We start from the raw sequence: 121,896 nt of genomic DNA on the forward strand, positions 1-121,896 counted from the left end.
CCATCATCCCAGAGAGGAAGTAGGAACACCACTACTTTTACTAAACAATTGACCCTCCAACAGTCCTTAGTGAGGAGGATGAAGTACGACAGCAGTCATCCTGAAGCAAAACGTATAACTGAGGCCTTGACTGCTATGTTGGTGTTAGACGTGCGTCCGGTATCTGCCATTAGTGCAGTGGGATTTAGACAATTGATGGAGGTAATGTGTCCCCAGTTCCAAATCCCGTCTAGATTCCACTTCACTAGGCAGGCGATACCGAGACTGTACAGAAACGTCAGAAAAAGTGTCCTCAGTGTCCTGAAAAATGCGGTTGTACCCAATGTCCACTTAACCACGGACATGTGGACAAGTGGAACAGGGCAAACTAAGGACTATATGACTGTGACAGCCCACTGGGTAGATGTATAACCTTATGCAGCAACAACAGCAGCGTCACCAGTAGCAGCATCTCAGAAATGCCAGCTCGTTCCAAGGCAGGCTACGCTGTGTATCACCGGTTTCAGTAAGAGGCACACTGCCAACAACCTCTTAGAGAAACTGAGGGAAATCATCGTCCAGTAGCTTACCCCACTTAGACTCTCCTGGGGATTTGTGATATCTTACAATGCCACCAATATTGTGCGGGCATTACATCTGGGCAAAATTCAGCACGTCCCATGTTTTGCTCACACAATAAACTTGGTGGTGCAGAATTTTCTGAAAAGTGACAGGGGCGTGCAGGAGACGCTTTGGGTGGCCCGAAAAATTTCTGGCCACTTTCGCCATTCAGCGACTGCGTGCCAAAGACTGGAGCGCCAGCAAACACTCTTGAACCTGCCCCGCCAACACCTGAAGCAAGAGGTTGTGACACGGTGGAACTCAACCCTCTATATGCTTCAGAGGATGGAGTAGCAGCAAAAGGCCATTCAAGCCTATACATCCACCTATGACATAGGCAAAGGAGGGGGTATGCACCTGACTCAAGCGCAGTGGAGAATGATTTCCGTGTTGTGCAAGGTTCTCCAGCCCTTCGAACTTGCCACACGTGAAGTCAGTTCAGACACTGCCAGCTTGAGTCAGGTCATTCCCCTCATCAGGCTTTTGCAGAAGCAGCTGGAGAAAGTGAAGGAGGAGCTAAGATGGAGCGATTCCGCTCGGCATGTGGGACTTGTGGATGAAGCCCTTCATTCGCTTTGCCAGGATTCCAGGGTGGTCAATCTGTTGAAATCAGAGCACTACATTTTGGCCACCGTGCTCGATCCTAGGTTTAAAGCTTATGTGGTGTCTCTTTTTCCGGCCGACACAAGCCTGCAGAGGTGCAAAGACCTGCTGGTGAAAGCACTGTCAGCTGAAGTGGAAAGTGACACGTCAACAGCTCCATCTTCATTTTCTCCCACAACTGTGGCTGCCAGAAAAAAACTTAGGGCAGGCAGGACCAAGTTTGGACACCTGGTCCGGACTGAAGGACCTGGCAACAATTTCTGACATGTCTACTGTCACTGCATATGATACTGTCACCATTGACAGAATGGTGGAGGATTACATCGGTGACAGCATCCAAGTAGGCATGTCAGACAGTCGGTACCTGTACTGGCAGGAAAAAGAGGCAATTTGGAGGCCCCTGTACAAACTGGCTTTATTTTACCTGAGTTGCCCCCCCTCCAGTGTGTACTCTGAGTGTTTAGTGCAGCCGAGAACCTTGTCAGTGAAAGGCGTAGGAGGTTGCTTCCACAAAATGTGGAGAAGATGATGTTCCTAAAAATGAATTATCAACTCTTCCAGGGAGACCAGCCTCCAGAACGTACAGAGGGACCAGTGGTGGTGGATTCCAGTGGGGATGAATTAATACTCTGTGAGGATGAGGATGTACACAACATTGAAGAGGGTGAGGAATCGGTGGATGAGGAGGATGAGGACGACATCTTGCCTCCGTAGAGCCAGTTTGTGCAGGGACAGATTAATTGCCAGCTTGTTTTGTGGGGGCCCAAACGAACAAATCATTTCAGCCACAGTTGTGTGGCAGACTCTGGTTCTGAAATGATTGGTTTGTTAAAGTGTGCATGTCCTGTTTATACAACATAAGGGTGGGTGGGAGGTCCCAAGGACAATTCCATCTTGTACCTCTTTTTTTTCTTTGCATTATGTACTGTTTGGGGCCTAGTTTTTCAAACTGCCATCCTGTCTGCCACTGTAGTGTCACTCCTAGATGGGCCACGTGTTTGTGCTGCCCACTCGTGTCGCTTAGCATAGTCATCCAGCTACCTCGGTGCAACCTTTTGGCCATAAAAACAATATTGTGAGGTGTGAGGTGTTCAGAATAGACTGGAAATGAGTGGAAATTAAGGTTATTGAGGTTAATAATAGCATAGGAGCAGAAAAACACACAAATTCTGTGATTTTAGCTGTTTTTATGCTTTTTTAAAAAAAAATACAGATCCAAAACACAAAACCCAAAACACGGAAGGGTGGTTTTGGCAAAACCAATCCAGATCCAAAACACGAAGAAAGATCCAGATCCAAAACCAAAACACAAAAATTGGCCGGTGCACACCCCTAAAATAGACCACCTCCTGAGCTGCGAGTTTGGCGGAAACACACCACAGATCAGTGTGATATGTGTATGTTTCTTTTTGAATACCTAATATAAAGTGTTTTTTTATTTAAAAAAATGACGTAGGGTCCCCCCTCAAAAGCCTAACCAGCCCAGGACTTGCCAGTCAGTCCTGGTTCCTAAAATTACGGGGAACAAATTGAGTAGGGTTCCTCTGTAATTTAGGTACAGCACTAGACTGCAGGGCCAGTCCTGGTTTTAATTATAAGGGGGAAAAAAATGCGTAGGGGTCCTCCTGTAATTAAAAACAGCACCAGTCCCAAAACGACAGGGGTGTAATGCCACAGCCAGGAGACCCTATTACTGGGTCTCCAGGACCAAAGCATTCTCACCCCAAGTCGCTCAGGCCAAGCTGGGGATCTCAGGGGAGGTGGGGACCCCCCAAAAAAGGGGTCCCCCCTCTCCTGAAACCCCAGACTTGATCTGAAGCCCGGGGCTCTTCCCCGCACCCCTGGGCTGTGGGTACAAAAAGGGTAATAAAGTTAAGAATATAAATAAAACTATTGTATTTTACAGTGGAACTAATGGTGCCAGCATGCCTGCCCTTTGGCACATGTGCAACTACAAGTGCAAGCAGGCGGCCGGCACCCGTACTCTCACTGTAAAATAACTAGTTAAATAAAAACACCACAGACACTGTGCCTAATAAAACTTTATTCCATACACCTACCCATTCACACAATCAGCCCACGTGGGAACTGTCAGGAGCTGGAGCCAATCAGCGGCCGCGCTACAGTTACCGGCCACTGATTGGCTGGCGGTTACTGACTGTTCAGTCGGGAGCCGGTTAGCGCTGTATGTGGTCACACACATACACCTCTAATGCTAAGTATATGGATCGGGTACACGGTTTGTTTTTTTGCAAAGACCCCCCTGGACGCAACGGAGACCAGCACAAAGATGGAGGTGACTATACGATCTTTTTTGCAGGTCATTCTACACGGATATCTACTTGGAGAAGTTGGCAGACCGGCTAGTACAGGTAAGTATGTGTGATTGATGTATGTGTGTAATAAAGCTGTACTGTCTAAGGTGTGTGTGTTATGTCTTTTTTTAACTTTTTATTTTACAATATAGGTACGGGTGCCAGCCGCCTGCCTATTTCCACAAGTGCCAAAGGGCAGGCATGCTGGCACCTGTAGTTCCACTGTAAAATACAATATTTTTCTTTCAATGTAACACTTTATTACCCCCGTACCCACAGCCCAGGGGTGCGGGGAAGAGCCCCGGGCTTCAGACCAGGCCTGGGGTTTCGGGAGAGAGGGAACCCCTTTTTTGGGGAGTCCCCACCTTCCCTGAGCGACTTGGGGTGAGAAATCTTTGGCCCTGGAGACCCGGTAATAGGGTCTCCTGGCTGTGGCATTACACCCCAGTCGTTTTCGGTCCAGTGCTGGTTTAAATTATAGGGGGACCCCTACGCATTTTTTTACCCCCTATAAATAAAACCAGGACTGGCCCTGCAGCCTGGTACCTAAATTATGGAGGAACCCTACTCGTTTTGTTCCCCGTAATTTTAGGTACCAGGACAGGCTGACAGGCTGGTTAGGCCTTTGGGGGGGGGGACCTCACGTCATTGTTTTAAAACAATGAATCCGTTTTTTACTGGTACAAAACGCAAGCAGCTTACACATATCTCACTGATATGTGCAGGCTGCTTGTTCGGGTGAGTTTGCCAGAGAGAAAACACTGCAATCTCGGGGTGAGTAATCTCATCTAAACTCGCAAATAGGGGGAGAAATCTCGATCTGCTTCACCATCAGCCATCTCACTTTCAGCTAAACTCACTTCTTAGTAAATCTGCCAGTTGTTAAGGGGTAAACTCATCCTAGTTTTGGTGAAGCAAAGTGAGTTTAAAAAAACAAAACTCGATTCTTAGTAAATTTACCCCTAGGAGTCTGAATAAGATTATGATAAAAATAAGTAATCCGCCTTAAGTTAGATGGATCTCTGAATACGCACAATACTGAATAGTCCACAATTCTGTCTTCATGCCCATGACATGCCCATGGAACTTGTCCTACATGCAAATGCCCAGTTGCTGCCTGGTTATATCCAATCAGCAAGTGGGTATGTAGCTCAGATGCGAACTATGAAAGCACAAATTTGCATATAGAAGTAAAAAATAAAAATGGTGTGTTGCGCTTGTATTTCCGCAGCTCAATAAATAGTGGTCAGATTAAAAATATGGGTAAATGAGCGCTGGTATGGATTAGAATTGGTGGACCGCACAAATAAAAATATATGAATGTAATGAATAATCAGTAATCAATAATAAAACAAAACAAACAAAAAAACAAAAAAAAATAAAAATAATAATTAATAAAAAACAAAGATGAAAATAGAAAAAAAAAACAGCAAAGGAGAGAAAAGGCATAAACAGTATTATGGAATTAATGTTTATAGTCTTTATAGACTAGTTGGGGGTGTGCCAGTTCTGCATGTACCCCACGAGGGGTCCGCTGTGCTATTGCCACCTAACTCACCCTAACTAGCTCGGCGTTGACTGCTGACTTCAGCTGCAGATTCCCATCTGAGCCGCGATCACATGTCCCGCCGGGCTGGCGCCGCTTGATGACAGAGGGCGTCGGGGGATGTTCAGTGGGCTTGTAGCGGCAGCGGCAGTTGTTCTTTTCCTGGGCACTCCTTCCAATCTCCAACGCGTTTCGGACCTTCCACGGGTCCATTGTCAAGGATGAAGGGGGTGGGCCTTAGTATGGCTTTATTTATAGTGTGACTAATTAGTAAAAAGAGTTAAAACCCGGATATCCGGTCCCGGAATTTGCAGGAGGGTTGGAGGCAAGCACATGTTCTTTTTTCTGTGCCTGACTCCATTTTGGTTTATGCCAGAATGGTGTAGATTGAGAAAAGTTAAAGAAAGATAAGCAATGATATGAAACTAACAAAATAAGAATAAATATAGATAAATAAAGATAATAACATTTAAAATAATAAATAATAAATAAAAATAAAATTAAAATAAAGTGAAATTAAATTAAAAATAATAATAATAATTGCTAGTGAATAATGAATCTAAAAATTATTATTTTGATTTTAAAATACTTATAAAAATGCTTTTAATTCTATATCAATGTTCAGTCCATACGGTTCCAATGTGTGGAGGTTATAGATCCATTCTGTTTCTTTTTTCTTTAATGTTTTTATCAGATCCTCACCTCGCCAGTTTTGTGTTACTCTTTCGATACCCATAAACTTCAATCCTCTTGGGTCCTTATTGTGGTTATTTAAAAAATGGGCTGATACACTGTGAGTAGTGAGGCCTTTCTTGATGTTGTATATATGTTCTGATATTCGTACTTTTATTTTTCTTTTTGTTTGGCCGATATATTGAATGCCACATGGGCACTCTAATAGGTATATCGCTCCTTCGGTCTCACATGAGATGGAATCCTTAACTGGATACTTTCATCCTGTTTGGTTTGAATTGAATTCTGTTTTCTTGTTGGTGTCCTTAATCTGGTTCTTACAGCCAGTGCAACTTTTGCAAAAATGGAAGCCCTTTGAAGCTTTATTTATTTTCTCTTTGTTGTTCTGGGTCCCGTAGAAGCTTTTCGTTAGTTGTTGTTTGAGGTTTGACGCCTTCCTGTATATAATACGTGGTTGTGCTGGCAGTATCTTCTTCACTTCCTCATCTAGCCTCAATATATTCCAGTGTTTCATAAGGATGTTTTCGATCTGTTTGTAATTGCTATTGAACTGTGTTATGAATGAGACTGGTCTTTCTTCTTCTTGTTTTGTGTTCTTGTATTGAATGAGTGTGCCTCTGTCTAATTTGCCAATTTTTTCAATTTCTTCTGATAGTCTTTTTTCTTTATAACCCTTCTTGATGAAATTTGACTTCATTTCTGTTGCCTGTACCCTAAAGGTGTCATCTTTGGTACAGTTCCTTCTTAGGCGGCGAAATTGGCCCCCTGGTATGTTGTTTTTCCATTTTGAATGATGGTTACTTTGAATAGGCAGAATGCTATTGCCACTGACATCTTTAACATGATTTCTGGTCATTATTCCACCGTCTTCTATAAATATTTCCAAATCTAGAAAAATAATCATTTGTTTGCTATAATTAGATGAGAATTCTATATATATATAGTAGCAAAAAAATCACAAGATCCGTCTGAAGAGAGGGCTTCCGTGCTACTCTAAATGAGGCCCTTGGAGTATATGGTTATGCTGATTGGGCCAGGGGGCCCTAAGTAGGGGTGTGCAAGCAGTGCCATCGCCCAAGGCTCAGTGCGCTGGGGGTGGCACCGTCACTACCACACGGCCCTTCATTTGATTTGCAGGGTGCCTGAAACTGAATCCTGCAGCTAGTATTGCTGTTAGAGACCTGCCTAGAGTGTGCTTTGGATGCTCTGGGTAGTGCTGTACTTCCCAGTGCTGTGGCCCCGCCCCTTTGGTGCAACATTATGATCTCACATGTTCAGGGGATGGGATCAGCACAGGGTACAGTGCCATCCTGTTCCAGGCTTAAGGCCCCCATACATGGTGCGATATGCACCTTGTGATGCGATGGACGATCCGATGGCCGACATATTGGGCAGTCCCCACACATGGAAGGATCGGGTGGCCGACCGCCCGATATGCCGGCACCCCACTCCCCCACCCGCATAGTGCTGCATGGCATTGTACATCATTCCCCAAGATCAATTGAACATGCAGAAAGATCCGGAGGAGCGATGTTGGATTCCACAGTAGCGCGCACTGGCCGATATCATACCCACACACGGAAACGATATAGCAGAGATATCGTTCCAATCCGTTGGATCGGCTGCTATATCGCATCGTGTATGGGGGCCTTTAGTTTGGGTTATGCATTGCTCCTGCCATGTTTCCAGACTTCATAAATGAAATATTCATAAATATCTTGGGTAAATTCATAGTTGTCTATTTAGATGACATTTTGATATTTTCTTCCTCTCCTTAGAGGAGAATTGTATCCTGGTAAGACTGGTTTTATATGCTGAATACGAAAAGTGTGAAATTTATAAATTGTCATTTTTAGGCAAAATAATTTGAACTCAGCGGCTCTACGTGGACCCAGTCAAGGTTCAGGCTATCCTAGATTGGTTATTATGCAACAATATGAAAGCCATATACAAGTTATTGGGCTTTACTAATCATGGTTTAATCATCAGAAATTTTTTAGCATGTGGCATCGGTCACTGAAATTATGAAAAACTGAGGCTAACCCTTCCAGGTTACCCGAGGTGCTGATGCTGTTTAAGCTTGAAAGACAACCCCTTTACTTCAGAGTGGCAGTTGTAGAGGAGACATCTCAAAGTTGGAAGCAGGGATTGCCTTAACAAAAAAATGTAACTAAATAATTGTGCTACAATTGGCAGATAAGTAGTCAGAAAGCATAGTTATGAACTAACTAGCAAGTTCTGCATACTTTTCCTGATTATATACTTGTTATAATGTGATATTCCTATTTTGCTTAGTTTCAGTTCATGTAAAACTCTTCCGTATACTAAATGAAACAACGCAGAAAGTAGGAGTGGTGCTTTATACTCCTTAACCTGTGGACAGGAGAGAGTTTACCTTTACCAGCTTTGAAAAAGTCTTGCTGAGAACGAGACAAAACACGTCAGAAGTTCACTATAGGTTAGACCCCTGGACACTGTGAGCACACCTGGTTTTACTTATTTTTGGACTTAACTACTGTATAAGGCTTTGTGCATTTCATGTGTGGATCAAGCACACAGGGCCGGATTATGATCTGTGGGGGTCTCTGGGCAACAAACATGTGAGGACCCCTATTAAATGTGACTAACTGGGGGTATGCGCAATGGGTGTAACATCCCCAATTTGGTGGGATGTCACTGAGTGGATCGTACCTGCTTTTCTTCTGGAACCTGCTTGGGCGTGGATCAGTGCAGTTCCTCTTTCATGCTCCTCCTATCATAGCAGAGAGACAGGAGACCCCCCAGAACCCAGCGCAGAAACCAGACCAATATAAAGAAATGGGGGTTTATTACTCTGAATCACTATTTTACTAGGACAATTCTAAATGAACATTAGAACATGCAATATTGTTGCAATGCAAAAGGTACACATACAGGATATCACATTAATAAGCTTAGGTTCACTCTATACATACTGTATACTTCTAATTAAACCTCACGCTAAACATATGAATGCCAACATGCTCCCTCTATGTGTTAGAGGTAGTTAAACTAAATTTATCAAGTTGCAGTTGTAGTTGGCAGAATCTCTAATGGTTCAACTATAAATTCAATAGAGAGTACAATGTACCTGGGAGTATTCAGAATTCACTGTACAGCCATTTGTTGGTGCACAAACTTTATAGATGTATTACTGGTATCCAAAATGGCGTCACTGTCTCTGCCTGTGGGGCCACTGCACAGTTCTGTGCTATACACTACTGCTGCATATCCTGCTGCAGACTTCTCTCACTGTACAGCAGTATGCTAGCTGCCCTGAGATTACAGACTTCTATGTGCTGACTGATCTCAGGGCCTAATTCAGACCCGCTCGCGAGCGCTGGGCGCTCGCAAGCGGGTCGATGTTGGCCCAGTGCGCATGTGCATGAGGGAGCCGGCTCCGTCGTGCGCATGCGCGAGACCCGGATAGTGACGGCCAAGCCGTCGCTCTGGGTCTCGCTACAAAGGGGGCGTGCTGTCGATAGTGAGTGACAGCACGCCCCCCTTTGGTGGGCGTGCCGGGGGCATGGCTGGCCAGACGGAGGCGTTCCCATGGGGCCGGCCCCACTGACATCACAAGTGATGTCAGTGGAAGTGCTTTTGGCTCTGATAGAGCCGAAAGCACTCCAGGGCTTGCGGCCATGAAACCCTACCACAAGGGTCTCGTCGCAAGCCCGATGGTCGCGATGGTCTTGACCATCGCGACCATCTTTTTGGCCGTTCGCTATAGCTGTGGGTGGTCACCCACAGCTATACGAGCGGTAAGGAGGTCGTTCTAAAAACTAAGAGGGGTGGCCCTGATTCAGAGCGAGCGCTCTGTCAGAGCGTCCGGCTCTGAATCAGGCCCTCAGTCTATACTGTGGTGCTTCTCACGTGATGTGCTGTAATGCTTGGGGTACCTGTCCAGATGCCACCACTTGTCTTTGCAGCATGCACACTCTCTCTTCTCCTTTGGGCTGCAACAGCTTTAATAGATCTGTGTCCTGTCAGATTCTCTTGTCCTGCTGCCTTACATGGAAGTGGTCTCCTCACAGTCACCCTGATCAGCTGTTGATCCCTGCTCTCTGTGCCCTCAGACACAGCACTCTCCAGCACACACAATGGCTCCTGTCATGCTCCTCTCTCTGGGCCTGTTCCAGAGCCGGACGCTATTTGCGGACGGTCGTTCTGAAAAAGGGGCCGGATATTTAAATTAAGCGCTCGCTCTTTGCGGTCTGTTGATGCCTCTATTTCTGAACGAGCGAACAAAACATGCGCTCGCTATTTTGAAAAAAACGCCCCCTGGCCGCTCGCATCATACGTCATCTCCGCTATTTATTAGATTAGTTGAGTACATCGAAAGGCGTATGAACTGCTCGCTATTCTTGTGGTAGCATTTTCCTACCGCAATCATGCAAGCAGTTCAGACTAAAAGACAACCAAGTGACGTGGTCAATGACGCTTCTTTGTTAATTATGCACACCCTTAAAATGCCCGTTTTGACCGTTTGGCACGCCTGCGTTCGGATTTCTACTTCCCGTTTTCAAGCACCTTCCCCTGTTACCACCCACAAACGCCTCATCCTGTCACTCAAATTAGCAGGCATTCGCTATTTTGCGAGCACACGATTTCCGACCGCACTGACTGGTTCGCACATGCGTATTACAATTACAACCCATACGCATGCGCAGATGTGCGAACATCGCTCGGAGCGAACGAGCGGCCGCTTACGAGTGGCTCTGAATCAGGCCCTCTCTTCCTTAGTTTTACTTTCAATCCTGTGCTGTGTAGTGCTGCTCACAGTTGGCTGCTCCTGGGTCCTAGAATCCCTTCTCACTGCAGACCCAGAACATTCCCCGCACAGGGCAGCACATAAAAGTCCACATAAATGAGATCCTTATGGGGTATCACATGGGGACCTTATGCAGAGCCCCCAGTAGTGTCAGTGCCCACAGTGGTAGTGCCCCGTATGCAGTGCACCCAATAGTAGTGCCCCTTATACAGTGCCCCCTATGCAATACTCCCATTAGTAGTGCCCCCTGTAATAATACCCTCTGTATTAATGCCCCCAGTAGTAATAACCCTGTAGTTGTGCCCCAAATAGTAATGCCCCCCAGTAGTAATTGGGCGTGTGCCCAATAGTAATGCCCTAGTAGTAATGCCCCCTGTATAAATCCCCCAGTAGTAATACCCATGTAGTTGTGCCCCCCAATAGTAATGCCCCCAGTAGTCATTCCCCCTTTAGTAGAGCCCTCTGTAGAAATGCCCCCAGTAGTAATGCTCCTCTATTAGTGCCCCCAATACTAATGCTCCCTCTCTAGTAGAGCCCCCAATAGTAATGCCCCCTGATTAATGCCCCCAGTAGTAATGCCTCCCCCTCCGAGTAATGCCCCCCACGAGTAATGCCCCCAGTAGTAATTCCCCCCAGTAATACCCCCAGTAGTAATGCCTCCCCCCTCCCCGAGTAATGACCCAGTAGTAATGCTCCCCCCTGAGTAATGCCCCCAGTAGTAATGCCCCCCCACCAGTAATGCCCCCAGTAGTAATGCCTCCCCCCTCCCCGAGTAATGCCCCAGTAGTAATGCTCCCCCCTGAGTAATGCCGCCAGTAGTACTGCCCCCCGCCAGTAATGCCCCAGTAGTAATGCCTCCCCCCTCCCCGAGTAATGCCTCAGGTGTAATGCTCCCCCCCCCGAGTAATGTCCCCTGTAGTAATGCCTCCAGTAGGTCGCTTGCACTATAAAAAAAAAAAAAAGTGCATACTTACCTTATAAGCTAAGTCCCGCGTCCACTGCAGTCCGTTCGGCTGCTCCTCTGCACTATGGCAGAGACGTCATGACGTCTCTGCCATAGTGCACTGCGTGAGCCGGAAGCTGGAGCTTACGTGAACTCAAGCCTCCGACTCTGGCTGCCGCTGCAGGGAGGGAGCTGGGTGCCCGCTGTTTACAGCGGGCGCCTGGTAAATGGAGCACCTCCCTGTGGCGCCGGGGTTAGGTTGGCAGGAGGAGGCGGAACTGATTCCGTCTCCTCCGGTCCACTTTAACCCCGATGGGTGTGGGGGCCCTTAACGTGTGGGGGCCCAGGGACGATCGCCCCTGTCGCCCCCCCGTTAATCCGGCCCTGCAAGCACAGCAGAGTGTGGAGCATGCTATGATGGTAGTCACTGAATGAGTAAGAATTATTCCCACTCCTGTTTTTACATCTTATGCACTGGTAATATGAATCTACCTGCATATTTATTTTATTGCTGTCTTAGCAATTTGCCATGTAGTGAGTATAAAAGAAATCTATATGTATAGCTTGCAGGGCTGTACTGGGATTAAAAATAGGCCCTGGCATTTAAACAGCACACAGGCCCACCTTGCGTCAGCATCTGGCTCCTGGCATAGACTCCTCCCCTTACTATTCCTGACCCCTCCCACTTCTTAGTCTATGCTCTTACATATATAATTAATATTCGAACAACAGACAAGTACACATCATTCTCTATTAAAATGCATACAACAGAGCACATCCTACAGGGGAGTCAAACATTTGGTATTGTGTTGGTTCTGTTAAGCTGTGTACACACCTATAGATATATCTGTCCAATTTGTGTGGTGGGATAGAAAATCTGGGAATGTGTGGGAGCAAATAACAATACAAATTTGCTCCCAGATGTTGGAAAATGGACCAGATTTTCTTTCCCACCAGACAGATTGGACAGATATCTATAGGTAAAGCTGGCACTTCACTGGTGTAGGTCATACACAAAGAAAGGGGAAGGCATTTTCCCAAGCCCTAGTTTAGCAGTTGTAGAAGATTAGACAGTGTCACTGTAGGACTTTAGGGCAGGGGTGCTGAAAGCAGAGGACATATCTGTGCACACCAAAGCAGAGCCGCAACTACACTTTTTGACAAAAGAGTGTTTGTGCAGTCATCAATAGGTGAAGCCGGGAGAGCGCGTGCCTTAGGTACGCGCAAAAAAATTCAGGTGTGCTCTTGCTGGGAAGGGACGTAGCCACCTATTTATTCACATTGCGTCACACAGTAGTGTCTCTTTTTCACATTATGTCACACAGTATTGTCTCTTCCACATTACATCACACGATAGTGCCCCATAGTCACATTATGTCACACAGCAGTGTCCCTTAGGCACACTACACCACACGGTAGTGTCCCTTCATCATACTACACTGCACAATAGTGTCCCTTATTCATGTTACATCACACAGTAGTGCCCTTTTTCACCTTTCGTCAGACAGTAGTGTCCCTTTATCACGTTACAACAAAGTAGTGTCTCTTTCACATTACGTCACACAGTAGTGCCCCATAGTCATGTTACGTCACACAGTAGCATCCCTTTTTCACGTTATGTCGAACAATAGTGTCCCTTATTCACATACACAAACATGAATATTTGCACATTATTATAAAATAGAAATATTATAAACAATATATTGTATACCATTAATATTAATACTGCATGGATCTGCAGATTTGAAATAGCAACATACTAAAAGGAATAGGGGGAGACAGGAAATGAGGAGGAAAAGGGGGAGCCAGGAGAAAAAGAGAGGAGTAATTTGGGCAGCTGGGGAGAGAGAAGGTTAGAGGGGATCCAACATAGGAGAATTAGAGAGAGCGAGGAGAGAGGAGGAATAGGAGGAACTGGGGTAGAGAGAGAGAATATGGGGAGCCAGGAGAGACATAGGAGAAATATGGGGAGTGGTGAGAGAGAGAAGAAATAGGGAGAGCCAGGAGAGAAAGAGAAGGTATAGGTTAGCCCGAGAGAGAGCAGAAATAGGGAGAGCCGCAAGAGACAGTGAAGGAACAGGTTGAGCTGAGAGAAAGAGAGGATGAATTGGGGAAGCTAGATAGACATAGGATGAGCTGGGAGAGAAAGAAGGAATAAGAGAAGTCGGGAGAGAGAGAAGGAATTGGGGAGGCAGGGAGAGAGAGAAGGAATTGGGGAAGTCGGGCGAGAAGGAATTGGGGAGGCTGGGAAAGACATAGGAGAAATAGGGAGAGGAGGAGGGAGAAAGAAGGAATAGGGAAAGCCGGGAGAGACATAGAGCTATTTCACACATGCCGGTTTTGGCTGGGCGGCAAAAATCCGCCCGGTTTTTAACCGGCAGTGAAATATAGAAATGCAGGGCAACAGCTGGCTCCTTTCACATGGTACGGCCACGGCACGGTCGCCCTGTTACAGCCGGAAAAAAACTACTGTGCAGGACGGTGCCGTGCCGTGGCCGTGCCGTCCCTGCACGTCAGTAGTGTGAAGGAAACAATGTTTCCTTTCACACACACACTGGCTTCTGCCGGCTGGGCTTGTGCAGCTGCAGATGCTGCTGCACATGCCCTATAGGAAAAAAAAAAACACGTAAAAAGTGGCTCAAAGCCGCTGCTTATGAAAGGCACTGAGTGCCTGAAAAAAGCCGGCCGGCTACCACCCGGTTCTTGCCTGACTGGCCAAAACCAGCATGTGTGAAATAGCTCATAGGAGATAAAAGGGAACCTGGGAGAGAGAAGAGGAATAAGGGAAGCCGGGAGAGACATAGGAGAAAGAGGGGAATCTGGGAGAGAAGGAGGAATACGGGAAGCCGGGAGAGACATAGGAGAAAGAGGGGAATCTGGGAGAGAAGGAGGAATAGGGGGAGACAGGAGAGACATAGGAGAAAGAGGGGAATCTGGGAGAGAAGGAGGAATAGGGGGAGATGGGAGAGACATAGGAGAAAGAGGGGAATCTGGGAGAGAAGGAGGAATAGGGGGAGACAGGAGAGACATAGGAGAAAGAGGGGAATCTGGGAGAGAAGGAGGAATAGGGGGAGATGGGAGAGACATAGGAGAAAGAGGGGAATCTGGGAGAGAAGGAGGAATCGGGGGAGACGGGAGAGACATAGGAGAAAGAGGGGAAGCTGGGAGAGAGAGGAGGAATAGGAGAAGCCAGGAGAGACATAGGAGAAATAGGGGGAGCTGGGAGAGAGAGAGAGAGAGAGAGAGAAGCAATAGGGGAAGCTGGGAGAGACATAGGAGATAAAGTGGACCCTGGGAGAGAGAAGAGGAATATAGGGAGACGGAAGAGACATAGGAGAAAGAGGGGAAGCTGGGAGATAGAGGGTAGGAATAGGGACAGACGGGAGAGACATAGGAGAAAGAAGGGAAACTGGGAGAGAGAGGGTAGGAATAGGGGCAGACGGGAGAGACATAGGAGAAAGAGGGGAAGCTGGGAGAGAGAGAAGGAATAAATCAAGCCAGGAGAGACATTGAGCTCGATTCAGTTGAACGCGAATTGAATAGCGCTGGGAATGAGTACCTGGAGCTATTCAATTCAGCGCGCTGCTAAGCCTGACTAAGGATTTCTTCTCGCATCCCTCCTGGGATGCAAGCAAAAATCCAACAAAAGTTCAGGCACAATGCTGTTTTCTGCCCTTAGTGCGGTGGACACAGCATCGCACCAGGAAGTATAGTTGGAGAATGCCCGTTATCGCGACTAAGCACCCTGTTTAAAGCGCGAGGGGTGGGAGAAGGGCATTCTCCAACCTAACAATGCACAGAATTGTATAGCTCCGGCGCTATTCAATTGACATTGAACTGAATCGAGCCCATAGGAGAAAGAGGGGGAGCTGGGAGAGAGAGGAGGAATAGGGGGAGATGGGAGATAGAGGGCAGGAATAGGGGGAGAATGGAGACAGGAGAAATAAGGGCAGGCAACAGAGTTTAGAAATAGGGGGAGATGAGAGGGGAATAGGGGGAAATAGAAAAGAGAGGGAGAAGAAATCAGGGGAGATGGAAGAGAGAGTAAGAGTAGGAGGAATAAGGTGAGATGAGAGAGACAGAAGGAAATTAATGGCAGAGAGATATACCTGATGTCGTTTTGGAGTGTGAAGCAGCTTCCTGCTGCAATACCCGGGTTTCATTAGCAGCATTAGAACCAGAAAGTTCAGCTCCGCAGAATGGCATGTATTCTGCCTCAGCTCCTCGTGCGGCGCCGCGCTTTTTTAACCCTGAGCTGGACCGGCCACTTCATGACATCACCGCAGCGGTGGCCACACGTGACACCCCAGTGGCTGTCACGCTGCTTGTGCACCAGTCGGCCCCCCTACAAGTCAGCTCACAGAAGGCGGGAGCTAATGGTGTCATTTGCCCTGGGCCCCGCCCCTGCCGCGCATCAAACCCAGCCACGTCATGACGCCGCCCATATCTCTGCAAGTTGCCAGCTCTCAGGAGCTGGATAAAACAGCCCACATTTACACGGCCGCCACCCGCGCAATGACGTCATTACGCAATGATGCAGCCGCGGCGCATGGAAATAATAGGGGAAACGCTGAACACTGCAGTGCCGGCTGGGTAAGCCTGCGCTCAGTGCCTCAGCCAAATCGGCCCATCGGCCCTTCTGGCATTTGCCAGTAGTGCCCGATGGCCAGTCCGGCCCTGATAGCTTGTAGTGTGATTAATATGTGCAGTTCAAGTAGCCTTTAATCATCTATTCGGGACAATTATTTATTGTCAACTGGCTAAGGAAGTTGTTTCCAGTAGTGTCACAGTGTGGATGAAGCATGCATTGCTGCACCCCACTAGTGTCCAGAGAAGCTGAGGGCTGCCCTGCAGCTCCCAAAGCACTGGACAAGCCCTCAGCATGATGAAAACGGACACATGACACGCGGTCACACCCCCAAAATGTTACACTTTAGAGGCGTGGCCACATGGGGCACGGTGCAACGCCCTCTATCGCTCATATGCAGTTTCTCTGGTTGTTTCCTAATACCGGGTTTATATCTGACTTGGGTGCAATGCCGGTCGATCATTTTGCTATTTGTGGTTATTACCAGTTTATTTATATAGATGGACTGTGATGCTGGGAGCTGACCAATCTATTTTTTTTAATTTGCCGTATGAATGATATTGTATTGATGAAGGCAATTCAGAGGAATTATTGAGTTCGCTGTCAACTTTTCTGTGCGCTGAAGATCTATTGTTCCAGCTTAAATGCATATGGGCAGCACAGTTGATCTAGTGGTTAGGTTAGCATTACTGCCTCACAGCACTGAGGTCATGAGTTCACTTCCCAGTCATGGTTGATGTGTGTGGAGTTTGTATGTTCTCTGTGTTAGCATGGGTTTCTTCACACACTCCAGAAATACACTGGTAGGTCAATTGGCAGCTGACAAAATATGAACTCTTGGCCCTCATTCAGACCCGGACGCAAGTGGCCGTTCGTACGTTGGGCAAACGTAAAAAAATATTTAACTTCAGGCACATGCTCGTATTTTCGTTCGCATCAAAACATCCTCCCCAAACTCAGGCGACCCCTCCTCTAACAAACGAGCGTGCCAAATAGCGAGCGTACATCCCCGAAGTGGTTTGAAGGGAACGCACGCACTAGTACTACCCGGAAGTTGGACTGTCACATTTCGATTAACTGCTCGTTTATTCTGCCTACCTCCCTCAATCGTATCATGTCAATCAATATATCAATTAGCTTAATTGTTTTTTTGTTTTTTTTTACACAATGCAATAAACTTTATTTATGTCCGTGTTTGTGTTTACCCGCAGAATACGTACAGCTTAAACATTCGCTTTTAATTGCCAAAATACATGTTAGCCCCTATTAAATAATTGTTCTATTTGTTTTTATACCCGCATATTTCCTGGAGTTCATTTCTTTATGTAAATTTGCTTACGCATGTCACTGCATCAAGCCTATCATAAGTCTCCACAGATTTCTGGCCCTGTCGAACACATGACTCATACACTAACCAATAGAATTGCTCCTGTTAATTTCCTAAATACATTAGCCAATCATAAAATTTGGGAGCACTTTATCAAAAATGATTTTTAGGAAAAACTCCATTGCCATCATGAGAGCCTCCGCATTCACCAGGCGCGAGCTGCTGGTGCTTACGGAGGTGATGGATAGGCGGATCACCAGCCAGCCTTCACCAACCGCGAGAAGCGATCCGCATATGCGGAGGTTCGGGCCCGCCTGCACTCCTTCGGCTCACGCCATATCGGGCAGCTGGAGCGCAGGTGGTCGGACCTGCAACGGCGGACGCCCCGCTTGCTGGCATGCTTTCGCATGCAGATCGCTGAAAGTAAGTTTAATGGATTGTTGTTTTCATGTTTGTCTTTGTGGCCCTAACTGCATGGCCCTGTTTTCCCTGTATTTCATATTTATTCATTCTCCTCATATCTGCATGGCCTTGTTTTCCCTGTATTTCATATTTATTCATTCTCCTCATATCTGCATGGCCATGTTTTCCCTGTATTTCATATTTATTCATTCTCCTCATATCTGCATGGCCATGTTTTCCCTGTATTTCATATTTATTCATTCTCCTCATATCTGCATGGCCATGTTTTCCCTGTATTTCATATTTATTCATTCTCCTCATATCTGCATGGCCTTGTTTTCCCTGTATTTCATATTTATTCATTATCCTCATATCATTTTTTTTTTTATTTTGGGGGTGCATTTGAAATTGTTTTTGGGCGCGGATTTGTGTGGGAACTAACCCCAATTTGTTTCCCATCTTTTAGGGGCCCAGTGAAGACTACGCCGTCAGCGTCCGGCCAGACGACGATCACGGCCACTCTCCCCAACCCCCAGCCAACACTCCAACTCCACTCCTTCCCCTATTCCCCACTCCTCCCCAGCCTTCCTACACCCTCAGCCAGATTTTTCTGGCCTCCTTCCCCTCCATCCCAATTCCCCCTCTCCTCCAACCACCCCTCATAGAATGACCCCCTCCCCGGAGTCGGTCATTACCCTGCCCCGATCTTTGGGGAATGGACCCACCTCCGAGGAGGACGATGGAGGGCCTTCTGTAGCTGGCGTTGGGTCTTCCGGTATGTTTTGCGGTTTTTTATCGTCACAAACTGTTTGTATGTAATCATGGTTTTGTTTTTGTTTTTTGTGTTTATTTTCACAAATTTTGTGGTTTTGGGCGATTGCCGTCACCTATTACTGCTGTTTTCAACATACACATAGCACACCTGTCGGAATTTGGACATAGGCCTTGTATTTTTGCCCTACACCATTTTAGTTTGATGAGTTTTAATGCAGTTTTTTTTAAATGTTTTTTGTGGAGTTTGTTTTTTTATTTTTTTTTAATGTGGTTTCACTATTGTTGTATTAATCCCCACACTTTTCTCACCCACAGAGGAACAGAGGCTTCGGGCCAATTTATCCGCCTGTGTGGCCCAGATGCACACCAATATCATCGGGGTGCTGGTGGTCCTCCTTAGGGAGTAGTTTTTTATTTTTGGCCCATTCTGTAAATAAATTGTTTTGTTTGAAGTTACGTTCTGGCTCATTCGTTTTTTCAAAACCACATATTGTTTACCCTGACATAAGTAGAGGATTTCAAATTTTTGTCAATAAGAGTGTGTGTTGTATTTTTATGTCAAACAGCCACAAGAAACACCTAACAGTAACAATCTGATTTCCCTTTTTTGGTGTAGTCACAATTAGATATTTCTACATTTTACAGGTTCCTAGTTGGTGTGCAAGCAGCTTAGGGCAATATTACGAAGTAAAAGGATTGTACAGGCTTCCTTTTGGTGTTGGTTTGGACCCTGAATAAAGAAAACATTTTTGCTCAAATGGCGTCAGTACTGGATTACCCCTTAGTCAAATGTAACGTGTGTGAACCTGGTTACACTTGGTGGTAACGTTCCAAAAAAGGGACAACATTTCACTCTCAAAACATTTATTATCAACATAACTGAAAAATCAAAGTGGTCACTCACAAACAAAACACACAGTGATAATCTCAAATACAACACATACCAAAAAAACCACATCACAAAAAAAAAATCAAGAACTGGTTGACGAAGGACCATGCCAACATGATTCCACATATATGGCGTTGCAATAAGGGTTCCACAATATATCCCCAAAATGTCCACATACAGGTTTTGTAAGGGTAGCAGGAAGTAGTCATCGTTGGAGTGCCAAAGATTATGTAAAAAAACAGAAGATGGAGAAAAAAATTTGCCAAAAATTAGATGTTCTCAAACAAACCCAACCACATTAAGTATCAACACTGTTTTTTTTCAAATAATTACCTAAAAAATCTGGCCACCACATCATCGCGTATGGCCCCCCCACATACTGACCTCCGAACAACCTCGGGGGGGCCATCCTCAGGTAAGGCATCCTCTGGCTGCATTGGGACCCCACTCCTTATGGCGATGTTGTGAAATATCCCACACAGGACCACAATTTTCAAAACCATATCCGGCAAATACATGAGTTCGCCACCAGAGCAGTGGAGGCATCTGAATCGGCCTTTTAAAAGGCTGATACAGCGCTCCACCACTTGCCTGGTGGCTGTAAGTGTAGAATTATACTCACTTTGTGGCCCTGGTGTGGGAGCCAAATAAGGAGTGAGCAGCCAGGGCGAGCAAGGGTAGCCACTGTCTCCTGTGAAAACGAATAGTCAACATCAGGCTCACTCTGTATGAAGCTTAACATTGTTATGTACTAAAGGTCTCCACTTACCCAGAAGCCACGCATCACCAGCTTGTAGGTTGGTTAATTTGTGCCATATCCCTGATTGCCGGATGACGAAGGAGTCATGTGCACTTCCTGGTAATTTTGCATTCAGGGACAGGATCTGGAGGGAGGCATCACATACCACCATTACATTGAGGGAGTGATAGTGTTTCCGGTTTCTAAATATTGCCTCCAGCCGTGCTGGAGGCTGAAGTGGTATGTGAGTACCATCCACAACCCCTATGATGTGTGGGAAGCCAGCTATTTGGTAAAAATTGGCCTTGGCCACACTAAGGGCACCCATATCCAAAGGCATTTGAATAAAATGATGGTGGTGCTTGAAAAGGGCCTCCATCACTGCCCTCAGGATCCGGGAAAAGGAGGATTGTGAGATGCCCGCCACTATTCCCACCGTTGTTTGGAACGATCCTGAGGCACAGAAATGTAACACCGCCATAAATTGCGTAAGTGGTGGAATTGCTGTAGGACTGTCAATTTGCCGCTCAAGATCACTCTCTATTAATGAGAGAGTGTCTATGATGATTTTTGGAGGAAGACGGTATCGTCTTAAAACCTCATCATCTGGCATTCTGAAAAGGGTGACACGTGTTCGAAATATCTGGGGCCTTGCACGCCTACGATGCCTACGCCTGGGACGAGATTGAGGTTGGTCGGCTTCTGGGAGCAGGGCCAGAACAATCCGACCCATATCAACCTGAAATGACATTAAAAGTACATGTAACTTTGCTTGAAAATACCATCCATTGATGCTTACATGCCGGGGTATTGTCATGATATGTTGTAACTGCAAATAATAACATAAAAAATATACATAATTTTATGCTGGCCATGTCATTATCACAAATTTAAGCAAGACAAAACATAAAAGGGGACACACACACATTTGGGCAAAGAGCAAAATGACGTTGCGCACACTACGTCAAATTGAGGCCAAATGAAAGCAACCAATGCTCCAGAAAAAAAAAAAAAATTTTAAGGGATGAATACACATTTCACAAAGCGCTAATTATTTCGCAAATACAAGGCCCAATAGGAAGTAGTAAAAATGCGCTAATTATTTCGCAAATACAAGGCACAATAGGAAGTAGTAAAAATGCGCTAATTATTTTGCAAATACAAGGCACAATAGGAAGTAGTAAAAATGCGCTAATTAGTTCGCAAATACATGGCACAATAGGAAGTAGTAAAAATGCGCTAATTAGTTCGCAAATACAAGGCACAATAGGAAGTAGTAAAAATGCGCTAATTAGTTCGCAAATACATGGCACAATAGGAAGTAGTAAAAATGCGCTAATTATTTCGCAAATACAAGGCCCAATAGGAAGTAGTAAAAATGCACTAATTATTTCGCAAATACAAGGCACAATAGGAAGTAGTAAAAATGCGCTAATTATTTTGCAAATACAAGGCACAATAGGAAGTAGTAAAAATGCGCTAATTAGTTCGCAAATACATGGCACAATAGGAAGTAGTAAAAATGCGCTAATTATTTCGCAAATACATGGCACAATAGGAAGTAGTAAAAATGCGCTAATTAGTTCGCAAATACATGGTACAATAGGAAGTAGTAAAAATGCGCTAATTATTTCGCAAATACAAGGCACGATAGGAAGTAGTAAAAATGCGCTAATTAGTTCGCAAATACATGGCACAATAGGAAGTAGTAAAAATGCGCTAATTATTTCGCAAATACAAGGCCCAATAGGAAGTAGTAAAAATGCACTAATTATTTCGCAAATACAAGGCACAATAGGAAGTAGTAAAAATGCGCTAATTAGTTCACAAATACATGGCACAATAGGAAGTAGTAAAAATGCGCTAATTATTTCGTAATACACGGCACAATAGGAAGTAGTATAAATGCGCTAATTAGTTTGCAAATACATGGCACAATAGGAAGTAGTAAAAATGCGCTAATTATTTCGCAAATACATGGCACAATAGGAAGATGTAAAAATGCGCTAATTATTTCGCAAATACAAGGCACAATAGGAAGTAGTAAAAATGCGCTAATTAGTTCGCAAATACATGGCACAATAACGACGCATAAATAATGTAAAAAAAACAGAGTTCGAATTTGCTAAAAACAACGTTACATGTGGAAGGCCAACCAAAGTTGCGTACAGACAAACAAGAACATTTCCTAAACAGTTTAACAAATGAACTTACCAAGAGATAATATATAAGAAACCGGACCAAAATGTCTTTGGGGCAGAGCCAAAATAAAACCTAAGAGAGATGAAATGACGGGAAAAACTTATTTGAAAAATCGACACCAGAATGAGAGACAAATTGACCCAAAGTTAGACTTCCCCAAACTTACCAAAACTGGAAACGACCAAAAAATTCAAAATGGAAAAAAAACGAACGGAAAACAAATAAAAACAAAAAACAAAAATAAAACCACAAAAAACGCAATCTCCGACACCAGCCAACAATCAACTCCAACCAACGTAACCTCCAACATTCAATAAACGCCACCTCGAGTCGAGACGCCCCAAGCCATAAATAGTGTTTAGTTTCCCGCACAAATTAAGGAAGGATCAGAGGAACGCACAATCAATGATGCGGCCGCAAAATAAGGACGCATGTACAAATACGTCACGAGACAAAAACTCAATTCTGGTGTATTTCTAGTTTGAACATCACACATGGCTACAGACCAGGGAAACAATGGACAACAGTCAGGCGGTAAGTATTTCATGCATTTTGACTCAATGATTAATTAGAAACATAATATTGTGCAAGTTGTGAAGTTGAGAATTCTGCAAATTTACACAAATAGGTGAGGAGGATGACATGGAAGAGGCTGCTGGGCCCAGTATTCCGGGCAAAGCTGCCAAAAAGAAAAGGCAGCCACAATTCACAAGAAAGCATACTTGCCTACTTTTGAAAAAGCATTTCTGGGAGATTGTGAAAGCAACACCTATGAGCGCGCGTTAAACTGGGCGTGTACTGCTACATCTGAGAGGCGTGTCATAAAATTAATTTGCATCCACATGTAAATGAGCCCCAAAGCAATTAGTAAGATCTACTTGTTGATGAAAATATACTGATACTTCTCAGAACATACATGTAACCATAGGGATCATTGTGCCTTATAACCAATGCAGGGAAATTATACCAATGATCCCATTTGAATGTATATATCTCTGTTTTTTCTTTTATATAACAGTGTCATAATGAGGGTAAGGTGAAATGAGGGAGATTGGTAGACTCTTCAGGGAGACAGGGAGATTGCGGCTATTTCAGGGAGTCTCCCTGACAATGAGGGAGGGTTGGCAAGTATGCAAGAAAGGAGATGGAGGTTTTGATTCAGAAGTGTGTGGACATCCTGCCACAGGCAGACAGGAATATGAGTGCAAGCCAGAAGTGGAGAATGTGGGAAGAGGTAGCCGTGGATGTCAATAGGGTGGGTGATTATGTCCGTCTAGCCCGGGATGTCAAACGGCGGTAAGTAACCACTTGACCACCCTAAAACCAAAAACAAAATAAAATAAAAAATAATGGTTCCAATTTCATCCCACAGATGGGCCGACTTCAAATATCGCCTGAAGCAAAAACTGGCGGACAGGGCTAGGCATGCAAGGGGGACAGGTGGGGGTCCCACCCCTGTGTCATTGGAGTTGACTGATTTAGAAGAGCTGGCACAGGGGTGTGTGCAGCCTGTGGAGGTGTTTGGCGTGTCCAAAATGGATACGGACATGCCAGACTTTGCGGCTCCACATGTTGTCCCAGGTAAATGTTGTGATGTCACCAACTCTGAAATGTTATTGTGCCAATATGTAGATTCTAATGTGAGTCTTTTCTCATTTTTCCAACAGAGACACAGGCGGATGAGTCTGCTCCAGAGGGGAGCCTTGGCCGCAGAATTTCTTCTGGCTCTGCAGGGGAGGAACCAGTACATCCGGCTGAGGACCCTGCAGAAGCCAGTCCAGGGCAATCCCCCTCGCAGGCAGTGTCCCTCCTCACAGAACTCAATTTTAAATCGGATTTCCATACGGAGATTCTGCAGAGGATGGACGCCAGTCTGGTACGGGTGGCTGAGGCCCTGGAGCGAAATGCTGCGGCCAACGTGACCATTGGTCAGGCCCTGGCGGAAAATACCAGGGCCAACATCCGCATCGCCACTGCCCTGGAGCAGCTCGTTCGCCAGCACATGGTGGAGCCGACCTCCCTTCCTGCCGGAACATCAGGATCCTCCACCTCTGGCACAACATCAGCCAATCCTCCAAATGTGCCTAGCCCTGTGCCTAGTCCAGAGGCCACAACATCTGCCTCTGGACAGGCCAGCCCGATGACATCCCGGACCCGGTCTGGCGCCCTCCCTCCCCCAGCGAAACGGGCGAAAAAACGGTGACACCATTGGCTACTTTTCCCACACTCCTTCTGTGCTTGCCTCATATTCCTTTCTGGCCAAAACTTCCCTCTCCTTTCTTGTGAATTGTTTTTATTTTTTGCATTTACGTTTACCCAAAAATTATTGTTTGCACAATTAATAAATATTGTGGAACACTGCCAAAAATGTTGGAGTTCAATATGTGTATTTTTTTTTGGGTGGATACCAATAAATTTACCACAAATGTACGACTTTGTATTCTGACATTATTGAAAAAATGGGTTACATTTAATCCGGGCCCACAAGCCAACAACGGTCAAAATAAAAAATTACACATTGAAAAAAAAGTGCTCGTTAAGGAACGTTTAAAACATTACCTAAGGAGGAAAAAACACCTTGCAAACACAAAATGAGGGACCAAACCTAAACATGATGACATTATTGTTACAATAGTCCAAAAACGAACACATTGCGGCCAAAATACACCCCCACAAATGTACGCTAATTGATTGTGTAATCCAGACATTAGCAGCTATGATTTCCACCTGCGTTCGGTTTTGTGCTATCCAAAAAAACTGCTTTCAAAACACATACCAAGCCGGTTTTCAATCCAACACTAATTGAGTTTCTGACAAGCCGTGATTAATCGATGCAACATCGTGGAGTGCCGGGACGGAGGAGAAGGCCATCGCCACTGTGGTCGAGTTATCCAGCCCCTAAGCTGTGCGAGCATTTTGAAGGGAAAGAGGATCATCCAGTGACGTATGAGTTGGTACGAACACATTTGATGCTCGCATTTGTTAATGTATGTACGCCCAAAAAACGCCTCGCCACGCCTGCGTTTTTCCATCTCCACCCCCGTCAACGCCCAAAAATGGCCTGTTCTGTCAATTACATTTAACATGTCACTTCCTGTACGCTATTTGACGAACGAGACAAGAAAAACTCGCAATCTGCCGTACGCACATGCGCAGTGTAACACCGACGCATGCGCGGTTACTCAACATCGGAACGCAACGAGCATACTGCCTCTAACGAACGGCTCTGAATCAGGGCCCTAGTTTGTATGTGGTATTCCCATGTGATAGGGAATATGGATTGTAAGCTCCACTGGGCAAGGACTGATGTGAATGACTGAAATGTTTTCTGTAAGGGACTCCGTATTATGGCCCTCATTCAGAGCCACTCGCTAGCGGCAGTACGCTCGTTCCGAGCGATGTTCGCACATCTGTGCATGCGTACGGATCGTTATACGCATGCGCGAACCAGTCAGTGCGGCCGAAATTCATGTGCTCGCAATATAGCGAATGCCTGCTATTTTGAGTGACAGAATGAGGCGTATGTGGGTGGTAACAGGGGAAGGTGCTTGAAAATGGGGAGTGGAGATCCGAACGCAGGCGTGCTTAAAGGTCAAAACGGGCGTTTTATGGATGTGCATAATTAATACAGCAGCGTCATTGACCATGTCACTGGGTTATTTTATAGCCAGAACTGCTCGCAAGATTGTGGTAGCAAAAACCAACCACAAGAATAGCGAGCAGTTCATACGCTGGTCGATGTACTCGATTAATCTAATAAATAGCGGACATGACGTATGGTGCGAGCGGCCAGGGGGCGTTTTTAACAAATAAACGAGCGTATGTTTTGCTCGCTCGTTTAGACTTAGAGGTGTGAACAGACTGCAATTTGCGAACGGATCATTTGAATAGCCACCCCTTGTTTTTGAACGAACGACCGCAAATTGCGAACGGCTCTGAATCAGGCCCTATGTATGCACTTTAACTATACGTATTAATAAATAAAAATAAATATGGAACGTTGTATTTAGAGATATTCTAGCCAGGTTTCCTAAATTGTGAATGCACATAACCAAAGAGTGGTCTGATTTTAGTTTTTTTATGCTGTTTTTTGTGTATTTATGTCTGTGTAATAAATTTAGTAAGTGTTGTGTACAATCGATTTATCTTGTAATTTTTAATTAAATTGGCTGGCGCAGCTGTCTTTTATTTTTCCAATTGTTGTATTTGTGGAGAAATAGACAATAGCCTCTTTTCGAGTTGCTGCAAAACATCTACACCAAACAATTGATTTGCATATATTATAAAAAATTTTCTTGTTTTCTTGTCTCATTCAGCTCCGGCATTTACTTGAATCTTCTGGCTTTGTTAACATTTTTATAAAAAGCACAGAAATATTATTTCTCATTTATAACTTGCAAACTAACAGACTCAGCAAACCAATGAAACACTAGCTGGGTACACACTAGGTCGACATTTACAAATTTCGGACTTTGCTATCATTCAACCTAAGTGTGGTGAGTTAAAAAAGCCACACTCGCCACATTCCGGCGTGTTTGCTGGAAACACGCTATTTTAAAAAAATCCATAGGATACCCTGCTCTAAGCATAACCAGCAGTAGCACTTGGGTCCAACCAGTGGCGGTTCTAGGGGTGAGCCAACAGGGCCGTTGCCCGGGGCTCCGGCCTCTAGAGGGCGCCACTGAGTACCCAGAAGGTAAAAAAAAATTTCCCATAATAATAAAAAAAAAACAGCGCCGGTCTTCCCCGCGTTGCCGGGTGCCCACTGATATTTGTTATCAGCGGACACCCGTCTCCCTCCCTACAAAGGCAGCCGAAGCTCACTCCAGAGCTCTGGCTCCCCCATAGAGCACTATGGGAGGGACGTCATGACGGCATGACGTCTCTCCCATAGATCCGTGATGGAGCCGTGTTCGGACCGGACAGCAGCGGACACAAGAGCGGAGCCTAAGGTAAGTATTGTGTTTGTATTTTTTATTTTTCAGAAGGGAGGCATGGGGGCATTACTACTGGAGGCATGTCTATAAGGGGGCATTACTACTGGGGGCATGTCTATAAGGGGGCATTACTACTGGGGGCATGTCTATAAGGGGCATTACTACTGGGGACATGTCTATAGGGGGGCATTACTACTGGGAGCATGTCTATAAGGAGTATTACTACTGGGGGCATGTCTATAAGGGGGCATTACTACTGGGGGCATGTCTATAAGGGGGCATTACTACTGGGGGCATGTCTATAAGGGGCATTACTACTGGGGACATGTCTATAGGGGGGCATTACTACTGGGAGCATGTCTATAAGGGGTATTACTACTGGGGGCATGTCTATAAGGGGCATTACTACAAGGGGCATTACTACTGGGGGCATGTCTATAAGGGGCATTGCTACTGGGGGCATGTCTATAGGGGGCATTACTACTGGGAGCATGTCTATAAGGGGGCATGTCTATAAGGGGGCATTACTACTGGGGGCATGTCTATAGGGGGCATTACTACTGGGAGCATGTCTATAAGGGGGCATTACTACTGGGGACATGTCTATAAGGGGGCATTCATACTGGGGGCACTACTATAGGAGGCACTAAGGGGGCATTCCAACTTTGGGCACTACTATAGGGGCATTCCTACTGTGGGCACTACTATAGGGGGCATTATTACTGGGGCACTACTAATGTGGGTACTACTATAGGGGGCACTACTACTGTGGGCATTGTATTAGGGGCACTACTACTCAGTACTACTGTGGGCCTTGTGTATAAGGGGCACTAATTTGGGCATTGTGTACAAGGGGCACCACTGTGTGTCATAACATGAATAAGGGACTAATGTGTGGCGTAATTTGAATTGGGGATACTGTATTGTAAAGGGAATTACTGCATGTGGCATAATGTGTTATACAGGGCATTACTGCATGTGGCATAATGTGTTATAAAAGCCATTACTGCATGTGGCATAATGTATTATACAGGGCATTACTGCGTGTGGCATAATGTGTTATACAGGGCATTACTGCGTGTGGCATAATGTGTTATAAAGGCCATTACTGGGTGTGGCATAATGTGTTATACAGGGCATTACTGCATGTGGCATAATGTGTTATACAGGGCATTACTGTATGTGGCATAATGTGTTTATAAAGGGCATTACTGCATGTGGCATAATGTGTTATACAGGGCATTACTGCATGTGGCATAATGTTTTATAAAGGACATTACTGCGTGTGGCATAATGGCATAATGTGTTATACAGGGCATTACTGCATGTGGCATAATGTATTTATAAAGGGCATTACTGTGTAAGGCGCATTACTGCACATGGCAATTATTCGCCACGAGGGGAGAGCTTGGGGGAAGTGCTGGGCACGCCCCGCAGTGTGATGAATTGGGGGTGTTCCGCAAGGACACGCCCCCTTTCCGGAAGCGCGTGTGCTTTCAGCGCATGCAGAGGAACGTCATCTACAAAAAGTTGTTAGGGGGTTTTTTTGGGGGGAGGGGGGGCGCAACTGTGAACTTTCGCCCTGAGCTCCACAATGTCTAGAACCGGCCCTGGGTCCAACCAGTCCTAATCAGTGGCGGAACTAGAGAGTGGTGGGCCCAGGTGCAAGAATATGCTTTGGGCCCCCCCATCCCACCCCCACCCCACCCCTTCCTGGCACCCCAATATTTTTTCACCACCCCTCACCCCTCCCCAGTAATTAAATACAGTGTCTGTCCTGCTGCCCAGCCTTGTTTTCTCACCACCCCTCACTGCCCCCCCAGTCAGTAAATTCAGTCTGTCCAGCCCGAGTGTGTCAGCCTCGTTCTCCCCCCAAGCCCCAGCGTGTCAGCCTCATTCTCCCTCCATCCCCAGCAAGTCTCTGCCTTGTTCTTCCCGCCAGTGTGTTCCTTCCAACCCCAGCGTGTGAGCCTCTTTCCCCCCCAGCCCCAGTGTGTGTCAGCCTCTTTCCCCCCAGCCCCAGCATGTGTCAGCCTCTTTCCCCCCCAGCCCCAGCATGTGTCAGTCTCTTTCACCCCCAGCCCCAGCATGTGTCAGCCTCTTTCCCCCCAGTGTGTCAGCCTCTTTCACCCCCAGCCCCAGCGTGTGTCAGCCCCTTTCACCCCCAGCATGTGTCAGCCTCTTTCCTCCCCAGCCCCAGCGTGTGTCAGCCTCTTTCCCCCCCAGCCCCAGCGTCTGTCAGCCTCTTTCCCCCCTAGCCCCAGCGTGTGTCAGCTCTCTTTCCCCCAGCATGTGTCAGCCTCTTTCCCCCCCAGCCCCAGCATGTCAGCCTCTTTCCCCTCAGCATGTGTCAGCCTCTTTCCCCCCAGCATGTGTCAGCCTCTTTCCCCCCCAGCCCCAGCATGTGTCAGCCTCTTTCCCCCCCAGCATGTGTCAGCCTCTTTCCCCCCCAGCCCCAGCATGTGTCAGCCTCTTTCCCCCCCAGCCCCAGCGTGTGTCAGCCTCTTTCCCCCAGCATGTGTCAGCCTCTTTCCCCCCCAGCCCCAGCATGTGTCAGCCTCATTCCCCCCCAGCATGTGTCAGTCTATTTCCCCCCAGCATGTCAGCATCTTTCCCCCAGCCCCAGCATGTGTCTCAGCCTTTTCCCCCCCAGCCCCAGTGTGTGTCAGCCTCTTCCCCCCCAGCCCCATTGTGTCAGCCTTTTTCCCCCCAGCATGTGTCAGCATCTTTCCCCCCCAGCCCCAGCATGTGTCAGCCTCTTTCCCCCCCAGCATGTGTCAGTCTATTTCCCCCCAGCATGTCAGCATCTTTCCCCCAGCCCCAGCATGTGTCTCAGCCTTTTCCCCCCCAGCCCCAGTGTGAGTCAGCCTCTCCCCCCCCAGCCCCAGTGTGTCAGCCTCGTTCTCCCCCCAAGCCCCAGCGTGTCAGCCTCATTCTCCCTCCATCCCCAGCATGTCTCTGCCTTGTTCTTCCCGCCAGCGTGTTCCTTCCAACCCCAGCATGTCAGCCTCTTTCCCCCCCAGCCCGTGTGCGTGTCAGCCTCTTTCCCCCCAGCCCCAGCGTGTGTCAGCTCTCTTTCCCCCAGCATGTGTCAGCCTCTTTCCCCCCCAGCCCCAGCATGTCAGCCTCTTTCCCCTCAGCATGTGTCAGCCTCTTTCCCCCCAGCATGTGTCAGCCTCTTTCCCCCCCAGCCCCAGCATGTGTCAGCCTCTTTCCCCCCCAGCATGTGTCAGCCTCTTTCCCCCCCAGCCCCAGCATGTGTCAGCCTCTTTCCCCCCCAGCCCCAGCGTGTGTCAGCCTCTTTCCCCCAGCATGTGTCAGCCTCTTTCCCCCCCAGCCCCAGCATGTGTCAGCCTCATTCCCCCCCAGCATGTGTCAGTCTATTTCCCCCCAGCGTGTCAGCATCTTTCCCCCAGCCCCAGCATGTGTCTCAGCCTTTTCCCCCCCAGCCCCAATGTGTGTCAGCCTCTTCCCCCCCAGCCCCAGTGTGTCAGCCTTTTTCCCCCCAGCATGTGTCAGCCTCTTTCCCCCCCAGCCCCAGCATGTGTCAGCCTCTTTCCCCCCCAGCATGTGTCAGTCTATTTCCCCCCAGCATGTCAGCATCTTTCCCCCAGCCCCAGCATGTGTCTCAACCTTTTCCCCCCCAGCCCCAGTGTGAGTCAGCCTCTCCCCCCCCAGCCCCAGTGTGTCAGCCTCGTTCTCCCCCCAAGCCCCAGTGTGTCAGCCTCATTCTCCCTCCATCCCCAGCATGTCTCTGCCTTGTTCTTCCCGCCAGCGTGTTCCTTCCAACCCCAGCATGTCAGCCTCTTTCCCCCCCAGCCCCAGTGTGCGTGTCAGCCTCTTTCCCCCCAGCCCCAGTGTGTGTCAGCCTCTTTCCCCCTTCAGCCCCAGCATGTGTCAGTCTCTTTCACCCCAGCCCCAGCGGGTCTCAGCCTCTTTCCCCCCAGCGTGTCAGCCTCTTTCACCCCCAGCCCCAGCGTGTGTCAGCCTCTTTCACCCCCAGCATGTGTCAGCCTCTTTCCTCCCCAGCCCCAGCGTGTGTCAGCCTCTTTCCCCCCCAGCCCCAGCATGTGTCAGCCTCTTTCCCCCCCAGCCCCAGCGTGTGTCAGCCTCTTTCCCCCAGCATGCGTCAGCCTCTTTCCCCCCTAGCCCCAGAATGTCAGCCTCTTTCCCCCCCAGCATGTGTCAGCCTCTTTCCCCCCAGCATGTGTCAGCCTCTTTCCCCCCCAGCCCCAGCATGTCAGCCTCTTTCCCCCCCAGCATGTGTCAGCCTCTTTCCCCCCCAGTCCCAGCATGTGTCAGCCTCTTTCCCCCCCAGCCCCAGCGTGTGTCAGCCTCTTTCCCCCCAGCATGTGTCAGCCTCTTTCCCCCCCAGCCCCAGCATGTGTCAGCCTCTTTCCCCCCCAGCATGTGTCAGTCTATTTCCCCCCAGCGTGTCAGCATCTTTCCCCCAGCCCCAGCATGTGTCTCAGCCTTTTCCCCCCCAGCCCCAGTGTGTCAGCCTCTCCCCCCCCCCAGCCCCAGTGTGTCAGCCTTTTTCCCCCCCAGCCCCAGTGTGTGTCAGCCCCTTCCCCCCCCCAGCCCCAGCGTGTCAGCATCTTTCCCCCAGCCCCAGCATGTGTCTCAGCCTTTTCCCCCACAGCCTCAGCGTGTGTCAGCCCCTTCCCCCCCAGCCCCAGCGTGTGTCAGCCTTTGCCCCCCCAGCCCCAGCGTGTCAGCCTCTCCCCCCCAGCCCCAGCATATGTGTCAGCCTTCCCCCCCAGCCCCATTGTGTCAGCCTTTTAACCCCCCAGCCCCAGTGTGTGTGTCAGCCTGTCCCCCCCAGCGCCAGCATGTGTCAGCCTCTTCATCCCCCCCCAGCCCCAGTGTGTGTGTCAGCCTGTCCCCCCCAGCACCAGTGTGTGTGTCAGCCTCTTCTTCCCCCCCCAGCGCCAGCGTGTGTGTCAGCCTGTCTCCCCCCAGCGTCCGTCAGCCTCTTCATCCCCCCCAGAGCCAGCGTGTCAGCCTCTTCATCTCCCCCCCCAGTGCCAGCGTGTGTGTCAGCCTATCCCCCCCCCAGCGCCAGCGTGTGTCAACCTCTTTCGCCCTCCCCCCCTCCATACCACCGCCACTTACCTTATTTCTTCCTCTTCTGCTCCTCTTGATCCGCGGCTCCTCTCGATCTTCTTACTCCAGCAGCCCGGCCCCTTATTATGACACAGCGCACGTGACGTCATGACGTCACGCGCCACGTGTCATAACAAGGTGCTGGGCTGCTGGATCAAGGGGCGGGGCCGCGGTGGGTATCTCTCATATTGGAGCCGGAGCGGCCGAAGCGGGCCCGCTCCAGCTCCAAACATTTACGTAATGGGGACCAGGTCGGCGGGCAGCGGCGCTGTCAGATGCAGGCGGCCATGGGCCCCTGCACCACAGCGGGCCCCAGTGCAAGGCACCGGCTGCACCGCCGCTAGTTCCGCCCCTGGTCCTAATGCCTGATTCGTGCACTACCAGTGGCGGATGGGGAATTTAAAGTGGCCCTGGAAAAAAATGTGGAAGAGGCCGTATGTGCACGCACCATAGGCATGAGCCTGGGAAAGTGGGTGGGGCCTAACTGCAAGGGGTGTGTCCTATTGTGAAATTGCAAGCCACTCTCCCCATTTTTTCATGCTGGGGGCATGCTCATCTCTCCAGGATATGATAGCCAATCCCTCTCTCCAGTGAATAAGCACAGCAAGCATGTGAATTAATATTTTCTTACCTATATGATTTCTCTGCAGTGAGGTACCTCTGAAGAAATTGATCCTTCCTAGACAGGCAGTTTCTTCAGTCGGCATTCACTATTCATGCTGAGATCACATGGTCCGGAAGCCGCCTGTTTGTGCAGCAACATAGCCAATGTTATCAACATGCAACAGAGGTTCAACCAGATAATACATAGGGCTCTATTTACTACAATCCGCATTAAAATGCACATTGTAGTGTGATATTACCGACTGAATTCGCATTGCGAATTCAGGCAATATCACAGGGATTTATTAAAAATTATTTGCAGGGACAGAGCTTGCGATAAAGCTCTGTCCCTGCGAATCCCCTCCGCAGCCTTATCACTGCACTTTTCGGAAAAAATACAGTGACAAGCTGCCGCGCATGCGCCGACACAGCTGATCACTGGGGCTAGCTCCGGGCTCTGCTCTGTTCGTTAGAGTGGAGCAGGAGTCCGATAACCGGGGGAGACCCTGGATAACGCCACCTCCAGGTGGCGTTGTCACAAGGTTCCTCCTGGTATTTTTTCACAATATATTTTTAGTAACTACCAGGCAGATCGCATTTCCCATTACAATTATCGGAAATGCGATCTGATTACTAAAAATATGTGATAATTAGGGCTTGGAGTAGAATTTTACGAATTCTACTCCAATTGCCCTTTAGCAAATATAGGTGATACTAAAATAATGTGAAAAGGATTTTTCACTTTATTTAAGTATAAAAAATGTTAATAAATAGAGCCCATAGTAACAGAAGTTTTGGGGCAGGGCAAAATAGGAGTTTTCTATATCAAACAATTTTATATGAATAAAATATATTTGCTCATTTGGTACCATTTGCATCAGAATATGGTTGTTATGTTACTGAAGATTACTGTGCCCTGTGTTTTCTTCTAATAGTACCAGCGGTTACCATCCTATCTGTGTGTCTCCAGCACCATCACCTTGGTGTGTCTCCAGCTTATCCCCTCATGTGTTTCTTCAGCGGTATCTCCCTGCGCCTCTCCAGTGCCACCCCCAATTCTCTCCGGCACTGTGTCTCCTCACAGTGCCATCCTCCTGCACTTCCCCAGCGCCATCATCCTGCATCTCCTCAGTGGCGTTCTCCTGGCCTAGCACAGAATAGCCCTTCTTTCTCACTCACAGATCATATCCCCTCAGCACAGAAAACCCCCCTCCCCACAGACAGATCATCATCTCCCCCACCCCTAGTATAGCTAACCCCCGTCCTCACAGACAGATCATCTCCCCCACCCCTAGTATAACTATCCCCCATCCTCACAGACAGATCATCATCTCCCCCACCCCTAGTATAGCTAACCCCCATCCTCACAGACAGATCATCATCTCCCCCGCCCTTAGTATAGCAGACCCCCCGCCCCCAGATAGATCATCATCTCCCCAGCCCCTAATATAGCAGACCCCGTCCCCACAGTCAGCTCATCATCTCCCCCGCCCCTAGTATAGCAGCCCCCCCTCCCCACAGACAGCTTATCTCCCCCGCCCCTAATATAGCAAACTTCCCCTCCCTCACAGACAGATCATCTCCCCAGTATAGCAGACCCCCCTCCCCCACAGACAGATCATCATCTCCCCCACCCCTAGTATAGCAAACCCCCCTCCCCCACAGATAGACCATATTCACTTAACACAAAATAACCCTGCCCCACAGACAGATCATCTCCCCCCTACTATAGCAGACCCCCACCTCACAGAAAGACCATCTCCATACAAAATGACCCGACCCCACAGACAGCTCATCTTCCCCTAGTATAGCAGACCCCTCTCCCCCACAGGAAGACCATCTCCTCTTAGAACAAAATGAGCACACCCCACAGATCATCTCAGTATAGCAGATACCCCTCCCCCACAGAAATACCATCTCCCCTTGGCATAAAATAACCCGCCCCACAGACAGATCATCTATCTCACTGACCGCTGGTCCATCTATTTAATTGCAAGTTATTCTGGTGAGTTTATAACTGTCAATTGCATTTGGCGATTTGTATGTTTCGCATTAGAAACATCTAAGGGCGTATTGTGTTGCACCAAAATCACTGGGATCAATGGCCCTCATTCAGAGCCGTTCGCTATTTGCGGTCGTTCGTTTAAAAACAAGGGGTGGCTATTCAAATGATCCGTACGCACATTGCAGTCTGTTCACACCTCTAAGCCTGAACGAACGAGCAAAACATACGCTCGTTTATTTGTTAAAAACGCCCCCTGGCCGCTCGCACCATACGTCATGTCCGCTATTTATTAGATTAATCGAGTACATCGACCAGCGTATGAACTGCTCGCTATTCTTGTGGTTGGTGTTTGCTACCACAAATTTGCGAGCAGTTCTGGCTATAAAATAACCCAGTGACGTGGTCATTGACGCTGCTGTTTTAAATATACACACCCATAAAACGCCCGTTTTGACCTTTAAGAACGCCTGCGTTCGGATCTCCACTCCCCATTTTCAAGCACCTTCCCCTGTTACCACCCACATACGCCTCATTCTGTCACTCAAAATAGCAGGCACTCGCTATATAGCGTACAAACGATTTTCGGCCGCACTGACTGGTTCGCGCATGCGTACTAAAAAGCGTACGCATGCGCAGATGTGCAAACATCGCTCGGAACGAGCGTACTGCCGCTAACGTGCGGCTCTGAATGAGGGCCAATATTCTGACGAATAAGCCTATATTGCATTCTTTCTATTGCATATTATACAGTGACTGCAACCTCATCAGAAACTTGCATGAAATCACCACTTTCACAAAAATGGAGCCTAATATATTACGCCCCATCCCCCACCCACCATTTAATTGTATTTATTACCTTACGGAGTGCATTTGTTACTGTGACAATGATTAAATCAGAGCTAGCTTTCCAGATCTCCTATCAGCCAGTCAGCATAGTTAACGCTTGACACATGAATGAATGCAGCAGTTTTGCATTTACCACATACTTACTGAAAAGTACGAGGCTGAAGTTAGCTTCTTATTCGGCCAGCTTCTTATTCACTTCTTATTAGAGATGTGCGCCAGACCATTTTTGCTGGAATTGGATTTGGCTCTGATTTGTCATCTGGCTTTGTATTTGCCAAACCGCTGTGACTGGTTTTGGATTTGGATTTTGTACAAAAATTCTACAAAAAAACCTCACATTTTGGGCTTTTTGTTCCTAGAGTATTATTAACCTCAATAACATCAATTCCCAGTCATTTAAAGTCAATTTACACCACCTCACAGTTCACAATATTGGCCAAAGGCTGCAGTGAGCTGGCTGGTTACTAAGCGACAGAGCAGCGGCACAGACACCACAGTTTGAAGCACATCTATGAAACATTGCCACACAGCAGTGGCAGAAATGAAAGGTAGTTCAAGATGGGGTACAGTCAGCAGAGTCACAGTACTTGTATACACAGTGGGCTACGGCCCAAGAAGTCACAGTGCTTGTATACACAGAGGGGTACAGCCCAAGGAGTCACAGTGCTTGTATACACAGTGGGCTACGGCCCAAGAAGTCACAGTGCTTGTATACACAGAGGGGTACAGCCCAAGGAGTCACAGTGCTTGTATACACAGAGGGCCGGTGCAAGGTTTCAGGGCGCCCTAGGCAAAAGTTCACAATGCCGCCCGTTTTCCCCAGAACCCTCCGCCCAGCTCACAGACACATACACATAGCGCCCTAATAATATTTACATGACCCGAATTAAAGGGATGATTCCCCCTGCAGTGCCCCCAGTAGTAAGGGCCCCTGTAGTGCCCCCAGTTGTAATGCCCTTGTATGCCCCCAGTAGTAATGCTCCCTGCAGTGCCCCCAGCAGTGATGCCCTTGTAGTACCCCCAGTAGTAATGCTCCCTGCAGTGCCCCCAGTAGTAATGGCCCCTGTAGTGCCCCCAGTTGTAGTGCTCCCAATAGTGCCACCATATGATGCCTCCAGTAGTAAGGCCCCTGTAGTGCCTCTTGTAGTAAGCCCCCCCGCACGCACACATATACACACACGCACAAAAAAAAAATACTTACCGTAAAGCCCGCTCCAGTGCCTTCTGCCATCCGTCCCCGGTGCCCGCTCCTCGGAACTATGGAACCATAGTACACTGCGAGACCCAGAAGCCGGACCTCAGGAGTGAGCTCCATCCTCCGGCTGCCGCTGACGTCGGAGGGGGGGTGAGAAGGAGCCGGGCGCCCGCTGTTAACAGAATCTCTGCGGGCGCCCGGCAAATGGAGGGTGCAGGGGGTGCGATCGTTGGGCCGGCGGGCCCCCCATAGCAACCGCATCCCCCTGCACCCTCCGTAGTTAGGCGGACTCAGAAGCGCCCTCTAATGGCCGGCGCCCCTAGTTAATTGGGAGAATCCAGTGGATACTCTTTTGTCCCAACCCACTATAATTAAGCCATCTCAATCTATTACAAACATTTAAAGGTAAATTTGGACCATATGTCTTCCTCTAGGGGATTATCTCAATGGTTGTTAAAATTTCCCAATTACACGTTTGTAGACCTTCTTGCTTTTGCTATGTCATGTACAACCTTTACGTCATCTATGCATGTAGAAATGTTTTTAAACATTTTTCATAGGCATATCTGTCCCCGCACAGAAGCTTTCTTATGGGGCGTTCTACATCTCATGCATGTTATAGATGGGGAGGGGGCCACGCTGATCTGTACCACTGTTTTTGGTCATGCCCACTAATCCGGAGATTTTGGCTTCAAGTTAAAAATTATGCATTGATGGAATGAGGTAACACTAGACAAGGAATCCAATGTAGAAAGATTTTTCATAATGTGGGAGAGTTATATATCAACTCTGTCTTCAGACATGAGACATCAAATACATGGTTGTCTTAGAAATACATCTTGTTATTTGATGCGAGTGCTAGAAAACGATTCTCCAATAGAGATTACTTATGCCAATACTTGACATGCTTTATGGGTTGAGTGGTGTGTGGGGGCTTTGGTGTCTCTGAGGGGGGAGTCGAAGAGAGTATCTATCATTTTTCTTTCCCTCTTCTTTCTTTTTCTCTTTTCTTTTCCTGCTATTATTTATTTTATTTTCTTCAAGTTATATGTACTATTATTAGTGCGATCACACAACATCTAGATATTTGTTGTTTTTAGTTTTTATATGGATCAATGATTTACAGTTTGCATCATCCGTGAAAAATTGTCCAAGGCACTGTTTATCATAATTGCATTGTCTAAATAATTTATTTTCAATTCTTTGTAAAGAATATTTCCATTTGTAACAATAATTATTATGTATATTGTATGCAATTGTTTGTAAAAAATATTGTCAAAAAAAATACTCTTGGTCAACAAATTTCACACATGGAACCCACAGAGGGAAGTCACTTATATATGAACCACTTGCTATTTGCCTTGACCAACAAGGATTTAGGCATTAGTAAGGTGGTAAAGCAGGCACAGGCATCAGATTTTGTCATTTTGAATAAGTAGCTGCAGTTGTGCAAGGGTTAAATAGCCTTGGTCAACAAATTTTACACTTGGAACCCACAGAGGGTGGTCACTTACATATGACCGACCTGCAATTTGCCTTGACCAACAAGATTTTGGGCATAAATAGGGCAGTAAAGTGGGCACAGGTACCAGATTTTGTCATTTTGAATAAGTAGCTATAGTTGTGCAAGGGTTAAATAGCCTTGGTCAACAACTTTCACGCTTGAAACCCACAGAGGGTGGTCACTTACATATTGCCCACTTTCCATTTGCCTTGACAAACAAGGATTTGGGCATTAGTAGGGCGGTAAAGCGGGCACATGCACCACATTTTGTCATTTTGAATAAGTAGCTGTAGTTGTGCAAGAGTTAAATAACCTTGGTCAACAAATTTTACACTTGGAACCCACAGAGGGTGGTCACTTACATATGACCGACTTGCAATTTGCCTTGACCAACAAGATTTTGGGCATAAATAGGGCAGTAAAGTGGGCACAGGTACAAGATTTTGTCATTTTGAATAAGTAGCTATAGTTGTGCAAGGGTTAAATAGCCTTGGTCAACAACTTTCACGCTTGGAACCCACAGAGGGTGGTCACTTACATATTGCCCACTTTCCATTTGCCTTGACCAACAAGGATTTGGGCATTAGTAGGGCGGTAAAGCGGGCACAGGCACCAGATTTTGTCATTTTGAATAAGTAGCTGTAGTTGTGCAAGGGTTAAATAGCCTTGGTAAAAATTCTTACACTTAGAACCCACAGAGGATGGTGACTTACGTATGACCCACTTGCAATTTGCCTTGACCAACAAGATTTTGGGCATACATGGGTGGTAAAGTGGGCACAGGCACCAGATTTTGATATTTTTAAGAAGTAGCTGTAGTTGTGCAAGGGTTAAATAGCCAACAGATTTCACACTTGGAACTCACAGAGGATTGTCACTTACATATGACCCACTTGCCATTTGCTTTGACCAACAAGGATTTGGGCATGAAATAGGGTGAAAAATTACACTTACTACTATTGTTACTACTACTACTTATTGTTTTTACTGTGCCCGCTTTACTGCCCTATTTATGCTTGTTGGTCAAGGCAAATGGCAAGTGGGTCATATGTACCTGACCACCCTCTGTGGCTTCCAAGTGTAAAATTTGTTGACGGAGGCTATTTAACCCTTGCACAGCTACAGCTTCTTATCTAAAATGACAACATTTGCTGCTTGTGCCCGCTTTACTACCCTTTTTCATGCCAAAAACCTTTTTTGTACCAGGTAAAATACAATTGAAATTTGTGTAAGGGACACAATTTTTTGTTTACATAGCCTCGTCTGAAGAGTTACTATTATGTCTCCTAAAATAAAATGCACTATCCCTGGGTGCAGATGACCAGCTTGTGTTTTAGTTGCAGGATACAGCTACGTGTTCCTTGGCAGCTTAGAGGAAAGCTGAGCACTGGGTGATAAGGTGAGAGGGCTGGCTCTCAGGTGAGCTCCACGCCTACCAGCACAGTGAATGTGAGAGAGAAACAAGCACCAGTCAGTCATCCTGGGACTGGGTGAGCGACCACATTACCATGGCTGAGTCCCAGCAAACGTGCCTAAGAGACGACCATGTCAATGAGAAGATCACAGAGAACAATGTCCACTTCTACTACAGTGAAGACCAAAGGAGATGCCTGGAGGTTCTGGTCAACAGTGGGGTGCAGTCCTACAGGCAGCACATTAAGACTAACCAGCTAAGAGACTTCCTCTCCACCAAGGAGCTGTCGGACCTCAGCGGGGACTTTAAGAAATATGTAACAGACAACAGTCCAAAGAAATGCAAACAACCTGCAAAGAAGCAGGAGAACGCTAAAGAAGTGTCCCTGCAATACTGGCCTGCACAGTCTGACACTGAGGTCCCACCTCTGGATCTGGGCTGGCCAGAGAAAGGCTTTTACAGAGGTGTCAGCAAGATGCTGGTGTACACCCACCCCCCTAAAGAAAATGCCCCCACTATAAAGGCTCTTGTAAGAGATATTATCCAGAATGCAAAGAGGGTAAGTCTGATTTACCTTATTGCTCTACAACGATGAGGTCTTGTCTTTAGGTGTCAGTGAATGGATTTCTATGCATTGCAGTCACGTAATAAGTAACATGGCAATATGCACTGTAGACCTTATTTCACCATTATTGTGACCTGCACAAACAGCATAACCACAAAGTCAGTATCACAAAATGTGCCTTGATCAAGCCCTATATTACATAACACTATAAGTTATCTGGTTCAGCCAGGAATATGTTCATAAAAATGAGTTATTTCATGTAAAGTCTTGCACAGCAGGGTATTGTCTGGACTAGTGAGGTAGTGTCGTTTGGTGTAGTGAGGAAGAGTTAAACCTGCATACAGAAGGCTGGGTAGTGTTTACTCTGTGACTTGTTTGTTCAGACATGTCTGGTGGTGAAAGGGTTTTTTATTGTCTGCCATATCATATATGTATAGCAGTTACTGAATTAAATGAGTTAAAGGAGTTTGTAATATTCCTAAAAAGATCACCCAGATATATAGGTGTGTCTGTGTATGTTTTTACAATCTATAATGAATAGAAAAACACTATTATTTGTGCACAATGTCTATGTATCACTTTATTTTTGGTAAAAGGTAGCTAGTATATGTAACTTTCCCAATGATCACAACATGCTCTACATTTCTCTTCAGCTCTAAATTCTTGAAGGGGTTAATCAGGTGCAGTCAGTGATACCTGGAAACCACCACTGTATTTAAGCTTTACTTCCTGATTTGCATTTTTTCCAAACTAATAAAACTATTCTGAGCAGTGTTTTGGGACACAACTTTATTTATTACAGGGTTATATACTGTATTCTATCTTCTGGAATAATCATGGATTACTGTATAAACTTTGATATTGAAATATTGTTGCCATTGTCTCATTTTATACTTCCTCTATTTGGATGACATCTATGACTGCTAGGATTTTCATTTATCATTTCTCTTTAACTCTATGTAAATGAAACCTGAACATAATGTTCAGAAGACGCATCACAAATGTTTCTCTTTACAATCACTTACGAGTTTCTCACCGCAATGTAAAAAAGCATAAACCAGAGATTGGCATGTTTCCCAGACTGTACATACAGGCTACTACTGTAGTTTTGCATTAAATTCCCATATATATGTCTCTTATACCTACTGAGATATGTTAAATGCCTTCTGATTTAAGTGCTCTGTGATATAGGGCCATATTCAATTAGGCTGCGAAAACCCTTTATCGGCGATACTTTATTGCCGATGACGTCATTTTCGCTGTTTTCACTGTCCCCTATATTCAATTTTGCCAAAATCCAGGGATAAGCTTTCACCATAGAATAGGTGGCGAAAAAATTTGCAGAATTGGGGTTTTGGGGTACAAACTAAAAAAAAAGTACCCTGCACCCCTTGGACTGTCCCCCAAAGGTATTCTGTGTTAAAAAAAAAAATACAAAAAAGTTCCACAAGACACCACAAAATAAGTGCTTTCGTTTTTGGGGGTGAAAAAAAAAAAAGTTGGGAAACAAACTTATAAGCTAGCGAAATAGACTGTGGGGGGGGGGGTTCCCAAGTATGCCCCAGGTTTTTTTCTTATTGCGGTTGGTTGCGACAGGTGGATTTTTAAAGAATTTTAAAAGTTCACTTTATGAACTTAAAAATATGGTTGCACCCATTTTCATGCACCCCAAATTTGATGGGACTAGTTATTTTTCCCCCAAAAAATGTTGCTAAATGTTATTCTTCCCCACTTTGTCAAAGACGCATAAAAGCACCTGTAGAGACCGTTGAAATACTCCAAATACCTTTAGCAGGGCTTTTTGGGGGTACCCATAGTGATCCCTCATGTTAGTGCATCTTTTGGGTGGTGACAGGCTGATTTTCCCAAAAGTGACAGGACTTTTCGCTACTTACCTTTTCGCCGTGTCCCATTTTCGCCTCTTGGAAACTGGATACGGGGATACGCAGGCACGCGCCCGATAATTCTTCACACTGAAAAGCTCCGATGACGGCGAAAAGTCTTTCGGAGACCCTGTCCCTGCGGGTGCCCTTTAGTACATACGGGCACTATGATAGCGTCCTGCTAATACCGCGCTAAATGGGCCTCATAAAAACCCTTGAAACACTAGTCAACTGCCAGCAATTATACTGTATTCCCCACGTTTACCTGGGACTTCTCTGCCCTATATAAAAGTATTTAGCTTTTAGTATTGTCAAGGTACTCTCCAGTGATATCATATATTTCAATTCCATTGCATACATACAGCATATTACATAGGCATACTATAAATAAACTTGCATTGTTGTGTCAAATTGTATTAATCCAAGCTATGGACTTTCCAGATGCTGTGTCACGTGACCTTTTATATCACATGACAAATGTTATTGTGACTGTAAGAAAATTGGTAACCTAATATATCTATTGTTCAGTTGAGACTCATAGGTAAAAAATAGTCTTACGTCAAAAAGGTAAATTCTATACATATACTGTACCAATATGGTTTTCAAAGACAATAGTCCTGAACACATTTTATGTTTTATGTGTTTGTTACAAAAAAAAAAAGAATTATTAATGAGTTGGGTGTGGGGGAGGGGAGGGGTTGGAGACTATATTTAAACACACACCTTACTCTGCACACTTTTTCTGAGCTGAAAGCGGTGGGACACTAATAATGGTTGTGAAAAAACTAATTTACATTGAGGCGTGAGCAATGCCACATCCACAAAAGGGAAAATGATATTTTTGATACCAAAAAAATGTAAATCCTGATACCCCTTTGATTCAATTATATTGTAATAATAGGGTAAAATTAGCCATATTTTAAGAGTAAAATGTAAAACTTATACCCCTTTTAAGGGGCCTATCCATTAGCAGATATTTCTGAAAGACAAAAGATTTATCTTTTGAAAATTCCTGGGGCTACTGTGACAGATATCTGTAATGTACATGACAGATTTTTGCAAACGACAAACGACGAACGATATTGCATGACATCATTCTGAGAATGGATTTTTTTTATGTTTCTATTCTTTTTCATAAAAAAATCGTTCGTCGTTTACCGCAACAGATATTTCTAATATCTGTCAGCGATAAACGATAACTGACCAACATGTTGGAGAGACAACATGTCGGCCGCGGGAGTCCGCAGGAGTGCGCACTTTTATCGTTCAGAGCCTATCCATTATAAATCGTTCAAATTTATCTGCTAATGGATAGGCCCCTTTACACTGGCCAAAATACCCGGATTTTTGCCGTGTCAACCCGAGTAGCGGCTTAGTGGAAAAAGGTCCTAGGAAAAAATCCCGGGTCGATTGACTCTGTATTTTCTCCCGGGTCTCGAGCACGGTTTTACGCAGGTAAATCCTGGTCAGGCTCAGTGGAAACTGGTAATCCGGGTCTTCCAACCAGGTACCCGTTTGACCAGTGATTGTGTGTCATTTGGAAGCTATCTGTGACAGCTGTTTACAGCCACCCCGTATGGACCATTCCGTTTTTTCCCCCATCCCCGCTTCATATGGGGAGGCTGTAATCTCTCACTCCCCGGTGACAGCTGTCACTCACAGACAGCCTCCCTCCCGAATGACACTCCCCCCTTCCCCATTGGGAAGGACCCGCTCCCTGAATGGACCCACTCCCCTGGAACGCCGGTCCGCTCCAGCCTGGTGTTCAGGGGAGAGAGAGTTTCCGGTGCTTGGTGATGATGTCATCGCCAAGTGCCGGTACTGCACCCGGGTGCAGTGTGAATGGAGTCGACCTGGTATATTCCCTGGTACCGCCGAAGTGGAAATGGGTTAAATCCTGGGCCTGACCTGGGCTTTTTGGTGAAAAAGGGGTATTAGAGGTAAGGATTGGGGAGAGCTGTGACGGACAGGCAGAACTGTACTGATGAATACCCTGAGATATTACATGAATTTTCTGGAGATCACTAGCTGTCACTACACTGTTATATTACTTTCAGAGTTTTCCATGGCTCTATTCTAGATTACTCCTGCTACATTTTTACAATGCAGAAATTAGTGATTTAGATAGAGATTTATGCAAATTTATTTGGGTGATTTGACAAAGTGAAGGTTTACATGGCTATTTGCTTTTGGTAAATTAGGTGAATTGTAGATCACGATTTAAATCACTAACACATGGGAAATTTACCTTCGATATTTATCTTTGATAGTTCTCCCCTTAGTAATTAATATAAAACATTGGTATATAACGCTATTATATCCATTTTGGAACATAACATATATATTATACACTGTAGTATACTGTAGTTTATTTTTACTTTACTTGAATTGCTCTTTGAAACAAATCGACATTTTGCTTTTCTATCTCATGCTCAGCCACACTTCACTTTGCTCAATCCACACCCATGGGGGCATATTCAATGCGAGTTTAAAAATCTCCCACCTGCAAGGTTCCTGCAGGCGCGAGATTTTTTTGTATTCAGTTGGGGGCAGGTTTTATTTTTGGAGCGTAATATTAGTATTATTTTGAGTACATCCCGAGCAGGTCTAATTTATCCTTTGGACAACCCCTCCCCCCTAATGTCTAATTAAGCAATTCTACGTTTCTAATTGCTTTATTAGTCCTTAATTACTCACCTTCTGCTGCGCTGTTCTCCTCCTCTGTCTCATCTCCAGCGACCAGGCACAGGACAGGTAATACCCTGCATCACACCACCCCAAACCCTGCACCCCACTACCCTTCCCTGCACCTGTTCCCTGCGTACACTACACTACACCTAACCCTGCACACACTACATTGCACAGCACTACACTGCCGCTGCCAACCCTGCACCCGCTCCCCGCAAACACTACACTACTCCTAAACCTGCACACACTACACTGCACAGCACTACACTGCCGCTGCCAACCCTGCACCTGCTCCCCACACACACTACCTACACTACCGCTCAGCCTGCACCCACTCCCTGCACACACTACACTACCCCTAACCCTGCACACACTACACTGCACAGCACTACACTACCGCTGCCAACCGTGCACCCGCTCCCCGCACACACTACCTACACTACCGCTCAGCCTGCACCACCTCCCTGCACACACTACACTGCCCCTAACATTGCACACACTACACTGCACAGCACTACACTGCCGCTGCCAACCCTGCACCCGCTCCCCGCACACACTACCTACACTACTGCTCAGCCTGCACCCACTCCCTGCACACACTACACTACCCCTAACCCTGCACACACTACACTGCCGCTGCCAACCCTGCACCCGCTCCCCGCACACACTACCTACACTACTGCTCAGCCTGCACCCACTCCGCTGCATACACTACACTACCCCTAACCCTGCACACACTACACTGCACAGCACTACACTACCGCTGCCAACCCTGCACCCACTCCCCGCGCACACTACCTACACTACTGCTCAGCCTGCACCCACTGCCTGCACACACTACACTACCCCTAACCCTGCACACACTACACTGCACAGCACTACACTACCGCTGCCAACCCTGCACCCGCTCCCCGCACACACTACCTACACTACTGCTCAGCCTGCACCCACTGCCTGCACACACTACACTACCCCTAACCCTGCACACACTACACTGCACAGCACTACACTACCGCTGCCAACCCTGCACCCGCTCCCCGCACATACTACCTACACTACCGCTCAGCCTGCACCCACTGCCTGCACACACTACACTACCCCTAACCCTGCACACACTACACTGCACAGCACTACACTGCCGCTGCCAACCCTAGTCTCGCTCCCTGCATACACTACACTACCCCTAACCCTGCACACACTACACTGCACAGCACTACACTGCCACTGCCAACCCTGCACCCGCTCCCCGCACACACTACCTACACTACTGCTCAGCCTGCACCACCTTCCTGCACACACTACACTACCCCTACCCCTGCACACACTACACTGCACAGCACTACACTACCGCTGCCAACCCTGCACCCGCTCCCCGCACACACTACCTACACTACCGCTCAGCCTGCACCCACTCCCTGCACACACTACACTACCCCTAACCCTGCACACACTACACTGCACAGCACTACACTACCGCTGCCAACCCTGCACCCGCTCCCCGCACATACTACCTACACTACCGCTCAGCCTGCACCCACTGCCTGCACACACTACACTACCCCTAACCCTGCACACACTACACTGCACAGCACTACACTGCCGCTGCCAACCCTAGTCTCGCTCCCTGCATACACTACACTACCCCTAACCCTGCACACACTACACTGCACAGCACTACACTATAACTGCCAACCCTGCACCCGCTCCCCGCACACACTACCTACACTACTGCTCAGCCTGCACCACCTTCCTGCACACACTACACTACCCCTAACCCTGCACACACTACACTGCACAGCACTACACTACCGCTGCCAACCCTGCACCCGCTCCCCGCACACACTACCTACACTACCGCTCAGCCTGCACCCACTCCCTGCACACACTACACTACCCCTAACCCTGCACACACTACACTGCACAGCACTACACTACTGCTGCCAACCCTGCACCCGCTCCCCGCACACACTACCTACACTACTGCTCAGCCTGCACCCACTCCGTGCACACACTACACTACCCCCCTAACCCTGCACAGCACTACACTACCACTGCCAACCCTGCACCCGCTCACCGCACACACTACCTACACTACCGCTCAGCCTGCACTACCTCCCTGCACACACTACACTAAACTACCACCGCTAATCTTGCACACACACTACAGTAAATCTTGCACCTGCTCCCCCCACACACTACGTTACACTACACTGGACTACACTACTGCCGCTAACCCTGCACGCAATACACTTCACCTAACTCTGCTCCCCCTCCCTGCACACAGCCTCGGCAGCCAAGTGAAAAATATTTTCCCCTCCCACAGGATTTTGCCAGCAAAAAACCCAGCGACCATCTTGTCCTAATTGGATACCATGGGTATCGGGAGCGTGCATACCTGTGGTAATCCAAAATTGGTTGTGAGGTCCGCAAATCCTCATGGCTAATGGGATATGCCCCATAGTCTGACCAGCCCCATCTCCAGTCCACCAGCAATGTTATACCTCTATCACATTGCAATGCCGGGTCACACCCGGGATTTTGTACACTGATCCATCCCAGGCGACCCGGCTGAGACCCCTTTCAGACTGGCGGCACCCGTGTTCAACTCTGCTTGTTACCTGGGTCACTCGACCCGGGTTATTTCAACCTGGCCCTTTCACGGTGCACAGTAACCCGGTTTGCTGCCCGTTCACGTGCAATACGCCGGGTTATTGCTGGCAGTGTGAAAGGGGTATTACTGACCACAAAGTAAATTTATTACACAGGCACTTCAAGGCCATTGTGCTGAACTGAATTCTCCCAAAAGCTTGCAGGAAAACTTGAAAATAATTCTGCATTGTTGAAAATAGGTTGATTGGAACCATCCACCAGGACTACGGGAGACATGATGGTGTTTCTCTGTGATTATATATTAGCTCAGTGAATACCAACCAAACCCGAGTTTGGAACTAACTATTCTCTAAATGGGGTTGGGTATGGGAGCCCGGCATTCAGGATGCCGCCGGTCAGAATACCAAAAGCGGCATCCCGACAGTCAGAATCCCGAAACCATCAGGTAAGTACCCTAACGCTAAACCTTACCCCTATCCCCATGCCTGAACCTAACCTCCTCCTCCAGTGCACCCTAAACCTAACCCTCCCCCCTTCGTGCCTAACCCTTACCCTCTCCCTAGTGCCTAACCCTAACCCTCCCCCTAGTGCCTAACCCCTAAACCTAATTCTCCCCCTAACCCTAGATACTTACCTTCGGGTTGCCGGTGGTCGGGATTCCGGCGCCAGTATTTTGATCGTCGCCATCCTGCGCGCTGGGTTGCTGACTACCTACCTCTAAATGTTCTGTAAATTGATTACTGTGAAAAAGGTTTAATTCTGGAGTGTAAGCAGGAAGAAGCTCAGTATACATGAGGTATTTATGTATATATGGGTGTGTCATTGCCTGAGGATAATTGCTAAGCAAGCTTTGTCGGGAAAGAACCAAAAGCTACAATCCATTTTTATATTTTCTTCCTCCACCTTACTAAGGGGCCTATATCACTGGCGTCACAAGGGGGTGCAGGCCACACCCGGGTGTCACCCACCGAGGGGTGACACCAAAGTGCCGACTCCTCCTTAGTGATAGGAGCATTACTTGCAGAACTTGGCTCCTGACACAGTGAGGCATACATGCAGGGCTGCCATCAGAAATTGTGGGGCCCGGGACTGACAAAATTGGCAGGGCCCCCCATCCAGAGTAGGGCGTGGGCTGCAGCCGACAGCAGGTATGGATAGTCCCACCCCTCCTTACGGCCCTGTATATCAATATGCAGAGATAAGCTGGATACACACTAACAGATATATCTGCAGATGATGGTTGTGCATACACACGGAACAACCATCTGCTGTCATCTGGCCGCGGGTTCCGCTGGTCCAGGGCGTGTCGCGCCCCCCTCCCCATGGCCACTGCAACAAGAGTACGATACCACAATATATCTGCAGATATATTGGGCATCGGCTGTGCAGCAGAGTCGACGTTATATGTCTGTGAACGACATCGTTCACAGACATATTGCTGGTACACACTGACAGACGGGCACCCGATATATTGGCTGATTAGTTGATCGCCCAATATATCTGCCAGTGTGTACCCAGCATTATACGTACTTCAAGATGCAACTGCATATATATATAATATATATATATATATATAATATATCTAATAGCCTAAGTGTGTACTTAAATGTTATGTCTATCCAACCCTGCACTCACTCGTTTTCAGCCCCCTCCTGCCTCACTCTCTGCAGTGGTGTTGCAGACCTCTTTTGCGTCAGTCAGCCAGCTTGTGAATCTTACCTTTTTACTTCTGTTCCAGGCTGCTGCTCCACTGGCGCCGTGGTTCTTCTCACCTTTAGTGGAACGCAGTGACGTCATGACGTTACACACGCTGGATAAACTTTATTGTGCATCCATCTGCAGTGGGGGGACGGACAGCAGAACCGGGACCTCTCTCATACAGTACAGCTGGCTGGGGCTGGCTACAATGGGGGCGGAGCCAACACGACATGCTCCGCCCACAATTTCACAGTAAATAGCAGCTTTATGTCATAAGGGGGCGGTGCCTAATGATGCAAGGTGCACGTCCCCATTAGCAACCTGCAGCTGCTTAATCAAGTGTAAGTATGCACTGTATGTGTAATGTTATAGTGTGTACACATGTATGGGTTAGTGTGTATGTATGTGTTAGTGTGTTTGAATGTGTTATTGTGTGTATACTGCATATGTGTATGTATGTGTTAGTGTGAGTATACCGTACTGTATACTGCATATGTGTTAGTGTGCATGTTATATAAAATATATATGTTTGATATAGATATATATATATTTATTATACGAGAACTGCGGTTGATGACACATTGATCGATATATATATATATATATATATATATATATATATATAACACCCCCCCAGAAAATCCTGCATTTTCCCCTGGCCGCCAGGGATGGAGCTGTAGGTTCCATGTGACTTAGGAGGAGGAGGGTGGTAGATCCCGTGAGAATTGTGGGGGCCCCCACAAATTAGTTGCCCTGGGGCCCCCACAAGCCTTACTCCGGCCCTGTGGGCAGGCATAGGACAAGGGCCCCTTTCACTTACACTGGCTGTATCGGCGGCGGGCGGGTGGTAGGAGCAGGCTGGGCCCCCTTTCTTTGTTTAAGTGTCCAGGCCCTGGACAGCAGTCCCAACGGTCCCCCTCTGATGGCGGCCCTGCATACATGCCTACTCTTCGGGATGGGCGGAAGCCCCCCAAAAATTGGGCGGCGTACCAGGCCCCCCAAAAAATTCTGCAAATCTCCCGGCCACCGACCACCCCCCCCTGAATCGCTTCATCGCCGCCTCGCCCCCTGCTTCTCAATGCCATTACTCTCAGCATAGTGAAGAGGGGGCAGGGCCACAATGACGCGATCGTGCGACCACGCCACCTGCTCTACACCCAATGCTACGTCATTGATGTGCCACGCCCCCTTCTGCAACACCACGCCCCCCCACATTAGAAGCCTAGAAACAGACATTCTGATCCCTTCCAGAAGGAGGGAGCTGAATGTCGGTAAGTATGCAGATTAGGAGCCGGCACTACAAATAGAGCGGTCCCTGGGGGCAGTCGGCACCTCCGGGACCCCCCGCAGTGGTTAACGGTGAGTTTGGCCTGCGAGACCATGCCTCTGTCTGCTAGGCCATACCCCCTTTCCCCAGCACTACAACCCTCCCCGCACTGGGTGTCCATGTGGGGAGAGATGCCACTGGCCTATATATCAAGCTTTACCTTTCATAACATTATGTAGAATCTGCAGTTTCTGCATAACTGTTTGAATTGTTGCTATGTACTAATCAGTAGCGAGTACAGAGAAACCTCCCCTGAAAGACTCAAGAGCAGGCATCATGCTCTTAAGCCCTGCCCTTGCAGCACAATGCTGCGATTCGCGGGTCAATACGGAGGAGGCGGAGCCAATATGATGCAATTACATTAGAATTGCATAATTTGGCTCTGCCCCCTCCCAATTTACCCGTGAATCGCAGCATTTTTACGCTAGGTGGAGGGGCCAAACGACATGTGCCGGCATGCAAATATTGCAAGGTAAGTGTGTGTGTAATGTATGTGTGTGTGTGTCTATATATATATATATATATATATATATGTCTGTGTAAGGTATGTGTGACACAAGTATGAGTGTGTGTGTATATATATATATATATATATATATATATTTATTGTGATAGGATCACTGGTAAAGTGGTCAGTGATAGATACGTTTGCCCTAGGTTTCTGACCTATGTGTTTTAAAACCAACAGGAGAAAGTTTGCAGTGAAGCAAGCTTGAGTTTCGGCTTTTTGAAAAACCGGTTTGGGACCTGGGGGTGTGGGTGTGAGGAGAGGGTGGGCTCCACCCACGGCCACTCCAGGTTTTGGGCCTTTCAGCCTGGTAACAGGCTCATTAGGGCTTCCAGATGAGAGTGGCCATGATATGCTTGGTTTGTTTGGGGCTGAGTGTCTCACCTGGGAGAGCAGGCAGGGAGTTTGCTCAGAGACACTTGGAAACCTAGCAGTGAGAACTGTGCTGTGCTTTTGTTGCTGGTGAGGGTATTAGGCCCTGCCAGGTTCTTGTAGTGAGGGAAATCACTTGTAAAGTTAGAGCCCAGACAGGGCTAGGATTTATATTTATGATTTCTTTATGTAATTTCTGATATTGTACAATAAAGACTGGCGCTGACCAGCTTGTACTCGCATCCAGACTGGTGTGCTGTTTCCCGGCTGCTGTGTGTGTGTAAGGAAGGAGTTCATCTACCCCAAGAGAGGGACCCCTAATCCAGTCCTGTTACAATTGGTGGAGAATGCGGGCACCCACACACACTGAAGTTGCAGCTAGAGGAAAACTTTTCGTTTAAAGTTTAAAGGGACAGACACCCAATTTGTGGAAAAAAAATTGTCCTTTGAGTTCCATAGAGGTGGCATCAGCAGATGCTTAGGGAAGTCAGATTCTGCTTCCAACCTACACCCCAGGACAATATGGAGGACATTGTTAAGGCCTTGCTCCAAGCTACAGCAGCTCAGCAGGAAGCTACCAGAGCTCAGCAGGAATCCACCCAGGTGCAACTATTGTTCTTGGAGACGGCACAGAGGCAACAACAGCTCACCAACGAGGAAACCCATCAGGCCTTAGCGGAGAACAGCCGGGCCATAAAAGAGGTGGTACAACACCTAGTAGCCCGGGCTGGAGATGCTTCCGCTGACCCTCCAACCAACACTCGCTCCGTCCGCGCCAATCACTTTCTATAAAAGATAACCCCGTGTCATGATGTGGAGGTGTATCTCACAGCGTTTGAGAGAACCGCAGAAAGGGAGAGTTGGCCCAAGGAACAGTGGGCAAGTCTGGTGGCACCCTTCCTGTCTTGGGAATCGCAAAAGGCCTATTTTGATCTGTGCCTGGCTGATGCAAAGGACTATGTAAAATTAAAACAGGAGATCCTAACCCGCTTGGGAGTCGCCTCATTTGTTCGGGCCCAACGAGTCCACCACTGGGAGTTCCATATGGACAAGCCTCCACGTTCACAGATGTATGTCCTCGTCCATCCGTCCTCAAAATGGCTACAACCCGAGACGCTGACTGGACCACAGATCGTGGAAAGGTCGTGATGGACCGGTACCTGCGGTCGTTACCTGCGACTTTGCGCAAGTGGGTGAGCCATGCAGACCTAAGTCCGCGTACCAGTTGGTCGAGCTGGTGGAGAGGTACGTGGCGGCTGAGGAGCTGCTGAGTATGCCCCACCGAGCCCCGATGGCGCACCGGCGAGCTCCCTGGGACACTGTAAGACTTCCAGGGGAGAAGGGTGCTGGGCGGTGGAATGTACCTAAGACTGAGGGTGTAGAACCTGGAGACAGGCCTGCCAGGCCGGGAAGGTTCTTACCCCGTAAGCGACTAGACATTAATATGACTCAGTGTATCCGATGTGGTGGCTTCGTCCATATTGCCACTAATTGTTCACTTACCTCTGAGCCCATGCAATTTGATACTGCTCATGTCCACCGCAGGGTGTCTTTCTTTGCACAGTCAGCCTGTACTGCTGATTGGCACGCTGAGACAGATAAGCACATGTGTGTACTCAGTGTAGAAGGCAACCGAGTTGAGGCACTGTTAGATTCTGGTAGCCTAGTGACACTTATGAAAGCTGAGCTGGTGGACCCCTTGAAGCGTAAAGGGAAAACTGTTGGAGTGACCTGCATACATGTAGATACTCGGTATTATGTTACTGCCGAAGTGAATGTCAAAACTTCATGTGGTTCTGCGGTAGTCTCCGTGGGTTTGGTGCACGGTCTAATGTATGATGCCATGTTGGGGAGAGACTTTGCTCACTTCTGGAAGTTGTGGGAAAGCCGGTTTGTTCCAGAAGTGAACAACCCCGACCCATTGAGAAGGTTATTGATGCAGTGGAAGGGGAAGTTTCTTCTGAATCTGTGACGTTCCCTTTCTCTAGCATGGATGGCGAACCTGAGAGTGGTGGTGGCTCACCAGACGGTGTGCCTCCCACTGATGTGGGAAGTGTTGTTGAGCCAGTTGATCGTCTGCCTGATTTAGAGGTCAGAAGGGAGGTTTTGCCGTGGAGCAGTTAAATGACCCTACTCTGGTAAGAGCCAGGGAGAATGTGAAGGTGATTAATGGTAAACCCATAGACCCCGATAGTCCTTTGTCCTATCCTCACATGGCAGTATGTCAGGATTTGTTATATCAGGTGTCTAAAAAGGGGGAAGATATTGTGGAACAACTAATAGTGCCCAAAGCTTACAGAGGAACAGTGTTGGATCTGGCCCATGGTCATATAACGGCAGGCCATCTAGGGGGTACAAAAAACCACGGAGCGAACTATGCAGAGGTTTTTCTGGCCCGGGCTCTGTAAAGAGGTATCTGACTTTTGCGCATCCTGCCCTGAATGTCAGTATCATGCTCCCAGACCACATTTCAAAAGTCCTCTAGTCCCACTACCAATTATAGAGGTACCATTTGAAAGAATAGCTATGGACTTGGTGGGGCCCTTGTTGAAGTCTGCCCGGGGACATCAATATATGCTAGTAATTCTGGACTACGCTACCAGATACCCAGAAGCGATACCGCTAAGCAATACATCTACCAAGTCCATTGGTAGAGAGGTGGTCCATGTTTTTAGCAGGTTGGGAATACCTAAAGAGATACTAACTGACCAGGGTACCCCGTTCATGTCAAAAGTTATGAAGGAGTTGTGCCGTCTGTTTAAACCGATGGCCTGGTCGAGAGGTTTAACAAGACCTTAAAACATATGTTAAGGAAAGTAGTCCACAAAGATGACAAAGATTGAGATTATTTGTTGCCTTATCTGCTGTTGGCCATAAGAGAGGTTCCCCAATCCTCCACCGGGTTTTCACCTTTCGACTTGTTGTATGGGAGACATCCAAGAGCGTTACTAGACATTGCCAAGGAGATGTGGGAGGGGCAGTCCAGTCCTTATAAAACAGTGATTGAACATGTTTCCCAGATGCAAGAGAGAATTGCGGCTGTAGTGCCAATAGTTAAGGAGCACTTGGAACAGGCCCAACTAGCACAGCAGAGGGTATATAACCGCAATGCACAGTTATGAAACTTTGCTCCTGGGGACAGAGTGTTGGTGTTGGTTCCCACGGTAGAAAGTAAGCTGTTGGCTAAGTGGCAAGGGCCCATTGAGATCTTAGAAAAAGTAGGACAGGTCAACTATAAAGTTTACCAGCCGGGGAAAAGAAAACCCGACCAAATATATCATGTGAACCTGATAAAACCCTGGAGAGATAGAGCTGCACTGTCAGCCGTTCAAGCACCTCCAGTAAAAACCGGTTCCCTGGTACCCGAAGTGACCGTGGCAAAAACCCTGTCAGCCAGTCAGCAGCAGGAGGTCAAGGAATTTTTGATCCGAAATAGGGTACTGTTTTATGACCTGCCAGGAAAAACCACGGTCCTCAAACATGACATAGTCACTGACCCGGGGGTTAAGGTTAACCTAAAGCCCTATAGGTTGCCTGAAGCCCAAAGGGAATCTGTGTCAAAGGAAATGAAAAAAAATTTAGAATTGGGGGTAATTGAAGAATCACACAGTGAGTGGTCCAGTCCCATTGTGTTGATTCCGAAGCCCGATGGGAGTGTGCGTTTTTGTAATGACTTCCGTAAACTGAACAGTGTTTCAAAATTTGATGCCTACCCGATGCCGAGGGTAGACGAGCTAATTGAACGGCTGGGGACAGTAAGGTATTTAACCACTCTGGACCTAACCAAGGGGTATTGGCAAGTGCCATTTACCGAAAACGCCAAAGAAAAAACAGCTTTTTCTGCACCAGAAGGGCTGTTTCATTATAAGATGCTACCCTTTGGGCTACATGGGGCACCTACTACCTTCCAAAGAATGATGGATAGGATTCTAAGACCCCCATAGACGATATGCTGCGGCTTATCTGGATGATGTCGTCAAACATAGTGCTGATTGGCAGTCTCACTTACCCAGAGTACAAGCAGTGTTAGACTCCATCTTTAAGGCAGGCCTGACAGCCAACCCGAAAAAGTGTTGTCTCGGGAAGGAGGAAGTAAAATATCTGTGGTACACTATTGGCAGAGGTTTGATTAAAGCCACAGCTCAATAAGATTGAGGCAATACAGAACTGGCCACGACCCCTCAATAAGAAGCAGATGAGAGCCTTCTTAGGGATCACTGGGTACTATAGGAGGTTCATACCCGGTTTTGCCACTATTGCGGTCCCACTTACTGACCTTACCAAGGGCAAACAAAAATCATGGTGGAATGGGGTCCGGAAGCGGAGAAAGCTTTCCAAAATTTTAAAATAGCTTTATGTACCCAACCTGTTCTGGTGACCCCTGATTTTGATAAAGAATTTGTGGTACAAACCGATGCGTCCGGAGTAGGCATCGGAGCCGTCCTGTCCCAAAGCAGAGAGGGTGAGGAACACCCTATCTTTTACCTGAGCAGGAAATTGGACGTACATGAGAGAAACTATGCCACTGTGGAAAAGGAAGCTTTGGCCATAAAATGGGCGTTAGAGGCACTCAGGTACTATTTGGTGGGAAGGAAGTTCAAATTGATTACCGACCATGCCCCTCTGAAATGGATGTCGGAAAACAAGGACAGTAACGCAAGAATAACAAGATGGTTCTTGGCACTAAAAACCTTTTCGTTTTCGGTAGAACACAGGCCAGGAAGCCAGCTGGCCATTGCAGACGCGTTGTCACGCATTCATTGCTTGGGGGCTTCAGTTGTTCCGCCCCACAGGTCGAAACAAAGGGGGGGGGGGATATGTGATAGGATCACTGGTAAAGTGGTCAGTGATAGATACGTTTGCCCTAGGTTTCTGACCTATGTGTTTTAAAACCAACAGGAGAATGTTTGCAGTGAAGCAAGCTTGAGTTTCGGCTTTTTGAAAAACCGGTTTGGGACCTGGGGGTGTGGGTGTGAGGAGAGGGTGGGCTCCACCCACGGCCACTCCAGGTTTTGGGCCTTTCAGCCTGGTAACAGGCTCATTAGTGCTTCCAGCTGAGAGTGGCCAAGATATGCTTGGTTTGTTTGGGGCTGAGTGTCTCACCTGGGAGAGCAGGCAGGGAGTTTGCTCAGAGACACTTGGAAACCTAGCAGTGAGAACTGTGCTGTGCTTTTGTTGCTGGTGAGGGTATTAGGCCCTGCCAGGTTCTTGTAGTGAGGGAAATCACTTGTAAAGTTAGAGCCCAGACAGGGCTAGAATTTATGTTTATGTTTTCTTTATGTAATTTCTGATATTGTACAATAAAGTCTGGCACCGACCAGCTTGTACTCGCATCCAGACTGGTGTGCTGTTTCCCGGTTGCTGTGTGTAAGGAAGGAGTCCACCTACCCCAGGAGAGGGACCCCTAATCCAGTCCTGTTAATATATATATATATATATATATGTGTGTGTGTGTGTATGTGAATGTGTGTGTGTGTATATATATATATATATATATATATATGCGTCTGTGTAAGGTACGTTTGACACAAGTATGAGTGTGTGTGTGTGTATATACATATATATATATGTGTGTGTGTGTGTATATGTGTATATATGTATGTCTGTGTAAGGTGTGTGTGTGAGATGATGTCCCGAATCATTTGGATTTAACCAAGAGAAAGTATCAACAGACTCATTTGGACATCTATTGAGATAGACATAACCACAACGCTAGTATCACAATTCATGATAATACGATTTAAACCACCGGCAGGAGCAGGAAGTGTTTTAATTACACACTTTGTATTTATACTTTTTCTCACATTTTACTTTCTATCTTTTTCTTTATATAGACTATTGTTTTAAATATATTTCGCCACAAGTCTAAACACTACTTATTTTAATCTATTTATTAACAAAAGTTATTTTTTATGTATACTCTACCCTTTCTTCTTGGATATATATCATTATAAAATGTATCATTATGACCCATTAGTGCACTAGACCATTATATCTTCTCTTTTCCTCTCCTTTGGTTGATTATATTATATGTGTGACATATGTATGTGTGTATGTATATATGTCAGATTTTCCTTTATGAAATTGTTTTAGATAGATTGAAATACACAGCGAAAATCAATACTAATAACCAAGGCGCTTTCAAACCTAGGGGCCTATGTATCAAAGCTTGATGAGTGAGAAAATTGTAAAATATAAATCACCAACCAATAAGCTTCTAACTTACATTTTATAGGCTGTGTTTGAAAAATTACAGTTAGGAGCTGATTGGTTAATACTTTTTCTCTCACAATTTTATCTCTCATCAAGCTTTGATACATATAGGGGAATTCAATATGGAGCGAAAACTCAGTTTTTGCATTAATATCGCACCTATGACGTCATTATCGCAGGTTTTAGTTTTACACCGTATTCAATTTCAAAGACTTTTCGCAGGTTCGAAAAGTCTTTGAAAAAAAACGGGGATAACTGTTCACCACTGAATAGGTGGCGAAAAAAAGTGCAGAATTGGGGTTTAGGGGTGCAGGCTTAAAAAAAATAGCCTGCACCCCTGGGACATAAAGATATGCTAGTACCCATTTTCATGTACCCCAAATTTGATGGGACCACTTAAAAAAACAAAAAAAATAACCTAAGTGCTCTTCTGCAACACTTCTTCAATGTCGGGAAAAAAACACCTGCTGCGGCTATTTAAATCCCCGACTTTCATTTGCAGGCTAAAACGGGGATACCAATAGTGATCCCCCATGTTTTTACAACTTTAGGGGGGTCCTACAATTTTTTCCAGGAAAATTTCGTAGTTTATCGCAAATCCCATTTCGCCCCAATACGGGGATAAAGCAGGTGCGCGCCCGATACTTTATCCCTGAAAAATCTCCGATGTGGAGCGAAAAGTCCAGCACGGACTTTTCGCTCCCATATTGAATACCCCTCATAGGCTCCTTAATCTGAGTTACACAATTAATAAAATCAAAATTTCAGTTGATGCAGATCTGATAGGACACAAACTGTTGGGGTTCTAAAATACAATACAAAAGAGGAGCTATAACAGACCTTCGCAATTAGAAATTAACACATCCGGATGGTTTGTAACATAAATTTAATATGTATCAAATTCTAAAATATAAAACTAGCAAAGATGCATACAGTAGCAAAAATGTATCAAGCTGTTATTTATGTAGCTACATGAATAATGCACAATTTATGCCAGAAATAGTCTTTTCCAATAGCCTAGAAAAAAGGATGTCCAATGGAGATCCTGCTTTTTAAAAAAGATCATCCACACTTAGGAAGTTAGTACAATGTTCCAATGATATTGTCTGTTAAAACAAGGGCCTTATTCCTGTATTCAAAAGCCCAGGAGCCAGAATCACTTATACCGCTTTTATACCTAAATTCCAACTCTGATCACATTTTCTAAACTCTCACCCTATTACATTTGGCCCATGGAATTTTCTGAAAATACAAAGGTATAATTTGTGTGGGTACTAAAATAAAAAAAGAAATAATATTGATGATAGAATGTGACGAGTAATAATGTTGAAATTTGGCCTCAGCACAGGGGTGAGAAAACACTCAGCAGTGAATGGGTTAAGGGGCAAAAATTCTAGTGATTTTGTAGATGATAGGGCTTCACTCTATACATTAGAGAGGATCATAGCCCCCTGATGGTAAGTTTCACCAGGTCTCATTCAAATGGGGAAACTGTTTTAAAAAGGGTCACAGAGATAGCTGATTTGCTATTGGTTCAAAAGTTATTTTGTGGAGTTAAATTATTGAAATAAGAGAGTGGTAAAGCGGGCACATTTTTAATGGCATTCTTCATGGTGTGAAGGGAACAGGATGCAGTCAGGAAGCCGACAGTCGAAATGCCGACCGCCGGCTTCCCAACTGTCTAATCCCGGCAGAGGTCTAATGACAGGCATCGAAATCCCAATGCCTGTCATTTAACCTATGCTGGGAGCCTGACGCCCGGCATACCGATCGAAGGTAAGCCGGGCGCGGACAGCCGCGCGGGGGGGAGGGTTAGGGGCTCCCGAGGGGGACTTAGCGTTAGGCACCCCCCTGGGAGAGTTAGGCTAGGAGAAGGGGGGGTTAGGTTAGTTAGTACTTACCAAAACAGCTATCGGGATCTTCAATGGTGCCGGTCTTCCGGCGTCGGGATTAGAACCTGCGTCAGGTGGTATTCCATACCGATCCCGAAGGGAACACAGACATTTTCATTACACAAAACACCTGATTTTTGCATCAGTGGTGGAGATGGATCTAATTCTGTACTGTTAATGGGACACATTTTGCACCTTCCATTTGCAATTCGGCAGAGAAGCATATTTCCAGACCTCCTTTGTCCAAGGTAGTGAAGGTATTTAAACACACAAAAATCCCACATATAATAAAGAAAGACAGGATGTCCCCTCACTGTTATGATTAATTTAAGCCATAAACTGAGCAGTATTTTAGGAAAAAATTGTAATGTGAGCCCATATTTCTTTCCCTCTATATAATATGTTCAAGCCATCTGGAAATATATGATGTTGGTTCATGGCAATGGGTGGACCTATACTTGGATTTTGTAGTATCTGTGACCGTGGTGAATAGAGGCCAAAATATGAAAATTCTGTCAATGCCCCAATATTTATGCACCTGACTGTATCACCACTGAATACAGTACATTCAATTGCGATCTATTGATTAGGTTTAGCTGGTCATAGTCCATAGGACTTTTTTGCGTCTAAATATATCCTTAGGCAAAACATTAATCATTAACAATATAATGTATAGTAATAAAGCTATTAGAACATTAGAGCCAAATAAACACTAATCAATTCTAAAGAAACTGAATTCTGAGGGACTAGCTCCATTCTCTTATCTAAAAATCCTGCCATGACATGACCCATAACATGTTTATAAAAGTAATAAGACAGACTCGTTATTGGCAAGAAAACATTGGCAAAGACAGACTCTGAATCATTAAAAGTCCTACAGTATGAGAAATGTAAATTCCAAAACTGATTGTAAAATGATTTCAGACTCTTTATTCTTACTCGTCACCATGAATCACCCCAGTTGCCAACATCTGGTCCCCAACTAATGAATACTTGCAGCCATGTAAACTTCCCAGCCCAAACACGGGACCACGCCATCCATCCCCCCCCCCGGTCTAATGGCACCCAGACCCCCCCTAGTTACGCCATTGGACACTTCCCTCAGTTTCTCCGTCTATTGTCCTTAATTCTCCCTCCCTCGTATTTCACTTTCCCTCTCCTCCCCTAGTGCTTCTCCCCCATTCTTTCCTTCAGCACAACTTCCCACATCGCAGATTCATTGATGCAGATAGAGTCTGCAGAGCAGGTTAGTGACATAGAGGAGAGCTATTAATATGTTGAAGTGGTATTAGTATAGTTAAGGGTATTAATATAATATAATTAATTGTGTTTGCGTGGATTTCCTCTGGGTGCTCTGATTTTCATACCACACTCTGAAGAAACTGCCACATGCATAGAAACACATTAAGGGCACAGCTCTCCTCAGCCCTCAATGTGTTGCGCCTGTACTGTCTTGCCCACTGACAAAAAATGCTAGTTTGGACAAGCCACAGACCGCAGATGGCTGTGTTCTTAACCACACAAGGAACCGCTTTCTCAAATGAGGTGAGGTGAGTACCACAGAGCCGGCCCTAACCAATTTGGTGCCCTAGGCAAGATATTGGCTGGCGCCCCCTAGCAGGTAATCCCACCAAGCTTAGTGGTTATATGCGGACCAAAAATAACACATTGGTGAATTATAATAATAATAATAATTTTATTTATATAGCGCTTTTCTCACATAGGACTCAAAGTCGCTTTACAGACATCAGAAAACATGGTATATTGTACAAGGATTTGGTGTTGCAAAAAAATAGAAAACCACACCGAGATAATTTAAATCAACAGAAACCTAGAGAGCACAATAAGCATATTGCAGGGTTGGTAATACTTATTTTTTACATACATATACTATATATACAGGTATATGAAAAACAAAAGGGTGAGAAAAGGCGCCTTCTAGTGCAGTATAATTAACCAAATACGGCACACTACTGAAAAATAAATGTGTACCGTATTAACCTAATTTCATAGGCATCGAATTTTATGTCTTTTCTTGAATTCACAATGGTGAATCTTCTACCGCCTAGAACATGTGGTTTTTAACTCCACACAACACAATAAAAAAGGAGAGAAGGATACTCTCATAGTGTAGTAATTAATAACATTTATTCACATCACAACAAAAAATTAAAGATGGAAAATGACATAAAAAAAATTCAGTCAGGCTTATCTGATTATTATATTATATTATATTATATTATATTAGCTGGTTGCAGACAACGGGGGTCACCCAATTCCTCAACGCGTTTCGTCACTCTAAGCATTAATTGCAGGACTTCGTCTGTATGTGTAGAAATACTGATCAATTATGTAAAGATAAAATAAATAAAGAGGTTTGTGAGTAATTAGAGCAGTTCCATGTATGGGTCCAGCTGGGGTGCAAGCAGGGGGGGGTTTGGAGTGCCTAGAACCCCCCCCAGCGCGCAGATCTATCACCGCAGCTGAACAATATAGTTTTTTAGTAGATGGAGGAGCTCAGGCAGCTGTACTAGTAACACGGCTGCAGTTACCTGCCTCTTCATATCCTGATGACTAAGAGGAATCAGTATGAATGACCGCCGGCCCGACGCCGGCAGCACAACAGCAGTGAAAATCCCGACAGGGGATTTAGGTAACTTTAACCCTACCCCACCTAACCCTCCCTTACAGGTGCCTAACCCTATTCCCCCTTCCCCTAGCCTAGACCTAACCCTCCCGGGGGGGGGTGCCTAGCCCTAAGTTCCCCCCGGGAGCCCCTAACCTAAAGGGGGGCTGTCCGCTCACGCCTCCTGGCTTACCTTCATTCGGCGTTGGGCTTCCGGCGTAGGTATAATGACAGGCATCTGAATTTCGACGCCTGTCTTTAGTACCCTGCCGTGATTTAACAGTCGGGAAGCCTGCGGTCAGCATTTCAATCGTCGGCTTCCTGACTGCATCCCAACTGAGAGGCTGGCTGAATCTAAGGGGAGCTGCAGCGTGTCGCTCCTCCGTTCCCATGGGGCCCACCGACTCACCACCTTCCAGAGCCGGCCCTAGTCAAATTAGTGCCCTAGGCAAGATTTTCGTGGTGCCCTCTTCCCCGTAACAGAGCTGCAACTAGGGGGGCTAAGGGGGCATGTGCCCGGGTGCTGGCTTGAGGGGGCGACGAGGAGAGGCTGCCAAGGTGGGGCAGCCCCAGGTAGTTGCATGTTAGGGTTTGGGGCACATGCTGGTACATGCAGGCAGTCACCTGCAGCTCGGCCTTGAGAGACACAGCGCGACCATCAGTTTAATGTGACGCCGGTCGCAAGCCAATCAGAGCTTATGGACCGGCAGCGAATCAGCAGTGCCTGCCGGTCCGCGAGCTCCAATCGGTTCACGACCGCCGCCACATTAGAATGACAGTGGCGCTGATCAATCCCCAGCATGTGGCATCTCTGTCTCGTCCCACGCCACCCGTGCTCACCCACCATGCAGCCCTGGCAGGTAATAGGAGGGAGCTGGCTTACTGAGAGATCCCATTTTAATGTGAAAGTCAGATTTTAATAGTGTTTCATCTGTCAGTTCTGGGGGGGGGGCTGCTGTCACTGGGCGGCATTATCATGGCATAATGTGTAAGGGGCCTTACTGTGACATAATGTGTAGTAAGGGGCATTACTGTGGCATATTAACGTGTTTCAAGGGGCATTACTGTGGCATAATGTGTTGTAAGAGGCATTACTATGTCACAAAACCATACATCCTTTTTGTGCTCTATGTTTGTTTTTTTTATCGGGGGGGGGGGGGGGGCGCCAATTTACTGTCTTGCCCCAGGTGACAAAAATCCTACTTTCGGCCCTGCCCGTAAGATCCTGAAAAGGGTACAGCAAGACGCGGGTGGCGGACCCACTTTTCCAGTCTCAGGCTGGCAGGCCGCAGCTGTGTGTGATGATTGCTGGAGGCGGAGCCCAGAGCCGTGAGGTGTGACTCACTACTTCGAGCTCCGCAAAGGCCCATGGTGCAGCAGCCTTCAGTGACCATTACCTAATGTCCTGAATGAGCCTCTGCCCATGCGAAAAAGCTCGTTCTGAATGTGTGACCCCTCAGAGCTGGTTTGATGCTAACCACTAACCACCGTCCAGGTGCTGCGCCCCCGCAAACTGCTGTTGGCTGTTCTACCGCTGTCCGCTCACTGTTTGCTGCTGCCAGGCTGTCAGCTGACCTCCGATCGTGGATGATGTCCAGCAGCAGTAGCCGCTGCCAGAGTCTCTGCCCAGCTGGCAGCAGGTGCCCCGACCTTGCCTGCACCAAACCTCCACCGGCTCTAGGCGGACCTTGGATGCCCCTAAGCATTAAAAATGCCCTAGGCATTTGCTTAATTTGTTTATGCCTAGGACCGGCTCTGCCGCCTTTCATTCTGTCCCGATAGCTGCAGGTATGTGTCTGAGTGCCGAGGGAGAGCGTATGTAATAAAATGATAGGCGGCTGTGTTGATTTGCGTGTGTGAGTGTTTTTAAGTAAAGGGTCTGTTTGTGTGTCCTGCAGGTGGTCTGGATAAGTGTAGTGATGTTGGATCTTGTAAAAAGAAAGAGGGAGAGGTATGAGGGCAATTTAGAGGGGACATGATAAACTGGGTGTGATGAATATTAAATGCAGAGGGGACTGTCAGGATAGAGGGGGAGATGACAGAATGTGATGAATATTACATGCAGAGTAGAATAAGCAGGAACACCCTGAACCTGGACTCTGCAAAACCCCATTAGTCAGATTGGAATTTATGCAAAACAGTCACTTTGTAGCTGTAAAACAGTTATTCAGACAACTGACAGCTTCAATAAACGCACATGCAAGTTCTAATGGCCTACATCTTTGCTTTACTTCTCTGTCTTCCTGCTCAAGCTCTTCAGTTTTCATTCACTCTTTCCTCTGCCCACTCTGCGCTCTTCGAAGCTGCAGCGCGCAGGCTGACTGGGGGATCCGACGTTCAGGCGAGATGATACATGACCCTGACGTGGCTCTGGGCTCTGTCTCACTCCCTGACGTACAGCAAGCAGAGCGATGCAGGGAGCTCAGGGTCACAGTCTCTCCAGCTTCTGGCAGAATGATCTGGTCAGAAGCTGCAGGGGGGAAGAGAGAATAAGAACTTGAGCTCCCTGCATCTCGGATCGGATCCATCGCCGCTGCTCTGCCCACCCGAAATGGCTAATTAGATAATTATATCCAGCTGCAGTGGTGCCCCCCCTGCTCAGGTGTCGCGCTAGGTATTTGCTTATTCTGCCTATGCCTAGGGCCGTCTCTGCACATATCATGCCTACTCTCGCAATTTTTCGGGTAACCCCCCGCACCCCCAGTAGAGTAGGCATTTCTCCCGCAGTCCTGCCCACTTCCTAATGAAGCGGGCAGAATGGGAAGAATTTCCACGGCGATCGCGGGTCCCCATGTAGGGGGCGGGGCTTAAAGATGCGGTTCTGCAAAAATCAAGTCATTTTGGCTCTGACAACTTTTTCAATCTGCGCTAATCGCGGCAATTTACAGGGATGGGCGGGGCTTAATGATGTGGACCGTCATGTCTCGTCCCCCATTGCCACCCAGCTGCTACTCCTCACGGGACTTCTACCAGGGAGGAGAAAAATATAGTCGGCAAGTATGGCACACGTTCACTAATAAACATTCGTTACCCGGCTGTGTATTGATGTTACCATCCTCCTTCATAGGAGCACTCAGGGCTGCGGTTGTTTATTTTTCCTTACTGCCAACACAGTGAAGTAGTGCTGTATTTATGGCTTGTAGATATTTATCTAGAGTTATTATAAACTTTAGAGCTGATTAACATCTGCTAAGATGCAATTATCAGGAAAAAAAAAAATCTGCTGACAAGTCTCTGTGACCATTTCTGTACCTGTGACCATTTCTGCATTTAAGTATAATATCCTTTGACACAACCAGCGGGGTGAAAACTCCATAAGTGTGTTTATTAATATTACCTAGCTCTATGCTGTTTCATGAGATTTATGTCATTTTATCTATTTTTGAAGGATTGATTGATGATTGTATGTTTAAACTAGCTGATGGGCCCGGTTTCACCCAGGTAGACCTTAAATATTTACTAATTCCCCCCCCCCCCCCTTAGCAGAGTCCGTACTAGATCATGTTTCAGCAATCCTGCTGCACTCCTGCACTGAATTGGCGAAGGTCCCACTCCTCCCTTTAGCTGCACACACACCCGGATCGATCCTTTCATCTACGGACAGGTCATCAGTCTTTTTGCATGATCAGGCTGCTGGTGTGCTGTGAACAGAGATCGGAGGTGGTGGGGGGAGGGCTGCAGTATCCGGAAAGTTATTTGTTTGTGCAGCCAGCTCCCAGCCTATAACTGGTCTAAGCAGGGGCGTTTCTAGAGAGGAGGGGGCCCGTGTGCAATCTCCGCCACGAGCCCCCTCCTCTCCGCCCGGCAGCGCACTGAGTTGTGCGCGGCCAGCGATGGAGTTATAGACTCTAGGCACTAGTGTGCCCAGAGTCAATAATGAATGCACAGGTCACCAGGAAAATGGCCATGGCAGCCATTTTCCCTGTACTGCGCATGCGCAAACGATGGGAAAATGGCCGCTGTGGCCATTTTCCAGTAGTTTTACAGCGCCAGATCCCCGCGTCGAAGTGGGACCCCGGAGAGGTAAGTAATATTATGGGTGCAGGGTGTGCGGTGAGAGGCCCCCCTGGACCCAAGGGCCCGTGTTCCCCGCACACCCTGCACCCATTATAGATACGCCCCTGGGTCTAAGGGCACACAGCTCCTGCACAAGCCAGGCACTGAGTTCTGGGGGTCTTTTGCCGGGATCCTGGGGTAGAGGGCTGTTGAAAGTTCAACTCATGGAGCTGCAGTTTGCAGAGTAGGACATGTAATAGCAGCAGTAGCCTATTGTGATCCTGTCCCCTCTCCCTGGCCACACTACATCCTCTCTAGTGTGCACACCAGGCAGCATGCCCTTCCTCACCCAGGTAAGTGGTTGCAGGTCTGGGCACCCAGCTCTGGCTGGAACATGGCTATTGGCACCTTTCAGCACCTATTTTCAGCAGGGTCTGGTGCTGTGTCCTGGGCATTGTGCAGGGGGAACTGGGTGCACATTTCTGGAGGGGAGATGCCAAGGGATGGGTGCCCTGCAGTGTGCCAGGCAGCTCTGGTCTTGTCATTGTTTTTACTGTAGCCTGTGAGTTTGTATAGATGCATTTATCACACTTGCATTGAACATGTACAGACACACACAGGATGGGAGGTACTAATGCTAAAATGCTGTCAAAACTCCAAAATGTGCAGTTTTTGGAGTTTTGATTGCATTTCCCATATGCACAAACCTCCAGAAAGCTAAACTTTCCGGAGCATGTGCCCGATAGGCAACACCATCTATAGATGGTGTTGCCTATAGAAGCTTATGGGCTTCTTTCAGCAGAAATCCCCGGAAGGATCCCTCCTTTTCCTCGAATGCGCTGGCCTACTGTCAGAAACCTGGAAGTCGTAACTTCGTATGGGACACCTCTTAACGTCAAAGCTGTCCCAAACATAAATAATCATGCATACGGTTACAGGTGCCGTCTCATCTGGAGCACTTACTTGCCACTTGTTCCACACCAGAGCGCTTTGTTTCACTAGCTTGCTGGAGTAAGCATACACAGCCGAACGGAGACCCTGCTCATAGAGGCCCAGCATGGCCCAGGACTTACTCGGGAGACTCATTTGGAGCTAACTCCCCGGGCCCTCCATCCACGGCCTGGCAGTCACATCGCACTCATTAGCCGTTGGAACTACCACGCCTAACACTCAGACTGGAGTCTGTTAAAGAGGACTGTACTGGAGTGGGTATCAAGGGATTTCTCCCATATACTGTTACATCAATCTTATTCCCAAAAAGGATTACCATCTCGGTGTACTTGTGCTCCATTTAAACAGCTGTGGAACCCATATTATACCTCTTTTGTTACAATTAACACTGGAGACTTTGGGCCTGATTCAGACCCTTTCGCGAGCGCACAGCGATGGTTCCTCACTGCGCATGCCGGAGCCGGCTCCGTCGCTACGGGTCTCGCACCAAAGCGGGGCAGCTGTCGATTGTGATTGACAGCTTGCCCCGTTTTGGAGGCGGGTAGTGGGGTTGGCTGGGCAAACGGAGGCGTTCCTGCAGGAACGCCTGCCGTTTGTGGGCGGCCCTACTGACATCACTCGTGATGTCAGTAAGTCGACTTCCTGCTCTATTAGAGCAGGTAGTCCACTGGGGCTTGCGGCCACGAGACCCTACCACAAGGTCTTGACCATCGCGACCATCACCTGGCCGCTCACATAAGCTGTGGGTGGTCACCCACAGCTATGCGAGTGGCCAGGAGGCCGTCTTTAAAAAAAAAAAGGGGGGATGCCCTGATTCAGAGCGAGCACTCTCAAAGAGCGTCCGCCTCTGAATCAGGCCCTTTGTTTCTATTTGAGACTATTATTTACCATCTGGTTTTGCAATCAGCATCACTCAGGTTTCAACATAGGCTCCCTTGCTACCAGCTATTACCAGTCATCCAGCTCTCGTACAATTGTTTTTATTATTGATTGTTATGTGTTATTATTTATTTACTCCTGGGAGCAACTAGTTTTGCTCTAGTTCTGTCTTTGTGTATGTATGTATGTATATATATATATATATATATATATATATATTAATATTACTATTATATAAAATTTTATACATTTTGCATTCATTTTGTGTTTTTCATGATGGTATAAGTGCCTTTGCAGTAGTTCCCTGTTTAGTTCACATAAATAATTATGCATATGGTGTTAACAAATGTATGCAAGCGATAAGGGGAGGGATGTACATGATACATCCCGCCTACAGTGGCTACATGTGATACATCCCGCCACTTACCGGGAACATAACGACATTAATAACGCCGGTATGTACCTAGATATGCAAATAGAATTGCAAAGGACAGCTCTCTCAGTCCTTAGCTATAGAGGGTCTTTTGGGTTTATGACCCTGGAGTACTTGTGCGGGGGCTGCTGGTAGGGATCTGATTGGATCTCTCCCAGATGCAAATGTAAAAAGAAGCATGTAGTCTTCTGGCATTACCCACCGGGTCCAAGGATACATTCCTAAGCTAGGTACAAATGGAAATGTGGTCTAAACAATGTTTTAACTGCATTTTTGCCCTTAGTAAATCCCACCCATATAGAAATTGGAATATCAATGTGACTAACAAACTAAAAAAAAATAAACAAAAAAAACCTGTAAAAGGGAGGAGTCAGGATAGATCATTAAATTGCCCCCCCCTAAAAGAAAAGTCTAGATCCGCCCCTGGATCACCAGGCTGCTGGGTGAGCTCACTCTGCAGCAGGCCATGTAGAACTGCCCATGTGAGAAGCAGTCCTCTGTCAAGTCAATCCCTGCCATCTTCAGCAACTGCCCCTGTTACTTGTTGATGGTCATTGTAAAGCACACCTTGAGGGAGAACTGCAACCTCTTAAACTTGAAGGGGTACTCTGATGGCATGAGTGGAATGAACACCCACTCTCCCTAAGCCAGTGAACACACTTGCCTCGATGATGTTCCTGTGGAGGGCCTTTACTCGTAGCTTGATGCCATTGCAGAGCTTGAGAGTGTTGAGGTTCCGCAGCAACATCACTGGAACCTCCACTTTGAGGAGAAGCTGGGAGGCCTGGAGGGTCGACAGTGTTGAGGAACTGCACGGGGGAGTGGACCGCATCATCCATTTGCACTAGAGTCCACAGACCTGTACTCCATTATTGTCCCTTCGAACAACTGAAGTAGAGTGTCATTAATGAGGGTAGTCGTGTCATTCTTGGGGGTCAGAATGGCACGCTCGTACAGCCAGTCCATGGACTTAATTTGGATATCGATAATATCAGGGTATATCCTGGCTGGGAGGTTTGCTAGGGTCGTCACTATTGTGCCTAGACCTGTAGGAATGGTCTCCTTTCCTTCGGACCCGGGATACTTTCCATCCCCTATTTTGAGTAGGAGTTCGGAGAAATGCCCAGTGGAGACATCGCCCCTCAAGTGGACTCTCATGTTCTTCCTGAGAGAGTTTCCAGATGACGGGCCACAGATACGACACCTTAACTTTGTCAGCTCGAGTTCCCTTCAGTACTATTGGCAGAGTCTGTCAGAAGTCCTCCAGCTAGCAGCACGGTGACGCCCCCCATCACTAACTGCCACCCCAAATGTTGCCAAGCATCACTGGCAGTCGGTGTGGGTCCCCTATTTGTTTATTGGACTGTGTTGCATCCCCACCTCTAGAGCCGCCACTCGTCCCAGACAATGAGCTTACATTCCCGCACTTAGGCCAGGTTGCTTTGACACCAAATCACCTTGGTCGAGAAGAAACATTTTACCCCTGCAAGTTACAATAGAGCAGAGACTGCAAGTTACAATAGGGCAGAGACTAGTGTGAAGGGACAGAGCTTGCGATAAAGCTCTGTCCCTGCGAATCCCCTCCGCACACTAGTCAAGGTATTTTCGCCAAAAATACCCGCGCATGTGCCGACCGACCGTCGCTGCTAACCCCCCCCGGCGCTAAGCTCTGCCCCTGGCGCTAAGCCCCACCCCCACTAAGCCCCACCCCCACGATCGCTGACCCCCCGTAACCCCCTGCGACCCCCCCTCTTCCTTAATTACACTTACCTGCATGCTCCGGGCCTCCGATCAGGTGATCTCCCATACTGCACTGGGACCCGATCACCTGATGACCAGGCCGCAGTGCACTATGGGAGACCAGCTGACCAGAGGGGAGACATCATCGGAGACCCGATCACCGGTCCCTGGAGTCAGGTAAGTAAAAAAAATTTTGTCAATTTTTTTTTTTCTTTTTTTTACAGTAATCAGTTTGCGGTCTGTTTAGACCACACAGCTGATTACTGGGACCGACTCCCGGCTCTGCTCTCCCCGTTAGAGCAGAGTAGGAGTCCGGTAACCGGGGGAGACCCTGGATAACGCCACCTCCAGGTGGTGTTATTATCACAGGGCTTTCCCCGATGTTTTTTTACAATTTATTTTTAGTAACTCTGGTCAGATCACATTTCCCATTACAATTATGGGAAATGCGATCTACTTTACTAAAAATAAGTGATACTTAGGGGTTGGAGTAGAATTTTACGAATTCTACTCCAATTGCCCTGTAATAACTATAGGTGATACTAAAATAATGTGAAAAGGGTGTGAAAACACCCTTTTTCACTTTATTTTAGTAAAAATAATGTTAATAAATAGAGCCCTTTATGTGCTGTAAATTGCGAGTTATAAAACAAACTGTCACCACAAATCACTTTTGTTATTTTTGTTATACTTGCTCACATGTTTCTAGTATACAACTGTGTTACCTTTGATCTTTGTCCCATTCATGTAAAGTAGTTTTAGAGGTGTGATTTCCCTTTATTGCTCATTATTTGAGGCATATATAAACATATAGAAAACATAAAATTCAGGCGCACAATCTAAAGCTAACATCCCTAATACTGACACATTATATAAATGTATCCAGAACTTACTGATAATAGTGCCCATTCCAATGTGTAGATTGCAATGCAAGGACCTATACTAATTAAAATGACTTATGGGCAGGTGGGAGTGGTGCTAGCCCAGGCAGAAGGAGTCTCACCTTCAACTGTACATTATATGCCCATATATAGAGGGGAAAAAAGGTGGAGATTGGACTGCACACCATACTTGCCTACTCTCCCGATTCGGTCGGGCGCCTCCCGAAAATCAGGTGGCGCTCCCAGCCCCCTGGAAAAGTAGGCAAGCCTGCTGGCCACCGAATCCTCATCCCCCCCAACCCACAATTCTCAGACAAACCCCTGCAGCGGCGGGGCGATGAAGCGTTTCGGTAATCTTGGCATTGTGTAGCGGGTACAGGGCCAAAATGACGCGATCCCCGGCCGCACCACCCTGTGGCTGACCTGGCTGCTCCCTCCCAGAGGGGGCTGCCAGAATACCGGCAAGCATGCTGCACACCCTCATTTTAAATACAGTACGAGGTGCTACAATGCTAAGATTTGTGCTTTCAGAAAAAAGAAAATGCAGGTGCATACTCTAAGCAGAGCCGTAACTAGACTTTTTGGTGCCCTGTGCCAGAGAGAGCATTGGCGCCCCCCGCCCCATTTTTTAAATAGAGACATAAGATAGTGCACCTGAAAAAGGGCCATGGTTTCATGGGGAAGGGCCAGGGAAGAGATAGAGGAGGCCAGGAGATGCTGGGGATAAAAGAAGAGGAAGCTACAAGTGAGAAAATTGCCAGACCCAAACAGCGCCCCCCTGCTCTGCGGTGCCCTCTGCCATGGCTTAGGTCGCACCACCCTAGTTACGATCCTGACTCTAAGCAATACTGATAATCAAAACATTTCTAATAAATTCTAGCAATTAAAATAGAGTATCAATAAGGTTCTTAGCATATGTTTGTCCAAAAATGTATGCCCACCTACCATGTCATAGTAAACATAGTAAGAGGTACCAGCCCCCCTTTTCCCCTGCATATATAAATATGTAAACTATGAGGCCTCGTCTACATGGGATCTTTCTAGTCTGTGAGCAATTTTAACAGATTAAGGGGCCTATTCATCAACACTAAAATAACGTTTTTAAGGACATTTTCCTTAATTACCGTTATTTTAGTATTCATGAACACACTTAGCAAGGAGATCTTAGTGATATCTCCTGTGCTAAGTCCCCGTGCGTTAATTTCCACACTACATTAGTATGGGGATATGGAAATTATGGTATTCATCAAATTCCGAAAATTATGTATTTTCGGAATTTGATGGAGTTACTATTCGCCACTGTGAGGTGGTGAATAGCAGGTGAGACTTACCTGCTTCCAGCTGGTGAGGTCCCCCGACGTCTTCTGCTGGTGCTCTGGTCCGTCCTCTGGCTCCGGTGTTCTCCCAGCAGAACACAATAAAGTTTAGGCGAAAAATAAAACTTATATTTTTCTAAACTGTAATGTGGTCTGCTGGGAGAACACGTGTCAGAGCAGCCACCGGAGCCGGAGGCACTGCAGCGGGCAGGTAAGTGCAGGACTAGGGCATACCTCCCAACATGACCCTCTCCAGGAGGAACACAATGCTCTGGTCCTGGATTTCCCTAGTAATTTATGATTGGTGGTGGCTCCAGGGGTGGGGCTGCAGTACAGTCCAAAATTCACATAGGGGAGTCACATCAACTGCCAGTGAGTCCCAGCCAGTGATGTTTGGCAGTGTGTGAAATGACAGTTGGTGTGACTCCTATATATGAATTTTGAATTGCGCTGCAGCCCCACCTCTTACCAGGGAAGTCCAGGACCAGAGCATTGTGTCCCTCCTGGAGAGGGTCATGTTGGGAGATATGCAAGGGGGAGGTTTTCGGAGGGGGAAGGGGGGGTTGGGGAGACACACAAAATTACTGCAGCTGTAGGTAATGCTGCACATGCGCTGGTTTTAAGAATGTAACAGCGCATGCGCAGCACGGATTCTAGCTGCGGTAAGGTAGTGTAGAGAGGGAACTCTATATTTTTCCCGAAAAGCTGTTATCGCAAAAATTACTACTTTTCGGAATAGATAGTTATAGGGAGGAGGAATGATGAATTCCTCCGGTAAATAGGTAGAACTCCGTGCAAGTTCTAAACCTAATTACCTCCAGGAAATGTTACGTTATGATGAATAGGCCCCCATGCGAGTAAAAATGTTGTTTGAGTATATGTAAATGTATGTGAGTCTCCCTTCAAAATGAACATGACTTACTTTAATTGATGTGAAATTCCCTGACTGCTCTGACATTCCAGCATCAAGCAGTGTCTCCGGGGCAGATTCAGAGGTGGACGCTATTTGGTTACGGTCGCAATTGACTGATGTTTTTGTGCATGTGCTGATGCTGTAGCAGCTACAGTCACACTGTGAACTGGCTCTCAGTTTGATTGACACACTGGAGCATTATGGGGGTGGGGAGTGAGAGCGTTTCAGGTGTCGGCCCGTTTGTGAGGCGTACAAGATTCAGTGGCTGCATCGTCAGACGCAGAGTCACTGGCCTCGACAGCTTAGTTGTGGTGGTGGCATTCTGAGCAGCCTTGGGGTTAGTCAGATGCCTGATGGCCTGTGCAATGGTTATCCGGTGTCGCGTCTTCGAATGCATGCAGCGGACCTGAGAAGGCACATGTGGGCATCTCAGTTTAAAAGACGACACTTGCATCATTTACATACCGTTTCAGATCTGCTGCTAACGAAGACGCAGCACCGATCACTCTTGGGTCCACCTCTGAATAAGGCCATCAGTACAAATATCACTTGCCTGACAAGGTTATCACTTGCTACAGCAATTATACCCTGGGGGAGATTTTATTTACGTGGTGCAATTAAATGCAGTGAAACACAATAGCCGTGCTAATCAGTGATTTAAAATCACCTTTGTTACTGACCTAGGTGATCAGTGTGCAGCAATAACTCATTTGCGATCAAGTGACTAAACATTTTATATCTGTCTGGTGGAAAGGAAAATCTTGTCTGTCTTCCAGGGTTTTGGAGCAAATTTCTTTTGGTATTTGCTCCCATACATTACCAGATTTTCCTTCCCACCAGACAGATTGGACAGATATATCTGTCAGTGTGTACCCAGCTTTAGGGGGAGAATTATCAAAGCTTGGGGAGAGATAAAGTGGAGATAGATAAAGTACCAAGCAATCAGCTAATAACTGTCATTTTTCAAACACAGCCTGTAAAGTGACAGTTAGGAGCTGATTGGTTGGTACTTTATCTCTCTCCAAACTTTGATACATCTCCCCTTTGCATATTGAGGTTATATTTAACAATGTAAGCTTAACAATTAAGAAAGCCGTGATAAAAGTAATCATAATGACTATAAGAAGTTGAATGCTAGAGTTCATTCAGGTGGGTACACACCTGGCCGATATATCTGCAGATCGAGTGATCTGCAGATATATCTGTAGATGATGGTCGTTCATACACTCTGAACGACCGTCATCTATCCGGCAGCCGTGGGTCTGCAGACCACCCGTACACACTTGCCGATGGACAGATATGTATGCAGACATAGCTGTCCATCGGCTGTGTAGCACAGCCAATGCGATATGTCTGTGAATGACGTCGCTCACAGAGATATCGCAGGTACACACTGGCCGACGAGCAGCAGATATATTGGCCAATCAATTGATCGGCCTCTATATTGGCCAGTGTGTACCCATATAAGACAACAGCATCAGGTCGTCATATTTGAACAGTTTGTATAAAATCACATAGTGCTAGTTTGTTTAAACTCCAAAAACAATAAAGCAATAAATCAGTGCCTATTGCCCACAAATTGCAGCACACTGTAGATAAGTCCATATAATGAAGCACTAAAGCTTTGTACACACAGTAGGTTTATTGGCCTAGCTGCACATGCACGGGAGGATAAACAAAAGCATTGGTACATAGGCACTTTGTGAGGTGAGTCGATAGTCTACATTGTAGTAAATATTGCTGTAGCCTACAAATAGGTAGCCTCTGGTGTATGTAGATGACAGATACACATTAAATCAGTGGTCTCCAACCTGTAGCTCGCGGCATTAATATTGGTGGCTCACCCAGCTGCAGAACTGCCAAGTCAAATAGGAGGAAGTGTCCTCCGACGCGTGCTCCCCCGTGACATCGACGCCATGGGTGGAGCCACAGGGAAGCACATCAGGTGATTGCTGCAGTCTCTACAGCAATCACCTGTCATGCTTCTCATTGGTTCAACCCATGGAGGTTACGCTACGGCTAAGCGAGTGACTCCCACCCAGCCCTGCCGGAAAATCACACAGCAGCCCTGCCTATATCTTTTGCTCCTCTACTGCCCGTACCTCCCCGGTAATTAATAGTGAGATGTGCCTGTGCTTACATTTTATTTACAAACTACAACAATATCACTGTAATAATTAAATTCATTGTTATTTTCTATGAAACAGTTTTTTTTTCATTTTCATTAAATTACCTTCAATAATTCAGTTATTAGCCAGATTTTGTTTCCTACAATTTTAGTAGCCCTTCAGGAGGTTTCAATTTTCTATAGTAGCTCACACCTCAATTAAGGTTGGCGACCACTGCATTAAATGATGCTAATGTGGAAAAGTTATTATGCTGATGTGTAAGCTCGCCACTATCAACACAAGCTACATACCCAGAGCAGATAAAACTTAGTAAAGAGGAATAGGTATGTTAGAGTAATACTCAATACTTTGTTGATGCACCTTTGGCAGCAATTACAGCCTCAAGTCTTTTTGAATATGATGCCACAAGCTTGGCACACCTATCTTTGGGCAGTTTCGCTCATTCCTCTTTGCAGCACCTCTCAAGCTCCATCAGGTTAGATGGGAAGCGTCAGTGCTCAGCCATTTTCAGATCTCTCCAGAGATGTTCAATTGGATTCAAGTCTGGGCTCTGGCTGGGCTACTCAAGGACATTCACAGAGTGGTCCTGAAGCCACTCCTGTGATATATTTGCTGTGTGCTTAGGGTCGTTGTCCTTCTGAAAGATGACCAGTCGCCCCAGTCTGAGGTCAAGAGTGCTCATGAGCTGGTTTTCATGCAGGATGTCTCTGTACATTGCTGCATTCATCTTTCCCTCTATCCTGACTAGTCGCCCAGTTCCTATTGCTGAAAAACATCCCCACAGCATGATGCTGCCACCACCAAGCTTCACTGTAGGGATGGTATTGGCCTGGTGATGAGCGGTGCCTGGTTTCCTCCATACATAATGCCTGGCATTCACACCAAACAGTTCAATCTTCGTCTCATCAGCCCAGAGAATTTTGTTTCTCATGGTCTGAGTCCTTTAGGTGTATTTTGGCAAACTCCAGGCGGGCTGCCATATGCTTTTTACTAAGGAGTGGCTTCCGTCTGGCCATTCTACCATACAGGTATAAGGAGGGGCTCTAGACTGCACACCCTAATAGTAATGAAAGGTGCCATCATGCTGAGATTTCAAAGTGACATATACAAAAAAACAGAGTTGCAGATGCACTATGCGATCATTACTGTATACATTTAAATTTATAATATAGAATTTCAGAGGTAGTTTGCATATCAATGGCCACTGATACGGGCCTGCCCACCAGTGTCAAGGTCACCTCATTGAGCGGGTCCCTAACACTCTGGGGTTCACATCTGGGACGCAGGGCACCCCAAAAGTCAGCTCAGCCAAAGACCTCCCCAGGGCATCACACGAAAAAAAGGGTGACAGTGAAGTGTTAAGGTATCAGGTGTGTAAAGTAATTAACAAGTGTTATAATAATGATAAGGGTAGAATGTGTGTGAAAAAATACATAAATATTAAACAAACATGAAAGTGATATACAAAGTGACTATATGTATTAAATGGTGATGCCGTGGAGAGGTCCAGCCAAAACAGCTCAGGGGGCCCCACACCCAAACGCTCATCCCAAATAAACTAACAATATAAATAGGACTTACTTGTAATTATGCCTGTTGCCTTGTGCAGTCAAATGCTAGGTCCCTGCTTAAAAACATATGAGGGGGTGGGGGAGGGGTGCAAATGTAGACTGGAGCAATCTCAAGCTTCAGATGTGTGTATAAATACACAATATGGGGTATAAGGAGGGGCTCTAGACTGCACACCCTAATAGTAATGAAAGGTGCCATCATGCTGAGCTGACTTTTGGGGTGCCCTGCGTCCCAGATGTGAAACCCAGAGTGTTAGGGACCTGCTCAATGAGGTGACCTTGACGCTGGTGGGCAGGCCCGTATCAGTGGCCATTGATATGCAAACTACCTCTGAAATTCTATATTATAAATTTAAATGTATACAGTAATGATCGCATAGTGCATCTGCAACTCTGTTTTTTTGTACATTCTACCATACAGGCCTGATTGGTAGATTGCTGCAGAGATGGTTGTCCTTCTGGAAGGTTCTCCTCTCTCCACAGAGGAATGCTGTAGCTCTGACAGAGTGACCATCGGGTTCTTGGTCACCTCCCTGACTAGGGCCATTCTCCCACAATCGCTCAGTTTAGACAGCCGGCCAACTCTAGGAAGAGTCCTGGTGGTTCCGAACTTCTTCCATTTACGGATGATGGAGGCCACTGTGCTCATTGGGACCTTCAAAGCAGCAGATATTTTTCTGTACCCTTCCCCAGATTTGTGCCTCAAGACAATCCTGTCTCAGAGGTCTAGAGACAATTCCTCGGTCTTCATGCTTGGTTTGTGCTCTGACATGCACTGTCAAGTGTGGGACCGTATATAGACAGTTGTATGCCTTTTAAAATCATGTCCAATCAACTGATTTTACCACAGGTGGACTCCAATTAAGCTGTAGGAACATCTCAAGGATGATCAGTGGAAACAGGATGCACTTGAGCTCAATTTTGTGCTTCATGGCAAAGACTGTGAATACTTATGTACATGTGATTTCTTTGTTTTTTTTTTTGTATTAAATTTGCAAAAATCTAAAAAAAAACTTTTTACTCATTGTCATTGTGGGGTATTGTGTAGAAATTTGAGAACAAAAATGAATTTATTCCATCTTGGAATAAGGCTATAACATAACAAAATGTGGAAAAAGTGAAGTGCTGTGAATACTTTCCGGAAGCACTGTGTGTGTGTGTGTGTGTGTGTGTGGTATATATATATATATATATAGTGTGTAGCATATTTTATATATATATATATATATATATATATATATATCAGACCGGATCTATTTATATAGCATGTTTACAATATATGTATTCAGTTGTATCTCTGATAACCTGCTGTACACTATGTGGTTGGGCTATTTTAGACCGTTTCACTCATGGTTGCTGGGTGTGTTTTAACATATTGGGGGGGGGGGTTCTAATTGTTCACATGTGTATATATGGTGTTTGGTGACTCCATTAATGTATCTTGAAAAAAGTCCCAGGGAGGACTGAAACGTCGATCCGGTCTGATGACTACATTGTGGATAAAAGTTCCCCTGTTTGCTATACAAGTCTGGTGAGTGCACCTTATCTGAATATGTTTTTTGAGCCGCTGTGCTCCTACCAGGTGACACCCCAGCATTGGATTATATGAGACGTGAGTGTGGTTTTATTGGAATATACTGTGTGTATGTGTGTGTGTATATATGTGTGTGTGTATATATATATATATATATATATATATATATATTTTATGTATATATATATTAGGGGTGAGCGGGTTCGGATTTCTGAAATCCGAACCCCCCCGATCCGAGTCGGATCCGAGTCAGGCTCGACTTTTCCCGCCTGACTCGGATCTGAAATCGAGGCAAAACGTCATCATTTCGCCTTACGGGTCTCGCGGGTTTTGGATCCTATATAAGGTACCCGCGTCGGCGCCATTTTCTCACTCGGCTGTGGACAGTGAGGGAGGGTGGGAGTTAGGGCTGGCTGGGCTGTGTAGTGTAGTGTAGTGTAGTGCAGAGTAGTGTTGTGCTGCGCTGTGCTACTGTTGTCCACTACTTCAAAGTCCATAGGGGCTGGCTGTGCTGTGCTGCTGTTGTTAATAGGGGCTGTGTCCACTACTTCAAAGTCCATAGGGGCTGGCTGGACTGTGTTGTGCAGTCAGTTCTCCATAGGGGCTGTGTCCACTCCAAAGTCCTGTGCAGTGTCCCAGTCCTAAAGGGGTGCTGTAGTGTTGTCCAGGGGGTGCTCTGTCCATCAGGGGTGCTCCCCCCAAGTGCTAAAAAAATAATATTTTTTCTGTGTTTGTGAACTGTGTGCGCAGTAGCCACACGTGCATCAACAAAGTAGTGCCAAGCGTGTGCCTGTGTCATAAGTAAAGGGCCGGCTGGCTTGACCGTTAAAGGGTGCTGTAACCCCCAAAGTACACTCCAGTCCAAACCAAATAAAAAAATATTTTCTGTGTTTGTGAATTGTGTGCGCAGTAGCTGCACGTGCATCAACAAAGTAGTGCCAAGCGTGCGCCTGTGTCATAAGTAAAGGGCCGTCTGGCTTGACCGTTAAAGGGTGCTGTAACCCCCAAAGTACACTCCAAACCAAATAACAAAATATTTTTTCTGTGTTTGTGAATTGTGTGCGCAGTAGCCGCACGTGCATCAACAAAGTAGTGCCAAGCGTGCGCCTGTGTCATAAGTAAAGGGCCGGCTGGCTTGACCGTTAAAGGGTGCTGTAACCCCCAAAGTACACTCCAAACCAAATAAAAAAATATTTTCTGTGTTTGTGAATTGTGTGCGCAGTAGCCGCACGTGCATCAACAAAGGAGCAGCGCCAAGCGTGCACCTGTGTCCCATAAGTAAAGAGTCGGCTGGCTCATTTCTTAAAGGGTGGTGTAACCCACAAAGTGCACTACTCTCCAGCAAAAATAAAAAAATATTTTCTGTGTTTGTGTGCGCTTTAGCCACACGTATATATCAATATAACATAAATGGAGGACCAAACTTTCTCTGATAAAAATAAAATAGGGAAAGATCAAGAATCACTTCCTCCTAGTGCTGTTGCTGTTGCTGGGAGTTGTTCATCATCCCAGAGAGGAAGTAGGAACACCACCACTTTTACTAAACAATTGACCCTCCAACAGTCCCTAGCGATGAGGATGAAGTACGACAGCAGTCATCCTGAAGCAAAACGTATAACTGAGGCCTTGACTGCTATGTTGGTGTTAGACATGGGTCCGGTATCCGCCATTAGTGCAGTGGGATTTAGACAATTGATGGAGGTAGTGTGTCCCCGGTTCCAAATCCCGTCTAGATTCCACCTGCATCCTCAAAGCAGCAGCGACAAGCGTGCGTCTGTCTGTTAAAGGGTGGTGTAACCCTCAAAGTGTGCTCCACAAACAATAAAAATATTCTTCTTTTTTTTCTGTCTTTATGAAATGTGTGGGCTGTAGCCGCACCCGCATCCTTAAAGCAGCAGCGACAAGCGTGCGTCTGTCTGTTAAAGGGTGGTGTAACCCTCAAAATGCACTCCACAAACGATTAAAAAATTCTTCTTTTTTTTCTGTCTTTGTGAAATGTGTGGGCTGTAGCCGCACCTGCATCCTTAAAGCAGCAGCGACAAGCGTGCGCCTGTCTGTTAAAGGGTGGTGTAACCCTCAAAGTGCGCTCCACAAACAATTAAAAACTTCTTATTTTTTTTTCTGTCTTTGTGAAATGTGTGGGCTGTAGCCGCACCTGCATCCTTAAAGCAGCAGCGACAAGCATGCGTCTCTCTGTTAAAGGGTGGTGTAACCCTCAAAGTGCGCTCCACAAACAATAAAAAAATTCTTCTTTTTTTTTCTGTCTTTGTGAAATGTGTGGGCTGTAGCCGCACCTGCATCCTTAAAGCAGCAGCGACAAGCGTGCATCTGTCTGTTAAAGGGTGGTGTAACCCTCAAAGTGCGCTCCACAAACAATAAAAAAATTCTTATTTTTTTTTCTGTCTTTGTGAAATGTGTGGGCTGTAGCCGCACCTGCATCTTTAAAGCAGCAGCGACAAACGTGCGTCTGTCTGTTAAAGGGTGGTGACACCCTCAAAGTGCGCTCCACAAACAATAAAAATATTCTTCTTTTTTTTCTGTCTTTGTGAAATGTGTGGGCTGTAGCCGCACTTGCATCCTCAAAGCAGCAGCGACAAGCGTGCGTCTGTCTGTTAAAGGGTGGTGACACCCTCAAAGTGTGCTCCACAAACAATAAAAATATTCTTCTTTTTTTTCTGTCTTTATGAAATGTGTGGGCTGTAGCCGCACCTGCATCCTTAAAGCAGCAGCGACTAGCGTGCGCCTGTCTGTTAAAGGGTGGTGTAACCCTCAAAGTGCGCTCCACAAACAATTAAAAACTTCTTATTTTTTTTTCTGCCTTTGTGAAATGTGTGGGCTGTAGCCGCACCTGCATCCTTAAAGCAGCAGCGACAAGCATGCGTCTGTCTGTTAAAGGGTGGTGTAACCCTCAAAGTGCGCTCCACAAACAATAAAAAAATTCTTCTTTTTTTTTCTGTCTTTGTGAAATGTGTGGGCTGTAGCCGCACCTGCATCCTTAAAGCAGCAGCGACAAGCGTGCATCTGTCTGTTAAAGGGTGGTGTAACCCTCAAAGTGCGCTCCACAAACAATAAAAAAATTCTTATTTTTTTTTCTGTCTTTGTGAAATGTGTGGGCTGTAGCCGCACCTGCATCCTTAAAGCAGCAACGACAAGCGTGCGTCTGTCTGTTAAAGGGTGGTGACACCCTCAAAGTGCGCTCCACAAACAATAAAAATATTCTTCTTTTTTTTTCTGTCTTTGTGAAATGTGTGGGCTGTAGCCGCACTTGCATCCTCAAAGCAGCAGCGACAAGCGTGCGTCTGTCTGTTAAAGGGTGGTGACACCCTCAAAGTGTGCTCCACAAACAATAAAAATATTCTTTTTTTTCTGTCTTTATGAAATGTGTGGGCTGTAGCCGCACCTGCATCCTCAAAGCAGCAGCGACAAGCGTGCATCTGTCTGTTAAAGGGTGGTGTAACCCTCAAAGTGCGCTCCACAAACAATAAAAAAATTCTTATTTTTTTTTCTGTCTTTGTGAAATGTGTGGGCTGTAGCCGCACCTGCATCCTTAAAGCAGCAGCGACAAGCGTGCGTCTGTCTGTTAAAGGGTGGTGACACCCTCAAAGTGCGCTCCACAAACAATAAAAATATTCTTCTTTTTTTTTCTGTCTTTGTGAAATGTGTGGGCTGTAGCCGCACCTGCATCCTCAAAGCAGCAGCGACAAGCGTGCGTCTGTCTGTTAAAGGGTGGTGACACCCTCAAAGTGTGCTCCACAAACAATAAAAATATTCTTCTTTTTTTTTTGTCTTTATGAAATGTGTGGGCTGTAGCCGCACCTGCATCCTCAAAGCAGCAGCGACAAGCGTGCGCCTGTCTGTTAAAGGGTGGTGTAACCCTCAAAGTGCGCTCCACAAACAATTAAAACTTCTTATTTTTTTTTCTGTCTTTGTGAAATGTGTGGGCTGTAGCCGCACCTGCATCCTTAAAGCAGCAGCGACAAGCGTGCATCTGTCTGTTAAAGGATTACATCGGTGACAGCATCCAAGTAGGCATGTCAGACAGTCCGTACCTGTACTGGCAGGAAAAAGAAGCAATTTGGAAGTCCCTGTACAAACTGGCTCTATTTTACCTGAGTTGCCCCCCCTCCAGTGTGTACTCCGAAAGAGTGTTTAGTGCAGCCGGGAACCTTGTCAGCAAAAGGCGTAGGAGGTTGCTTCCACAAAATGTGGAGAAGATGATGTTCATAAAATGAATTATCAACTCTTCCAGGGAGACCAGCCTCCAGAACGTACAGAGGGACTTGTGGTTGTGGATTCCAGCGGGGACGAATTAATACTCTGTGAGGATGAGGATGTACACAATACTGAAGAGGGTGAGGAATCGGAGGATGAGGACGACCTCTTGCCTCCGTAGAGCCAGTTTGTGCAGGGACAGATTAATTGCCAGCTTGTTTTGTGGGGGCCCAAACGAACCAATCATTTCAGCCACAGTCGTGTGGCAGACCCTGGCGCTGAAATGTTTGGTTTGTTAAAGTGTGCATGTCCTGTTTATACAACATAAGGGTGGGTGGGAGGACAATTCCATCTTGCACCTCTTTTTTTTCTTTGAATTATGTACTGTTTGGGGCCTAGTTTTTCAAACTGCCATCCTGTCTGCCACTGCAGTGTCACTCCTAGATGGACCACGTGTTTGTGCCGCCCACTCGCATCTCTTAGCATAGTCATCCAGCTACCTCGGTGCAACCTTTTGGATATAAAAACACTATTGTGAGGTGTGAGGTGTTCAGAATAGACTGGAAATGAGTGGAAATATATTGAGGTTAATAATAGCATAGGAGCAGAAAAACACACAAATTCTGTGATTTTAGCTGTTTTTATGCTTTTTTAAAAAAAAATACAGATCCAAAACACAAAACCCAGAACCCAAAACACGGAAGGGTGGTTTTGACAAAACCAATCCAGATCCAAAACACGAAGAAAGATCCAGATCCAAAACCAAAACACAAAACACGAAAAGTGGCCGGTGCACACCCCTAATATATATATATATATATATATATATATATATATATATACACAAAAAGAGCAGCACTCACAGGCTGAGAATAAACAAAATCAATCCAGTGCTTTACTGCATCTTTTGAGGTGTGTGTGTGTATATATATATATATAAGAAAAATCACTTTACTGATATGAAAAACGCAAAACACATATATGAAAGCAGTGTTTGAAAGAACATAAACACATGCATACAGTAAATGCAATATCAAAATGGCATAGTAATAATTGGGTCTGCCAGGGGAACCCCCAACACGGAATAGATGCTAGCAAGCAAAACATGATAATCCAATGTATCAGAGACAGTAAAGTGATTTTTCTTTTATTATAATCTATTCATTTGTATATATCTCATCCTGTCATTCAGAAGCACATTTAGAATATTGATTATATCCATTAGTTCCTAATTAGACTTTCCGCATTTTAAGCATGGTGAACTATAGCTGAGCACATATATTCCTTTTCTTCTAACTAATAAATAAATGTATATATAAATGCAATGGTATCTCTCCATATGCGTAGGGGGTGCAGCAGTACATCACTGCTATTCCTTCAGCACAAGATTTCTAAAACCAAAAAAATTAAAACTAGCAAACATAATTAAAAATATGACACAATTTAAAAAGTAACTGTGATTTTTGCACTGTTTTGACTGGCGCTGGTTTTATTAATGTTCTTGTTTAGAGACAAAGTTATGCAGTTGTATGAACTCGAAAATAAAATAAAGATCCTCAACGCACTTCTATTATTTTGCTTATCTTCAAAATAATAAGTGACAAGGAAATAGTATAAATGTGCTTATGTAATTACACAAATATCTCTTCTCTCTGTGTGACAGGTAATTGCCATCGTAATGGACTATTTTACTGACCGGGAGGTATTCGGAGATGTGCTGAACGCAGCGTACAAACGGAGGGTCCCCGTCTACATGATTCTGGGAGAGAGTGGCGTCAAGCATTTCCTGGAGATGTGCGAATTGATGCAGCTATCCGAACATATGCTCCGGGTAACGTCGGGTGGGAAATCCCAGAATAGAGATAGAATTGTGTCTATTGTGGTAATTCCCTGTGGCTGCGTAGGGGCATGCTCTGATTGTGGTGAGGTTCATTAAATAAAATAGATGAAATATATTATACAAACACAACAAATAATTCTTAGAGGGTTATTAACTAATAAAATGAGCAACACCATTCTTAGGGGGTATTAACTAATAAAGTTCAAATTCATAGCTACTAATTTCTGAGGAACTTCTGCAAGTTAGACAGTGAAAAGAAATGTCTTAAGTCGGGTACACACTATAAGATATATTGCAGAATATATCGTTCCGACGTGGATTGGAACAATGTGTCGCGCAGATCATATAGTGTGTACGGTCTATTGCGTGTACACGCTGGCCGTACATTGCATTGTCCAATCTGCTGTGCTGCATAGCAGATGGGGCGAAGCAATGAAAGTCGGCATGCTGCTCCATGCAACGTCCAATGATATATCGTGTGGACGTACAATGGATGGTATAGTGTTTACAGCACGCGTGACCTATCGCTCCATCGTCTCGTGCCATCGGCTGTGTACACATCGCATAGTGTGTACCCAGCTCCACGGTGTCCTGTTTTCCAATAGATTTTTTTGTTAATAGATAACTTGCAGTGTCTTAATTCATTGTACTGTGAAATATTTTATATCATGAAACTTATAGTGATAAACATTAAAATGCAGAGATCACCGTTAGTATTATTATTATTAATATTATTATCATTATTATCTCTATTTATAAGACACCACAAATACTGTATCTGCACTGACCTATCTTGCACAGAACAGTCATGTTTTCCTGTAGTTTAAGAGGTCTGGCCTAATGGTTTGTAGGCATAATCACTAAAAATGGATGGGATTTGGGGCCCATCTGCAATGTATTGCCCCAATTCCCCATTCTGTCGGGGAATCGGGGAAATCCACATGTTGGAAATCTTCATTTCACCAATCCCGGCCAACAAAAAAGGGATCGGGATGGGCGAGTCGGAAACTTTCAACATGCTGTTTTTCCCCAATCTGCTGTCGGTTCGCCAATCATCGATGTCAGCGGATCGGTGGCTTTGATTGCCGATCGGCATATCGGATCAGCATTGGGGAATCGCGATGCTGATGTCTGGCCTGCATTTGACCAGGCATACTTGGCATGCCTGGGGGGATTGTGTGCCTTGCATTGATGAATCGGGGTGGGAACTACTTTGTTACAATTTTTTACCTTATTTTGGGTGTTCTTAGTACAAATATGAAAGCATCCAATAAATGAAAACATTGATATTGTGATAAGAACTGTAAACATCTTATTTTCTCTTCTGTATATAGAACTTACGGGTCAGGTATGTTACAGGAGTAGGATTCTACCTGCCCCCTGGGAAGATCAGTGGCTCAATCTCACACAAGTATCTAATGGTGGACGGAGATAAGGTGGCCTTTGGTTCATTCAGGTAGTTTTCTATACATTTAATTTTTCCTATGTAATGTGTCCAGTCTCTTGGATCTTTTAAAATGGAAATCATAAAGAAAAGGGAAATACAGAGGGATGTAAATGACGCATCAATATTAAAGTGATGTTGTACTGTTGTTTTCTGTATAAGCAAGTTTGTTATGTGTCATTAACATAAACTAAATTCCAGCCTACTATATTTTTTTTCAGTGAAAACACACAGTATAATGTTTATTGTAGGGGTGAGCGGGTTCGGATTTCTGAAATCCGAACCCCCCCGAGCCCCCCCGATCCGAGGCCGATCCGAGTCAGGCTCGACTTTTCCCGCCTGACTCGGATCTGAAATCGAGGCAAAACGTCATCATCCCGCCTTCCGGGTCTCGCGGGTTTTGGATCCTATATAAGGTACCCGCGTCGGCGCCATTTTCTCACTCGGCTGTGGACAGTGAAGAGGGAGGGTGGGAGTTAGGGCTGGCTGGGCTGTGTAGTGTAGTGTAGTGTAGTGCAGAGTAGTGTTGTGCTGTGCTGTGCTGCGCTGTGCTGCTGTTGTCCACTACTTCAAAGTCCATAGGGGCTGGCTGTGTTGTGCTGTGCTGCTGTTGTTAATAGGGGCTGTGTCCACTACTTCAAAGTCCATAGGGGCTGGCTGGACTGTGTTGTGCAGTCAGTTCTCCATAGGGGCTGTGTCCACTCCAAAGTCCTGTGCAGTGTCCCAGTCCTAAAGGGGTGCTGTAGTGTTGTCCAGGGGGTGCTCTGTCCATCAGGGGTGCTCCCCCCAAGTGCTAAAAAAATAATATTTTTTGTGTGTTTGTGAATTGTGTGCGCAGTAGCCGCACGTGCATCAACAAAGTAGTGCCAAGCGTGCGCCTGTGTCATAAGTAAAGGGCCGGCTGGCTTGACCGTTAAAGGGTGCTGTAACCCCCAAAGTACACTCCAGTCCAAACCAAAAAAAAAAATATTTTCTGTGTTTGTGAATTGTGTGCGCAGTAGCCGCACGTGCATCAACAAAGTAGTGCCAAGCGTGCGCCTGTGTCATAATAAAGGGCCGGCTGGCTTGACCGTTAAAGGGTGCTGTAACCCCCAAAGTACACTCCAATCCAAACCAAAAAAATATATATTTTTTGTGTTTGTGAATTGTGTGCGCAGTAGCCGCACGTGCATCAACAAAGTAGTGCCAAGCGTGCGCCTGTGTCATAAGTAAAGGGCCGGCTGGCTTGACCGATAAAGGGTGCTGTAACCCCCAAAGTACACTCCAGTCCAAACCAAAAAAAAAATTATTTTCTGTGTTTGTGAATTGTGTGCGCAGTAGCCGCACGTGCATCAACAAAGTAGTGCCAAGCGTGCGCCTGTGTCATAATAAAGGGCCGGCTGGCTTGACCGTTAAAGGGTGCTGTAACCCCCAAAGTACACTCCAAACCAAAAAAATATATATTTTCTGTGTTTGTGAATTGTGTGCGCAGTAGCGCACGTGCATCAACAAAGTAGTGGCAAGCGTGCGCCTGTGTCATAAGTAAAGGGCCGGCTGGCTTGACCGATAAAGGGTGCTGTAACCCCCAAAGTACACTCCAGTCCAAACCAAAAAAATATATATTTTCTGTGTTTGTGAATTGTGTGCGCAGTAGCCGCACGTGCATCAACAAAGTAGTGCCAAGCGTGCGCCTGTGTCATAAGTAAAGGGCCGGCTGGCTTGACCGTTAAAGGGTGCTGTAACCCCCAAAGTACACTCCAGTCCAAACCTAAAAAAAATATATTTTCTGTGTTTGTGAATTGTGTGCGCAGTAGCCGCACGTGCATCAACAAAGTAGTGCCAAGCGTGCGCCTGTGTCATAAGTAAAGGGCCGGCTGGCTTGACCATTAAAGGGTGCTGTAACCCCCAAAGTACACTCCAAACCAAAAAAATTATTTTCTGTGTTTGTGAATTGTGTGCGCAGTAGCCGCACGTGCATCAACAAAGTAGTGCCAAGCGTGCGCCTGTGTCATAAGTAAAGGGCCGGCTGGCTTGACCGTTAAAGGGTGCTGTAACCCCCAAAGTACACTCCAAACCAAAAAAATTATTTTCTGTGTTTGTGAATTGTGTGCGCAGTAGCCGCACGTGCATCAACAAAGTAGTGCCAAGCGTGCGCCTGTGTCATAAGTAAAGGGCCGGCTGGCTTGACCGTTAAAGGGTGCTGTAACCCCCAAAGTACACTCCAGTCCAAACCAAAAAAAAAAATATTTTCTGTGTTTGTGAATTGTGTGCGCAGTAGCCGCACGTGCATCAACAAAGGAGCAGCGCCAAGCGTGCGCCTGTGTCCCATAAGTAAAGAGCCGTCTGGCTCATTTCTTAAAGGCTGGTGTAACCCACAAAGTGCACTACTCTCCAGCAAAAATAAAACAATATTTTCTGTGTTTAGCCACACGTATATATAAAATCGATATAACATAAATGGAGGACCAAACTTTCTCCGAGTGCTGAAGCTGCTGCCACTAGTCATGACATAGACGATAACATGCCATCAACGTCGTCTGCCAAGGCCGATGCCCAATGTCATAATAGAGGGCACATACAATCCCAAATGACAAAGTTCAGGAAAATGACCTTGAAAGAAACATTTAAATCAGCTGAAGAGAAACGCAAACTTGCCAATATGCCATTTACAACACGGAGTGGCAAGGAACGGCTAAGGTCGATCCCTAGTATGTTCATGACTATGGTTCAGCTTCACATGACGATGGAAGCCCTCCTCCCACTAAAAAAATCAAAAGAGTTAAGCTGGCAAAAGCACAGCGAAGAACTGTGCTTTCTAAGAAGATATCACAAATCCCCAAGGAGAGTCCAAGTGTGGTGGTGGTTGCGATGCCTGACCTTCCCAGCACTGGACGGGAAGAGGTGGCTCTTTCCACCATTTGCACGCCCCCTGCAAGTGCTGAAAGGAGCACCCACAGTCCACTTGCTGATATGCAAATTTAAGATGTCACTGTTGAAGTACAACAGGATGAGGATACTGGTGTAGCTGGAGCTGAGGAGGAAGTTGGCGAGGAGGATTCTGATGGTGATGTGGTTTGTTTAAATCAGGCTCCGGGGGAGACAGTTGTTGTCCGTGGGATGAAAAAGCCCATCACGGTCATGCCTGGGCAGAAGACCAAACATTCCACCTCTTTGGTCTGGCAATATTTCTATCCAAATCCGGACAACAACTGTCTTGCCATATGTACCTTATGTAAAGGTGGAATAAGTAGGGGTAGGGACGTTAACCACCTAGGAACATCCTCCCTTATACGGCACCTGCAACGCGTTCATAATAAGTTACTGTCAAGTTCAGAAACTTTGGCTAAGACCGTAAGCAGTCCAGGGACACCTAAATCCCGTTGTCCTGTTGTATCCAAGCGCCTGCAAACCACACCGTCAACTTCCTGCTCGTCAATTTCCTCCTTAGTCAGGATCGGAAGTAGTCCTGCAGGCCATGTCACTGGCATGACTGACTCTCCTATCGGGGATTCCTCCGTAGGATCCTGCATTGCTACGCCTCCTGCTGCCGCTGCTGCTGTTGCTGCTGCTGGGAGTCGTTCATCATCCCAGAGAGGAAGTAGGAACACCACTACTTTTACTAAACAATTGACCCTCCAACAGTCCTTAGCGAGGAGGATGAAGTACGACAGTAGTCATCCTGAAGCAAAACGTATAACTGAGGCCTTGACTGCTATTTTGGTGTTAGACGTGCGTCCGGTATCCGCCATTAGTGCAGTGGGATTTAGACAATTGATGGAGGTAGTGTGTCCCCGGTTCCAAATCCCGTCTAGATTCCACTTCACTAGGCAGGCGATACTGAGACTGTACAGAAACGTCAGAAAAAGTGTCCTCAGTGTCCTGAAAAATGCCGTTGTACCCAATGTCCACTTAACCACGGACATGTGGACAAGTGGAACAGGGCAGACTAAGGACTATATGACTGTGACAGCCCACTGGGTAGATGTATCACCTTACACAGCAACAGCAGCAGCGTCACCAGTCGCAGCATCTCAGAAACGCCAGCTCGTTCCAAGGCAGGCTACGCTGTGTATCACCGGTTTCAGTAAGAGGCACACCGCCGACAACCTCTTAGAGAAACTGAGGGAAATCATCGCCCAGTGGCTTACCCCACTTAGACTCTCCTGGGGATTTGTGATATCTGACAACGCCACCAATATTGTGCGGGCATTACATCTGGGCAAATTCCAGCACGTCCCATGTTTTGCTCACACAATAAACTTGGTGGTGCAGAATTTTCTGAAAAGCGACAGGGGCGTGCAGGAGACGCTTTGGGTGGCCCGAAAAATTTCTGGCCACTTTCGCCATTCAGCGCCTGCGTGCCGAAGACTGGAGCGCCAGCAAACACTCTTGAACCTGCCCCGCCATCACCTGAAGCAAGAGGTTGTGACGCGGTGGAACTCAACCCTCTATATGCTTCAGAGGATGGAGGAGCAGCAAAAGGCCATTCAAGCCTATACATCCACCTATGACATAGGAAAAGGAGGGGGTATGCACCTGACTCAAGCGCAGTGGAGAATGATTTCCGTGTTGTGCAAGGTTCTCCAGCCCTTCGAACTTGCCACACGTGAAGTCAGTTCAGACACTGCCAGCTTGAGTCAGGTCATTCCCCTCATCAGGCTTTTGCAGAAGCAGCTGGAGAAAGTGAAGGAGGAGCTAAGACGGAGCGATTCCGCTCGGCATGTGGGACTTGTGGATGAAGCCCTTAATTCGCTTTGCCAGGATTCCAGGGTGGTCAATCTGTTGAAATCAGACCACTACATTTTGGCCACCGTGCTCGATCCTAGGTTTAAAGCCTATGTGGTGTCTCTCTTTCCGGCCGACACAAGCCTGCAGAGGTGCAAAGACCTGCTGGTGAACACACTGTCAGCTGAAGCGGAACGTGACACGTCAACAGCTCCTTCTTCATTTTCTCCTGCAACTGGGGCTGCCAGGAAAAAACTTAGGTATCCTAAGCAACCCGCTGGCGGTGATGCAGGGCAGGCAGGACCAAGTTTGGACATCTGGTCCGGACTGAAGGACCTGGCAACAATTTCTGACATGTCTACTGTCACTGCATATGATACTGTCACCATTGACAGAATGGTGGAGGATTACATCGGTGACAGCATCCAAGTAGGCATGTCAGACAGTCCATACCTGTACTGGCAGGAAAAAGAGGCAATTTGGAGGCCCCTGTACAAACTGGCTCTATTTTACCTGAGTTGCCCCCCTCCAGTGTGTACTCCGAAAGAGTGTTTAGTGCAGCCGGGAACCTTATCAGCGAAAGGCGTAGTAGGTTGCTTCCACAGAATGTGGAGAAGATGATGTTCATCAAAATGAATTATCAGCTCTTCCAGGGAGACCAGCCTCCAGAACGTACAGAGGGACCTGTGGTTGTGGATTCAAGTGGGGACGAGTTAATACTTTGTGAGGATGAGGATGTATACACTGAAGAGGGTGAGGAATCGGTGGATGAGGAGGATGAGGATGACATCTTGCCTCCGTAGAGCCAGTTTGTGCAGGGACAGATTAATTGCCAGCTTGTTTTGTGGGGGCCCAAACGAACCAATCATTTCAGCCACAGTTGTGTGGCAGACCCTGGCGCTGAAATGATTGGTTTGTTAAAGTGTGCATGTCCTGTTTATACAACATAAGGGTGGGTGGGAGGGCCCAAGGACAATTCCATCTTGCACCTCTTTTTTTTCTTTGCATTATGTACAGTTTGGTGCCTAGTTTTTCAAACTGCCATCCTGTCTGCCACTGCAGTATCACGCCTAGATGGGTCACGTGTTTGTGCCGCCCACTCGTGTCGCTTAGCATAGTCATCCAGCTACCTCGGTGCAACCTTTTGGACATAAAAACACTATTGTGAGGTGTGAGGTGTTCAGAATAGACTGGAAATGAGTGGAAATTAAGGTTATTGAGGTTAATAATAGCATAGGGGCAGAAAAACCTACAAATTCTGTGATTTTAGCTGTTTTTATGCTTTTTTTAAAAAAAATACAGATCCAAAACACAAAACCCAGAACCCAAAACACGGAAGGGTGGTTTTGGCAAAACCAAACCAGATCCAAAACACGAAGAAAGATCCAGATCCAAAACCAAAACACGAAAAGTGGCCGGTGCACACCCCTAGTTTATTGTAATGAGTTAAATAGCCAATGCAGTGATCAGAGAAATAAAACTTTGGTATTTATACACTGGGTCAGTTTTGCAAAACAAAAAAGTTTATTCTTGTCAAAGGAGTCTTGTTTTATTCATTAGGATCAGGGGTATATCTAGGGTCAGGGGCGCCGAGAGGGGGGGGGAGCAGATACAGATTACCCGGGCTCGGGCTTCCTGAGGGGCCCGGTGGGGGCCCGGGTCCGGCGCCACTCCCCCCCCCTCACAGCAACCCAGCACAAAGCGTGTGCTGAGCTGCAGTTGGAGACTGCTCGTGGCTGCTGAGCAGCAGCCACAGCAGTCTCCTATGCCTGTGCGGGGGAGCGATCACACTGATCGCACCCCCCCTGGCTTTGCGCCGGGCTGAGGGGGCTCTGGGGCGCCCCCCTTCCCAGCGCGCAGCACCGCTCCACGGCGCTGCAAATCTTTTTTTTGTGTCTCGGCAAGGGGGCGTGGCCATGCCTCCCACGATTAGGCCACACCTCCTATTACCGGGGCCTGCCACGGCTCTTGGCGGGCCTGTCTAGGGTTCTGAGCACCCCTGGCAAAGTAATGGACTGGCGCCCCCCTCCCTCCATATTTTCTGAATAATTACATTCTGTCTCCTCAGCCACCCCCTTCTTTCTTCCTAGCCATTCCCCTTCTGTGTCACCAGCCATCCCCCTTCCCCGTGGCCCACACAGATACTTACCATCTCTTCTGGGCCTGGCTGTGGCTGCGGCAGAGAAGCTCCCCAGTGAGTGCAAAAACACTGCGCATGTGACGTCATGACATCACGGGCTCCTTGTGTCAAAAAAGAAAAAAAGTTTATTAATTGCTTGTACCAGACAGCCGCCAGCAAGTGCCTGCAGCTACCCGGCCCTAAACATCTGCCCTGGGTAGGAGCCTGGGGCGTACCCAGGAGCCGGGACTCAAGTCCTGGCAGTCCCGGTCTGATTCTACCCCTTGGCCATGGGTGGCACCGCCGGACGTCGCCCCCCCCCTCGGCCGGCGCCCCTGGCGAGTGCCATCCTGGCCAATGGGTATGTACACCCCTGCACGGAACCTTCAAGATTTGAAGACTGTTTGTGTGGAAAAATGGGCCAAAATCACACCTGAGCAATGCATGCGACTAGTTTCTCCATACAGGAGGCGTCTTGAAGCTGTCATTACCAACAAAGGCTTTTTTATGAAGTATTAAATACATTTGAGGTAGCGTGTTCAATCATTTTTCCCTGTGTCATTTCACATTAGTACACATAACTTAATTTATGGACATCTAGGGTTTGATTTCTTTGCATGTGTGGATTGCATAGGTTGTTGCTGACATTTGGTGAAAATGTCATTACAATAGCCCCATTACAGATATATTTACTAAGAAAAATGTTGATGTGTTCAATACTTATTTTTACCCGCTGTATAATGAGCATTGCACAAAAAAACATGAGAAGCGGTATTGTGCAGTTGCCCCACATTCAGAGTAAATACAGATACTGAGCATTGCATAAAGGATATAAGAGGTGTTGTTCAACTTATACAGTTGTCCCACATACAGAATAATAAAAAATACTGAGCACTGCATAAATTATATGGAAAGTGGTGCTGTGCAGTTGTCCCACATACAGAGTAATTACAGATACTGTCAGATTATATATGTGCAGTGCTACATGTGTACACACAGTGGGTCTCATTCAGACCCGCTTGCGAGCGCTGTACGCTCGCAAGCGGGTCGATGTTACCCAAATGCGCATGCGCACGACGGAGGCTGCTCCGTCGTGCGCATGTGCGAGACCCGGCGAGCGACGGGGAAGCCGTCGCTCGGGGTCTCGTACCAAAGGGGGCGTGCTGTCGATGGTGATTGACAGCACGCCCCCTTTGGTGGGCGTAATGGGGGCGTGGCTGCCCAGACGGAGGCGTTCCCATGGGAACGCCTACCGTCTGGGTCCGGCCCCACTGACATCACTAGTGATGTCAGTGGGAGTGTTTTTGGCTCTGATAGAGCCAAAAGCACTCCGGGCTTGCGGCAGACAAGACCCTACCGCAAGGGTCTCGTCGCAAGCCCGATGGTCTTGACCATCGCGACCATCTTTTTGGCCGCTCGCATAAGCTGTGGGTGGACACCCACAGCTATGCGAGCGGCCAGGGGGCCGCTCCAATATTAGGTAGGAGGGCCCTGATTCAGAGCGAGCGCTCTGGTCAGAGCGTCCGGCTCTGAATCAGGCCCAGAATAAGAAGTGTTATTGAGGATGTATGCAGCAGCAGCAGGGATGAGGTAACATCTTCTATACATATTACATGGATGCTCAGGCCCTGTATTCAGCCAATGCCTGCATAAATGTCACAGTCCCTGGGAAATATTTCCTGTCTCTGTGGATATATACAGTATGATCATTGCACTCCCCCCTCCCCTCCGTGTCCTCCTCACACTGTGGCCACATACAGCAAGAGAGAGAGAGACTCCCATCTGAGGGCCCGCACACGCTATAAATCCTCGGGCAGCAGCCGCCACACGCCATACTCGGCAGTGTCATGGGTGGGAGGGTCTGTCCTACAGTGAGTAGCAGGGCGCCGGGCTTTGTGTGAGTCCGGGCAGTATCTCTCCGCGGTAGCGGCTGTGAGGACGGAGATGCTGCTGCTGACGCTGGGTAGGAGCCAGGGGCGTACCCAGGAGCCGGTACTCCAGTCCTGGCAGTCCTGGTCTGATTCTACCCCTTGGCCATGGGTGGCAACGCCGGACGACGCCCCCCCTCGGCCGGCGCCCCTGGCGAGTGCCATCCTGGCCAATGGGTAAATACACCCCTGATTAGGATAAATCATTATTTAGCTACTGTACTATTTTCTGACCACACAAATGCTACACATTGGTACACACTAGGGGCCTATTCAATTAGAAGCGAAAACGCCATTAGCAAAAACGTCCGTTTTCAGAAAAAAAACAGTGGAATTTTCACAAAAACAGGCGAAAACGGCAATAGGCGATAAAAAACTGGAGAGAAGTTTTCTCCATCCCAGACCAGGCGAAAAAAAAATGCAAAATCCCTATTTTTGGCTAAAAATGTGGGGATTTTCTTCAGAACCCTTTGAACACCCCCTAATGATAAATTACTGGCATTTTTTTTTGTAAGTTGCGTACTTTGGCAAAAAACGACTGCGAAAATTTGGGGCGAAAAAAAAAAAAATTAGTTGAAAATGGTTTAAATGTATTGTGTATGATTTTTCGATCAGCCGGATGGATGCGTCAAGTGTTTTAAACATCACACGCAGTCGCAGCAGGCAGTTTTTTAACTGTTTTTAAAATTGTGTTTTTACGACACAAAAATATACTTGCACCCATTTTAACGTAACCCCAATTTACGTGGAACAGTAATTTCCTGGAAAAAAAATAGCTTTCTATCTTTTTTCAATGTTTTTTTTCGCCCAAAATTGGCGTGGTCGGTTTTTGCCAAAGTAAGCAACTTACAATTTTTTTCTCCAGTAATTTATCATTAGGGGGTGTTCAAAGGGTTCTGAAATAAATCCCCAAATTTTTTGCCAAAAATAGGGATTTCACATTTTTTTTCGTCTGTTCTGGGATGGAGAAAACTTTTCTCCAGTTTTTTTTTTCGTCTGATTTTTTTTCCCAAAAATTTTGCTGTTTTTTTTTGGGGGCGAAAACTGGCGTTTTCACCAATGGCGAAAATTTTTTTCATTTTCGCTAATTGAATGGGAGGTTTATCAAACCTTCTAAAGAGGACAATTAGAGGTTCTGCCCATAGCAACCAATCAGATTCTAAGCATCATTTATCTAGAATATTCTATAAAACAATTGCTAGAATCTGGTTGCTATGGGCAACATCCAGGGGCATTTCTAGAGAGGATGGGTCCCGTGTGCAGTCTCCAACACGGGCCCCCTCCTCTCCGCCTGGTGGCCAGCAGCGCACTGAGCTGTGCGCGTCCAGCGCCGGAGTTATAGACTGGGCACTAGAGTGTGCCCAGAGTTTATAGTGTATGCACAGGGCACCAGGAAAATGGCTGCAGCGGCCATTTTCCCTGTACTGCGCATGTGCAAACAACGGGAAATTGCCTGCCGCGGCCATTTTCCAGTCGTTTTACAGCGCCGGACCCCCGCGCCGACGTAATATTAATAGTAATATTATGGGTGCAGGGTGTGCGGTGTGGTGCCCCCGTGGACCCAGGGGCCCGTGTTTCCCGCACACCCTGCACCCATTATAGATACGCCCCTGGCAACAGCTCAATGTGTCCTCTTTAGAAGGTTTGACAAATCTCCCCGTATTAGTTACTAAGGTTGAAAAAGGAGACAACTACTGTACATCATATTACAACTTTCATAATCTAGTTGTGTTGATCAAGCTGAAGACAAAACCAAAACCTCATTTTATCTCTTGTCAAATTAGCTTCAAATGAGAGGAAATAATTTGTTCCTGTCCCCAAAAATAGCAATACATTTTGAAATTCTTAATAAATAGAAAGTCTCCATCTTAGCTTCTAATTAATCTCATTTTTCTAGCACAGTCTTTGAAAACACAGTTAGAAGCTGATTGGTTGCTTTGGGCAGTTTCTACACCTCTCAAAGGTTTGATACATCTCCTCCAGTGTCAGAAACACTTTGGTATGGAAACCCTTACAAACTGGTGAATGTAGCAAGATATCTTTATGTAAATACTGGATCATATGTGTTTTAGGTTTCATGTTATATTTTTATACAACATCCACATGATATGCGGTTTTCTTACTTCATAAAACAAAGACATACCCAGCTGTTTTGTAGGTGTGTATTCCTACAAGTTATATGTTACCTGTCACAGGACTGCAGGTCAGAGTTCTCCTATCTCTAATCTGCTGTAAAAAGGTCATCAGCTATTTCCAGTGTGACTAGGAAGCTGTGATTACACAGCATTAGCCTGGAACCAGTCCGTATGGTTCCTGGCCATGTGACCACTGGGAAAGCCTATCCCAATGATAATGCTAAAAAGTTATATAAAGGTTCTGTAGCTAGCCCTCGCTTCCTGCTCTCAGAGCCATTATGCCCATGAGGAAAGGTCCTGGCTACAGTGTCATTGCTTTTAAGAAAATAATAAAATAAAATTAAAAAAACCCTAAACTAAATTGTTTATTTTGCCCTAAATCTCCCTAGTGTCAGATAGTCATTTTTAACAGGAGGCCTGATTCACTGTGATCGCTATGCCTTCGCAGCAGTACATAGTGATGCCCACTTTACCTTACACACATCCGTAATGTTTAGCTAACTGCAAAACTATCGGCAACATAGAGTACAATCGGAGCCTCACGCACACTGACCTTACTCAGAAATTGCTAACCTCATCGCAATCTGGCATCGCAGTGGATAATTTATGCACGCCCCTGCGTTTGACGAAACCCCCCCCCGTCACCACCCACAAATGACACACCCTGTGAATCACTCTGTGATGGGTCTGCGTAGTCACCTCGTTTACAGTCGCACACTGAGATGTATGCACAGAACGCATCAATCAGCCGATTGCATGTGTAATCGCAGTTACGATCTGTAGTTAATCAGGCCCACAGTTCATTGCTTCTGTGTAACAAGGGTAGTGTGTCCACCATTCACTCCAGTATGCACAATGGAGGGATTTCAGCACTATAAATTATAGCAATTTTTTAAAAAGTGTTAGGGCTGATTCAGTGCTGCTCGCAATTCAGCTGCAATTACACTCACATAGAATGCACAGAACTATGGGCCTGCTTCAGTGTTGTAGGCAGGACTGGACTGCCCATCTGGAACTTCTGGCAAATGCCAGAAGGGCCAATGGCCAGATGGGCCAGTCCGGTGTTAAACCCTGGATGAGCAGCTCCGCCTCCTGGCGCTCTGCTCGGCCGGGATACTGAAAGACGGGGGCGTGCGGCAAGGCCAGGCCCCTGTGACTCGCGGCATGCCCCTGTGAGGCATAACCACGCCCCTCTTGTGGTTAGGCTACACCCCTTTTGCTGATCAGAAGCCCCAGTCCGTCCCTGGTTGTAGGGTATTGCACAGCGCAGGGAAGCAGCTGTGCAATACCATACAACTGAAATGCATACACTGTAGAATATGGGGGGAAGGTGGGCACTGTAGAATATGGGGGCAAGGTGAGCATACACACTGTATAATATGGGGGTAAGGTGGGCATACACACTGCAGACCCTCCAACATGGCCCCTTCCACCAGGTACAAAGTTGTCTGCTCCTGGACTTCCTACATAATTTATGATTGCAGCCACCTGTTAAAAACTTTTCTCTTAATTTAGTCAGTTCAACACAGGTGACTGCAATCATAAATTAAGTGGGAAGTCCAGGAGCAGAGTATTGTGTACCTGGTGGTAGGGGTAAAGGTCCCTATACATCAGCAATTGATTGCGGCAATCGTGCAATTTGCAATCGATTGTGTATAAAAAAAATTCCCTTTTTCAATCGATTGTGGCAATTCTGCAATCTGCAGTCGATTGAAAAAGGGAAAGATTTTTATACACAATCAATTGCTGATGTATGGGGGCCTTAATGTTGGAGGGTCTGCACACTGTAGAATACGGGGTGAAAAAACATTGGTATACATATTATAACTTTGGGGGGAAAAGGTGGGTATACACAGTATAGAATATGGGGGGAAGGTGGGCATACATCGTATAATATGGGGGAAGGTGGTCATACACTATAAAATATGGGGGAAGGTGGGCTTACACTGTAGAATATGGGGGTAAGGTGAACATACACAGTAGAATATGGGTGGGAGAACGTGGGTATACTGTACATGTTATAATATATGGAGGGAGAAGGTGGACATACACATTGTAGAATATGGGGTGGGAGAACGTGGGTATACTGTACATGTTATAATATATGGAGGGAGAAGGTGGACATACACATTGTAGAATATGGGGTGGGAGAACGTGGGTATACATGTTATAATATATGGAGGGAGAAGGTGGACATACACATTGTAGAATATGGGGTAGGAGAACGTGGGTATACATGTTATAATATATGGAGGTAGAAGGTGGACATACACATTGTAGAATATAGGGTGGGAGAACATGGATATACATATAACCTTTATAGAATATGGGGGAAGGTGGGCATACACTGTAGAATATGGGGGGAAGGTGGGAATATACTGTAGAATATGGTGGGAATATACTGTAGAATATGGGGTGGGGGTAGGTGGGTATACATATTATTATAACATATGGGTGGAGAAGGTGGACATACACATTGCAGAATATGAGGTGGGGAAGTTGGGCACCCATCAATATTTCAAGGTAGGTTTCCTGGCATATGACTAAATTGACCTTGTGTTTATGTCCTTGTGGTAGAAAAAGTAGACTGTGTGTAGCACTGCAGACTGTGAAAAATGGACTCTCTCTTTGAAATGTACCTCCAGATTGTAATGCTCTTACCTGATTATAACACTATGCTTTTCATTTAAACCTAATCCCCCCCCCCATTTTAAGTGACTCGGATCTGCCAAAGTTTTAATCTGGCCCTGGGTGGGGTCCAGCCATGAATAGGGAAGGGGGGTTAGTCCCAGACACTCTGATTCAGTATAGGGGTAAGAGAAGCTAGTGCTGAGGTCTGATTGGAAGAGCTCAGCACATACTCCTCTGACACCTAGCTGACAGTGGTGCTCATGGGACTTCAGCCCCAGGCCTTCATTTGCAAACAGGTCCCTCCCTTACTGGACAGTCACAGAGCCCCCCGCTGCTGCATATTGCCGGTTAGAAGCATGACCAGCTGGGGGGCCAAGACCATTAGCTTGCCTAGGGCCACATAAGGTCTTAATCCGCCTCTGCATCCAGTCACGCCAATTGAGCCGTAAGTGGAGATGTGAAAGACTCTGAATCATCCATATATGCGCAGTCCCACCTACAGAGCGTGCGCTGTGCTAAAAAACACAAGATCCAAAATCTGCACCAGTCCTTCAGTGTGTAAGGCATTCGTCTACCTACACCCATAGAGGGCCTCATTCAGTACGGATCATAATTGCAATCGCAACTGCGAATTCACATGGAACGCAGCTGCTAAATACGCTAATGCTTGTCAAAGCTCAGCCGGTATAAAGACGCCCAATACTGCTTTCTCACATCAGTCCACTGTCGCTCTTCAGCATAAACATCAGTACCATCGATGCACTTGGACCTCTCACACAGCATTTACAGCAAGTCTGACCTTCCGCAGAAACTGCAAGACACGTCGTGTGCAGAGGGCTCTCAAACTGCGTATGCAATCTCAGTGGCTAATTTATGCACGCCCATGAAGCGGCGTTCAAACGGACAGGCACGCCTGCGTTTTTCTGACCTCTCACCCGTCACCACCCCCAAACGCTGACAGCCTGACACTCACTTAATGCGATTGCAAGCACAATGGCAGACAATCGCTCAACTGCATACGTAATTGCTATTGAGTATGCTGCTGAATACGGACCCTAATGTGTTACAGACATCTCTGATGGATTGTTACTACTTTTTTTTAGCAAGATAGTATTTAGGGTGTTTTCAGTGTTAGAGAGTAGATGTTACATAGTGAAGGATTATAAATTGTTAGGTAGCCTATTCATTTTTAGGTTATATCTACAAAATGTGTTTAGTGCTAGGATGCATTATTTTGTGTTTAAGGTGTATTAGTAAATGGCTATTAGGATGTTAGATAGATCTGAGGGATACATTGTTATGAATTCTACGCTAGCTTAATGTTAGGATGTTCTCCGGCTATGATGGTTTGCCCCTGGAGTGACGTCATCGGGATCCTTGCAAGACCATGCCCCTTTACTTTAGCCCACTCCCCTGTTTTAGGCGCGGACACGCCTTTGGCGTGCAAAGACACTGGGACAGTCAGAGCTCGCACTGTGTGACGCCTCTGAGTAATATAACATAAATTGTGCTTTGTGACATGCCACATTATCTTGCCCAAAATTGTCCATACTTGCCGACATTCAGCTCCCTCCTTCCGGGGGGGTGGCCGCCGGGAGGCTTGTCTGCCTTTCCGGGGGGCCGGGAGTGGCACCCGATATTCGGGAGGCTCCCAGCCAAATCGGGAGGGTAGGCAAGCCTGAAATTGTCCTCAGAAGATGGGTAGACTGTGGCCACAAACAGTTCCACTTGGTCAGTACTGAGTTAGGATGTAAAATGTTAATGATGTTCAGTTGGTATTTAGAGGCCGAATCCCTTGTTATCTAGTATTCTAGATGGAGTCATTTTGGGGTGTTCCCAATGTTCTGCATACCAGTGAGTAAAGTGCAGACATGTGACATCCCTGAACATACGTAGTAGAACATCTCATGGGGTGTGTTTTCCAGTTGCAAAGGTCTAGTCATAAGAAAACAGAAATTAAAAATCACGATGCAGTACTGGGAATATACAGTATGTGTGTGTGTATATATATATATATATATATATATATATATATATATATACTTTCAGAAACGCTGTATGATTTATACAAAATAAAAATCAATGGTTACATATGTTCTAAATACCCACAGATTAATTAATACCTGTACCTAAGAGTGTCTGCTGCAGTCATGACATGGTGTAAGACAAATAATTAGCAAATCAAGGTGCACAGCACATTGTAAATTACCTCTGTGGTGTGAGTTTTGTGACGCTGCACCAAGTGGGCATTCGAGTACAATGTGATAGTTTTGGACTTCATTATTGGGATTTTATTGCTAGAGGCACTGGTTGTTTTTTATAAACTGATACATAACACAGTACTTTGTATCATGTGTAAGCTTTAAACCATATGCAAACCAAAAGGGTTTATGTGCTTCTCACATGATGACATTAATTTAGTGCAGTGGTTCCCAAACTTGGTGCCGCATGTTACTTGCAGCGGTGCCACGGGGTGCAGGTCCAGGACCAAATTCAATTATTTATGGTCCATGAGATAGGCAAAATCATTGCTGGTGGCTTCCAAGCATAAAATTAGTGACAAGCAGAAGCACAACCCTGTCCACCACTACATAGCTGACCCTAAGGATGACAGGTGAGCACAATTTGCTTAACTTAATATTGTTTTTCTGAATTTCTCAATAAGACACTTTTGGCCTAGTGGTACCGTGAAAAATATGCTGATGCTCTAGTGCGCCGTGATTCAAGAAAGTTTGGGAATCACTCCTTTAGTGCAAAATAGAAGATTATGGGCAGATTCAATCATCTGCGGGTTGTGTTGTGTGGTCTCTTCTAAAGTGCCCAGAGCTATTCAATTATACATCGGCGATCAACCCGCGAGCAGCTCAGAGGCAGCCATTAATGTATGTTTCTGCTCGCACCCCCAGATTGCCAATTGAATCTGCCCATCAGAGAAAATCTTTTATTAATCTGTGTTTTTTTTAGCATTACTACATAACCATATATTCAGTGTATATGTTATGCTTTCTAGGTTTACCTGGTCGTCTTTGAGAGTGGATCGTAGTATTATGACACTCCTGTCTGGGCAATACACTGAGCCTTTTGATATTGAATTCCGTGAACTTTATGCAATATCAGAGGAAATAAATCTTTTCAAAGAACTGAGCTTACCAGATATTAGGCCTAGCCCCATGATCAGCGCAAGACCACGTTCCTCCACTGTTGCTCGCAAGCTCATTAACCCCAAATACTCATTGGTAGTGGGGAGAAGTCCGGCTCCTGGTGAGATGCTAAGATTTGGGTCTCCCAATCCACCAGCTGAAGGAGATGATGGGGAAAATGAAGGGGAGAAAAGAATGGCTAAATTCCTGGAAGATCTGATTACTGTGGAGCAGGAAGAACCAGAAACTGTGGATTTGGACAATCTTCCTAAAACTGCTGTTCCCAATAATAAAGAGACTGGGAAAGTCAGAGAAGAGAGTGGGACAAATAAAGCCTCCAAAAAAATGAGCTTTAAATTGTTTAAGAAACCACAATCTCCCTCTCACGACAAGGTGGTAGAGGGGGGATTTGTAAAAGTAAATAAACCAAAACCTACCTTGACTATATGCAACAGCTTCAGGAGTCAGCAAGATCTGGCAGCTTCAGGTAAGACTGCATATTTACATTCATATAGGAACAATTATGTACTATTGTTGGAAATGGTTCTTTTAGTCAAATATTCACTAATATAGTACTATGGGCCTGATTCAGGTCTGGACGATATTTCTCAGCCGCAATACTTCCAGTATAAATTAAAATCTTGCATAAGGCATCTATAGGAAGCAGACGCCTCCTGACAGCAATATAGCGATCCGAGTTCAGCATCCTTAAACGCCGCCTAGGATCATGGCAGCTGCACCAGCCAGTATGAGTACACTTTATCTTACTCAGACTGGCAGCCTGCGGGGCCAGGAAATTTGTGTCCACGCAGACCCTGGCCTCTGAACACCCGGACAACGGGGGAGACACCCCCCTGTTTCCAGGAATGCTGGCCAGGCATGCCCTCGCTCTGCCACCCAAAGGCCCCAGCATGTCAATCATCATTGGGGGATCAGAGAGCGAGATCTCAGGACCCGTTCTGCACATGTGCAGTTTTCTGATAATCAGTAAAACTGTGTAAGGCCCCACATTAGTGTCTTGACCTGGATCAGGCCCTATAAGCGTTTGACTTAATGTACAGTACACGTACATTAAATTATGTTTCATTTATCCTTTTTGTTTTATTTTCTACATCAGGGTCCATGGGGTATCCACAGGATACCTTGGGGTATAGGTGATGACGTCAGGCATCGGGCACCATACAGTTAAGTTTTCAGCCTCCCAGGATGCACTAGGGTCCCCCTCCTATACCCCGCCCCCGAGCCAAGGCATCTCAGTTTCGTTTTGTGCCCAGCCGGAGTCGGATGCACCTGTTTAGAGGGGGGCTAAGGATAGCCCCTGAAGTTTTCTTCAAAGCACCTGTGGCTGCACATCTGGAAGTACAGCATGGACAGTCAGTGCTGACGTCCATGCTGTCTTCCCTACACCCCCGCCGGTACCAGAATGCCGGTACTGATCCGGGGATGCTGGTGAGCATCTGGGGTCACAGCTAGCGGTGACCCCAGATGTTTGGGGCCATGGCCGGATTCAAGGGGGCAGCAGGTAAGCAGTGGGGCCCCGCGGTGGGACCCTGCTGAAATATGGTCCAGAGTCCCCAGGCAGGGGGCTCCCTGGGGACTGGCTGCAGCGTGGAGCCAGGTAACTAACCTTGCGCTTCCACTACCCCCCAGGGACAGCGGACCGCGGCTGAGCGGTAGCGCTGCGGAATCCCGGGGGTTAATTGCATGCCAGGGGAGCGCGCCTTCACTGTAACACAGCCGGCGCCTCCCTTGCTGCACACAGCCCCCTCTGCTCTAGCTGACTGGTCCTGTGGCAGCGCTCCTTCCCCAGGCCGGCCTCCTCTCTGCTCCTCGGTGGCCATCTTTTGCTGGAAGCATGGTGAGCGCTGCTTGACGCTGAAGATTGGTGGCATCGCGGTCTGGGTCCCCCGGTTTACCTCTCCTCCGTTGGTTCAGGTCTGTGTATGCAGCGCTGTTTCCTACCAGGCTCTGTGTCTACGTAGTTGAGAATCAGCGCTGATAGTGCAGGAATTGATTTCTTTGCATTGTATGTGACTTCTGCTAGCGTCTGCTGCCTGTACTTTCACTTTCTACTGTCAGCCATTTCACTGTGCCTGATCTTTTTCTGCTAAAGCCCTTGCGATGCGGTGATTGCAGGGTGGTCTCACACTATACTAACAAGTATCAGTGAGAGGGGTCACATACTTACCATCATGTCTGAGAGTGACTTTCCTCTCCAGCTTATGTGTACTACGTGCAAGGTACCTATAGCGGAGGGGGAGGGTAGCGCAGAGGGGCTATGTCGGCAGTGTTATTTATTGGCGCGGCCAATTACTGTTACAGCTCCGGTACAGGAGCCGCCCTGGGCTTGTTTCGCCAAAGCGCTTACAACCCTAGTGGGCCAGTTAGCTCCGCAGCCTGCGTTCCCACAGATGGGATTGTCCCAGCAGTCAGTGGTGTCGTCACCCATCAGGGTTTCCCGAGACAATTGATGGGAGCCCACAGTCTCCCTATTTCCCCTTCTCAGGTCTCTCAGGAGCCTGCGTGGGTTAATTCACTGACAAGTTCTGTACAGCACTTATCGGACGTGTTACAAGGGGAGTCTGTGTTGAGGCCACATAAGAGGCCGGTGGCGTCTCTGTCCGCTCCTTATGAGGATGACAACGTGACGTCTGATGATGGGGAGATTCTGGATCTTTCTAAACAGGAACCTCTCCGTACTAAAGAGTCGGACGCTAGGTCCAAGGTTTATATTCCTGGACTTATTCGGGCAGTCCGCACAGCTTTAGTGATTGAGGATGAAGATCCTCCGGTGTCCAAATCTAAATATGCCTTTTTTAAGGATATTAAGGGTGACGCCACAGTGTTTCCTCTTTCGGGTCAGTTAGTGGACCATTTAGAGGAGGCGTGGAAACATCCTGGCAAACGGTATCAGCCTCAGAGACGCTTGGCGGTGGCTTATCCTTTTGCGGATAATTATTTTTCTAAGCGGGAAACCTCTCCACAGGTGGATTCTCATGTGACACGCCTAGTCTGAAGTGCCACATTGCCCATGCCCTCCATGTCTTCCTTGAAGGATGCTATGGACCGTAAGGTGGAGATCTGCCTAAAGTCCGTTTATTCCCTTGCGGGGGGGGGGCAGCTAGACCAGCTATGGCCATTTGTTGGGTAGCCAGAGCTATGGAGCGCTGGGCTGATAGTTTGGAGGCGTCTTTCGATTCCGACTGTTCGGCTGAACAGACCGAGTTGATAGGCAATCTCCGGGATTCGGCCACTTATATCAATGAAGCGGCCTTGGATATCAGTACCCTGGCGTCTCGGATTTCTTCGACAGCTGTAGCTGCTCGTCGCACCTTATGGTTGCGATCTTGGAAGGCAGACGCTGATTCCAAGAAGGGCTTGGAAGCTTTGCCTTTTAATGGAGAAGTCCTATTTGGTCCGGATCTGAACAAAATCGTAGCCACGCTGGCGGCAGCCAAATCGGCATGTCTTCCGTCTGCTGTGGTTCCTTCCAGTTCAGGTACGTCGTCCTTTCGGCCTTACAGGGCCCAGGGTAGGCCTAAGACACAGTCTTTTCCCAGACAGGCTGGCCCCCAAAAAATCGGCCAAGCCCCGGAAACAGGCCTGGAGTACCAGACGTCTGGCCCCTAAGGCAGATGACAAGCCTGCGGCCTGACGGTCCGGGCCTCCCTTTGGGGGATCCCAAAGTGGGAGGCCGCCTGCTGCAGTTCGCCCAGTGTTGGTCGGTTACTACGACAGACACTTGGGTTCACGAGGTGGTTTCTCACGGGTACGCCCTCTCCTTTCGGCACAGGCCCCCATCCCGATTCTTCACCAAGGGTCTTCCATCAGACCGGAACAAAGCCATGGAACTGCGGAAGGTTTTGCACACTATGCTCCAGGACGCTTACCTGCATGTCCCTGTTCTTTTACGCCATCAACAGTTCCTCAGGTTTGCAATCTGCAACGATCACTTCCAGTTCCGGGCGTTACCTTTTGGGCTGGTGACAGCACCACGTGTATTCACCAAGGTGATGGCGGTCATGGCGGCTTCCTTGCAGCTGCAGGGAGTCCACATGTTACCGTACTTGGACGACCTTCTGTTGGTGGCAGGATCTCCAGAGCTCCTTCTACGCCACTTGGACCTGACCATTGAGGTACTGCAACGGCACGGCTGGTTGATAAACTGGCAGAAGTCCACCCTGATCCCGTATCAGAGGATTCTGCACCTCGGAACCTTATTCTACTCTGGACAGCAACGGATCTTTGTGACGGGGGAAAAGATCTCTGCCTTGCAGTTGAGGGTGCGCAGTTGTCTGCAGAATCGCAGTGTGTCTCTGCACTCGGCGATGAGGTTACTGGGCTCCATGGTGTCAGTATTCGATATGGTGGAATATGCCCAGTTTCACTCCAGACCTCTGCAGCAATTGATCCTGTCCAAATGGAATGGACTACCTCAGAGTCTAAAATCCCAGACGATGGTGCTCACTCCGGAGGTTCGCCTGTCCCTAGCCTGGTGGTTGCAGACGACCCATCTCAACAAGGGTCGTCCATTCTGGGTGGCGAATTGGGTCCTGTTGACAACGGACGCCAGTCTTCGGGGCTGGGGAGCAGTCACGGGTCCACACTTGTTCCAGGGCAGGTGGACGGGCGGAAGCGGAGCTTCCAATAAACATCTTGGAGCTCTGCACGGTTTTCAATGCTCTCCAGCAGGCACATCGGGTTCTCCAAGGTCACCCCATGCAGGTCCAGTCGGACAACGCCACCACCGTTGCCTACATAAATCGGCAAGGAGGAACCCGAAGTCGGGCGGCTCTCGTAGAAGTGTCCCGAATCCTGGTTTGGGCAGAGCGCAATCTCCCGGCCATATCAGCAGTATTCATCCCGGGAGTCCTAAACTGGGAGGTGGACTTTCTCAGTCGTCAGGACGTTCATCCGGGGGAATGGTCTCTGCACCAGGACGTCTTTCAACTTCTGGTGGACAGGTAGGATCTTCCAGAGATCGACCTCATGGCGTCACGGCACAACAACAAGTTGCCGGTGTACGGGTCTCACACAAGAGACGAAAAGGCGTCTCTGGTGGATGCTCTGTCCGTCCAGTGGACGTTCCGGTTTGCTTATCTATTTCCTCCGTTTTCCCTTCTTCCACGGGTAATCTGGAAATTCAAACAGGAAGGAGGGACGTTCCTGTTGATAGCTCCCGCGTGGCCCTGGAGGCACTGGTTCTCAGACCTCCAGGGACTGTCCGTGGACATTCCTCTGCGGTTGCCGTTACGACCGGACCTCCTGTCACAATGTCCTTGTCTTCACCCGGACCTGACTCGGCTGTCTTTGACGGTGTGGCTGTTGAGACGGCCATGTTAAGGTCCAGGGGGTTTCCCAGCTCTGTAGTGCAAACAATGCTAAGGGCTCTGAAACCATCCTCTGCAAGGATATACCATCGTGTGTGGCATACGTTCTTCCAGTGGTGTCGGCCGAGAGGTTATTCTCCTCTGGAGTTCCGTCTGTCTAGAGTGTTAGCTTTCCTACAGGCGGGACTGGACCATGGGCTTCGCCTTGCGTTTCTGAAGGTGCAGGTATCTGCCCTGTCCGTCTGGTTCCATCGTAGGATTGCTACAATCCCTGATGTGCACACCTTTATGCAAGGTGTTCTCAGAATTCAGCCACCTTTTGTTCCACCGGTGGCACCTTGGGATTTAGCTGTGGTCCTGAGGGCTCTTCAGGGACCGCCGTTTGAACCACTGGGCTCAGTGGACCTCAAATGGCTGACAGCTAAAACAATTTTCCTTCTGGCCATTGCTTCGGCCAGACGTGTTTCTGACTTAGGGGCTCTCTCCTGTAGACCCCCTATTCTGATTTTTCATAGGAACAGGGCGGTGCTGCGCACTCGTCCTGATTTCCTTCCTAAAGTTGTTTCCAGTTTTCACATCAACGAGGAAATCGTTGTGCCGGCTTTTAACTCACCTGATCTTTCAGTGGGTGAGGCCACTTTGGACGTTGTGCGGGCCTTAAGGATTTATGTTGACTGCACTTCTTCGTTTAGGAAGTCGGACGCCTTGTTTGTCCTCTATGGCTTCCGTAAAAAGGGTTGGCCGGCTTCAAAGTAGACTTTGGCAGGCTGGATTCGTATGGCCATTTCAGAAGCTTATCTTCATGAAGGCCTTCCGGTTCCTTCCTCTGTGAGGGCTCATTCCACTAGGTCTGTGGGTCCTTCGTGGGCTGCTCGACGTGGTGCCTCTGCAGTCCAGATCTGCAAGGCTGCCACATGGCCCTCGGTCCATACCTTTGTGAGGTATTACGCGTTTGACACCTTTGCCTCTCAGGATGCTTCCTTTGGGCGGCGGATTCTCCTTTCAGCACAGGAGCGTCCCCACCCTTAAAGGATACTGCTTTGGGACATCCCCAAGGTATCCTGTGGATACCCTTTGGACCCTGATGTAGAAAATATGAGATATGGTAAGAACTTACCTTTGTTATCTCTATTTCTACGAAGTCCATAGGGTTCCACAGGACTCCCGCCCTGTCGTACCTGTGCTGCTGGGCTTTGATCTGGTCACCGGTTTTTCCGTCTCCCTCTGGCGAGAATGTGATTCTTGTGTGTGTCCAGATCTGTTTTTCTCTCTCTTCCTTATCTTCCTCCGGCCTGTGGCTTGGTACGTAACTGAGATGCCTTGGCTCGGGGGCGGGGTATAGGAGGGGGACACTAGTGCATCTTGGGAGGCTGAAAACTTAACTCTATGGTGCCCGATGCCTGACGTCATCACCTATACCCCAAGGTATCCTGTAGAACCCCATGGACTTCGTAGAAATAGAGATAACAAAGGTAAGTTCTTACCATATCTCATATTTTTTAAATAGCAAAATATTATATGATATTATATGATTGTTTAATTTTATCTATTTTGTTTTTTAGGTGATTTTTTAAGTTGTGTGCGACTGTCACTAAACCCCACACATTTAGACTAAAGATAGATTTATATTTACTTTATTCAATATTGTATTGAATAGCACAGACTTTTTATATTTCTGTATTCACAAGTGGAGGCAATCTTAGTCCTACAACATCATGGGCCAAATGTAACAGGGTGAGCGTTTAGTAAACTCTCACACTTTTTAAACTCGGCCGATGTAATAAAGTCTGAGAACAAGCAAACAAGCATGTTTTTCAAATTCAAAAAACTGCCACAATTTAAATTTTCATCCAGATGTTTGGGGGTTTGGAAAAACAGCTCGACCAACGTAATAGTGTGAGAATTTTACTGCTAAACTCTCACATTTTCTAAACTGTCACCCTATTACATTTGGCCACATATATGGAACACTGAAATATGCTCATCTTAAATGTATGCTGAGAATCTGCACATATATTAACCTACTGCAGACTTTGCCCTCATCTTTTTACTCACGGGCCATACGAGGATACATTAGCATAGCAACAGGACACCAACCATACCAGTGGCGAGGGGTTCAGTGTGACTCAATAAGCTACGTGCCCCCCCCCCCTTTTCCTTCGCCTGTGTGACCGTATAAAAACCAGTCCTGTTTAGCAGTTAGAGGAGCCTGATTTTAGGAGTAGTGTCCGATGACAGCACTGCCCCAAGGATTCAGAAATAGAACATTACTAACATATGCTAAACAGGCTACACAGGTCCTTCCGCATGTTCCAGAGAGCCCAACTCAGATTTTGCACCAGGACCTGGGAGCCTTTAGCTATATCATTGTTTGGATATTTTATTTTATTTTTACTTGAAGAGTAATTACTTGTCCAATAGTCGGTATATGGACAGTTCTTTCTCCCAGTACAAACTATTTTACTTTATTTTCCTTCATACAAATCATATAACAGACAACTTTAATGATGAGAATAGTGATCTGTTCTATTATTAATGGTGGGAAAACAATTCAGATACGTTGTACAGGGAAGATGATTTTTTTGGTGTTAAGAAGGTCCTTGTAGTAGCCTGTAAACTGGTGTGGTATACCATTATGATGTTCAGAATGTCGACATGGTCTGTATGATGACATTCAGGATATTGACATGATCACAATGATGACATTTCACATGTCGACATTCACAGTGAGAATGTTGACAGTACAATTTTACCCTGACCGCAGCCTAACCCTCATATGTTTATAATCTAGACATGAATCATGTCATCATTTTGTCAATGTCGGCGTTGCGTGTTGATATCCTGAACATATTGACATTCTGACCAAATATGGTGACATTCTGAATGTCGTTATTTTCAAGTTGTCAACATTACAGTGTCGGCATTCTGAACGGTGATATAGTAACTGCACACCACCTGTAAACTACTCTCAGAAGAGAAAAAGGAATTTGAAATAGGAATTTGATCATTTACAGAAGTTGATTTTGTAAATGGACACTGTACACCTGTAGAACAAGGCAACACACGTGTTCTGTTATATCATGGCTGGACTGCCCATCTGGCACTTCTGGCAAATATCAGAATGGCCGATGGCGAGATGGGCCAGTCCGATGTCAAACCCTGGCCGAGCAGCTCCGCCTCCCGGTGCTCTGCTCGGCCAGGGATACTGAATGACGGGGGCGCCCCCTTTTGATGTACGGCCATGCCCCTCTTGCAGCCCTCTTGCTTACCTACGGCGCATGCAGGGGGGGACTGCCAGGGCTGCTCAGCAGTCCCATCCATCCCTGTGTTGTACATACAGCATTTTGCTTGCTGTACATGACAATGGTAAGAAAAACACAATACAGGAATGTGATTACCCCAGTCCTGAAGGGCTTTCCATTTAGTGTTTAGATGCGTATATAACGCTCTGTAGCTATGACCCATAGGAGCCAGCACAGTGGGTGCAATCTGCATAACTTACTGCGGGACAACCCACTTTGAGGGCACGCCCCTGGGGTGTGATCATGCCCCCTCCATTACAAGGACATGCCCTCTATACCTTGCGACCAGGCCTCCTATCCCAATGAGCATCACCATTTCTGCAAATGACACCTCTAACCATTTCTTTGCATGTCATTTTTCATGCGTATGGGGGTTGTCATTTACCAGAGCACCCCCTATTATTTTTGTATGTTTTCTTCTATGTTCTGACATATATTATTAAAAGATATGTCTTTATTTAATTTTAAGTGGTACTGTAATTCACTACACAATTAAAATACATATTTTGTACCTGGCACGTTACTTGGCTGGAACTCAGTTAGTTAGATTATAACAGTATCAAAATTTGGACCATAGTTGCTAACTGTCAGTAAACATATTGATAATATGAAATAATCAATATTTTATCTGCAAGTAATAGTGGTCAGTAAAAATGTATCCTACAATAAACTACAATAAAATATCAGGGAGTAGCTTGTGTATTATTGTGAATTTTATATTTTAAACATATTATCCCCATGCCCTTTAGCTACTTATAGTGTTATATCTCAATACAGTTTTATGCTACGTAAATAATATATTGATAATTTAAACTGATGGTAAAAGTTTTTTTTCTGAAGGGTGGGACCGTGGTTGGGGTTATTAATCAGTGTATAATGTTGCAGAGGGGCTGATCACAATTTTTACTGCCTGGCTAACGGTTTGCTGTTGCCCTGGCAATCAACAGTCATACAGGTCTATGGGGTCTAATTACTAAGGGGAGAAAAGGGGGAAAACGCTAAAGACAGAGAAAATCCCTGTACATACCGCTTCTCAGTATGTACTAAAGGGATTTTCTCTGCCTGCAGCCTGCCAGGGCTAAGTGCAGGCTACATTATCACACTGCATCTGGAGCACTTAGCGCTGCCATATACACCTATGGCAGCACTAAGTGTCCCAGGTATTACTAAGAGATGTCACTTCCCGTCTGCTGACTTCTCCAGCGCTGATATCGCCTCCTGTAGCTGTTGGGATCTGCTTCTCCTCACTGGAGAAGCAGGACTTCAGCTGTGTCAGGTTGACCGTTTTTAAATAAAGTTTGTTGAAAAAAAAAAGTCGCTGCTGCTGCCGGACGGAGCCTGGAGATGGTGAGTAGCACACAGGGCTTTCAGGGGAAGGGAGTCTCAGCTGTTACCACCGAGGGGGTGACTTAACGTTCCCCCTCCTCGGCTGGTCTATTTTTAGTAACTGCTGCGTTAGCCAGCTCCTGCTTCGCAGCGGTAGCAGGCGAAGCAGGAGTGGCATTAACGCAGAGTCTTAGTAAATAGACCTGTATCGGATACCCAATGTTCGGAGCGGTTCGGATTCCACAGAATCCGAATTGCTCATCTCTACTAAGCAGTGTTAGGAGACAGAGTGAAAAGTGATAAGAAAGTGATAAGGTGCCAGCCAATCAGCTCCTAACTGTCATCTCACAGGCTGTGTTTGAAAAATGACAGTTGGGAGCTGATTGGCTGGTACCTTATCACTTTCTTATCACTTTTCACTCTGTCTCCTAACACTGCTTAGTAAATAGACCCCTAAAGCCCCCCTACAGAATATTTAATATCACCCAACAGCCTAAATGCCGATAATCGGGAGATCATGGATTCTAGGAAAGGGCCTACAGCTAGGTACACACTATACAATTATTGGGCCGATTTGCCAAAAATCCGGTTATCGGCCTGATTTATTGCATAGTGTGTATGAACTATCGTTTTGGTGTTTCGCCGATAATTTTTTTTAAAAAGTCCATGCATTCTCAATTATCTTTCTTACGTTTTCCCATGACTAAGTCATCCTCCTTGTTGGCGGACATATGCAAAATCAGTGTGGTGTGGCCAAAAATCGGTAACTTCTATATAAAAAATTGCATAATATGTAGCACAGATATTGTGGCTATTGAATTTGCCGGAAAATCGCCCCGTTTTTTCGGCCTCATCAAAAATATTGGAAGTATGTACCTAGCATAAGCAGTTTGTCAGAAGAACCCAGTGCTGGAGTTTCCTGCATTTAGGAGAGATTACAGAATCCATTAGCAGCTGCTACACATGTGAATTTGCATTTTGTATATATCAGAAACTGCAGCTTGAGGCGAATCCGGAAGAAAGTTGAAGTACCTCCCCCATGTACATTTATTTCCTTTTTCGTCACGGAACAATTTTCCCCAAGTCCATGCTGTCCTGCAATACTGGAGAAGGTGACTGCAAAAAAATAGAAAAACAAATATTTATACAGATGTGTCCACATACATCTTACTTCCTTGCACATTAAACAGCCCTCCTAGTTGCGCCATGCCTTGGCGTGACTCTGTAGCGATGAATGTTTTCATGCGACTTTTTACCTTCAAATGTGTCTTTTTCACAAAATTATGCAAAAAGGACGCACAAGCAGCTTCTGATGATTGAAATGATATGCGGCGTGTCTATATTCTGTGTGCAACTGCAGCTGTATCTGCATGTGAAATGCTACGTTACAGTGTCACAGCAGCTGGCACTGTAATGTGATCATGGGCGCTAAAATCATGCCCAGATTACATTGCAAATGCAATTTTATTGATTGATTGTTTTTTTATTTTCTTTCCAATGGATTCAAAGCAGAGAGAAAGAAAATATTCTACAGATTGATTGAAAAAGGATACTCAATTGCTTTGTGTCTGTCAGGGCTTGCTGAAACCAGTAGTACCACATAAAAAATAAATCTGAATTCTACCTAACTACTGATTATGGCTGTTGGAAGGAGCCCAAGGGCTTACAGCACAAGGCTATTTTTTGTGGGCCTGAATCTCTAAGGAAATTCAGCCCCTTGCTAATCAGGATGAGGCAATGTCACATTATAACAGGGAGATGCCATGCTGTAGGTTCCCCTGGGATGCAGTCAGGAAGCCCACGGTCGAAATGCCGATCACCAGCTTCCCGACTGTCTAATCCCGGAAGGGGTCTAATGACAGGTGTCGAAATCCTGACGCCTATCATGTTACCTACCCCAGAAGCCCGACGCCCGGCATACTGAACAAAGGTAAGGCGGGCGCGGACAGCCGCGGGGGCGGAGGGTTAGGTACCAGCTAATATACAAGTTGCAACTAACTTGGTAAACTGCCCATAATTCAAATCCAAATCCATAGTCTCCCCGCTAGGCTGTTTTAGTAGAGCCCTGCACTACCTGCCAGCACCCTGCTCAAACAGCCTGCCGGGTGTGCCGGTTGCCGTCCTCACCCGCGGGTAGCAGTGTCTCACATGGGGGGAGGGGAATTGTGGTGCAGCACTCACCGCCGGTGAGTGACGAAAAGAGTGCGTGCCATTTTCTCGTGGCCAGGTACCCTTTTCGTGGGTGCATGACAGTGCCCTTTTTACTGGATAGGGGTAATTTGAGGCCTTTTTTTCACCCCAATAATGACATGTAATTAGGGAACTTCCAATTGCCTATTTAGTCATTTGTCCAAGGGGTTCGGAAACAAGTCCAGACATTTTTAGCCTAAAATATTTTCCCTGACGGGGGACGTGGCGTGGCATAAAGGGGGGATGTCGAGGGAGATGATGTGGCAGTGGGGGCGGAGCAAGGGCGTGACCGCACAATTGAATCATTGTAGCCCCACCCTCTCTTCACAATGCCAAAATTAAGGCCCCCCTACACTGCGGGGGTTTCGGACGAGTCGGCGGCTGCCGGGAGGCCCCCGGCCAAATCGGGAGGGTAGGCAAGTATGATCTCCACCAGTCCGTAGTCCGTACACACAGCACGATGCCCCAATATATCTGAAGATATTATTGGGCATCGGATGTGCAAGACAGTTGACGCGATATGTCTGTGAACAACATAGTTCACAGACATATCACTGGTACACACTGTCCCACATACGAACAATATATCAGCCGTTCAATTGAACGCCCGATTTGTCGGCCAGTGTGTAGGGGGGGGGGGTAGTTTTAGAGTCTGATTCCAGCCTGTAGCTTACCGCGTTTCCTGTATGTAGCTCAGCAAACTCACACGCTGGCCAGAGAGGGAATTTGTTCATCCAAATAACCACAAATCAGAGCAGTGAGCATACCAAAGTGCGGACAGCAGCTCAGGGAAGATAGGGCCTATTGTGTAACTGTTCCCAAATAGCTTTCTCTAGGAGGTGTGTCCCTGGGGATTGAGTAGGGTATGTTTGTTGCCTTATTGATATGATATTTGCAGCAGGACATCAATTTTGTTATTGGTGTTTTTGAACTGTATATTACGTATACTTTTTTTTGCCACTGCCAGTAAATCTGACTGTACTACAGGTGCTCATGGTGTGTTCCGTGAACTTGGGGACAGATCATTATGTGCATCTTAAATACTATTTCCTGTAAATATTAACTTAGACATTTTAGCCCAGAATAGAAAAGGATAGCGAGAATTGCAGTTTATATAAAGCATTAGAGGAATTTGTTGGTTAATAGTGAAAACCAAGGACTTTTTAAGGAACAAAATGTAGCAATTTTGGACTGCATTGAAATTAAGTGCAGTCAGTAACAATGGTTAGAATAATTGAGTTCTTCTTTATGTTAATCTCACAGCAATTTTGCAATGTAAAAGAAAACTACCATCTTGTCTGCCATCTAGTGGCCATAACTTTAAGTACAATCTTAATAAAAAGAAATTGCTCAAACGGTAATTGTGAATCACTGGTATAATATCATTGTGAAAGCTCTGTTATGTAGGGTAAGTGAGCTAAACACTGTGATCATAAGTGAACACTTTTCAGCTGGAAATTGTTAGCAGTGTATTTCATTAGCTGATCAGAGTTGTTCCGGTGCGTACACACGTTTCGATTAAAATGAATGATAACGATATCGATCATATCGTTCATTTTTCGCCCACCAGCGACCTGCGATGCGCGGGCACGTATTGTCAATATCGCCCGTGCATGCAGGCCAACCTGTTCGATATCGACCAGGTTACTATAGGGACCCACGATCGTTGAACGCGGGTTGTTATAGTCATTGGTGTATTGGTGGTGTGCTGGATGATCCATATCGATCGTCCAGCACACCCAGGAGATCGAACAACGATATCGTTATCATTGTCGATCGTCCCATCTGTACGCAACATTAGACATCTTGGCTCAACCCAAAACTAAGTGTTGTTAATTACTTTGATGTTAACCCTGGTCTCCGACCTGATAGTACCAGGTGAAACATGTCCACTTGTGATTATAATCCCACTGCTGATTGGTGATGGTATGCCATAACAGTATACCACCAGCCTGTTTTGAACTCTTATTAAAAATTATATAATCTACTGTATACCACAGTTTAAAAGTAATACATTACATCCAGCTGTATATAAAAGTGACATCTGACCTCACATCAGGAACCTAGATGTTAAACTGTAGTGAACCAGCTTCATAGAAGAGACCTGTGAAATTTGAGACTGCAGTTAGATTTCTCTCACTGGTTGCATACTTACATTGAAATACAGGGCTGGACATACTGAGCATTTAGGTCACTTCTAATGTGTTCTAGCTATAATAATAATAATAATAATAATAATAGTATAGATTTGCTTTACCTGATTCAGAGTTTTGCACTAGTTGGCCCTCAATGAGGCCGCAATGCATGCTTGGAAATAACTGCAGATCTTTGCATGTATTCACAGTTTACTACATCAATGCAGTCATAACACTCCCTACATCTGCTTGAGAAACTGGGCGTCATCACTATCGGAGCACATTTACACAAGCCCTAAACCTAGTGCAAGAGATCCATCTAAAATCAGATGGCTCTCTGGGTACGCTCTAGGGATGGCCATCGGTGGGTTAACCATTGATGGTACCGTTGGTGGTTAACCTCGATGGTATGAAACCATAGATGGGCAACCATCAATGGTTTTGCCCAACAATGGTCATCTCTGTTCCTGATCTTAATCACCGGGAAGCAGACCAATCACAGTTGGGGGTGGAGCTTTGTTAGTCACATCAGGGGTGGAGCTATGCTCAGTGTCCCAGTGTCAGGGAGAAGAAAAAAAACATTGTGGGGCTCTGTGCCATCGTTGGAGGAGAACCTTTGGACCTCTGCCTTCGATGGCAAAACTATCAACCATCATTGGTCGATGGCCATCCCTAGTACGCTCATCTCTACATACCCTCATGGGCGTATGTATAATAAATTTAGAAATTAAGAAACACTCAAGATGAACCAGTTGTAACGGATTGGGGTCTGTATGTATTTTATTTCATAACTAAAAAGAAGAGATATTTATTACCTGCCCAGTGTAATAGATATAAGGTATGCACTTACTGTGTTAGCCATCCAACCAGGGTAGATGGTTGAGGCTCTGTTTATTCTATTAAACAGATGGTCACAGCCATCATTTGTGATTTTATGTTTGTTTCTGGATTTCTTGGGGTCTATATATCGATGTCTGAGATTCTTCAGCCAGACAAACGACAAGTTGGACCAAAAAGAAACCGCTATATGCATTTACTACACTAACCCAAAGTACAGTAAGCATACATGTAAGCACCAGTCTTTGATGCACTATTTACATTTGGGATGCCTTTGCATGGGAACCTGGATACTATAAAGACTTACTTGGATTTGGACTTGACTTGCACCCTCCATTATTCATCTGCACCAAGGGCGTGAATTATTGAATTTGGACAGTATCACTACATCTGTCTCTTTTGTTTTAATGTTTTTTCCTATATGTACGGACTGCTAAACTTGACTAACATCTGAGACTTGAAGTATTTTGGGAGCACCCACAGCGCAGAATTGTAAGATCGTACCTGTTTTTTATTATTGTAAAAAAAAACCTGTTTGAACATGAAACATACCACCAACTTGTTTCCAGTGTATGCACAATAAATAAAAGTATGTAATAGAAAAGATAGACCTGCACTATATAGCTCTAACATTTCGATTTTTTTTTCATTTCATCCAACAGGTAACATCAGTCCAGTCTCTACTAAGAGTGAGAAAACAAAGCAAGACAAATGTATTATATCCTGAGGACCTTCCGTGGATGCAATAAACTTTTTACACAGAATGATTATTGCAATTTGGAAATGTCAGGGATAGTGTAAAACTGAAGAATGCCTATAAAGATTATCCATTGTCTTGGTTCTGCATTTTGCAGAACATTTACCCAAGTAGACACCATTTTTTACAGGCTCTAGTAGCACAAAAATTCTGTGTTACTATGTTATTTTTTTATTGTCTATATCTGAAAACAGGGAGGAGAAAAACAAATTCACATTCACATTCGATATAAAAAAAAAATTTCTGAAAAACTTTCTCTATCCAAGTACAGTACCAAGGGTAGGGTTTAAATCAAGAACTGATTATTTTATTTATTGTTATGGTTCATACTCCAAAAGGCAAACCGTCATATAGAAATGTAAATTGTCCAATGTGCAAAAACAAACGTATGAAAAACCTTCTATATTCCAATCAAAAGCAATAACGTTTGTGTCCAGAACCGACTATTCTATACAATACTGTAGCGCATACTTCAAAAAAGAACAAATCAAAAAGCCAGATGTATGTTAAAAGGAGATTACTTATTCATTTATTAAAAGCAAATCCATTAAAACAAAAACTTCACAAAAAAGTGCATATATCCTTCCTATTGGTCAGTGGTTATCAGTCAGACAGAATAACTTCAAGAGCTCACTGGACCTTTTAGGAAGCCTGATGTTCCTTGCGGTAAACTACCAGCATGTGAGTAGATGTTTTCCCAGGACCTTCATACGGCTGAAGCAGCAATCACACACTAGCAGTTAGGTGGAGTTCTCCTGGGACCTCCTTATGGCTAAACCGCTGGCCTTCCTATCGTCCCCTGTTACTCCTGGTGTGTATAAACCGCCGACCAAAACCGCTGACCTGGTCAGATACCAAGCACTCCTTCTGATTATTAAAAAGACCGCTTCCACCTGCTGCCAACGCGTTTCAACCTCAATACGGGTCTTTGTCAAGGAGCCTTGACTATGACTATGGAATATATTTTTCTTAAAAGATCTACAGTAAGAACCAAGACAATTTGCAGCATATTCCACGTTTACTGCACGTACCATGAATGAAATTTTTTTTCTGGTGTAGGGGAACCTTCTTTATTCTAATCAGGGAATTCTACTTTGTAGTTGTAAGCACTTTAAGTTTAAAAACAAAAAAAGACAAAGCTGCTGAAAACCCTGTAAGTGTTTCAGAATACGTCAGAGTTACAGTTCATAATAATTGATTTTTAATATTAACAAATCTTTATGTGAACATTTCTAGGCCATGTTCTAGAATTGTATGTTACTATGCAACTGTCTTATAAAACAAAATGTTAATGTAAAGTATTCCTGTTTATTGGGTTAAAATAGAAAGGTAAATATAATTAAGTGAAAATAAACTCCCAAATCTTTACCACTTATTTAAAATTGGCATGGCTGGCATCAGTTCTGCACACAAATAGGTGGTAAAGGTATTGTATAGTGTTCTACAGTGCCAGCCTTTGCTGACTAGTCAATGCCATGGAGATCTCTCTCCATGCTACTGTACTTTATATGCTGAAAGCTAAGCCATTTGGCTCCTATGACTTTGGCAGATGTGTGACTTTATTAGCTAGGATTTATTTAATTGACATAAAAAGGCTATAACATAATTTTTTATTAGAGCCTAGAATAATTAAGTTGATAAGTAAACGGAGCAGACAAGCAGGGCCGTTGAGAGATAACACGGCCCCTGGGGGTATGCCTAAATATGGGAGGCATGGCCACACCACCTCCAGATTATTATTTTTTATTTAAATATTATGTGCATCACCCAGGGCCGGCTCCAGGGGTCGGAGCACCCTGTGCTGGCCCTCTCCATTGTGCCCTATCTTTGTGTGCGGCTTCAAACATGGGGGTGTGGCCTAATTACCATAGGTCACGCCCCCTACATGGCGTTATTAGGAGGCGTGCCCGCCTCCAAATAGCGTCAGGCTGGAGGGAACCTCACTAGCTGGGCTTCCCCCAGCCCTCTCCCGTCACTGAATGGATGTCGCGCGCAGCATCCATTCAGAGTCTCCGGGGTCCGGCACCGCAATAGTGTTTTGTTACATATTCTGAGATGTTGGACAGACTTTCACAAAAATATGATTGCATCCTAACAGCAAGTTATCAGTGATTTTCTTGGAAACAGCCTCTCTGGTGATTTTCATTGACTATTTGAATAGTACAGTTCATCCTTCTACGCAATATATGCCAAATTATATGTATGTGTTTATTTCTATTGAGAGGTTTCCGCTTTTGGGAAACTACCTCTTTTATATAATGTCCCCATCAAAAAGTGATTTGGTGGGTGTACCAGAAAGTCAAGTCTTGGAGTTTAATTCAAGTTTGTTCAGACTGGAGGAATGGGATGATTGTGGCCATCTGATTTGAGCAGAGCCGCATCCAACCCAATCAGATTCCACATTCAATACACACCTTCCGCTCTAACAGACAGAGGGCCTGATTCAGAGCCGGAAGCTATTTGCGCTCGCTCGTTCAGAAAAAGGGGCTGGCTATTTAAATTGAGCGCTCACTCTTTGCGGTCTGTTGACGCCTCTATGTCTGAGCGAGCGTCCGAAACATGCGCTCGCTATTTTGTAAAGACGCCCCTTGGCCGTTCGCATCATACGTCATCTCCGCTATTTATTTGATTAATCGAGTACATCGAAAGGCGTATGAACTGCTCACTATTCTTTTGGTAGCATTTTCCTACCGCAATCATGCGAGCAGTTCAGGCTAAAAGACAACCAAGTGACGTGGTCGATGACGCTGCTTTGTTAATTATGCACACCCTTAAAACGCCCGTTTTGACCGTTTGGCACGCCTGCGTTCGGATGTCCACTCCCCGTTTTCAAGCACCTTCCCCTGTTACCACCCACAAACGCCTCATTCTGTCACTCAAATTAGCAGGCACAAGCTATTTTGCGAGCACACGATTTCCGACCGCACTGACTGGTTAGCACATGCGCATTACAACCCATACGCATGCACAGATGTGCGAACATCGCTCAGAGCAAACGAGCAGCCGCTTACGAGCGGCTCTGAATCAGGCCCAGAATTGCCAGGATACAGTAGGATGAGTCTGCCACGATCAGTCCTCGTCCTGTGACAGGCACTTGCAATCAAGTAAGTAAGTGTACAGT

The 121,896-nt window shown here is 46.4% G+C and overlaps 1 protein-coding gene across 1 annotated transcript; it reads left to right on the forward strand.

The window, feature by feature from the left end:
- The first annotated feature begins 40,114 nt into the window (after positions 1-40,114).
- On the forward strand, positions 40,115-119,947 carry SACK1F (scaffolding CK1 anchoring protein F). Its single transcript, XM_088456883.1, has 5 exons — positions 40,115-40,579; positions 84,621-84,788; positions 86,132-86,253; positions 102,769-103,385; positions 118,681-119,947. Exons 1-5 carry the CDS (start codon positions 40,115-40,117, stop codon positions 118,743-118,745), a joined length of 1,437 nt encoding a protein of 478 aa, XP_088313009.1. The 3' UTR covers positions 118,746-119,947.
- Positions 119,948-121,896: the final 1,949 nt, after the last annotated feature.

Source organism: Taudactylus pleione, unplaced genomic scaffold (genome assembly GCF_031769625.1).
Source record: "Taudactylus pleione unplaced genomic scaffold, aTauple2 ptg000726l, whole genome shotgun sequence".
NCBI classification, from domain to species: Eukaryota; Metazoa; Chordata; class Amphibia; order Anura; family Myobatrachidae; genus Taudactylus; species Taudactylus pleione.

Coding starts and splice junctions, on each gene's coding strand:
- SACK1F (XM_088456883.1), top strand. CDS start 40,115: ATGGCTGAGTCCCAGCAAACGTGCCTAAGAGACGACCATGTCAATGAG. Junction 40,580..84,620: donor TTATCCAGAATGCAAAGAGG/GTAAGTCTGATT, acceptor TCTGTGTGACAG/GTAATTGCCATCGTAATGGA. Junction 103,386..118,680: donor GCAAGATCTGGCAGCTTCAG/GTAAGACTGCAT, acceptor TTCATCCAACAG/GTAACATCAGTCCAGTCTCT.